This window comes from Miniopterus natalensis, chromosome 4, assembly GCF_054644295.1.
Source record: "Miniopterus natalensis isolate mMinNat1 chromosome 4, mMinNat1.hap1, whole genome shotgun sequence".
NCBI classification, from domain to species: domain Eukaryota; kingdom Metazoa; phylum Chordata; class Mammalia; order Chiroptera; family Miniopteridae; genus Miniopterus; species Miniopterus natalensis.
Genome location: NC_142084.1, coordinates 68,241,587 through 68,350,010, shown reverse-complemented (window position 1 = coordinate 68,350,010; position 108,424 = coordinate 68,241,587). Strand labels below are relative to the sequence as shown.

The window sequence follows — 108,424 nt, the reverse complement described above, 5'->3', positions numbered from 1 at the left end:
GTTCTCTTTCATTTCTGATTTTTATGTACTTGAGTCTTCTCAGTTTTTTTGAGTCAGGTAAGAGTTTGTCAATTTTGCTTATTATTTCAAAAAACTAACACAGCTGTGATACTTTTAATTGTTTTTCTATATTTTATTTAACTTCTGCTATAATCTTTATTATTTCCTTTTACTAACTTAAGGTTTAGTTTCTTGTTCTTTTGCTAGTTTCTTGAGGTGTAAATTTAGCTTGTTATTTTGATATTTTTTAAATATAGGTGTTAATGGTATAAAACTCCCCTTTTACTTCTTGATGCTTCATCCCACAAGTTTTCATAAATTGTGCTATAATTTTTTTATTGTCTCAAAACAGTATTTTTAAAATTCTCCTTTATCTTACTTTTTGGCCTATTGGTTGTCCAAGAGCACGAGGAGCTGCAGTCATTGCAAGGTCAAGTCTTATCCTGATGCAAAAAGATGTCACACACCACCTTCATCAAAGGCACTCAGTGACTAAGACGGACCAAGACAAAAATATATTTTAGCCCGGCCGGGCGTGGCTCAGGGGTTCAGCATCGACCTGGGATCCAGGCGATTGGGGTTCGATTCCTGGTCAGGGCACATGCCCAGGTTGCGGGCTCGATCAATGACTCTCTCATCATTGATGTTTCTCTCTCTCTCTCGCCCTCACCTTCCTCTCTCTGAAATCAATAAAGATATATTTTAAAATAAATAAATAAATAAATAAATAAATATTTTATAACCATGTCTCACAAAATGGCAAAAGTGACAATTCCAATTTATAAAAGTGACCAATATTGCCCTCTTCTTACTAATGTGACTCACTGGGGCTTCTTACAAATGAAGTGTAGCTCCACTACATTGCCTTCTAAAAAATAAGGTTTATGATGACCAATAACATAATACGTTTACCCCCTTAGAGCCTTGAATAGCCATAATATCATCTATCACAGGCCAAACCCGACACAAGTCCTGATCAACCCTTCCAGTTACACAGCACACTCATGTGTGCTTTGTGGTTCTTCTTACTGTTAGAATTCATTACACCCTCTCTTTGACTACAGCCTTGATCAGACAGGCCACTGGCAAGAGAGCAAGAAAAAAACCACTATTTACAGTTTTGGTATTAAGACTGAATGGCATTAGAGTCATGACAAAAATTGTAACTATAAAAAAAATATAACAAAATATGCCTTAGGAAAAATTACCGGAACATGAATGCACATAATAAAATTAACCCGTATGGTATAATTATTAATGAAGAGAATCACAAAGTTTATTTGAAAATCCATAATTATTATGAGACATTTTAAGATATCTTCTCAGGAAATAAAAAACACAGTATTTGTTAGCATACAAGAGCTTAGAAAACAGTTTAAAAAATGCTTTTATGAAACAACTACAGAAGTGTTCATTTGACCAGAAAATACATGTACCTTTAATCACACACAAACATGATTAAAAACATATTCAAGGATTACATGTAGCTACAAGTAACAGGCAACACCCAGTCTTTCTGACAGGTGTCATTCTTTTGACAGCACCATTGTGGATGCCATGGTGAATAAGAAAAACATACTGAATGGCAGTTAACGACAGAAGGTGTTTCCTGTACAAATTAGACTGTATACAGATATAATCTAGAGAAGAGGGGAATCAGACATAAGCATGAAAGACTGATCTGTTTCCTGGTGGACACAAGAGGGCTCACAGAAAAATCCACTCTGATGGATCTTTGATGTGGATCTTGTGAAGACATCAGTGGAAACCTACGCTTCTCAGAAAATGTGTATCAGACAGTTGGTGGTGGTTTCGAGGATAGTCTTGACTGGAAGGTCAAACAATCCAGATGACGGGCTGGCAGATTTTGCCTTTGGAGTGCCTATGTCTGTTCGTCTGTGTGAATGTTGGCTCTAAAACCTGACTAATGCCTTCTTCGTTTCTGCTTCCAAATCTCATGCAAGTGAGGCTACAAGAGAGTTCTAACATGGCCCATAAAGGAGATGAACTCTGGGTCAAGGCCCTAACATTATCCAACGGGAGGGAAAATCTTCAGCTCTTGATTTTGTCGTCCTATCACAGGTCCCTCTTCTTAATTCAAAGTCTATTCACCAAACATCAGTCCAAAGGAAGAACAAAAAGCAAAGGTCTAAATATGAAAATAATTCACATGTAACTATATCCTTTCCTAAAATTGCTACACATAAAATTTATTCCAACTATTTATTAGCATGGAAAATAGAAAAAGGCTCCTATACTTATCATCCCCAAAAAGGAGCTTTTTCAGAGGGAAAGGTAGAATATATATAATGGACTGCCTCAGGCCACTAGGAAAACCCAAATACCAAACTGTCATTTTTCAATGACCCTGTACAACAGAACAAATAAAACATTATAAAAAGATATTTAACCTAACTGCATATGAAAAATAGACTTCAATTCACCCATGTATCTAACAAGCTTCAAGAAAGAGAGAAAATATTAAATATTTTAAGAAAAAAGTACTACCTATCAATTTTATGTACTATTGTTGAAAGGCTCATTATTATCTCATGTGAGTATTCATTTCTGAAAGTAATTAGGAGAAATCCACAGCCCAATGATGAAGTATAGAAAGGGGTTCAAAAAGCACAATATATTTACAACATTAATGAGAACTTTCATGTTGAAAAGTCTCTGGCACATTATACATGGATTAGTTTCTATCAAACTTTCTCACATTACTTACATTTTAATTTCTTTATTTTTTATTTTTTTGGAGGGAATTTTCACTTGTAAGAATGTGGACCAATTCAAATCTTTCCCAAACTGTTTACATTCAAGAGTTTTTATCCAGTGAGTCCTTTCATGCTTTTGAAAGAAACTGAGGTAACTGAAACCTTTCCCAAATTTTGCACATTAATGTTTTCTTCAGTATGCATGTTCACGTTTTGAAAGGTTGTGTGATAAATGAAGACTTTTCCAACTTGCTTACATATATAGCGTTCTCTCCAGTGTGAGTTCTTTCATGTTTTCGAAGATAACGAAGACAAGTAAATGCTTTACTACATTTTTTACATACATAGGGTTTCTCTCCAGTATGACTCCTTTCATGTGTCTGAAAACTTTGATAACATTTGAAGGCCTTCCCACATTCCTTACACCCATATGGTTTGTCTCCAGTATGAGTTTTTTCATGTGTTTGTAAGGAACTGGGATCTCTGTAGGCTTTACCACATTCCTTACATTCAAAGGGTTTCTCTCCAGTGTGGTTTCTTTCATGTTTCTGAAGATCACTGGGGTACCTAAATGCTTTACTACATTTTTTACATTTATAGGGTTTCTTTCCAGTGTGATTTATTTCATGTTTTCTAAGATAGTGGAGACAGCTAAATGCTTTACTACATTTTTTACATACATATGGTTTCTCTCCAGTGTGATTACTTTCATGTGTTTGGAAGCTTTGATAACATCTATAGGATTTCCCACACTCCTTACATTCATAAGGTTTCTCTCCAGTGTGAATTCTTTCATGTATTCGTAATGAACTGAGGTATCTATAGGCTTTCCCACATTCCTTACATCCATAGGATTTCTCTCCAGTATGTGTTCTTTTGTGATATCGAAGAGAACTGGGATAACCAAATGCCTTGCTGCATATTTTACATTCGTAGGGTTTCTCTCCAGTGTGGTTTCTTTCATGTATTTGGACACACTGATGAGAACTGAAAGCTTTGCCACATTCCTTACATTCATAGGGTTTCTCTCCAATATGAGTTCTCTGATGTGTTTGTAAGGAACTGGGATCCCTGTAGGCTTTACCACATTCCATACATTCAAAGGGTTTCTCTCCAGTGTGGTTTCTTTCATGTTTCTGAAGATCACTGGGATACCTAAATGCTTTACTACATATTTTACATTCATAGGGTTTCTTTCCAGTGTGATTTCTTTCATGTTTTCGAAGATAACGGAGGCAACTAAATGTTTTACCACATTGCTTACACACATATGGTTTCACTTCTCTGTGATTTCTTTCATGTCTTCGAAAACTTTGATAACATATGAAGGCTTTTCGACATTCCTTACATTCATAGGGCTTCTCTCCAGTAAATTTACTTTCATGTCTTCTATAATTTTGATAATATCTGAAGGTTTTTCCACACTCCTTACATTCATAGGGTTTCTCTCCAGTGTGAACTTTTTCATGACGTCGAAGAGAACTGAGACAACTGAATGCTTTACCACACTGTTTACATTTATAAGGTTTTTCTCCAGTGTGGGATCTTTCATGTATTTGAAGTGAAGTTGAAGAACTAAAGGTTTTCCCACATTCCTTACATTGATAGGCTTTTTCTCCATTGTGATTTCTTTCATGTTTGTCAAAACACTGGGGATAACTGAAGGCTCTCCCACATAGATCGTAATTATACAGCTTGTCTCCGTAATTTTGATACTCATATGGCTTGTTTTCAGTGTGACATCTGATGTGCATATTATGGGATGGATGATGCATGAAGACTTTTCCACATATACTGTATTCCCAAGGTTTTACTCCAGGAAGAGTTTTCTTCTTCGAATTGAGATTTGAAATAAGGCTGAAGTTTTCCCCACATTGACTACTCTTTTTCCCTTCACAGAGTCTCTCTAATATTGGATTTCTGGAAAAACTGAGAAGCATATTACTAATTATTTTTTAATTAATGATTTTTAAATTATTAGTAGAATATTTTAACTATAATCTCATGATTAAAAGCAAAATTTTAGGTTTTCCCCTTGTCTGAATGAATGATTAGAAACAATGTACTGAATGCTTTGCAAGAGGAATGTGCCTTTGCTACTATCAAAACAGTGGTAGGCATGTAAAGGTATCAACACTCTTTCCAATTAAATTACTTTACAAGCACTGACCATCTTTGTCATATATAAAAAAAGTAATTTGGTGGAAATTTTCTGAGAAGTAATAAATTTGAAGCAGAAGTTATTTTGGTTGCTTCTTTTTAAATTTGGTAGCATAACAGGTTTCTCACAAAGATCGTGCTTTTTATTCTGAGTGTGACTCACCTCTGATTTCTCCTTTGGTTTTTGTACTGATCTTCAGTGTCATAATCTTCCCATTTCTTTCCTAAAATGCAGACCCAGAAAATTGATTCCAAACTATTAGAAATTGTAGAAAAATCATTAGATTCTGGTTGTATGATGAGCTCTGACCATGCCAGTTTATTTACCAATGTCCTTTCTTCCCACATTCCATATCTTAGAACAACTCTGGCTGTCCTCTAACAAAGTGAAGGTAACTTGTCATCCTTACCTATGGAGGCCAGGTTCCTAAAGGTTTCCCGCATCACGTCTCTGTAGAGTTTCTTTTGTGGAGAATCCAATAAAGCCCACTCCTCCAGACTGAAGTTCACAGCCACATCCTCAAAGGCCACTGAGTCCTAAAACATCCCAATGTGTATATATTAGGATGCGTGAGACTGACAGCACTGGACACCCTGGCTCCACTTAGAGGAAGGCTACTTATGATTCTGTTGTCTCCAAACATTTACCTGTGATTTGATGAGAAACTCATTCTCTGTCCACACTTGCTTCCTCATAAATTTACCAGCATCAGGAACACATGGACATTGTTTACGCATTGTTACTGTAATCGAATTACACCTTGCTTTTTTCTAATGGTAGAGTTCAGAGAATGTTTGGAAATGACAGGATTGCTGTTCAAATGAAACAAATATTATCATTTTAAGACCATCAATTCCTTGTGAGAAACACTTTCACCTCCTTACTCACTGCCTGCCATTTACAACACTCCATGAGGCAGATGTTAACATCTGCAATGAGGTGTCAATGAATAAAAACACAGTGAAGAATGACAAGCTTTCTGTTCTAGTTCCATCACCAAACATGAGAGTTCAGGAGGCCTGTGGAAATCCAGTGCTTAACAAAGCTCAGCTGGCCATGTTGTCCTAAATTCCTCCAGGACATTAGAAGTAACCGTGTGCAGCTGGCTGAACGGAAATATTCTTGTAGAGAAGCACTGCTCTTACCTTGAGTAATATTTTTCACAGGCTCACTTCTTCCTTTCTCTTTCTGTCTGATTTCATGGTCTAAAAAGTTATTTAAAACTTAGAGCTCAGGCACACAAAGAAGGCATGATAACTCACACGACAAAATCCCTATACTACTGTGCCACAGGCTGCTTCCAGTTCATTTTTGGCACACACACTGAGAAAGTAATGTGCCAGGAGAGCTCTTCCAGCAGGGTCACTACCGTCTGTCCTGGGTGCTGCTGACACTGAGGAACAGGCTCAGAGCTTCAGGCTGCTAGGGAATCCACTGACACCCACAATAATGAGCTTGCTCCTGATTACAAAACATGTAAAGGTTGCAGCAGTGATTTCCTCCAAAAGAACACACAGCGTCCATTCTCCGATCCTCTCTAGACGCTGCCCTCCCTTCTGTCATTTCCAAGCTCCAGGGGGAGTAAAGGAACATGAGAGCGCAACCCTTGACCATGGAATCCCTCAGCTGGTGAACAGCACACACAGCCTGTAGGGTGTGAAAGGGTTTGTTACGGTCACAACTGAGCTGTCTGGCTAGAGTGAGGCGGGCCTCTCAGGGGGCCATTAAAGAGCCTTGAGAGATGCGTGGAGATGGCGCATGGGCATGTCTCAGGAGGCTCCAGGGTGAGCGGGTGTGAGAGCTCACACACAGGGCAGGAGCTGGTGAGGCGTCAATTCCCTGCCACAGGAGGGCACGCGAAGGCCTCCGTATCGCCTTGGACAGCCGCGGGCGGGCAAAGCAGCGGGAATGAGGCTGCAAAGCTGGCAGCAGCCCTCGGGAACTGGAGCAGGAGCTACGGGGGTTCTGCTCTGGCATTTAAGTAACTTAGAGGCTGTCATTCCCAAACTCACAGGAAAAAAGCTAAAAAACTTGCAATGAACTTCCTTTCTTAGCTCTGTTAGAGCATTTGGTTGACAGTGTGACCCAGTGTCACCAAAATTGGGAAAGAAAAAGAAAGCTGACATTTAGGAAAATGTCCCAAATATTCTGATCTTAACACCTTGCTGAGGGGCTACCTGAAGCCAGGACTCGCCTGTGCGGCGGCTCCTTCGGGCAGCAAGGTGTTTAAAAGAACCTAAGGCGCAGACACGAGTTATCTCGTGAGCGGTCAGCCAGGCTCGGAAACACGTGCACACTCGGGCCGGGTGGGCATCAACCTCGCCCGCACTCTCAGGGAACATCTATTCCAGCAAATTCTAATGCAAAGAAAAACGAACAACAAAAAATCAAAAAACGGGAGACAATAACCATAATCCCTAAGTATCTGCTTCAAACAGAAGGTTAAATACACGTGATGGAAACACCCGAAGTACAAGACAGAGAGGCGCGTAAGAGACCAAGGGAAACCAGTCAGGCGACAGTCCCGGAGATTTGCTCGGTTAGTGAGACGGCTGCTGGAGATCCAGGCGGTCGGACAGCACGAGGCCTGAAGAGCAAAGAAGGGGACGCCCAAGTGCCTCATGTTCAACCAGACAAAAGTCAAAGACAGAGGACATCGTGAAAGAAGCGAGGGGAAACACCTCAGTTACAGAGAAACAAAAGCTAGAATTAAATCAAACTTCTTTTCAAAAACCATGCAAGCAAGAAGAGAGTGGAGTAAATATTTAAAGTTGTGAAAGAAAACATAACCTAAAGTTGTGAATCAGGATAAACTTATCTTTCAAAAATAAAGAAGAAATATGGGCTTTCTTAGGCAAAAATTGAGGAAATTTGTCACTAGTACACCTACTTTGACTAAAACGTTCAAAAATTCACCAGAAAGATTGTAAATGGTAAATGTGAATAGAAAAAAATTAATGAAGATAAAATACCTTTTGTGTTTGTTGCCCTATAACATTTTGTTTACAATATTAGAAATTGCATTTCAAAACCTATGTTTCAGAGGCTCAGAAGCCAAGGAGTCCCCTTTTATCATTTTTGTTATGCAAATTCTTTTAGAATATTTTGGATTTCTAATTGGGTCATATTGTGGACCTTTTTTTAAATACCCATTTTCTCCTGTGCCCTCTCGTGTCCTTTCCTATTTTGTATTTTATGTCACTGTGTAAACTTCAGGTAAGTGGGGTCCCCGCTACCCTGGTATTTGTAAATTTTTCTTCCAGAGGACCTCATATCAATCCCTCTAGGGCTAGAGGCCTCCCCACAGAAATTGCTGCTATATAGGATTTACAGACCCTGGGCTTAAGTCTGGTTTCAACTAATCCCTTTCCTGTGCCACAGTGAGACTGTGGATGTTGTCCCAATATCTCGGATCTCAGAGGGTCAGGATCAGTGTTGCAGTAGAGGCAGGCGCAGCAGCAGCAGAGGTATTTAAGGGTCCTGGGGAGCCCTCTGGTATTAGGCAAGTGGACTCAGCTTCACACTTATGGGCTGCCTTATCCTGTCTTTCTCTCTGAAATACTTGCTCTTTAGGGACTGACCATCTGATGGGCTCACCTCCTTCATGGGGTATACCCATTCTTGTACCCCCCTAGACCCACCCTACTGTGATGTGACCCCAGCCTCATTCACACCTTCATGCTAAAGACACAAACAGGTTCCAGCTAAGACATCAGCCCCAGGACCATTTTAAGGAGGGTCCCATTCCCACACTCCTGCCCCCAAAGAATGAGAAACTAACTAAACGGTCAACCCAGAGTCCTCTGCGTACAGAACTAAGGCCCGGTGGAGGCCACAATGCAACACAGGCCGCAGGAGGGGCTCCCCAGCAAGCAGCAGCTCAGAGCAGGAGCCTCCAGGTTCTTACAGGCCTGACAGACCAGGACACGGGAAAAAGGGAGGGGTGAGGCCTAAGATTCTGAAGGCAAATATCAAACGCGTGGAGCCAGACACTCATGACAGGGACAAACAAAAGTAGGAGAAATAGGCGTTTACTCTGACTTGTTTTTATATAAAGACATATCAACAGGATGAGCAAGAATCATCAAAATTGGTCATTTGCGAATGGGGGGAGCTAGAGCACAGCAGTGCAGCAGGATGTGCAGGCAGGGACCTTCTTAAACCCGCTTCCTCTCAGGCATTTCTAAACACGTTCCCATTCATTATTATTATCATTATTTTAATCCTCACTGGATATTTTTCCATTGCTTTTCAGAAAGAGTAGAAGGGGGAGGGGACGAAAGAGAGAGAGAGAGGGAGGGAGGGAGAGAAACGATATGAAAGAGACACATCGATTGGTTGCCTCCTGCACACGCCCCAGGGGCCAGGGACTGAGCCTGCAACCGAGCGAGGTACGTGCCCTTGGCGGGAATTGAACCTGGGACCCTTCAGTCTTCAGGTCAACTCTCTAACCACTAAGCCAAACTGGCTGGGGCCCCATTCATTATTAATTTAAAACAAGAAAAGAAAATTATATACACCGTATTTCCTATGATTAATCATCATTATTAATTTTGCTTCTTAAAATTAATTGTTTTTAACTTTTCTATATAGGAAACCACTCCAAAATTTAAGCTTTTAAAAAGTAAATGAGCCCGGCCGGGTGTGGCTCAGCGGTTGAGTGTCGACCTAGGATTCAGGCGATTGGGGTTCGATTCCCGGTCAGGGCACATGCCCAGGTTGGGGGCTCGATCCCCAGTTGGGGACGTGCAGGAGGCAGCTGATCAATGACTCTCTCATCATTGATGTTTATCTCTCTCTCTCCCTTCCTCTCTCTGAAATCAATAAAGATATATTTTTTAAAAAAGTAAATGATATAAAACTAGAGTATAAAAAATTTACAAACCCCTTTCTAACTAAAAAATACCCCACAACCCAAGGGGAATTATAATGCTTTTTCATCAACTATATTTCACTTCCTGGATAATTTTAAGAATGAATAACATAGTAAATGCATTAAGGGTTTGGTTAGCCCTATGCTGGAAATTTCAAAAATTTACATAAGCATTGTTTTTAAATATATTTTTATTGATTTCAGAGAGAGGAAGGGAGAGGGAGAGATAGAAACATCAATGATGAGAGAATCATTGATCAGCTGCCTCCTGCACGCCTCTCACTGGGGATTGAGCCTGTAACCCGGGCATGTGCCCTGACCTGGAATCGAACCTCTATCTCCTGGGTCATAGGTCGATGCTCAACCGCTGAGCCATGTTGGCTGGGCAAAAAATTTACATAAGCTTTGATATGTTTCCTCATATCAATGAAAATCAAAATTCAATTGTTTTCCTCCAATCCATTAAAATAAAAGTTTATTTACTTTAAGACTAGTACAGCTTTTTACGTGTCAAAGTTTTCTAGGGACAGGCACATACAAAACTGACCTAAAAATGGAAAATAGACCTTAGAACTTAAAAACACCTATCTCATATCTATACATGTTCTCTTGCCTGAATGTAAACAAAATTTTATTTTGTTCTGCACAATCAATCTGGCCTTATTGGCATCATTTCCCTCAATCAAGTTACATTTTAAAAGCCCAGGTGCTGCCCGGCCGGGCGTGGCTCAGCAGTTGAGCTTCAACCTGGGATCCAGGAAATTGGGGTTCGACTCCCGGTCAGGGCACATGCCCAGGAATTGTGGGCTCGATCAATGATTCTCTCATTGATGTTTCTATCTCTCTCTCTCCCTCTCCTTTCCTCTCTCTGAGATCAATAAAGATATATTTTTTTAAAAATAAATAAATAAAATAAAAGCCCAGGTGCTAATGGAAATGAGAATCAAAGGGCTGCAATATTCAAGGGAAAAAGGGATACAATGAAAACAGCAATACTGGAATCAAAACAGAGAAACAGCCTGCTTCCTTACAGTTAAGTTAAAGACCCACATTGAGAACGTAGAATACAATCACAAACTTGGAGTCTAGACAGCCCTGACTGAGATAGAGCCCCTGGAGTGGGAAGGACGGGAGGGACACCTGGACAGCCCCAAGAATAAACGCTGGAGCTCCACACGCCCCCCTCTCCTGTAAGCATGAAAGTGCTCCCTCCCCCAGGCTTCCATTCTTACAAGTGAGGAAACCCTCAGCCTCATTCAGTTCAAGGTCCTGAACCAAATGAACTCCCCAATTCATCAAACCTCTGTCCAGGAGTCAGAACGCCTGATCTTCAGACTTTCTCAATGTGCAAAAATTACACTCTCAGCGCACCTACTCAAGCCTCAAAACTCAAACCTAAGGTCTAAAAATATCTAGGCCTAAGAAACTATAACCTCAACCCTGGCCAGTGTGGCTCAGTGGGTTGGAGCATCCCGTGCACCAGAAGGTCATGGGTTCGATTCCAGTCAGGACACTACCTGGGTTGCAGGTTGGATCCCTGTCTCTGGTTGGGGCACGTGTGGGAGGCAACCAATCCATGTTTCTCTCTCACATGGATCTCTGTCTCTCTCTTCCTCCCTCTCCCCCTTCCACTCTCTAAAAATCAATGGAAAAATATCCTCGGTGATGATTAAAAACAAAACAACAAAAAAGAAACTATAACCTCAAAAAGGGTATCATCACCCTCCCCCCGCCCCCCAACCTCATGTGCCCATTACATCCCCAGTTTTCCAGGGCTGTAGCTTCTCTCAGTGTACAGGCACCTTCCATAGTGGGTGTGAGCAGGCAGGACGGCTGCAAGAGCGGGGTGTGGGGGGTGGCAGGGGGTTCCCAGGAAGATTTACTGGGTCTTCAAGAACTTCCTAGGCTCAAGGAAGTCTTAGTTTGCATCACTAACCACAGGCCTCTAACCCCCACTGGAGATGCTTTGGATCACTATTGATATTTTAAACAACAAAAGCCCAGTGTTTAAACAATCCACCTAAATCACATAAACCCAGCCTTAGATGGAAAGGAAGGAAGAAAACTGTAAGGGTAAAAACTAGTTCAATGAGAAAATTTCTAATGCCTATTACTTTCAGAAAAAAAGGCAGATAATTGCATTTCCAGGGAAAACAACTGGTTTGAAAATGATTAATCGTACTTGAACACTTCTACTCTGCAAGTCTAAACCCTGCAATTTGATTTTAAAACACCCAGAAGTTACACAAACAAACAAAAACAGACCTAAGAAACTTACTACACATACTTAGGGGAAGAAAGAGTGAAAGAAGAATTCTATACAAATGGAATGTAATAATGGAATTTTTTTCCTGAAATTCACCTCTTTCTTGTCTGTTTGAAAATATTTTCTATTGTGTTTCAAGCTCTATTGACATTTTATCCCTATTGAAAAATGAAGACTTAATCAATGCATCTTCTCAAGGTGACAAACCCTGGGAGCGGCAGTGTGACTGTACATGTCACCCAGTCAAGTTTCCAAAGAGGAACCTCCATCCAAAGAATTTCTCATAGAATGTCTGTGCCCAGGGAAGGTCCTGGAGAGAGAGGAATGGGGATTTCAAGCAATCTGATTTCAAGGATTTCAAGTTTTCCCTGTGGTTGTTCTCGGCTTTCCTCTCATGTAAAACGTCCATAAGCAAAAAAATATATTTTTAAAGTTATAGGGACTTGACCCAGAAAGAGCTAGGTTGGAGACACAAGGTTGTGGATGTGAGACGCTGCTCCCCAAACATTTGGAAAACTCAAGAAGAAACAGTCCTCCTGGGGACACAGAAAGGACTAGTGTCAAGAACCATTCCTGAAGAAAAATTTTTATTACAGTTTATTTGATCCAAACAGAGGATATGCCTAAAAGCAAGATCTCCACCGACTGAGAAAATGCTTCTTGCAGTTCTCTTCCAGTTTGCAGTTTCTTTTATGCATTTGGAATTCAGGAGGGGACCTAGGAAGACTGCATGCCTGTGGGAGAAAGCAAGTGGGGATTGGGTTACAGGATACTTAAAAGATTATGTGCTCCCTTGAGGGCAGTTATGGTTCCAAGACGTCTGAAAAAGAGGCATTTCAAAGGTGTGTGAGCCTAGATGCACAAGAACAATGGACAGGCTCGCTTGAGGCAAAGATAAACGTTTTGTTAAAGGAACTGAGCGCTGGGGCGTGACTACCTACATGACCTGTCTAGTTGGAATGTACGATCTGATCACGCCGTTAGGTTACTTTCGGTTAGATTTATTATAGCGCCCTTTTCCTCCACACTGGGGACGCCACTGACCACAGCTCCTTCACAAATGAACCCCACACACCGAGTCACAACTGTCCCCTGCTGACCCTCCCCGTGGTCACTGCGCCACCTGGGGAGACGCGGGGCCGCGGGCGCGGAGAGGCTCCGGGGCTGAAGTCGCGGCGCAGGGACGGGACAGGACCCCCGGGGTCCCTGCTGCCGGCCCAGCACCCATGCCGGGTGCCGGGGGGAACAAGGTCCGAGCACCACCCCAATGGACTCGGGTCCTCAGACTCCGAGGTGACGGGGTGAGGCCGGTCGGAGCACAGCCGGTTTCAACCGGTTCAAACCAGCCCCTCCTCCTGTCTGCACCCGGCCGCACACTCACCATTGCTGGGCTTCCTGGGTCTCCCTGAGTCCTTCCTACAACTCCCAGGACCGGTGCAGATCACAGCGCGACACACGCCGCAGGGGACCCGCTGGGGAACCCGAAGGGCGGGCCACGCTGGAGCCCAAGCGCTCCTGCAGCCGCGAGGGATGCCCCGCCCACTTGCCCCAGCGCGCTCCTGATTGGGCAGGTGCAAGGCTGAGTGGCAGCGCGGGAGAGCCACGGCTCCGCCGAGGCAGCCTCCCCTGTGAATGGGAAGCTGCCCCAGCTTCGGACTTTGCATGAACAGAATTTTTTCTGCTCCTGGGCTGCTCGTATTATTTCTGCCCAGCTCTTTGTGAAGGGGAGGGCACAGGTGTGCACAGGGAATCCTGATTTAGTTTCTAGATGGAGCAGTTAAGTACACACAAAAAGGTGCCCAGGCCAGGCCACACTGGACAAGAGGGTCGTATGTCCTCTAGGGATCAAGGGCTTGGCGGTAAGGCTGTGAGTCCACTCATAGAGCTGTGACCCTTGCTTAGAAATGCAGACACTTAAATGTCACTTCACCATCTGTGAGAGTCTGGCTCCATTTTAGTCTTTTAACCTGGCAAGCCTTGAACCTTCCATACATCTCTTCCCCACCCCCACTCATTCTGTGCTTAAGAGAAAGAATCCCAGAGCCCAGAGCTAGAACAATTACAGATACACATATAACCAAATATGAAACTTCTTTATTTTGCCTGATGCTGCCAACCTTGAGAAAAACAAAACAAAAACAAAAACTTGGTCATGATATTTATTCTATCTCAAAAAAATACTCCCAGATGCCATAAAGTGGTCAATGCATGGACTGATTCTAAAAGACATTTACCTGCCAGGGAAGAAGCATATGTTGGTCTGCATGTCCTGAAGATACAATTTCTGTTTTCACCAAAAGTGTTTCGTGGAGGGCTTGGGCCACTGCATCCACAGCATTATAGATAGAATAGTTGGAGCCTGTTACTGTAATCATGCCAGTATTTTCTGGCATAAACTCTAAGGACGAGTTTGGTGGGCAGTGTTCAATTTTTCCACATAGGGACTCAGCAAGGGAGCAGTGAAATATGTCCAGCCAGAATTTACGAAAAGTCTTCTGGACACATGGATGAATTAACTGCTTTGAAAAGGTGGTTAAAGTCAGGGATTTCTCTCTTCTGATGTGCAAATATGAGGCTTCCAGAGAAAAAGTGTAGCATGTGGTCCATCTCATATGTACCAATATCCCACTTTGCTGCCATGATCTACACCTTCCCGAGGTTAAATAGAATTGTCCTGCTATGTCTAGGGTCATAAAGTCTTTATCACCATACATTATATACACATTTGCTGATGAAACTCTGAATCTGGACATGAGAGTCTCATCACTTGCCTCTGTTAGCAGTAGGGAGTTTTTCTATAAAAGACACACAATGTCTTTCTTTACCATCTATGCTTTCAGATCCCAGACAAGCTGTTGTCCTTTCACATCATCACTTACAAATGCCACCCAGGTCCAGCCAAAAGGTAGCAATAACCAGATTCCATGGGCCAGGGAGCTGTCCTTGTCGGCCATCTGATAGAGTGATGGGAACTGGACTTGTTACTCAGGATGGGATCAAAAGGACCATATGTGACCTGAATAAGAAAACAAATGATCTGATTTTATTTAGTGTGACATGGGTTGTTTCCTTTGGGAGTGGTGTGTGTGCGAGAATTCTGTACACAAGAGGGCAACTGGCTGGAATGCAGGGTGAACAGAAAGATGGCTGTAGAGAATATCCAGTTCTTTCATTCCAGGCACACAGCATGCTTGTTTTTAGTAAGGAACATGAGACTACTCCTAATCTATGGTTTACTTCAAGACCAAAGCAAGAAATACAATGTGCAAGGACCCACATGCTCTTCAGCTCCTGTGATGGGAACTGAGGAAAGTATGAACTTCAGATGATACATCATCAAGATGGTGGTTTTGTCATCAGCCTTACGCCCTGTGACTTGTGGAACAGAATGTCTCCTCCAATTGCTATAATGTTGAAAAAACATTAGATGGAAAAATCTTACTGTATTAGTGTATTGACACAGTGGACTTACCTTATTTCCACTGCATAACCTATGCTGTCTTGAAGAATACAGTCACCTACTCTCTGACTTTCTAAAACATGATTCTTTCGGAACAGAGTTTTTCTAAGCTAACATCTTGTTTGGCAGTAATGTCTCCTGAGTGCTGCTTCTCTCAGATTGAGTCCCCTAGAAGGCATCTGAGATTGACGGTTGTATGTGGAAAGTTCACTGGGAGTACTCTCATGTCATGCATGTGTGCGATGTGGGCAAGGCAGGAGTGGGCAGAGGGGGAGGAAAAACTAAGGTACAGCTGTGAGTCTCAGACTGTCCTTTGGGCTCTTTGGAGCTGGGATGACCCTTCAGTATTGTCCTAAACTGAGACCAGATGTCCAGGCCTTTCTATCCTCATGTCTGCCAGTCATTGGCTTCTAAATGTTCGCTGAGACAGTCACAGCCTGGAATGGGGCAGTTCTCCAGGCTGTGGACATTTCCTACGAGGCACACAGCTGAGGGTCTCAGCAGTAAAAATTCCCATGGGCTGGAGCCTGGAAATGGGCCTAGATGGGAATCTGGGTTGTGGAGTCCATTGTCCTGCTCCTTCCCCTTCCTCCTCCTCATCACAGTTAATCACTAACTCAAGGGATTTGGGGGATGTGTTTTAAACACTTAAGGGATACACCCAGTCTCTACATTTCCCTTTGAAGAGATGAGAGAACATGGCATTGGTGGCACTCAAACATCTTTCTTCAGGGGGTGGGGTGCTGGGTGAAAAAGGTTAAATCCAGGGATTAAGAACCCCCCCAAAAAAGCACACCTCACAGACAACAGTATGATTAGCAGAAGGAAAGGGGGTGGGGGAGGTAAAGTGAGGATAAATGGTGATGGAAGGAAACTTGACTTGGGGTGGTGAACACACAACACAATATACAGATGATGCATTATAGACTTGTACCCCCGAAACCTACATAAGTTTATTAACCAATGCCACCCCCAATAAATTCAATTTTAATAAAAGAAGGAAACAAAAAAAACATCTCTCTTCAGAATTCACAACGCACTAACCTGTGGGCTTTTACAGAGCTTCAGGTTTGTTCCAATCCCAGCTGAAAAGCCTAATGTGGTTCCTGCAATGATGGCTACAGATTTCTTTTGTCTCTGACAGTTGTAGTTAAGGAGAGTCTGATTTCCTCCTGAGAGCCCAAACAGAACACTCTCCAAGGTCCTCTTGTCACTGAGAAAGGCACTGTAGAGATCAAAACCCAAGAACAGGTTGGGGAGGAGATGGGAGTCCTTGTTGATCTTAATGGCAAAGAGCAAGGCCAGTTCAGACCGGCAGTTCTTCCAAGTCTACCTAAACGGAGGCACTAGCATTAGAACTGTCAAGTCAAAAAACTCAGGGGCAACCCTAACGCCAAGCCAGGAGAAAGGCAAGGTTTTATATCATGCTTTCCAGGCAGAGACTCTCCTGCCCTGGCCTGTGGATCTGGTACGAATCATGTTCTCAGGGTTCTAGAACACCCTGCCATGGCTCTTTGTGATGAGGCAAACTGGGTCCAAAGGGTGTTGTGTGAGGGATGAGGGGTCAATTGGCTAGATAATACAGCTGTCAACTGGCCAGATTTGTTTTTTAAGTTCTGATTAATGGGAGGCACATCAATGTATGGGACAGGAAGACGTTCTCTAAGGACCTGCACACACACAGCTCCATAGAACTTTACTAATAGGTTTGGGTGTGTTCCAAAATGGGATCGAAAACTAGAGCCAGAAGCCAAGATGGAAGCACTCCTGTTTTCCCCATGCTCCCAGAGGAGTTTAAATAGCGCCTGGCTTAGCAGTTCTTCAATCATTTGGATTATCCTCAAAAGTCATCTTCTTTTCAGGAATTTCTATTATTTTCTACCCCAACAGATCAAGTTTTTTATAAAAGCAATTTTGTTAACTTACATTTTCTTTGAAAAATAAACGTTTTATTTTTAAAATAGACTTCAAGTTTAATATTCTTTGCAGTTAATTCTGTCATTTCTTATCCTTCATTTAAACATTCTCTGCTTTTTATCTTGATTAGCTAAAAAGTTCTTAAATTTAAAAATGGCTCTCATATCTTTATTTTTCTTAAAGCATATTTTTCTCTTTATTAATTTATCTTCCTTTCCTTGGAATTATTTTGGTGTAAATCTAACTTCTAAAAAATTTCAACTTAATTTTGAACCTTTAAAAATTAATTTTCAGCCCCAGCTGGTGTGGCTCAGTTGGTCGAGTATCATCCTGTGCACCAAAAGGTCCCCCATTTGATTCCCGATTAGGGCGCACGCCCAGGTTTCAGGTTCGGTCCCTGGTCAGGTTGCATACAAAAAGCAATCGATCAATGTTTCTCTCTCTCTCTCTAAAATCAATAAAAACATATTTAAAAATAAATTAATTTTTATTACTTCATGATTTATGTTAAACTACTTTTATCCAATCATTACTTTAGTTGTTTTCTGTTGGTTCTTATATTTCAATGTTTTGATTTTCTATATGATGTTCAATTTTGTTGTGTTAACTCTTTTAACATTTGAGATACTTTAAACAGTTCCCATACAGTGGTATTTTAAATTAAAATTCATTTTTCCATTGTGCTCAAATAATTTTGTCCGTTACTATTATGGGAGTTTGTGTTTTTCTTCTGTTGACTAATAAAATTGTCAAAATGTACTTTTCAATAAACACTTGAAGATGTTTACAGTTTACACAGAGTACTAATTTAATATATGCCAAATAGACCCACCACAATAATGTTAATGAGAGTGTTCCAGTGTCTAATTTTATTTAGTTGAACTGCCATAAGCTGGGAGTGACGAATTAAAATTTTCTTGACTTTTATTTTCCTATTTCTTAATTATTTTCCTTTATGAAGGAAATTTTTTATTTACAACTCAGGTGTTTCTATTGCTTGATATCAGCTTAAAGTTGGGTAGCTTATTTTTCTTCCAAACTTGTCAGATTTTAATTTCTTGACACCAAAGTTGATAGACAACCTGAAGAGATCATAAGCATGAAATTTAAATAAATAATTGCTCACACACCATTCAAACCCTATGTATATATTGCTTTATAAGCGTTCCTTACTAAACTTTAATGTACACAATAGCCCAGCCAGCATGGCTCAGGAGTTGAGCATAGACCTAGGATCCAGGAGATCAAGGTTCGATTACTGGTCAGGGCACATGCTCGGGTTACGGACTCGATCCCCAGTCAGGGGCGTGCAGGAGGCAAACGATCAATGACTCTCATCATTGATGTTTCTATCTCTCTCTCCCTCTCCCCCTCTCTCTCTGAAATCAATTAAAACATTTTAAAAATTTTAAGTTACAAAATTTGTACCACAAAATAAAATAGTGAACTCCTAACCAATTTTCTTCAGCTTCTAATGATCTTGACACAAATTGGAATATGAAAAATGAGTTTCCCCCATTCCATTTATAAATCTATATCCACTCATTCTACATATCATATTAGCTTATGAACTCCAGCACAATATCAGAAAGAAAAAATTATGAAAAGTAAGATTTATTCCAGAATCCAAATTGGGAAGAATATCTATGGTTGCATCCCTGATGAATTTACCCAAACATTTAAGTTAGAAGTAATACCAATTCTACAAATTGTGGATAAAAAACTGAAGAATATGTAATAGTTCCCTTCTTCATCTGTGCAACCAGCATTAACCTAATACCAAAAGCAGACAAAGACTACAAGAAAAGAATACGACAGACCAATGTCTCTCAATAACTTGGGTGCAAAAGTTCTTAACAATATTTTAGTAATTGAATCCAAATATATATAATACATTATGGCCAAGAAAGTTCATCCCAACAATTCCAGTTTCATGTAATAGTTGTATATCAATTAATGTAATTCACTATACTGACAAAGAAAAACATGTCATTAGTTGCAGAAACACGTGACAAAATCCAATATCCTTTGCTGATAAAAACTCTCAACAAAGAAAGAACAAAAGACAACTTTCTCAACTTGATAAACGGCACATACAAAAACCTGTGGCTGACATCATACTCAATGGGGGGGATAATGAATGCTCCTTCTTAACATAAGAACAAAGCAAGGATGTTGATTTTCACCACTTCTATTACACATTTACTATAAGCTTTAGCAAGTACAATACGGCAGGAAAAATAAGTGAAAGCATCCATAAAGTCAAGGAGGAAATTTAAATGTTTTTATTCTAAGATGATATGATTGTCTATCTAAAAAATTGTTAAGATCTACAAAAGAATGCTATTAAAACTAATATATGACTTTAGCAAGGTTGCAGGATGCAAGAAAAACAGAAAAATCAGTTGTGCCCGGCCAGGTGTGGCTCAGTGGTTGAGCGTCGGTCTAGGATCCAGGAGATTGGGGTTCAATTCCCCGGCAGGGCACATGCCCGGGTTGTTGGCTCCATCAATGACACTCTCATCATTGATGTTTCTTTCTCTCCCTCTCCTTTCCTCTCTCTGAAATCAATAAAGATATATTTTTTTAAAAAATCAGTTGTATTTTCATACACTAGCAGAGATTAAATTTGAAAATCACTACCACTTACAATAGTATAACACTTATACAGAATTTGTACACTGAAAATAATAAAACTGTAGAAAAAAATTTTAAAGACCTAAATAAATGGAGATAGAGAAGGTTCATGAGCTGGAGAGTTCAATATTGTTAAGATGCCAATTCTTCACAAATTGATTTATGAATTTAATGCAATATTAATCAAAGTCTCAACAGATTATTTGTTGTAATAGGTAAGAGTTTATAATTCATGTGCAAATTAAAAGAACCTAGGATGGCCCTGGCCAGAGTGACTCAGTTGATTGGAGCATCATCCTGTACACCAAAAGGTTGCAGTTTGATTCCAGATCAGGGCATGTACCTGGGTTGCGGGTTCGATCCGTGGGCCCCGGTTGGAGTACGTGCGGGAGGCAACCAGTCGACATGTCTCACATCAATGTGTCTCTCCACCCCACCCCATTCCTCCCACTCTAAAATCAATGGAAAAAATATCCTTGGGTGAAGATTAACCAAAAAAATGGAATTCAGATATTCCAGAGGGTTAGAGATCCAAGAAAGTGTCAGGATGGTTTTCATACTGTTCAATTATTTCAGTGATGTTAGTATTTCAGTGTGTCATTTGTGGCGCTACTGGTGGCACTGCCAGTGCAGCCTCCCCACCTGCAGCGAGCAGCCCTTTCAGGGGCACAGAACCCCCCTGGCTGCTACTACGCAGTCTGAGCCAGGCAGTTATCAGCTACCATGCTGCAGGGTTTTTCTTCAAAGGAATCATCAGAAGTATTAGCTGACTGCTACACGTAATTTGAGTGTTTTGGACATTTCTTGATTACTATTATGTTTAGTGAATGACATCTGTGTGCCCAGGTCAATACCGGCGACTCCTAATGAGTGCCTGAGTGCAATCGGTTGGAGAACGGCACATCTGTGTTGGATGGGCCAGAGGGGTTTTGAAGGAGGGTTCCCCAACTCAAAATAGTTTAACCTTGAACGATACAGTCAGATTGAACTGGGTGGGTTATATGTGGATTTTTTACCAATTGACTTGGATATTTCAAACCCACACTGTTCAAGGATGAGGTCAGACTTAAGTTGTATGTGGATTTTCAACTGCCTGGGGTGGGGTGAGGGTGGGGGTGTCTGCACTTGCAACCCCACCCTTGTTCAAGGGCCCACTGTATTGACACACAGGTACACAGACGCTGGGAAGACCTGGGATTGGGATATGAATGGTAGAAGGGTGCACGACTACAACCTAGGACCTGTAGGAGTGACAGGGAACCGAATCCTCAACCTTTGGTCCGAGGGCTAACTGAGCTAAACCCGCCAGGGCACAAACACTTTTCTAAAATTTATTGAACCACCCCCTACTAGCCTTAAACAAATCACTTTCAGCACTCATTCTACGAGTGTCTTTCAGGAGGTCAGCATGTGTTTTTGCTTTTTCACATATCACTTCCTCCAATATGCTGTCATGGGCTGCTTTTCGTTTATCCAAATCAACAATAGTTTTTCTGCATCTTCAGCTGCCTGTGATCATTGCTTCTCTCACACCCTTAGCAACATTAGCACTCTTAATGACCTCTTTGTTTTAAAAGTGTGCTATCGTCCATATCACCAGCAACAAAAGCATTTTCGCCATTGCTGCTTGAGAGACTTTTTTGTCAAGCTGAAGTACCAGCATGAAAGGGCTGTCAGTTGGAAAACCAGAGTTTGGTTCGGACAACTGGAAAACAGAGACATTTTTTATTGTTGCTACTCTTCACCAGAGGATATTTTTTCCATTGATTTTTTGAAAGAGTGGGGGGGGGGAGAGGAGACAGAGAGAAACATTGATGTGAGAGAGACACGCAATCGGTTGCCTCCTGCACACTCCCTGACAGGGTCCAGGCATCAAACCCACAACCCAGGTGTGTGTCCTTCACCAGAAATCCAACCCTCGACCCTTTGGTGTGTGGGCTGGTGCTCTAACCACTGAGCAACACTGGCCAGGGCAACAACCAAGACATTTTTTCTGTGAATAACTTGGTCGAGAACTGAATTGTTTGAGATGGGAAAAGTTTAAGAACTGAGATTTGACTGTATATGGTTCTCTCCACTGTGCACTCACAATCTCTGATTTTCAAAGGGTTGTGTTACAAATGAAGGCTTTTCCACATTCCTTACATTCATAGGTATTTCTCTGGTATGAGTTTATTCCTGTCTTTGTGAGGAATTGTTCTGTGGAGGCTTTACCACATTGTTTACATTCATAGGGTTTTTCTCCAGTTTGAAATCTTTTGTGTCTTTGACACAAACTAAGGCAAGTAAATGCTTTCCCACATTCCTTACACTTATACGTGTTATTTCAAGTATGTATTTTCAGGTGTCTTTGAAGGGAACTGTGAGAAATGTAGACTTTAACACTGTTTACATTCATAGAGCCTCTCTCATGTGAGTCCTTTCATGTGTTTGTAAAGAATGATGAGACCTGAAGGCCTTTCCACACTCCTTACATTCACAGGGTTTCTCTGCAGTGTGAATTCTTTCATGTATTCGAAGATTACTCAGATACCTGAATACTTTACCACATTTTTTACACGCATAGGGCTTCTCTCCAGTGTGAGATATTGCGTGTATTTGTAAGGAACTATAATATCTAAAGGCTTTTCCACATTCCTTACATTCATAGCGTTTGTCTCTAGCATGGGAATTTTTGTGTGTTTGTAAATAACTGAAAGACCTGAAGACTTCCCCACATTCCTTACATTCATAGGATTCCTCTCCTGTGTGAATCTTTTCATGTGATTTTAAGTAACGGGAAGATCTGAAGGCTTTTCCACAATTCTTACATTCATAGGGTTTCTCAGCACTGTGAATTTTTTCATGATTTCGAAGATAACTAGGATCACTGAATGCTTTACTACATGTTTTACATTCATAGGGTTTCTCTCCAGTGTGAGACCTTTCATGCGTTTGTAAGGACCTATAATATCTGAATGCTTTTCCACATTCCTTACATTCATAAGGTTTCTCTCCTGTGTGAGCCCATTTGTGTGGTTGTAAAGAACTGCAAGATCTGAACGCCTTTCCACATTCCTTACATTCATAGGGCTTTTCTGCAGTGTGAGTTCTTTCATGTGTTTGAAGATTACTAAAATATCTGAATGCTTTACTACATTTTTGACATTCATATAGTTTTTCTTCCATATGACTTCTTTCATGTCTTTGACAACTTCGATAATTTCTGAGGGCTTTCCCACAGTATCTGCATTGACAGAGCTTCTCTCCAGGGTGGGTTCTCTCACATATTTGAAGTGAAGTTGAAGAACTAAAGGTTTTCCCGCATTCCTTACATTGATAGGCTTTTTCTCCATTGTGATTTCGTTCATGTTTTTCAAAACACTGAAGATAACTAAAGGCTCTCCCACATATGTTACATTTATATGGCTTCTCTCCATATTTCTGATACTCAGAGGGCTTGTGTCCAGTGTGACATCTGATGTACCTATTTTGTGATGAATGATGCATGAAGACTTCCCCACATTCACTATATTTGCATGGTTTTACTCCAGGAAGAGTCTTCTTGTTTAGACTGAGGTTTGGAATAAGACTGAAGTTTTCTCCACACTGACTACTGTTTTCCCCTTCACCAAGTCTCTCTAACATAAGACTTCTGTAAAAAAAACAGGCAAATTATTAATGATTTCTTCTTACTGAACTTATATTAGAATATTTGAACATTTTTATGATTCATAGCAAAAGTATAGATTTTCTGCCTTGTGTACATTGATTGAAATTCAATACACTGAAAGCTCTAGAAGAAAAACTTCACCCTTGTTATTATCAATATAGTGATATTCAGAGGCAGGTTTAAGATAACAGTATAGTTTGCTGCTGAACTCCCTCCCTCCCAAGAACACATCAGTCCAGCTGGCATGGCTCAGTGGTTGAGCATAGACCTGTGATCCAGAAGATCACAGTTCAATTCCTGCTCAGGGCACATGCCCGGGTTGTGGGCTCGATTCCCAGTGGGGGGAGGGGGGGTGCAGGAGGCAGCCTATCAATGACTCTCTCACCATTGGTGTTTCTATCTCTCTCTCCCTCTGCCTTCCTCTCTCTGAAATCAATAAAAATATATTTTTTAAAAAAGAATACATCAAATGTACACCTATATTTAGAGCAGCAATTCCTCTTGGGTGATAACTATTAGTAAATCGAACAGCTTCTGCACAACAAGCAAGAGAGACTACATAGACAAAGTTGGGGAACCACAAGAGCTCTCCAGGAGCTGAGGGAACAACCCAGTACCAAAGCAACTGGTGAGCATCGTTGTATACATTCCCCTGCATGTGGATAGTGGGCAAGAGAGCTATCCAGATTTTCTGGCCAACCTTCAGGGCGCTGTAGTATGCCCTCAGCCACCTGTCCTAGAGCTAGATCTAGCAGAAACAGGAGGGCACCACAGCTTGTATACAAGGCGATCCTTCCACCTGGAAAATTGATCCAACAGGTGCAGAAAGGTGCTGCTTTGTACACCCACTTTGTTGCATGTGCAAGCAGGGCTCCCCGTGTAGAGAGAGTGCAGAACCAACAAAATGCTGTGGTATTTGCCTGCAGGACTACCCTGTCCAGAGAAAGTGCAAAGGTAGTGGAGCACTATTGTGCGCTCACATGAAGCTGCTCCTCCTTGAGAGACTGTGGAGCTAGAAAAATGCTGCAATATTCACATGCTGGATTTCCCTTCCAGAGAAAGTGCAGAGATAGTGGGTGCAGTTGCACATGCATGTGGGACTGCCCTGTCTGAGAAAAATGCAGAGCTAGCAAGACTTTGCAGTATCCAACATGCAGGGTTGCCCCATGCAAAGTGAATGGGGTACTGCTATGCAATCTGTACCCCACCCAGATTGGGTACAGAATTCACAACTAAAGGCTGTGTGTGTAGGCAAGGCTACCCCACCCAGAGCTAGCAGGGCATTGAGATGCATGCATGCAGAGTTGCCATGCCCAAACCCTGCTTTGACAGAGGACAATTAAAGCAACAGGGCATACACATATGGCTAGCCATGCAGAATGAATGGGGCACAGCTGAGTGCACAAGGAGCTGCACTGCCCAGAAAGGGAGCACAACTAGCAAAGTGCGGCTGTGTGCACACAGCAGGCTTACACAACCTGGAGAGTGGCAAGCTTATAGGATGCTGAGACACAAGCAGTGAAGCAGGCCCACCCACACCCTGCTGATAGCAGACAGTAAATCAAGAGGTTAAGCTAAGAGCACAACAAGAAGCACCATCTACACCAGGCAGCCCCACCCAGATTAGAAGGAATAGGCAACATGCATACGCAAGGCTGCCCCACCCAGAATCCACTCCTTCAGGCCAGGTGACACCAGGCAGTGTACCCACCCACCCCAACTAAAACCTGCAAAAACTATTCGACACAGTCTACACAGAGACCACTTTTTTAAGACTAGGAGAGAGAGCTATTACACCCAACTCGTAGAAACAAACACAGAAAGTCAAAAGAAAATAGGAAGACAGAAGAATACGCCCCAAAATGAAGGGACAACAATAAGATTCCAGAGAAAAGTCCTAATGAAACAGAGATAAGTAATTTGCCCAATAAAGAATCCAATGAAACAGTCATAAAGATGCTTAACAAACTTCAGAGTAGAATACAGGAAATTAGCACTTCAACAAAGAGACAGAAAAAGTAATGAACCAAATAGAGATAAAGAATACAATAACTGAAATGAAGTATACATTACAAGGAATCAACAGCAGTTTAGTTAATACAGAAGAACAGAGTACCAACCTGGAAGACAAAATAGTGGAAATCACCCAATCAAAACAACAAGTTAAAAAATAATATAAAAAAATGAGGATAGTATAAGAGAGCTCTGGGATAACATCAAGAGCCCTAATATTTGAATTACAGGGATTTCAGAAGGAGAAGTGAGACAGAAAGGGGCAAAAAGAATATTTGAAGAAATAATGGCTGGAAACTTTCCCAACCTGGGAAAGGAAACAGACATACAGGTTCAGGAAGTATAGACAGTTCCAAACAACATGAAGTCAAGAGACCCATACCAAGACATATTGTAATTAAAACAGTATATGTTAAGGATTAAGAGAAAATCTTAAAGGCAGCAAGAATGAAACAAATCACATACAAGTGATAGTCTATAAGGCTATCAGCTGATTTCTCAGAAGCAACTCTACCGGCCAGAAGGGAGTGGCAGGAAATTATTAAAGTGTTGAAAGAAAGAAATTTACAACCTAGAATGAAAAGAGTTTCCCAGACAAGCAAAAACAAAAGGATCATATGATTTCACTCATATGTGGAATCTAATGAACAAAATAAACTAAAAAACAAAATACAAACAGACTCATAGAGAGAGAGACAGATTGACAGACTGACAGGGGAGAGGGGATAGGAGGGCTAGATGAAAAAGATGAAGGGATTAAGGAAAAAAACAATAACAAAAAAATATCTCATACACAGGGACAGGGGCATTGAGGGGAGGCAGAAGAAGGTAAAGGGGGGATAAATGGAGATAGAAGGAGACCTAACCTGGGGTGGTGAACACACAATACAATATACAGATGATTTATTATAGAATTGTACACTTGAAACCTATATAATTTTATTAACCAATGTCACCCCAATAAATTCCATTAAAAAAATAATAAAAAGAAGTTCACAACCACTAAACCAGCTTTAAAAGAAATGTTAAAATGTCTCCTTTATACAGAAAAACAAAGGACATACCAGAAAAAATATAGGAAAGAAAACAATCTTACTAGTAGAGGAAAATAAACAATAATCACAGTGAATCAATCACTTAAAAACTAATATGAAGAATACCAACAGCAGCCCGGCCGGGTGTGGCTCAGCGGTTGAGCGTCAACCTAGGATCCAGGCGATCGGGGTTCGATTCCCGGTCAGGGCACATGCCCGGGTTGTGGGTTTGATCAATGACTCTCTTATCATTGATGTTTCTATCTCTCTCTCTCCCTCTCCTTTCCCCTCTCTGAAATCAATAAAGATATATTTTTTTAAGAATACCAACAGCATATTTCACAGAGCTAGAACAAATATTCCAAAAATCTATATGGAACCAAAAAAGACCCCAAATAGCCACAGCAATCTTGAGAAAGAAGAACAAAGTTGGAGGGATCACTTTACTGGGTATCAAACCATACTACAAAGCCATTGTAATCAAAACAGCCTGGTACTGGTACAACAACAGACATATAGATCAATGGAACATAACAGAGACCCCAGAAACAGATCCACACCATTATGATCAATTAATATTTGACAAAGGAGGGAAGAGCATACAATGGAGTAAAGACAGTCTCCTCAATAAATGGTGTTGGGCCCAGCTGGGCATAGCTCAGTGGTTGAGCATCAACCTATGATCCAGGAGACGGAGGTTTGATTCCCAGTCAGGGTGCATGCCCGGGTTGCAGGCTTGATCTCCAGTCAGGGCCGTGCAGGAGGCAGCTGATCAATGACTCTCATCACTGATGTTTCTCTCTCTCTCCCTCCCTCTCTCTAAGATCAATAAAGATATATTAAAAATAATGATAATAATAAAAATAATAAAGAGTGCTGGGATAATTGGACAGATACATGCAAAAAAATGAAACTAAATCACCAACTTACTCCATACACAAGAATAAATTCAAAATGGATAAAAGACTTAAATGTAAGTTGCAAAACCATAAAAATCCTGGAAGAAAACATAGGCAGTAAAGTCACAGACATCTCACGTAGTAGAATTTTCACCAATACATCTCCTAGGGCAAGAGAAACTAAAGAAAAAATAAACAAATGGGACTACATCAAACTAAAAAGCTTCTGCACAGCCAAGGAAATCAGCCTCAAAATACAAAGGAAATCCACGTATGGGAGAACATATTTGCCAAGGATGCATCTGATAAGGGGCTAATTTCCAAAGTGTACAAAGAACTCATACAACTCAACAAGAAGACAATCCAATTTAAAAATGGGCAAAGGACCTGACTAGACACTTCTCCAAAGAGGACATACAGATGGACAAGAGACATATGAAAAAATGCTCAAAGTCTCTAATCATCAGAGAGATGCAAATTAAAACCACAATGAGGTATCACTTCACACCTGTCAGAAGGGTACCATCAACAAATGACACATGCTGGCGAGGGTGTGGAGAAAGGGGAACACTGGTGCACTGCTGGTGGGAATGCAGACTGTGCAGCCACTATGGAAGACAGCAATGAGGTTCCTCAAAAAATTAAAAATAGAACTGCCTTTTGATCTAGTGATACCACTTCTAAGAATATATCCTAAGAAACCTGAAACACTAATCAGAAAGAATATATGCACCCTATGTTCATAGCAGCACAATTTACAATAGCTAAGATCTGGAAACAGCCCAAGTGCCCATCAGTAGATGAATGGATAAAAAAAACTGTGGGACATTTACACCATGATGCAGCTGTTAAGAAGAAGGGTCTCTTTGGGACAGTATGGATGGACCTGGAGAATATTATGCTAAGCAAAATAAGCCAGGCAGAGAAAGACAAACATCACATGATCTCACTTATATGTGGAATCTAAAGAACATAATAAACTGATGAACAAAATAGATTCAGTGACATAGAAGCATGGAGCAGACTGACTAGTCTCAGATGGAAGGTAGGGGTGGGTAGGTGGGTGGGTATTAACCAAAAAATTTATATGCATATATGCATAACCCATGGACCCAGGCAATAGTGTGGTGAAGGCCTGGGCGGGGAGTGGGCTCGGGGTGGAAGGGGACAATGGGGAGAAAAGGGGACATCTGTAATATTTTCAACAATAAAGATAAAATTTTTAAAAAACTAATATGAAGGTTAAAAGACAATCGCAGCAAAATTAACTATAACTATAATAAATAGTCAGGAGATACACAAAAAGATAAAAACATGAAACCAAAAACATGAAGAGTGGAGGAGGGAGTAAAAATGTAGTGCTTTTAGAATGTGGTTGACCTTAAATGCCTATCAGATTAAAATAGACTCCTATAAATATAGGTGGGTACATATAAACCTCATGTCAACCACAAACCAAAAACCTAGAAAAAATGAAGAGAAAGGAATCTAATTAAAACACTAGAAAACCGACAAATCAAAAGAAACAAGATCAAGAAAAGAAATAAAAACAACCAAAAAACAACAAAAAGGCAGTAAGTACAAACCCACCAATAATTACTTTACATGTAAATGGATTAATGCTACAATCAAAAGGCATAAAGTGCCAGAATAGATAAAAAGCTGACCATCTGTATGCTGCTTACAAGACACTCACTTTAGATTAAAAGACACACATGGACAGAAAGTGAAGGAATGGAAAAAGGTATTCATGTAAACAGAAATGAAAAGAAGCCAGGGTAGCAATACTCATATCAGACAAAATAGACTTTAAAACAAAGAATGTGAAAAAGAGACGAGGACATTAGTTTTAAAGGGGTAAATCCCAGAAGAGGATATAAAAATTGTAAATATCTATAGACCCAACATAGGAGCATCCAAGTATATAAAGCTACTAAGAGAAATAATGGCAAAAATTAACAGTAATACTGTAATAGTTGGTAACTTCTACTTACCTCAATGGATAGATCATTCAGACAGGAAATTAATGAGAAAATAATGGATTTCAATGCCACATTAGACCAGTTTGACTTAATAAATTTTTATAGAGCATTTCACCCAAAAACTGTAGGTTACACATTTTTCTCAAGTACAGATGGAATATTTTCCAGGATACATTACATACTAGGCCACAAGACAAGCCTCAGTAAATTTAAGAAGACTGAAATTATATCAAGCATATTTTCTGACCAAAATGGAATGAAATGAGAAATCAACTACAGGAAGAACAACAGAAAAAATGCAAATATCCGGAGATTAAACAACATGCTCCCTAAACAAACAATGAATCAAACAAGACATTACAAACTACCTTGTGACAAATGAAAATGAAAACACAACCTTACAAAATTTATGGGATGCAGCAAAAGCAGTTATAAGAAGGAAGTTTATAGCTATATAGGCCTACCTCAAGCAGCAGAAAAAAATTCCAAATAAATACTCTAAATTTACACCTAAAGGAAATAGAAAAAGAGGAACAAACAAAACCCAAAGTAGGTAGAAGGAATTAATAAATATCAAAGTGGAAATAAACAAAATAAAAAAGAGAGAATAGAAAAAAATCAATGAAACTAAGACCGAGTACATTGAAATGATAAATAAAATGGGCAAACATTGGATAAGACTCATCAAGCAAAACAGAGAGAACACAAATAAACACAAGCAGAAATGAAAGAGGAGAGATTACAACCGAAACCACAGAAATACAAAGGATCATTAAAGAATACTATAAATAATTATATGCCAACAAATGGACAATCTAGGAAAAATATATAAATTTCTAAAAACACAGTCTTCTAAGACTAAACCAGGAATAAACAAAGAATATGAACAGACATATTGCTAGTGATGAAATTGAAGCAGTAATAAAAATCTCCTAACAAACAAAAGCCCAGGACTAGATAGATTCACAAGTGAATTCCACCAAACATTTTAAAGAAGGATAAGTAACTGTCCTCAGACTATTCCAAAAAAACTGAAGAGGCAGGAACACTTCCAGACTCATTCTATGAGATCACTATTACTGCAATACCAAAACCAGACAAAGACTACACATCACAGGCCAACAGCCCTAGATGAATATAGATGCCAACATTTTCAACAAAATACTAACAAACCAAATTCAACAGTACATTAAAAGGATTATACACATTATCGGGTGGGCATTACTCCTAGAGTGCAATGGAGGTTCACCACCTGCAAAACAATGTGATTCGCCACATCAGTAAGACGAAGGGAAAAAATTCATATGATCTCAATAGATGCAGAAAAGGCATTTGACAGAATCAACATCCACTTATGATAAAAAAAAAAACTCTAAGAAAAGTGGGTATAGAAGGAACTTAGCTCAACTTGATAAAGGTTATACACATCACAAACCCACAGCTAACATCACACTCAATGGTGAAAAACTGAAAGCTTTTCCTCTAAGATCAGGAACAAGACAAGGAAGCCCACTCTTACCACTATTATGTAATATAGCAGTATCAGAAGCCCTAGCCACAGCAATCAGACAAACAAGAAAAACAAATAAAAGGCATCCAAAATTGGAAAATAAGTAAAACTGCCACAATTTGCAGATGACATAATATATGTAGAAAACCCTAAGGAATTCACCAAAAAATTAATAGGAAAAAAATTCAATAGAGTACCAGAATACAAACTTAATATACAGAAATTTGTCACATTCCTATGTACTAACAACAAATAATCAGAAGAAGAAATTAAGAAAACAATCAAAATACCAAAGACATTCTTCTCAAAACTAGATCAAACAATCCTAAAATACATATGAAACCAAAAAAGAGCATGGGTAGACAAAACAATCTTGAGAAAGGAGAACAAAGCTGGAGTTCCCACACTCCCTGATTTGAAACTATATTACAAGGCTAAAGAAATCAAAACAGCATGGTACTGTCATAAAAACAGACAGTAAATCAGCATATCAACCCAAAATTGTAGTACCTCCAAAAATGGCACACCAACTTGGGTACAAAAAAAGAAAAAAAAGTGGGCAGAGGACATGAAAAGACATTTCTCAAAAAAACCCCCACAGAAATAGCCAATGGACATAAAAAGATGCTTGATATCACTAATCAACAAGAAAATGCAAATTAAAACCACAATGAGATACCATCTCACACTCATCAGAATGGCTATTATAAAATAATGAACAAATAACATGTTGGCGAGGATGTAGAGAAAAGGGAAGCCCTGTGCACTGCTGTGGGACTGCTAATTGGGATAACCATGATGGAAAACAGTATGGAGATTTCTCAAAAAACTAAAAATAGATCTACCATAAGATGCAGCAATTCCACTTAAAACACTGCTTTGAAAGGGTATATATACTCCTATGTTCACTGCAACATTATTTATAATAAGCAAGATAGATGAATGAAGATGTGGTACGTATGTATGTATGTACGTGTGTGTGTGTGTATAATGGAATATTACTTAGCCAATTAAAAAAATAAATCTTGCCTTTGCAACAACATAGATGGACCTAAGTGAAATAAGTCAAACACCGTATGGTTTCACTTATATGTGGAATCCATAAAAACGAAACAAATAAAGAAAAAGAACAAAAACAGACTCACAGAAACAGAGATCAAAGGGATGGTTACCAGAGAGGAAGAAGTAGGGGGAATGAGTAAAAAAGGTAGAGTCAGAACAGGGTGATAGATTTACACGGTGAAAGATGATGACTACAATTAATGGGGAGATCATATTATAAGGTATAAAAATGTTAAATCACTGTATTGTACACCTGAAACTAATATAACAAATATAATATGTATACCAACTATAGTTAAATAAATTTAAAAAAACAGCAAAAAAGTGATATTTATGTGAAGGATTTATTTGTGCTATTTCTATGTAAACTAGTTTGCAAACACTGAATATCTGTCATATATAAAAAAGTAATTTGATAATTTTCTGAGAAGAAATGTGAAGTAAGGGTTGCTTTGGTTGCTTCTTTTAAAAATTTTGTAGCATAACTGATTTCTCATGTGAGATAGTGCTTTCTGTTGTGTGACTCACTTTTGTTTTCTTTTCTGGTCTTCTTCCATGTCATAATCTTCCCATTTTTTACCTAAAATGAAGACCCAGAAAATTGGTTCCAAAATACTAGAAATCGTACAAAAATTATTAGATTCTAGTTCTATGATGAGCTGTGACAATGCCCAATTTATTTACCAATATCCTCCCTCCCCACATTCCACATCTTAGGACAATGTTGAGGGCCAAGAAACACTTGTTCTCTAGTTGACAGTGAAGGGAGCTTGTCATCCTTACCTATGGAGACCAGGTTCCTGAAGGTTTCCCACATCACATCTCTGTAGAGTTTCTTCTGTGAAAGATTCAGTAAAGCCCATTCCTCTAGGGTGAAGTTCACAGCTACATCTTCAAAGGCCACAGAGTCCTAAAATATCCCAATAGGTGTAGAGTAGGATGTGTGAGACTGACAGCACTGGACACCCAGACTCCATTTATAGGAAGGATGTGTAAACACATGGAAATTATCAACATATTTTTACTGTAACCACATTACTTTTTTTTAAAATGACAGGATTCAAATAATTTGGGGGAACGACAAAAGTGCTATATAAATGAAACTAGTATCATTTTCAGACCATCAATTCCCTATACAAAAAATTCTTTCATCTCCATTTTAGTCACCATTTATTGGACTCCATAAAACGGTCACATCTGCATGAGGTTTCAATGAATAAAAACATAGTGAAGAACTGGAAGCTTTTTTTTCTATTCCCATCACCAAAAACAGAGAGTCCAGGAGGTTTGTGAAATTCCAACTATAACGAAGCCTAGCTGGCCATACATATTGCCTCCAGACCATCAGAAGCGCAGACATGCCTCGCTTTATTTAGCTTTGCTTTACTGTGCTTGGTATATATTATTGAGACAAGACCCTCTGCCAGCAATAAGATTATGACTCACTGAAGGAGCAGATGATGGTTAGCATTTTTAGAAGTTTTTTTTTTTTTTCAATCCTCACGAGTATATGTTTATTGATTTTAGAGAGAGGGGATGACAGAGAGAAAGAAAGAGATTGATGCGAGAGAGAAACACCGGTCTGCTGCCTCTCATACTCCCCCCAACTAGACCAGGGATCAAACCAGCAACCTAAGTATGTGCCTTGACTGGAATCAAATTCAAAAACCTTTGGTGCATGGATGACACTCCAACCCACTGAGCCACATCAGCCAGGGAAGAAATAACATATTTTTATTTTTTAAAAAAGATATCTTTATTGGTTTCAGAGAGAGGAAGGGAGAGAGAGAGAGAGAGAAACATCAATGATGAGAAAGTCATTAATTGGCTGCCTCGCCCTGCACCGGGGACTGAGCCCACAACCTGGGCATGTGCCCTGACCTGGAATCGAACCTCAATCTCCTGGATTATAGGTTGATGCTCAATCACTGAGCCATACCGGCCAGGCCAGAAATAACATATTTTTAAAGTATATACAGTGATCTTTTAGACATAGTGCTATTACACACTTAACAGACTGCAGTACAATGTAAACAGAACTTCTTTATACACCAGGAAATCAAAAGTCATGGGACTTTATTGAAACACTGACTTTATTCGATGGCCTAGAATATCTGTGAAGTATGTGTGTAATCAGAGGCAGCTGGCTGAATGAAAATATTCTTAAGGGAAACACTGCTTTTACCTTGTGTAATATTGATCACAAAACTGAATTCTTCCTTTCTCTGTATAGAAAGTTATTTGGAACTAACAGCGCAGATAGGAAGACATGACAACTTGCACCACAAAAATCCCTACACTTGTGTCTCAGTGCCACTTCCTGACCATTTTTGACACACACAGGCATACACTGAGCTAATAATATGCTAGAAGTGCGCTCCCTAGCACAACCATAGCAGTCTATCCTGAGCCCAGCTGACACTGAGGAATGGGTTAAAAGCTGCAGATTGCAAGAGTCCATTGACACAGTTTGATGGTTATCTGCCCATTATAAGTTACATGAAGGTGTCAGCAGTACTTTCCTCCAAAAGAAAACATTTCCATTCCTGTCAGGAGGGTGTTTCTTACCCAGCCACTCTAGAGAATTCCCTCCCTTCTTGTCACTTCCAAGTGCCCCATGGAGTAAAGAAGTGTGACAGCTCAACCCCTGAGCATGGGAATCCCTCAGTTGATGACACCACACACGACCAACAGGATACGGAAGGGTTTATGATGCCCACAATTGAGTCTTTGGGAAGAGTAAGGAAGGCCTCTCAATCAGGCATGAAATAGTTTTAGAGAGCATGGAAAAGTGCATGAACTTGTTTTATTGAGCTTAGGGTGTGGGCTAGGGTGAGTTCACACACAAGAGCAGTAACTTGTGAGGATTCGATCTCTTGCTGCCCCATTGGAGGCGGCAGTTGGGCTTTCTTATCACCTTGTACAGCTGTAGGCACAAGGGGAAGAAGGAGGGGTGCAGTTTAAAAGCTGTCAGCTGTTAATGAAAAAATGGAGTCAGAGACCTCCAGTTTCTGGCCTGGCATTTCAGTAATTTAGAGTATGTCATTCCTGACCTCACTAGAGAAATAAAAAAAAAAAAGAACTTCTCTTCTGAGATCCATCAGAGCATTTAGGACACAGGATAACACAGTGTCTCCAAAATATGCAAAGAGAAAACAAACACGGCATTCAGAAAAATGCTCCAAATATTCTGCTCCTGGCATGACCTACCAAAAAACAAAAAAACTCCACGCAATATCCATGAATCCCAGAACTACCTGCTTTACACAGAAGGTTTAAAAATACATCTCATATCTCCAGGGTCTCTTACTTAAAAGGAACAAAAATTCTACTTAGTTGCACAATTTTCTTTCATTAATGACATTTTTCTCATTTGTCTTACATTTTTAATCCCAAGAAACCAAAACTCTTATTTCCCACATGGGAATAAAATTACCACGTGCTCAGGGAAACTAGAGTGAAAGGCTGCACTATTCAGTGGATAAATGATCCAGAGGAAAGAAACAGAGGCACTGGAATCAGCTCAGATGAGCAGCCTGCTTCCCCCAGGACAGAAGGAAAGCCACTTTCAGAAGGTCCCACATTCTGAACTCTCCAGGTTGACACAGAACCCCTGGAGTGGAACAGCCCCTGGGGAAGGAGGGGAGGGACACCTGAGCAGCCCCAGGAATGAAGTCTGGGAGCCCCAACACCTCCTCCCCCTGGGGAATAATGGAAATGTTTCCTCTCTCAGGCCTCAGCTCACAATGAAGAAATGCTCAGCTGGATTCAGTGTCAGATTCTGACCCAAATGAACTCCCAAATTCATGGACCATGATTCAGGACACAGACTCCTTTCACAGACTTTCTCAATGTGCACAAATTACACTCTGAGTGCACCTGCACTGTGGATGCAAAACTCCAATCTATGCCTAGAAACAGGCCCAGGGGAACTACAAGTAAAACCTCAGAAGGGGCATCTCCCCTCCCCCATGTGCACCTGCACCCCCAGCTTTAAGGGCTGTAGCTTCTTAGTGTAAAGGCTCCTTCCATGGTTGGTGTGAGCAGGTAGGACACCTGCAGGGGAGGCTCCCCAGGAACAGCCAACTGAGCAAGTACTTCCCTTTGCAGGCTCAAAGGGTTCTTAGCTTGGGTCACTGACCACAGGCTTCTGCCCCCCACTGGAGGTGCTCTGGACCACCCTATATTTGTTCAATGACACAAAGCCAGGGTTTGAATAATCTGGCAAAAATGCTCAAACACAGTCTTCAAGAAAAAAAGGGAAGAAAATTGTCAGGCTGGTGATGGAAGGAGACCTGACTTGTGTGGTAAACACACAATACAATATACAGATGATCAATTGTAGAACTATATAAAACCTGTATAATTTTATTAACTAATGTCACCCAAATAAATTCAATTAAAAAAAATTGTAAGGCACTTTGCTAGCTGAACAAGAAATCTCATAAGCATGTATTGCATTGAAAAAAAAGATGTTAATCATTGTTTTCATAACAGTAAATTTTTTTATAGACTATTACTCATATTTGCATACTTTAGGTCTGCAAGTCGAAGCCCTGGAAATCCATTTGAACTCACCCAAAATAAAAGAGCAGACCTCAGAATATTACTAAAACACGCAGAGGAGGAAAATAGCTTTTAACACATGCAGTGTCATACTGGAATACTGTGGGGGCGTGTATCTAAAATTTACCTCTTATGCCTGTTTGAGACTATTTCATACTGCCTTTCAATATCTATTGATTAAATACATTTTGCATTTGTTGAAAAATTGAGACTTTAAAAAAAGGAATAAATCTTTTCAAGGTGTCACACCCAGGCAGGGGCAGTGCTGACAGGACAGGCCGCCCAGGAAAGTTTCGAGGAGGAACTTTTTCACCCAAAGGCCTTCCCATAGGATGTCAGTGCCCAAGAAAGAGTTCCGGGTACATTTCTCTCATGTAAAATACACACACACACACACACACACTCTCTCTCTCTCTTTCTCTCTCTCTATTAAAATAGCCATCCACTGACTGTGGAAAAGTGGTAATTAAAATATGGGTCTGTTTGAAATGCAACCCAGAAGACAAATAGTTATCATTCTTCAACTGGAGAGGGGAGTTGGCGTTTGGGAATATGGGCAGGGACTTGGAAATTTAGGCAGTTATCGTCACCCCCCCTAAGAAGTCTGGGAGGGTGGAGGGGACAGGGTCGTGGATTTGAGACCCCGCTCCCCAATCATCTGTAAAACTCAGGAAAACAGGTGCCCCTGGGGAGAAAGGAGGGACTTGGAAGCTCAGGGACCACAGCTCTTCCCACACAGGAACCCCGGAGGAGTCAAGATTGTCCCCTGATGGCCTTCCCCGAGGTCACCGCACCCCCGGGAGGCACGGGGCGCAGAGAGGCACTGGGGCCGATGTCGTCGCTGGCAGAGGCTGGAGAGGACGCCGGGCTCAGCGGCCAGCCCAGCCCCCACCTGCGAGGGGAGGAGACTGAGGTCCGAACCCACGCGCCTGGGCGCCGCAGCTAAAGACTCCGGACCTGACCGCGGGGAGGCCGGGTCCAGCCACAGCCTGTTCCAACCAGCCCTTCCTCCCAGTCCTGGGACACCCGGGCCCACACGCTCACCATTTCCCAGCTTCTGGGGTCCCCCAGGCGTCTCCCTGCAGCTACCGCTCGCGGCTTAGGTCACAATGGGGCTGATGCTGAGGCAGATGCACCTGGGCTGTTAACCGCGCCTCTCACGTGACCTGCGCGTCCACGAGGCCGCTCAGTTGGCTGGCGTTGCCTCACCCACCTGCCCTCCTGCGCCTCTGATTGGACAGTTCACAAAGACCCGCCTCCCTTATTTCCCAGCGACAACTGGAGCCTGTCAGATGGCTCAGCAGAGCCAGCGTTGGCCAGTGGGTACGGACTGTCCCTTTCAGGGGCGTTTGCTTTAGTGTATGTATATATACACACACACATATACGTATATATGTATACGTATATATGTGTATATATGTATATTAAATATATGTGTGTGTGCATGCGCATGTTTTAGAGAGAGGGAGAGCGCCTCCGGCTGGCCCCCTCCTGGGGCGGGCTCGAGCTCCCAGCCGCTACCTGTGCCCTGACCAGAACCCAGCCGGCCACCACCCGGTGCATGGGAGGACTCAACCAACTGGGCCACATCACCCGGGCCAGGGATGTTTGCTTTGCTTTGCTTTTCTAATCCTCATCCGAGGATATTTTTTCCGATTGACTTTGGAGAGTGGAAGGCAGGGAGGGGGAGAGAGAAACATTGACCTGAGAGAGACACATCCATTGGTTACCTCCCCTGTGAGCCCTCGACCTGGGTCCGGGATTGAACCTGTAACCAAGGTGTCTGCCCTTGACCAGGAATCCAACCCAGACCCTTACCTCCGCGGGCTAACACTCACCACTGAGCCACACAGGCCAGGGCAACAAGAGAGATTTGAACTGCATGTGTTCACTTATAAGCAACAGCTCAAACCCTTGTTTTTAAAGGATAAGCTCTACGTAGTTTCCCTTCATGGTTGGGAAACCACATGGAGGAATGGTTTAAATTCTACAAAGATTTTTGACTATGTGGGCAGTTGACAGCCCTAATCCACATTAATCAAGGGACAACTGTAATAGAAATCCATATTCCCATAACATAAACTTGGTAAACACAATTTACAATTTTAAAAACAACTCTAATGTTCAAAGTTTTCTGGAACAGCATACATAAATTAATCGAGTCTTATCAGATTATTTATATTTACATTTTTATTTATTTCAGTGGGAGTTTCGACATGTAAAGATGTGGGCAAACTGAAGTCTTTCTCACACTTACATTTACTTACATTTACTAGATTCTATTCGGTGAGTCCTCCTATGCCCTTTGAAAAGAAGTGATCAATACAGGCTTTCCCACATTCTTCACATTTGTATGGTTTCTCTTGTGTGCACTCTCAAATGGAACTGAAGGATTTTGTTACAAGTGAAGGCTTTTTTACATTCCTTGCATTTAAACGGCCTCACTCCAGTATGATTTCTTTCATGGACTTGTAAGGAACTATAATCTCTGTAGGCTTTTCCACATCGTTTACATTCATAGGGTTTCTCTCCAGTGTGAGTCCTTTCGTGTCTTTGATACCAACTGAGGCGAGCGAATGCTTTTCCACATTCCTTACACTGATAAGGAACATTTCCAGTGTGCATTTTCATGTGTACTCGCAGGGAGCTGAGGTAACTGTAGGCTTTACCACAACGCTTACATTCATAAGATTTCCGTCCTGTGTGAGTCTCTCTATGTATTTGTAAGGCACTGTATTGTTTGAATGCTCTTCCACACTCCTTACATTCATAGGGTTTTTCTGCTGTGTGAGTCCATTTGTGTGGTTCTAAGGAACTGTGATATCTGAAGGCCTTTCCACATAACTTACACGCATAGCGTTTCTCTTCAGTGTGACTTCTTTCATGTCTTTGAAAACTTCGGTAATTTCTGAGGGCTTTTCCACAGTGTTTGCAATGATAGGGTTTCTCTCCAGGGTGGGTTCTCTCACAGGTCTGAGGAGAAGCTGAAGGACAAAAGGTTTTCCCATGCACCTTACATTTACGAGGACCATCTGCAGTATGTGCGATCATGTGTCTTTGAAACAAGTTGAGTTCCATAAAGGCTTTTCCACATTTCTTACATTTATAGGTTTTCTCTTCATTGTGAGTCCTTTCATGTTTTTCAATACACCGAAGGGAACTAAAGACTTGCCTACATATGTTACATTTATATGGCTTCTGTCTATATTTCTGATACTCAGAGGGCTTGTGTCCAGTGTGACATCTGGTGTGACTATTATGGGATGAAGGATCCGTGAAGACTTCCCCACACACTCTGTGTTCATATGGTTTTACTCCAGGAAGAGATTGCTTGTTCAGGCTGAGATCTGGACTAAGGCTGATATTTTCTCCCCATTGACTAACCTTTTTCCTTTCACAGATTTTCCTTAACATAAGAATTCTATAAAAACCAAGAAGCACATTATTAATGATTTTTTATTAGTTGTTATTAAAATATTTGAACTACATATTTATGAGTCATACCAAAAGTGTAGGTATTCTGTTTTGCCTGAATTGTTTGAAATTTAATATAATGAAGTCTCTGCAAGACAAGTTCCTCCTTGTTATCAATAAAACAGTGACATTTATATATAGGGTTTAACAATGCTGATTTTTTTGTGATCTATTTTCCAAACACTGACATACATAAAAATGTAATTTGGTGAAAATTTTTTTAGTAGTGTCACATTTAAATTATTACGTGTTAACCAAATACATAACAAAAAAAAGGGGTTATTTCAGTTGCTTCTTTTTAAAATTTAATAGGAAACAGGTTTCCCATCTGAAATACTGCTTTGTATTGTTAAATGTTAACTCACCTTTGCTTTCTCTCCTGGCTTTTGTTCTGATCTTCAGTGTCATGATCTTCCCATTTTTTACCTAAAAAATGAAAACCCAGAAAAGTAATTACAAAATATTAGAAGTATAGTAAAATTAGTGCATTCTACTTCTACGATGAGCTGTGACTATTTGCCAATGTCCTTCCTTCCTACATTACGTCTTATAATATGTTGATGGGTAAGAACCACTTGTCCTCCAAATGAGGAACTAAAGGTAACTTGTAGCCCTTACCTATTGAAGCCAGGTTCCTGGAGGTCTCCCACATTACATCTCTGTAGAGTTTCTTCTGTGAAGGATTTAGTAAAGCCCACTCCTCCAGGGTGAACGTTACAGCCACATCTTCAAGGACGAATGACTCCTAAGACAATTCAATACATGTAGAGTAAAATTTGTGATACTGACAGCACTGGACACCTATAATCCATTTAAGAGAAGGTTATGTATGATTCTGTCATCTTCAAACTATTATTCTATGACTTGATCATCAGAAACTTGCTCTTTGTCCATACTTACTCCCTCATAAATTTAACACCATCAGGAACACATGGAAATTGTTTACACATTTTCAGTGCGCTCACATTATTTTTATTTCTCTAATGACGAAGTTCAGAGCATACTGGGAAATGACAAAAAATGCTATACAAATAAAACAAATATTACCATTTTAATGCCATGACTGCATTTTGAGAAAATTCATTTTCGCCCATATTACTATTTACAGCACTCCCAAGTCAGAGTCGTATCTGTAGTCAACAAAATTTAGTTAAGAACTAGAAGCTTTCCAACCACCAAACATGAGAGTCCACTTGGTCTTTGGTAACTCAAGTTTTAACAAGGTGCAGCAGGCCACATTTTACTGAAGTCCTCCAGGACATTACAAGTAATCAAATGCATGTGGCTGAATAAAAATATTCTATGGAGAAGCACTGCTTTTACCTTGTATATTATTTATCACAGTTTTAGTTCTTCCTTTCCCTTTATGTAGGATGTGATGAGCTAAAACGTTAATCATGTGCCACTTAATGACAAAGAAACATTCTGAGATATGTGTTGTTAGGAAATTTTGTCATTGTGGGAACATAATACAGTGTGCAGACACAAACCTAGAGTATGTAGCCTATCACATGCCTACGCTATATTGTACAGCAGATTGCTCCTAGGCTACAAACCTGTATGGCATATTATCCTACTGAATACTGTAGGCAATTGTAACATAAGAGCAAGTATCTGTGTATCTAAACAATGCCTTCCCTTCTTCTGGGGAACACAAGGGGAAAAAGAAGTTATGAAGTTTTAAAGCTGTCAGCAGTCAATTATCAGTAACTGGAGTTAGAGACTTCAAGTTTCTGCATTGGAATTTAAGTAACTTACAAGATATCATTCCACCAATGACAGGAAAAAAGCCCAGAAACTTGAAATGAACTTCTATTTTTAGAGCCATATGATAATTTAGGTCAGAGGGCATCCTGGTGTTAACAAAATTGGGAAAGAGAAAATAAACGTGACATTTTAAAATATGGCCCAAATATTCTGTTCTAAACACAACCAGTTCTCAAATCTATCTCAGCAAAAAATAATGTAAAAACAACAAAGAACCAAAAAGACAGGAAGCAATACCCATGACCAGGAATCAAAGGCAAGTGCACACATGCCTTTGTTCAAGTGATGGAAAGTACCCATGAAGATGGCAATGCCAGCGGAGCCACACTGCTTGAAGCTCTGGATCACATCCTGCCACAAAGCAGTATAACTGACAAGCTCCTGCATCTGCCCCTCCAGAATGTCTACAGAATTGCTGATGTTGGTACTGTTGTGAGCTGAGTAGAGACTAGTGTTCTCAAACCCATCACGGTGGTGACCTTTGATCCAATCAATGTTACAACTGAAGTAATGTACATTAAAATGCACCATGAGGCTTTGAGTGAAGCTCTTCCTGTAGACAATGTGTACTTCAATGTCAAGAACACGTCAAAGATGTTCGGGTGGCAGTGTGGCTGGCGACAGCAAAAATGACCCCCAAAGGAAGCAGGCTTCACAGCTCAGGTGATCATCCTGAGCCATCCAGGCCAAACCAGAGCTGGATGCGCACGTGTGCTGGGTTGCCACACAGCTGACACTGCTTGCAAATTTGCTGAGCTGAAGGAGAAGACTGACCGTTGTTCTGAAAAAAAATGCTGGAAGATGGCCCAAAGTTTTTGAAATCTGGTGATGCTGCCACTGTTAATATGGCTTCCTGGCAAGCCCATGTGTGTTGAGAGCTTCTCTGGCTATCCTCCTCTGGGCCATTTTGCTGTTCATGACAGGACACAGATAGCTGCTGTGGGTGTCATCAAAGCAGTGGACAAGAAGGCAAAGTCACCAAGACTGCCTTAAGATTTCAGAAGGCTAAATAAATATTATCCCCCCAAAATAGCCACCCCAGTCTTAATTAACGTTGGAAGAATGGTCTCAGAAATGTTTTATCTCAATTGGCCATTTAAGTTAAATAGTAAGACTAGTTAATAATTACAGTGCATTGTAAAACCTTCAGAAAGAAAGAAAATGTTTTGTGGACAATTTGTGTGTGTGTGTGTGGCAGTTTTGAAGTTAGTAGTTTTTAAAATCCATAATTTTTAGAAACAACTTGACCAGGCCCAGCTGAGTGTGGTTCAGTGGTTGAGCACTGACCTAGGATCCAGGAGATTGCAGTTCGCTTCCCGGTCAGGGCACATGCCCAGGTTGCGGGCTCAATCCCCAGTCTGGGGCATGCAGGTGGCAGCCGATCAATGACTCTCTCATCACTGATGTTTCTATCTCTCTCTTTCTCTCCCCCTTCCTCTCTCTGAAATCTATAAAGATATATTTTAAAAAAAAAACAAAACAAAAAACACCAAGAAACTTGACCAAATATCTATCACAGCCCAGCCAGTGTGGCTCAGAGGCTGAGCACTGACTGTGGGTCCAGATCATGGTCCCATTCCTGGGTTGGGGGCTCGATTCCCAGTAGGGGCATTCAGGAGGCAGCCAATCAATGACTCTCTCATCACTGATTTTTCTATCTCTCCTTTCCTCTCTCTGAAATCAATAAAGATACATTTTTTTTAAATCTCACAGAATTTTGAGGCCCATTAAAACAAAGTTTAATGAGAAAAAATAAAGATAAATACAATCTTAAAAGCAGCAAGAGAAAACCAGCTAGATACACAGAGAGGACACCCATAAGACTATCCACTAATTTTTCAGAAGAAACTTTGCAGTCCAGAAAACAGCACAATACATTCAAAAAGATAAATGGGGGGGAAAATCCTACAATCAATACTCTACCCAACAAAGTTACCATTTAAAATCAATGGAGAGATTTAAAAAAAAATTCCCACACAGAAAAAACAACTCAGAGTATCTTGTATATAGAACCTAGGTTTGCCTGGCCGGGTATGACTCAGTGGTTGAGCATTGACCTAGGATCCAGGAGATCGAGGTTCGATTCCTGGTCAGGGCACATGCCCGGGTTGTGGGCTCGATCCCCAGCAGGGGGTATGCAGGAGGCAGCTGATCAATGACTCTCATCATTGATGTTTCTATCTCTCTGTCCCTCTCCCTTCCTCTCTGAAATCAACTTTTAAAAAAACATTTTTTAAAAAACAGAAAAAAGCACCTGAGAACTTAAAGACACCCATCTCACATCTCCATGTTCTCTTGCCTAAACAGAACCAAAATTCTATTAATTCCACAATTTTCTTGCTTTACTCACATGGTATCAATCAACTGAGATTTTAAAAGCCCAAGTGCTAATGTCAAGTAAAATTAAAGAGCTGTAATATTCAATGAAGAAATAAATCCAAAGAAACCCAAGTCTTGAAATCAAAACATAGCAGTCTGCTTCTCTAGAGTTCAGAAGAAAAACATGCATTAAGAAAGCTGAGCATATTCCCAGTGTGAATGAAAAGGAGCTCCATAATAAATCCGACAAAGTTTAGTAAGGGAAACTCACCTCACAGGATGATCAGACCAAATTTTTAACTGAGTAGGTCAGGTAGGGTCACCCAGCCTCAGCATAGGTTTATTACAAGGTTTATCTTCCCTTAAGCAAGCCCTGTCCATTGTTCTTGTGCATCCAGGTTAAGATACTTTGAAGTGCAAGAGTCATCTTTTTCAGACCCCTGAGGTGAAACCACCCTCAAGGGAGCACATAATTTAGTTCCCTGTGCTGTAATCCAATCCTGGTCTTGCTGTCTTTCATCTTCATGTAATCTTTAGATTTCCTCCCTTAATTCCAAAAGTGTTCAAAGAACTGCAAGCTGTCATTCTTAGGAGCATTTTCTCAGTCTTTTGAGATCTTGCTTCTGGGCATATCCTCTGTTTGGATCAAATAAACTCTAATAAACTCTTTTTAAAAATTTCTACTGATTTGGACGTTTTGATGTTGACACCAGTCTAGACACCCCCAGTTGAAACAGAATCCCTACAGCAAGTAAGTCCTTGGGGAAGGAGAGTGGGGACACCTGGGCAGCCATAGGATTGAACTCTGGGAGCTCCACATTCTCTCCCCTCACCTGTAAGCATGGAAGTGCTCCCTCCTCCAGGCTTCCATTCCCAGTGAGAAAACCAAAGACTGAGACTGATTCAGTTTAAGTTCTGACCCAGATGAAACCCCAAATTCATAAACCATTTGTCCATGAGATAAAACACCTCATCCTCAGACTTTCTCAATGTACACAGATTATAATCTGAATGCAAAACAACAAAAAACCTAAAACTGTCTAAACCTAAAAAGCCAGAACTACAGCCTCAGAAAGGGCATCATCACTGCCCCTACCCCACCCCTCCCTGCCGAGTTCCCCATTCCCCACCCCGCCTCGCAACCCCAGCTTTCCAGGGCTTCCTGGCTTTTCTCATGAATCTAACTTGCACAATTCCACTTTGCAAGACTAAGCCCTGAATATATATTTTAAAGCTCCGAAAACAAAACAAACTTAAGAAACTTACTACACATGCCCAGGAAGAAAGAGTGAAAGAATTCTTTAAAAACTGAATATAATACTGCAATATTTTATTTTTTCTAAGTTCACATTTTTTGTGCCTGGTTGGAACCATTTTATACTGTCTTTCGAGCTCTAGTGATTAAATACATTTTACCTGTATTGAAAAAATGAGACTCAGATCAATAAATATTTTCAAGTGACAAACCCAGGGAAGGGACAGTGCTGACAGCAGAGAAGACCCAGGAAAGTTTCCAAAGGGGAACCTCCACCCAAAGGACTTCTTATAGGATGTCTGTGCCCAGGGAGGGTCCTAGGGGAAGAGAAACGGGGATTTCAAACATCTTCCAGGTAGGTGATTACTCTTGGCTTCCTTCTAATGTAAAACATCCACAACAAATATAAATCCTTTAAAAACTGCATTTCATTACTCTTGTTTTTTTTTAAAGACAAACTATTAAAATATCAGGTCCGTTTGAAACGCACCTGAAGGGCTATTAAATAGTTGTTGACGCTGTGACTCAAAGAGGGATAGTTGTTTGGCTTCGGAATTTCCTGAAGGAATCTAAGAACTTAGGGACTTGTTGCCAGTCCTATAATAGCCAATTTGTCCTGGAATAGAGACCCTGCTTCCAAAACATTTGGAAAACTTAGGAGAAAATGGGTCCCCTTGAGGAGAAATAAATAAATGAGGAGCACAGACCACAGCTGCTCCGACGCACGAATCCCCGAAGACTGAGTCCCGACTGTCCCGACGACCGCCCCCCGCGGTCGCTGCACCATCTGGGACGCCGCGGGGCTCGGGCGCAGCGCTACCCCGAGGCTCCAGGCCGAGGTCGCCGCGCGCAGTAACCAACGGGATCCCCGGCGTCCTAACGGCCCAGCCCCGCGCGGCGAGTCTAGGGGACCGAGGTCGTAGCGGCGCCCCCGGCGGACTAGGATCCGCAGACTCCGGACCTGACCCGGGGGGCACCTGACCGAGGGGAACGAGGTCCCCGCCCCAGCCGACTCCAACCACCTCCTCCCCTTCTCCGTACCTGGCCCTGCGCACTCACCATTTCTGGGTTTCCTGGGTCTCCCCGAGTCCTTCCTGCCACCCCCGCCACCTGCGAGGATCACCGCGCCACGGAGGAAGCGGCAGAGCCCCGCGGAAGGCTGAAGCCAAGGAGCGCGCGGTCAACCAGGAAGCGGCGGAGCTGGAACACCTACACCTGGGCGGTGCGCGGCCCCGCCCACGTGCCCAGCGGCGGCCGTGATTGGACAGAAATCAACGCGCACTCCCTTCGTGCCTGATTGACAGAACCAAGACGCTCCGGGCCGCAGCCCACCCAGGCCCCGGGCGGACTCCTCCGCGGCCTCGCACCTTCGGGGCTGACTCGGCTGTGATCGCCTCGCTCTTTGCGAACACGTGGGCGCAGGTGCGCACAGGGAGCTCCTGACTGGGTTTCCGAATGGAGCCGGTATAAGTAATACTGCTTAGAAAGTTCATGTACAAATATTTGTTAGAACACGTTTTCTTTTTTCATGGGTATATACCTAGAAGAGGAATTGATGAGTCCTATGATATTAATAGCTTTACTTTTGGGGTCTGCCAGACTGTATTCCAAAGTGGTTGCACCATTTTGTGTTTGCACCACCGGTGTATAGGGTTCGAATGGCTTCACATACACTCCACATTTGTCTCCCATTTTGCTTCTAGCTACCCTACTGATTGTGAAGTGGTATCTCATTAGGGTTTGAGTCGCCTTGTTTCTTTCTTTCATCCTCACCTGAGGAGGAGATTTTTTCCCATTGCTTTCCAGAGAAAGTGGAAGAGAGAGACACACACATTGATTGGTTGCTTCCTGCACACGCCCTGACGCGGGCAGGGCAGGGAATGGAGCCTGCAACCAAGGTACATGCCCTTCGCTGGAATCGAACCCGAGACTCTTCTGTCTGCGGGCTGACGCTCTAACCACTGAGCCAAACCGGCAGGGCTGAGTTGCCTTTTCTAATGACACTGATGTCAAGCATATTTTCATGTGCTCATGGCCATTTGCATACATAAATTCCTTGGAAAGTGTATATTTATATCCTTTAACATTTTTAATTTGAGTATTTGACTTTATATTTAAATTATAAAGGGTCTTTATTTTCTATATGTCTCTTATCTGCTGTTTAACATTATTTGACTATTGTAAATTATGTTACTGTGAATATGAATGGACATATCTGTTTGTTTCCCTGCTTTCAAACCTTTCAGGTACTTACCCAGAGGTTGATTGTTAGGTCAGATGGTAATCATAGTGCTATATGATTTGCATTATCTTTTCCATCTGTGGGCTGTTTTAACTCTCCTGCTGAACACTTTTACTTAAATTGTGGTGATATACACATACAATAAACATTACAATTAAACCATTTTTAAATATATATTTGTATTGAGTTCAGAGAGAGAAAGGTAGAGGGAGAGAGAGAGAAAAACATCAAGGATGAGGCATTGACCAGCTGCCTCCTGCACGCCTCCTACTGGGGAAAGAGTCAGCAACCCAGGCATGTGCCCTGACCAGCAAATGGAACCGTGATCTCCTGGTTCATGGGCCGACACTCAACCACTGAGCCGTGCGGGCCAGGCTCACTTTAACCATTTTTAAGTGTATCAGTAGTGTAAAGTGCATCAGTCTCCAGAACTATTTAATTTTGCAAAACTGAAAATCTATCTCATTAGACACAACTGCACATCCAATTATTACTGCAGCGCCTGGAACCAACAATTTTACTTTTATCTCTATAAATTTCACAACTCTAGGTACCTCGTACCAGTAGAATCAGACAGTGTTTGACCTTTTCTGACAGGATAATTTCACTTAACCTAATGTTCTTAAGGTTCATCCATGTTATACCATATGTCAGGATTTGCTTTCTTTTGGAAGCTGAAATACATTTTATGCATGCACCAAATGTTTTTGATCCATCCATCCATTGATGGACAGTTACTTCCACCTTTTGACTATTGTAAATAATGTTACTATGAATATGAGTTGACATATATCTGTTTGCTTACCTGCTTTCAAATCTTTCAGGTACTTACCCAGAAGTAGATTGCTAGATCAGATGGTAACACTGTTCCTAATTTTTTAATTTTTATTTTATTTTATTTATTTATTTTTAAATATATCTTTATTGATTTCAGAGTGAGGAAAGGAGAGGGAGAGAGAGAGATAGAAACATCAATGATGAGAGAGTCATTGATCGAGCCCACAACCCGGGCATGTGCCCTGACTGGGACTCGAACCCCGATCGCCTGGATCCTAGGTCGATGCTCAACCGCTGAGCCACGCCTGGCCGGGCATTCCTAATTTTTTTAGAAATTGCCATTTTTTCACACTTGCAACACAATTTTATATTCCCAGCAACAGGATACAAAGTTTCCAACAGGTGTTTTCATTTTCCCGATTTTCTACTTTAAAGCACAAAAGTCATTAATTTGATAAAGTCCCAATTAACATTTTTTCTGATTTTATTCTTAGTGTTATATCTAAGTTTTCTATATGCAAATATAGGGATAAGGCAAGATAGTAAAAAGCTAGGAAAATTCCTAGGCAAGTAGAATGGAGAAACTGAGACAGATAACTGAAGAAACTAGCCTAGCAATTTAAAGCCAGATACAGAAGGCCACCTCCCTAGAGATAATATCTAGGCTTCAATTGTATTTCAGCTTCAGGCTAAAAACAACTAAACCAGGTGGGCAAGGATGCCAGGACCAGCTGCAGTGACTAATGACCCCCTGCCCTGGCACTGACCAATCAGTGGAGACCACAACCCCAAATGGGAACACCTGAAAAATTGATGAATATTTTGCTGAAACCTTCCCCTGAGACCTCCCTAAGATTCCCACCTGCAAGAGAGAGATAAAGCCCTCAAGACAAAGGACCCAGAAGCACACCCATGCCTTTTTCTTTCCTCTCTTCTTTTCCCACAGGTGTGCATCTCCTAAACTCTAAGGATCTCCCAAGACTTGCAGCCAGGGGAGCAATGGACAGTGGCAGCTGGTCCCAGGCTAACCCCTGAACCTGTCTCCAAGGCCCTCTTTTTTCTGACATCCCTCAGAAGTAAGCCCAGGTAAGCCTCGGATGAGCTGCTGCTGCCCATTGCTCCCCTGGTTGCAAGTCTTGCGGGGTCTCCTCAGAGGGAAGAAGGGGGTAGGAGATGGTGCTGGCGCACTCTCCTGGCGGGGTGGGGGTGGGGGGTTCCCCAGGGGGGTGCCCACTGGGTCCTTTGTCCTGAGCTATTCATCTCTTTCTTGCTGGTGGAAATCTTAGGGGAGGTCTCAGGGGAGTGGTTCAATACGATATTCATCAACTTTCCAGGTGTGCTCCTGCAGGGTCCTGGTCTGGGTGCCAGGGCAGGGGGTTCTTTAGTCAATGTAGCTGGTCCTGAGGCAGCCAGGTGCCACTTGTCTGGTTCTGCTGCTTTTCTGGGCCTGGAGCTGAAATACAACTTGAGGCCTAGATGTTATCTTTAGGGAGGAAAAGGTCAGGGGATCCAAACCACCTGACCAACAATATACTAGGAGAGGAAAGGCCACCCTGGGGGTGGGTTCTTGTTTTCCCAGTTTTGCCGATTGCTAGACACCTGGGGCTTTCTGCCCTGGTGAGTTTCTGTATCTGGCCCATCGTCCTTGTTCTGCTCATGTCTGTCTAACTGCCTTAACAGTTTTGCCCTCACAGCAATATTTCTCTCTCCCTTCCCCTCTCTCTCTCAAAAAAATAATATTAAAAAAAGAAGTGTGGTTTCCCTGGGGTCACCACTCATGAAACCTTACCAGAAAAAGTTTTTAATTTTCAAAACCAGAGCAAATTTGAAATCTAGGCCTTTTCAATTCCTCCTTTCTTATGCCGCAAACAGAAGTGCTGCAGGCCGAGCATCAGGTCATGGACTGCTATCTAACCTCCACCTCCAAGACAAGTCTGAGCAGCTGCTAGATGGGGGCCTGGTGGCAAGCCCTGCGCCTGGGGCCATAAATCCACAGGCAAAAGGGGCCCATGTTGGGCACTACATTGTTACTGGATGAAAGGGGTTCATTTGCCTGCGTGCATCAAAACCCAGTAATACATTACAGGAGTTTGCGGCAAAGAAAGTAATGGTTTATTAGCTGGGGAAGTGGCCCATGCCTAGAGACCACTTAGCTAACACTCAAAGACATAGATCCACGATGGCTTCTCGGGGATGGGTTTCATAGGGGAAAAATTATTAATCATGGTGACTAAGAAAGTTAGGGTTGGGGTCTCTATTGATTGGTTGGCTCTAGGGTAGGGCGTAGTTCATCAGTCCAGCTGGTCCTGGCATTGATTTGACTGGTTTCCCCACTTTTCTGTGCCTGAAGCTCAAACACATCTGAGGTCTAGATGTTATCTCTAGTTTGACTGAAAACTCTGTGTCTGGGGTAAACAGACCCAAGGCTTTGTTCCTAAGATTATTTGTTGCTGAGCAGAACCTCACTGTTTTGAGGACGTAATGATTAAGGGAGTTGTTCTGCAAGGAAGGAGGTACATGAGTCAGGGTGCTGGGGGAGGCCAGTTTAAATCAAAAGGAAGAACGGAGAGAAGGTCATATTAAAGAAATAGCTTCTTCATTGTTACAGCTTTCATATTGGTATAATAACTAGCCATTAATATACCCTTAATAAGATGGAAAAACAAATTAAAACAAAAACCAAAGCTCCACTTGTTAGAAGCACCTCTCACAGACAGGTGCTTCTAACAAGTGGTGTTATGGGACAGCCTCCTGAGTTGGAGGGAGAGGGCTGTCCCCAACCTCAATTCTTATCTTCTCACATAAGTGAATTTAAATGAGAAAACTCCAGATAATTGTGTTGTGATGAAGCCAATTTTATTAAAGCAATTAGCGCATGCACCTTTATTAAAGAAGCAAGGCAAGCAAATCTATACATCTGGTTTAAGAAGCACAGACGGGCTCTCAGCTAACCTAAAGAGTGAGTTGGGTGAGGGTCTGAGGTGTTATATCCCCCCCCCCCCATCTATAGGTTTCAAAATTCTGCTGAATATTTTGGTACAGATTACTTCTCAAGGTCCCTTTTTACTTTGTTGTGGTCCTCCCAGAATTCATGAGAAGCACCTGGCAATTGTATCTTGCCAAGCCCTGAGACTGCTGGCTTCTCTGCTTAGGGAGTAAAACTGCCCTTTTTTCCTTTCCCCATCCCCCCTCTTTTCCTACATTCTCTCGTTAGGGAGGCTTTTAGCCATGTGCTCTCAAGTATCCTTGGCTGGAGAAGATAATGGATTGTTATTTGCAGGCCAGCTGCAAATTGCCCACACTGTTTGATTTTGTTTTAACTTTCCTGTCTCAGTTTCCCCATTCCTCTTGCCCTGGATTTTTCCTAGCTTTTCACTGCCCTGTAACACTCACACCCCTTCTTGTTTATTTATTTGCAGATATTATTTTAAAAACTAGAACACTGGAAGTACAATTACTCTGCACTTAAGGAAAAAAAGGTTCACAGACTATAGCTAGTCCTAAGACTTTTGAATTTGCCATTTCGGTTTTTGGGTTTTACACATCCTAATTGGGGTTAATTAGCAAGATTCTTTTAAGGCAGAAGGAAAAGTTAGAGATTTCACAACGAGGTGGATATTTTTTAAATGTTATATAGATAAAAGATTATGAGAATTGGTATATTTGAACAGGTTTTAAAGGATTTAATAACTAACCAGAAATCTGACAAAATCGCAAGTTGATTTTTCAAAGTCTAGTACAAATATTTTGGAAGTCTCAACAAGTCTTCCTGCTGAGTAACCAGAAACGTAAACATGGCTGATGTAATTGAAGGAAAAAAGGCACTTTTAAAAACACATTGGCTAAAGCCACCCCTGCCTGACATCCACTCCATTTTCTCCATTCTTTTTAAAAGTTGCCAAGGGCAAATGAAAATCTGTGTGTTCGCTACAGTTATTAGTGATTCTGTTTATGTTTTGATCTGTCTGTGACATGTTTGTCTGTGTTTATACATGAATAGAATGTTTTCTGCCTCTGGATGGTCTCACTAGCTTATAATATTTTATTGGCCTAAAAATACTTATATAAATTTAAAAATATAGTAGAAACTAACCCAGATGCTTTTTAAGATCATGTGATCTGAAAAATTATTTTATATTAATGCTGGTTCAAGTTTGGATGATGTCTTTTAGAGTTATTAACATTTAGTATGGTATTTTTTGTTTCACCTGGACTTACAAAATTAAGTTCTTGTTATCTCTGTTATGAAATTTGTCAAGCATATGGCTTGGGTACTGATTAACTTTGAAATCACATAGAGTTGCCTGGCTTGGTGGGGAGGCCACAGCTGCCTCAGCTGAGCCCACAAGAATGAGGTGGGGCTGCCACCAGCACTGGGCGGGGGAGCTGGCTCACCATCGCCACCTCCTCGAGTCCCTAAGCAGTAATAATGATAGTAAATCCCTTCAGGGCGGGATAAATTTTAAAAATGGGAAAGAAGCAAAGCATTGATTACAAATGTCTTAATAATGAGCGAATGTAGCAGAAAAATATATGTTAAGACAAATTTGAGACAAATGACCATGGAAACAATTACATTTCATCAAGATGGAAGTCTAACAGATTCTGTGGCGGAGATCAAATCTGCACATATGCAGGCCCGGACTGGTCAAAATTAAATCCCTCCTTTGGCTCAGGTGTCTGTGCCTGGATCAGGGACTGGAAGAGTGGCCCCAGCTGTAACTCTAGTGGTCACGTAGGGCAGAAACTGGTTTTTCAATACCGAGGCTTTGACTGGAATGTCATGTTTCAGAGAGACATCCATAAACTTGGATGTTATCAGAAAGCTTTAAGAAATTAAAGTTTACTGCCCTAACCAGTTTGGCTCAGTGGTCAGAGCATCAGCCCGCAGACTGAAGGGTCCCAGGTTCCAGTCCAGCCAAGGGCATGTACCTTGGTTGCAGGCTCAATCCCCTGCCCCGGTCAGGGCACAGGCGGGGGGCAACCAATCGATGTGTCTCTCTCATGTCAATGTTTCTCTCTCTCTCTCCCTCTCTCCCCCTTCTACTCTCTCTGAAAAGCAATGGGAAAAATATCCTCAGGTGAGGATTTTTTTTAAAAAATTTTATTTTGGAAGCCAATAAAAGCCCCTTGGAAAAACAGCCTGGTACCTTACTTATATGATTCACAGCAGTCTGTTCAGATAGGGAACAAAAATTGGTTTTCTGGGAGATGCAAAGAAAAAACCTCAAAACACTTTTGGGGACCACACGAACCTTAAGAATTCACTCAAATTCAAGGGTGTTGCAGGCAAATTTGACAGCAACTATGTGGCTTGGCTTCTTAGCCTTGAGGAGCTAATTAAAATTCAATCTGGAAAGTCCTCATGAAGTTCCAGCAAAGCAAATTTAAGAAAGTTTATATAACCAATTGCTATTCTTGTTGTGTTTGTGCAAATAATCTGGCCAAATTTATTGAGACTAGACTTATGCAGTGAATCATTTTAATATGACTGAGAAAAACGGGGTCATTTTAGGGAGAGAAATTGTCTCTCAATAAATCTATGGAGGAGACCAAACTTCTGCCACCCTAAAGCTGCTTTTTGGGATATTGACTTTAAGCTGTTTATTAAGAAACAAGACTGGGAAAGAACCTTTGACTCTTCCACTTTCCTGCCCAAGATTCAGACTGAGAAACTTTGTTCAAGAAAGTCTTAGAACACTGCCTTAGCGTAATTTGAGTTGAGTATGGTAAACAAGAGGGCCTGTTATCTAGATACCCTGTGTCTCACTGTTTCTGAGTTACCCAGCAAGGATTTCCTTGCCCTGTGTGTTCTGCTCTTCCTCAATGACCTGTAAATCCACCAGTCTCACTTCTGAAATTTAATCCCCAATTTCCCCATTTTTGTCCAAAAATATCTTACATACCCAATATCGCTTCACTATCTTTGGAATTTTCATGCCTATGTTAATTCCCCATGCACACCTATTACTTTGATTTTCTCCTGTTAATTTGGTTATTAGCCCAACGTAGAAGAACTTAGAAGATTGGAGGAAAAGTATTAATATTTTTTAGCCCCGGCACCTACTTTCACCAGCTCTTTGAATTACTTATGATTAATTCAAAATAATCATATGCCCACATGCCATATTTAGGGGGACATACTGGGAACCACTACACTAGATGTTTCATCTGGAAGTAGAGAGCATTTTACATCTTTCTAACTATCTGCATGAATTTTATTTCCTTTTTTTGCATAATAGTTTTGGCTAGAATCTCGAGTACATTCTAGAATAGAGGTGGGCAGTGCAGACATTCTTCTTTGGTTTCCTACCTCAGGGGAAAGTATTCCAGTCTTTTACTATTAAATATAATATTAGCTGTGGGTGGTCCATAGATACTTATTATGAGGTAAGGAAGTTCTCTTCTATTCCTGATATGCTGAGTGCTTTAATTATGAAACTATTGGGTTTTGTCAATTCAGTCAGTTAAGCCTATGATTACTTGTGTTTTTATTAATTCAACCACTTCACTTATAGTTCTTTTCAGATTTTCTTCTTCCGAGCTAGTTTTTGTTTTAAAAATTTATTCCCTTTATCCGAGTTACCTATATTGATACAAATGTTCACTGATTTCCTTTATTATTAAGTTTTTGCTTTTTTTACTTTTTTATTGAATTTATTGGGGGGACACCGGTTACTAAAATTGTTTCAGGTGTACAATTCTGTAATACATCATCTGTATATTGTATTGTGTGTTCACCACCCCAAGTCAAGTCTCCTTCCATCACCATTTACCCTATACCCTCTTCTACCTCCCCCCTTCCCTCTGGTAATCAACATACTGGTGTCTGTGTCTGAGGTTTTTGTTTTTAATGTTTTTATTGATTTTAGAGAGGAAGGGAGAGAAACATCAATGTGAGAGAGAACCATCAGTCACCGCCCACATGCACAAGGACCAGGGACCACAACCTAGGCATGTTCCCTGAGAATCAAACCAGCAACCCTTTGGTGCATGGGATGGTGCTCAACCACTGAGACACACTGGCCAGGCTGCTGCTTTTGTTTTTGTTTTCTTAATCCCTTCACCAGTTTCACCCAGCTCCTTTATTATTGTTATTTTTATGTTGGTAGTCATATTCCTTTCTTTTAAATTGTATGAATTTGAATCTTTCCCCCTTTTCTGTAGATCAACCTGGCTAAAGATTAGTTCATTTTGTTAGTTTTTCCATTAAAAAATTCATTTTTTATTTCATTGATTTTCTATTCCACATCTTACTAATTTCTGCTCTCATTTTTATTTTGTTTTCTCCTTGCTTTGGATTTGGTACCTCACCCTTTAAAGGTTGCAAGGTTAGGTTACTGACTTGAGATCTTTCTTCTTGGCTAGTATAAGCATTAATGGCTATAAATATTTTTATATGTTCTGTTTTAAATGCAAGTTATAAACCTTGACACTTTAGGCATGATATGTCCTTCACAATCTCTAGTAATATTTTTGGTTGTAAGTATATTTTGCTAGATATTTTTATCACCTCTCCACTTATCTTGGTGCTGTTTACACATGTATCTTTCCCATGTTTTTACTTTTTATCTATTTCTACCTTTGAATCTACAGTGTGCTGTAGATGTTTAGAACATGGTTTGCATTTTTATTTTGATTATTATTTTTTTTAAGAATAACACAGTTTTTTAAAATGTTTTTATTGACTTCGGAAAGGGAGAGGGAGAGAGAAACATCCATGTGAGAAACATCCATAGGCTGTCTCCTAAAGCCCCCTGCTGGGGATCAAGCCTGCAGCCCAGGAATGTGCCCTGACCTGAATGGAACAGGCAGCCTTGGTGCACAGGAGGACACCTAGCCAACTGAGCCACACCAGCCGGGGCCCAGATGTGCTTTAATACCGGGAACAGGTTCTGCCAGCAGACGCTGGGTTTCCCTGATGGTGCTGCGGGGCAGCCTGGCCACCTTGTCAGATCCCAAGTTCAACCTTTGTCTAGTCTCCGACAGCTCGCCTCACACGTGAGCGGAGTCCCAGGTTCCACTCCCGGGGGAGGCTGGCGCACCCTACGCCCGTGCTACAGCAGGCCCCCCGGGGAAGGCAGCCCCTGCTCAGCGCTGAGGCAGGCGGGCCTCCCTCAGGCCTGGCCCCTCAAAAAGAAACTTACACCCATCACCCCCAAAAGGCATTATCAGTAAGGGGGAACATGACATTCAAAACCATGACATTTCATAACCATATCCCTAAAAATGGTAAAAAATAGTTCCAAATCATAACAATGACCACTATTCCCCTCTTCATATCAATATCACTGACCGGAGCTTCTTACAAATTAAGGTTAGCTCCACCGTATTGTTTTTAACTTCCAGAAAACAAACATTATGAATGGTAATGACAGGATACAGTTTACCTCTTCACAGCAATCAATATAAAAAAAGGGCTAGTTTCCTTGAATAGGAATCACACCCTCTAACAGAATATTTGTTAGCATTCTACTACTTAAAACACAGTTAATAATATGTCTGTATGAAATGACTGCAGAAGTGTTTGTTGAAGGAAATGCACACAGTTTTAATTACATGCAATAAAATATAAATGAAAACATTCTGAGGGATTACATTCACCTAAAAGTAACAGAAAATACCCAGTATTCCTGACAGGAGGAAGGTGCTTACTGTCCCATTGAAAGACCAGGTCAAGCCAACCACTGCACACTGCAGTAGAGAAGGAACTCCATGTTTTTTTCTTCAGTGCACCATTGTAAATGACATGGCGAATCAACAAAACACACTCTCCAGCACTCTTAACAGCATAAGATGTTTCCTATACAAAGCAGATCTTACAGAGATAGAACCTTGAGAAGAAAAGAATCAGACAACAGTCCCATGCGTGAAAAGCTAAACTAGTTTACTGGTGAACAAAAGACAGCTTACAGAAAAAGCCACTCTGATGGATCTTTGATGTGAATCTTATGAAGAAATCACTGGAAAACTACACCTCTTAGAAAACGGAAATCAAACAGATCATAGTTATTTTGAAGATTCTCTTGACTGGAAAAGAAAAGAATCCAAAAAGTGAGCTGAAAAATGGTGTCCTATGTTAAAGTCCCTATGGATCATTCTGTCTCCTTAAATGGTGGCTCCACAATCTGACTAAACCTTTTTGGCGTATGCCTTCCATAGCTCATGCAAGTGAGGCTACTGGTAGAGTCTATTATGGAATCTCAGAGAATATAAGTCCTGGAAAATCTAATTCCTAACATTACTTACGAAGGGATATCTCCAAAGATAGATTTTTGGTTATATCACAGGTCTCTCCTCTTAAAATACATCTAACATGACAGTCAGAGGGGAAAAAGCACGAGATCAAGTAATAAAATAACAATCCACATGGAAACGTATCTTTCATAAAATTGACACACATAAATATCTACTCTGTTTATTGCTAAGGAACATGGCGGAAAAAACTGTTATATCCATCACCCCCCAAAAAAAGCACTGTCAGTAATAAAGGGATATATGATATATATGTAATATATATATATAAAATGCACTAGGAGTATCCATCAAATTTCACAGGGCCAGTAAAAAAATCCAAATACCAAAATAAAAGAATACTGAATTGTAACTTTTTAATGCCACCTTAACACAAATAAAACATCATTAAAAAAATAACCTATTTCCAAATTAGAAATACATTGGAATTCACACACTTTGGATCTAACAGGCTTCAAAAAGTTAATAGACAATATTATTGACTTAATAAAAAATCATCAGTTATTAATTATATGTGATATTATTAAAAGACATGTCCCAGAATTATCTCATTGTAATATTCATTTCTAAAAGAAATTACAGTTGACCCTTGAACACCACAGGTTTGAACTGCAAGGATCCACTTTTAAGCAGCAGTTCAAACACTTGTTTTAACAAGGTAAACTGTCATTTCAATTTGTGGTTGGAAAACCACATGGAGGACTGGCTTAAGTTCTACAAAGATTTTCAACTACTTGCCCTAACTGGTTTTGCTCAGTGGTTAGAGCATTGGCCTGTGGACTGAAGGGTCCGGGTTTGATTCCCGCCAAGGGCACCTACATCATTTGCAGGCTCCATCCCCGGCCCCAGGTCAGGGCATGTGCGGGATTCAACCAATCGATGTTGCTCTCTCACATCTATGTTCCTCTCTCTCTCTCCCTCCCTTCCACTCTCTCTGAAAAGCAATGGAAAAAATATCCTCAGTGAGGATTAAAAAAAAGATTTTCGACTAGGTGGGTGGTTGGCACCCTTAATCCCTGAGTTGTTCAAGGGTCAACAGAAATAGACATCCACATCCCAATAATACACTTTAAGAAAGAAACTTGGTAAACAAAATTATTTACAATTTTTAAAAAAACTCCTTAACCTTGAAAGTTTTCTGGAACAGTATACATAAATTAATTTCCATCAAGCCTTATCAGGTTATTTACATTTTTGTTCCTTTTGGTGGGAGTTTTCACATATAAAGATATGGGCCAACTGAAATCTTCCCCATTCTTTGCATCCATGAGGTTTTCTCCAGTGAGTCCTCTGATGTCTCCAGAAAGATGAGGAATAACTTAAGTCTTTCCCACACTATTTACATTCACTAGGTTTTATTCATGAATCCTCTTATGCCTTCGTAAGGATGAGCCATCAACAAAGGCTTTCCCACATTCTTCACATTTATACGGTTTGTTTCCATTGTGCCTTTTCACATGTAACTGAAGGTTTTTGTTACAATTGAAGGCTTTTCTACATTCCTTACATTTAAAGGGTTTCTCTCCAGTATGATTTCTTTCATGTGTTTGTAAGTTACTATGATCTTTATAGGTTTTACCACATTGTTTACATTCATAGGGTTTCTCTCCAGTGTGAGTCCTTTCATGTCTCTGTAACAAACTAAGGCAAGTGAATGCTTTCCCACATTCCTTACACTGATAAGGTGTATTTCCAGTGTGCATTTTCATGTGTCCTTTAAGGGAGCTGGGATAACTATAGGCTTTACCACAATGTTTACATTCATAGGATTTCTCTCCAGTGTGAAACTTTCTGTGTATTTCTAAGGAGCTGTAGTATCTGAATGCTCTTCCACATTCCTTACATTCATAGGGTTTTTCTCCCGTGTGAGTCATTTTGTGTGGTTCTAAGGATCTGAAATATTTGAAGGTCTTCCCACATATCCTGCACTCATAGGGTTTCTCTTCAGTATGAGTTCTTTCATGTCTTCGAAGACAACTAGGATACATGAATGCTTTACTACACTTTGCACATTGGTAGGTCTTCTCTCCAGTGTGATATCTTTCATGATTTCGATATGACCTAACAAGAGTGAATACTTTCCCACATTCCTTACATTGATAAGGTGTATTTCCAGTGTGCATTTTCATGTGTCCTTTAAGGGAGCTGTGATAACTAAAGGCTTTACCACAATGTTTACATTCATAGGATTTCTCTCCAGTGTGAAACCTTTTATGTATTTCTAAGGAACTGTAATGTCTGAATGCTCTTCCACATTCCTTACATTCATAGGGTTTTTCTGCTGTGTGAGTCATCTTGTGTGGTTCTAGGGATTTGAAGTATTTGAAGGTCTTCCCACATACCCTACATTCATATGGTTTCTCTGCACTGTGAGTTCGTTCATGAACTTGAAGTTGACTGGGATGTCTGAATGTTTTACTACATTTTTTACATTGATAGGCCTTCTCTCCAGCGTGGGTTCTCTCACACGTTTGAAGAGAAGTTGAAGAACTAAAGGTTTTCCCACACACTTTACATTTATGAGGGGCATCTGCAGTATGTTTGATCATGTGTCTTTGAAGGATTTTAAGCCACATGAAGGTTTTCCCACATTCCTTACATTTATAGGGTTTCTCTTCATTGTGAGTTCTTTCATGATTTTCAAAGCACTGGAGATAACTAAAGGCTCTCCCACATATGTTACATTTATATGGCTTCTCTCCACATTTCTGATAGTCGGAGAACATTTGTCCAATGTGACAGCTGGTGTGCCTATTATGGGATGAATGATCCATGAAGGCTTTGTCAAAAATTTTGCATTCACATGGTTTTTCTCCAGGAAGAGGTTTCTTCTTCAGACTGAAATTTGGAATAAGGCTGATGTTTTCTCCACACTGACTAACCTTTTTCCCTTCACAGATTCTCTCCAACATATTACTTCTGTAAAAAACAAGAAACATATTATGAATGATTTTTTATTAGTGACTTTATATTTATAAGTAAAATATTTGAACTATATTATGATTTACACTGAAAGTGTAGACTTTCTGTTTTGCCTGAATTATTTAAAATGTAATATACTGAAGGCTCTGCAAGACAAGTTTACCCTTGCTATTAATAAAACAGTGATATTCATATATAGGGTTTAATAATGCTGTTTCCTAATCTATTTTGCAAACACTGATCATTTATATCATATATAAGAAGGAAATTTGGTGAAAATTTAAACATTTAAAGAAGCGGTTGTTTTGGTTGCTTCTTTTTAAAATTTCAATGATAGCTGGTTTTTCACATGAGACACTGCTTTCTCTTGTGAGTATGACTCACCTTCGTTTTCTCTTCTGGTTTTTGTACTGATCTTCAATGTCATGATATTCCCATTTGTTACCTAAAGAAGCAGACCCAGAAAAATAATTCCAAAGTATTAGAAATTATTATAAAATTAGTACTTCTATGATGAGCTGTAACTATTTGCCAATGTCCTTCCTTCCCAAATTATACATCTTAGAAAATGTTGATGGGTAAAAACACTTGTGCTCTACCTGACCACGTGAAGGGAACTTGTCATCCTTACCTATGGAGGCCAGGTTCCTGAAGGTTTCCCGCATCACATCTCTGTAGAGTTTCTTCTGTGAAGGATCCAGTAAAGCCCACTCCTCCATGGTGAAGTTCACAGCCACATCCTCAAAGGACACTGAGTCCTAAAACACTCCATATATGTGCAGAGTAAATTTTGTGAAACTGACAGCCTGAACATCTATAATCCATTTATAAGAAGGTTACATATGATTCTATCATCTCCAAACATTTATGTCTTGATCAAAGAAACTTATTCTTTCTGCACTTACTTCCTCATAAGTTCAACACCATCATAAACACATAGAAATTGTTTACACATTTTTACTGTGATCACATTACATCATTATTTCTCTAACAGCAGGGTACAAAGCATGTTGAGAAATGACAAAAATCTATACAAATGAAACAAACATTATTATTTTAATAACATCAATGCCTTGTAAGAAAAATTCATTCAGTTCCTTTCTTATTTCCAACTTACAGCACTCCTAAGTCAGAATGTCAAATCTGCATTCAATGAATAAAATGTACTAAAGCACTAGAAGCTTTCCAATTACCAAACATGAGAATACATGCGGCCCTTCGTAATCCAAGTTTTAGCAAGGTGCAGCAGGCCACATCTTACTAAAGTCTCCCAGGACATTACAAGTAATCAGATGCAGGTGGCTGAACAAAAATATTCTATGGAGAAGCTTTGGTTTTTTCTTGTGTAATATTTACCACAGTTTTAGTCCTTTGTTTATCCTTCTGTACAATGTCATGAGCTAAAATGCTAGCTACGTGCCACTTAACAAGGACATACTCTGAAACATCTGTGGTTAGGATATTGTTAAAGAAGCTGCAAAAATAATTTACATAATACTTAATGAAGTTAATGATAAAGCTGAACCAGAGCTCAGTGGGGCTGGTGAAATAACTAAAGGAAGACAGAAAATTATCCCAAAAGATATAAAGGAAGGTGCAAAGAAATATGATGAAGACTCTTTAAAGAATGATGAATCAGATAATTATAATATGTAACATTTACTTTAGCATTTTTTTAAATTTTCTAATGCAGTCCCAATGTAACTATCTAGCCTCTTGGATTATTACATACCCACTGAACAATTTTCTTTAATTTTTTGTCTTGTAAAAAATAATGTAACCAAGGTACCAAGGCCTCATATATTTCAGGCAATGGTTCATCTCCCTTTTGTAACCTCTTTTTCAATATATGTGTGTCCTAAATGTCAAAAGAATGTCCGCAAAAGAGAATGTCATTAAGGTAATGTTATACGTGTTCTCCTAGAGCAAGATAAATGCAGTTTATATCTCGCCTGCAGAGACTGTGTGCAGGGGGAATACTGAGGTCCCCTGAGAGTAACCAGGTAAAGGTGTATCATGACCCTTCAAGGTGAAGCCCAACTGTGCTAAATGGCTGTTGAAATAGGCACTGAGCAGAACAGACTTATCCAAATCTCTGATAGCAGAATATGTACCAGTTAATGAATAGACGGAATCAGTAATTTTGATAATGCTGGGAACTGGAAATGCAGGTTTATTGGTATGAACACACCTCAAAGTTTCAATAATGCAGTGTGGGAAGTTATTCATTCTCTCCAGGTTTAAAAAGGCAAAATTCAGCTGTTCAAAGTATAACTGAAGATAATAACTTCTTTCTAAAAGGTTATTTATAACAGTTTCAATTCTTACACTGGGTCATATTAACTAACATTACTAAATGGTAAGGACCATGGAGTCTAATTTTGTAAAGCCAGTTTGGAAGTGGTGAAGACTTAATTTAATTAACCACAATGAGGTACCACCTAACACCTATCAAATGACTACTATAAAAATTCAAAAAATAGCAAGTATTAGTGAAGGTGCAGAGAAAAGGAAACCCTCATGTACTGTGGGTGGGTCTATAAACTGGTGTAGCCACTATGGAAAAGTGTGGAGGTTCCTCAAAAAATTAAAAATAGAACTACCATATGAGAAAGGAATTCCAATTCTAGGTATTTATGTGAAGAAAACAAAAACACTAATTCAAAAAATATATGCACCCCTATGTTCATTACAGCATTATTTACAATAGCCAAGACAGGAAAGCCACCTGGGTGTCCAAAGATAGATGAATGGATAAAGAAGATTTGGTATTTACATATAATGAAATATTGCTCAGCCATAAAAAAGTGAATGAAAGCTTGCTATCTGAGAAACATGGAAGGACCTAGACAGCATTAAGCTCAGTGAAGTAAGTTAGACAGACAAAGGCAAATAATGAACATGAAATTCAAAACAAAACCAAAACACAAATTAGCAAACAAAACAGAAAGACGCATAGATACACAGAACAAACTGATAGTTGCTAGAGGGAATGGGGACAAGGGGGATGGGTGGAAAGGTAAAGAGAAATAAGAGGTACAGGTTTCCAGTTATAAAATAAGTAAGTCAGAGGGATGTTATGTATTGCACAGGAAATACAGTCAGTAATTATCATAACAACATTGTATGGTGACAGTTGCTAGACTTAATTGCGGTTGTCACAATGTAAGGTGTATAAATGTCAAATCACTATGTTGTACACCTGAAAATAATATATGTATGTATGTACGTCATTGTAATTGTACCTCAAATACACTTTAATAAAAGATAAAATTTTAAAGTTGTGTTTTTTTTTTAAACGGAGTAAAAAACACCTCTTAAGAAATGACCATCTTGATAGACTTATCTCACAGGATATAATTATCCTAGTACCTGACCCAAGACAAAGCCTCGTGTGAAGGAAGAGAAGTCAGTTTCAGTCATTACTGCACTCTAAACACACACCTAAATTCCAATCAAGACACTGACTCAAAACCACTATAAGGAGGGCCCCATTTCCATAATCATGCTCTAAAAACATAACAAATTTTCAAAACTTACAACTTGGAGTACCTTGCATATACAACCCAGGCCCAGCAGTGTCAACAATATAACACAGGGCAGCGTGGCTCACAGGAGAAGGTCCCCAGCAAGGAACAGGTCCATAGTCCCTAATTTTCCAGGCTTTCTCATCAGCCTGCCCAGATAAGAAGTGCTAGGGGAAAAGGGAGGGTGGAGGCTTAGGTTTTCAAGAAATAAACATCAAACTTGGATCCAAAGCACTCAAGACAAGAACAAACAATTAAGAATATAGGCATTATAGCACTGGCTTGTTTTTATATTAAGAAACACTAACAAGAGTTTCTACAAGTAATCAAAATTGGTTATTTCATTAGGGCAGCTATAGTAAAAGGCTAGGACTAGACTAGGATATGTAGGCAGCAAGTCTTCTAAGTTAGTTTCCTAGCTTAGGAGTTTCCGTGTATTATTCCTTTAAAACACAGAAACTTATATACACAATATTTTCCAATCAATAACACTTACATTTTTAAAATTAACTTAATTTTAACTTTTTGACAAAGAGAACCACTCCAAAATTCAGTCCTTTAAACATTAAAGGATAGCCCTGGCCAGTACGGCTCAGCTGATTCAGCATCAATCCGGGATTTCAGGCTCAATCCCTGGTCAGGGTGCTTACCGGAGGCAGGTGATCAGTTTCTCTCTCACATCAATGTTTTTTTTCTCTCTCTCCCTTCCTCTCTTTCTAAAATCAATAAAAACATATTTTAAAAAAACATTAAAGGATATAATACTACAGACCATCAACATCTTCCAAAGCCTTTTCTGATAAAAAGGACAAGATGCATTCTAATATATTTCACTCTGAAGATGTTTACGTAAGAGTACCATACTATAATGCATTAGGAGTTTGTAAATAAGCCCCTCCCCGCAAATGAACTAGAAATTCCAAAGATTTTCATGTTTTGAAGTGTTTTCCTAATATCAATAAATATAGAAATGCAATTGCTTTTCCTCACATCCATTAAAATAGAAATTCTTTGCCTTAGGATTAGTATTGTGGCAGGACAGTAAGAAGCTTGGAAAATTCCTGGGCAAGTGAAATAGGGAAACTGAGACAAGAAAATTAAACAAGATCAAACAACTTGAAAAACTTACAGCCAGCTTTTGAATCGCAAGACCTTATCTTCCCCAACCAAGGACACTTGAAAGCAAATGGTTTATACCTCCCTCCCTAACCAGAGAATAAATAGCTAAATCACCCTAGTCTGGGAAACAGAAAACAAAGACCCAATTAATGCCATTTGTGCCAGGGGAACAAATAACAAAAACCCCACTAAAGCCAGACAGACTCAAGATAAAAGTAAAACAGTAAAACAAGCCAAAGAATAACAAAATTCTCCTAAACACTCATTTTGATGCATCAGCATATTAAAAATACACCTGGAAAGCTGATGAATATTCTGCAGAAACCCTCCCCTAAGATTCATGCCTGCCGCGGGGAGGGGGGAGCATTAAAAAACCCCTCAGGACAAAGACTAGCTCTAGAGCATGCCCATGCCCCTTCCTGGGCATGAACTTTTTACTTCCCCTAAATTCTAAGGGTCCCCATGAGACTTGCAATCAGGGAAGTTTACCCCCTGATCCTGTCTCCAGGGCTCCCTTTTCTCTGACTTTCTAGTGAGCCCCACCTTGCCTCACTTCTTTCCTATAAAATTTCTAGAAAGCCAAAGCAGAGCACTGCCTAGTCTCTCTCCTGTTGCTTCTTCTACCCTAAGTCCTTCCTTTGTTTCACTGTTCCCAGCTTTAATAAACATACTCTTAAAATCACCTGTACTTGTACTGTGAAATCTTTCCTGCATGAAGTTAAGAACCCATACACCACAGGTGGGCCTAAGAGGCAGACCCACTGAGGGCCAGTCCCTGTCCGGTAACAGTATGGCCTTTAAATTATAAAACTTCTCTAGATATATAAACATACAAATAATGACCAAAAAATGGAAAAAGCACCTGAGACACCCATCTCACATCTTTTGGTTCTCTTGCCTAAATAGAACCAAATTTTATTAATTACAGAATTTCCTTGCCTTACATGGTGTCTCTCAATTAACTTACATATTAAAAGCCCAAGTGCTAGGGTAAACTAGAAAAGAGCTGTAATAGTCAATGGAGAAAAAAAATTCAAAGAAAAGAAACCCAAATCTTGGAATTAAAACACAGCAGTCTGCACCTGGCTGGCGTGGCTCAGCAGTTGAGCATCAACCTATGATCCAGGAGATCAAGGTTCAATTCTTAGGGCACGTGCCCAGGTTTCTGGCTCCATCCCCAGCGGGGGACATGCAGGAGGCAGCCCATCAATGGCTCTCTCACACTGATGTTTCTGTCTCTCTCCCTCTCCCTTCCTCTCTCTGAAATCCATACATATTTTAAAAACATAGCACTCTGCTTCCCTAGAATTCAGAAGGAAAAGCCACGATAAGAAAACTGAACATATTCCCAGTGTGAATGAAAAGGGGCTCCATAATGAATGTGACAAAGCTCAGTGAGAAAAGTCACCTCACAGGGTGGTCTAATCACAAATTCCTAACTGGGTAGGTCAGGAAGGGTCATCCAGCCTCAGGCATATCCCTACTACAAAGTTTATTTATCTTTGCCTTAAGCAAGCGCTGTCCATTGTTCTTATGCATCCAGGTTAGAGCAGTTTGAAATTCAAGCAAGTCATAAGTCATCTGTCTTCTTCAGACCCCAGAGTCTTAGCAACCCTCAAGGGAGCACAAAATGTTGATCAGTGTCCTGCAATCCAATCCTGGCCTTGCTATCTTTCACCTTTATGTAATCTTCTATATGTTCCCTCAATTCCAAAAGTTTTCAAAGAACTGCAAACTGTTATTCTCAGGAGCATTTTCTCCCTGAGCAGGTCTGCATAGGGCCAGCTGGTACTATGTGTGGGTTGTTGACTTTGTGCAGGAAAGATTTCACAATACAAGTCCGGGTGATTTACAGAAGATGTTTATTAAAACCGGGGACAGCGAAACAAGGGAGGGCCTAGGATAGAAGACGCAACAGGAGAGCGACTAAGTGGGGAAATGAGCCTAGGCTGGGCTGCTTTGGCTCACTAAGAAGTCAGAGAAACGGGATTAGCCCAGGACGAGCTGCTGCTTCCCATTGCAAACCTTGTAGGGTCCCTTAGAGCTAGGAAGAGGGGGGAGGGAAAGGGATGAGCATACTCCTGGGAGGGAGAGCTGGGAGCTAGGTCCTTTGTTTTTAAGGTTTTAAAAGGCTGGGAGTTTAGGAGAGGTCTTGGTGGAGGATCTCAACAGAACACTCATCAGTTTTATGCTCACGTGCCAAAATGAGATTTATTCCCTTAACTCCATCTGTCCTTGGATGTGGTTTGGCAAATAGCACCAATTGGATTTCTACTATCCCTCCCTGAGTAGGGTGATTAAAGCTATTTACCCTCTAGTTGGGGAGAAGCACAAACCATTTACTCTTTTTTTTTAAAATTGATTTTAGAGAGAGGGAGAGAGAGAAGAGAGATAGAAATTTCAATGATGAGAGAGTCATTGATCGGCTGCCTCCTGCATGCCATCTCCCCCCCACCCCCCTCCAGGGGATTGAGCCCAAAACCCCAGGCATGTGCCCTGAGAATCAAACTGAAATCTCCTGGATCCTAGGTCAATGCTCAACTGCTGAGCCACTCCAGCCGGACACCATTTACTCTCAAGTGTCCTTGGTTTAGGGAAGACAGGATTTACTAGCTGGCTGCAAACTGCTTGGCATCTAGATTTACTAGGTGGCTGCAAAATGCTTGTTTAACCATCTGTCTCAGTTTCCCTATTCTGCTTGTCCTGACTTACTAGCCTGTCTCATGTTGAGATCTTGTTTCAAGGCCTATCCTGTGTTTAGACCAAATAAACACATTTTTAAATTTTTCTACAACTTTGGGCTTTATTTATGTCAACACCAGACTTGGAGTTTAGACAACCCCAGTTGAAACAAAACCCCTAGAGTTGGTCAGTCTGTAGGGAAGGAGGGTGGGGACACCTGAGCAGCCCCAGGACTGACCTCTCAGAGCTCCACACATCTTCCCCTCTCCTGTAAGCATGGAACCGCTCCCACCCCCAGGCTTCCATTCTCACAGTGAGGAAACTCAGAGCCTGATTCAGTTTAAGGTTCTGACCCAAATGGCCACCCAATTTCATAAACCATTTGTCCATGAGATAAAACACCTCATCTTCAGACTTTCTCAATGTACACAAACTATAATCTGAATGCAAAACAACAAAAAACCTAAAACTGTCTAAACCTAAAAAGCCAGAACTACAGCCTCAGAAAGGGCATCATCACTGCCCCTACCCCACCCCTCCCTGCCGAGTTCCCCATTCCCCACCCCGCCTCGCAACCCCAGCTTTCCAGGGCTTCCTGGCTTTTCTCATGAATCTAACTTGCACAATTCCACTTTGCAAGACTAAGCCCTGGAATTATATATTAAAACTCTGAAAATAACACAAACGTCAGAAACTTACTACACATGCTCAGGAAGAAAGAGTGAAATAATGCTACAAAAATAAAATGTAATACTGCAATATCTAATTTTTTCTGAGTTCACAACCTTGCTGCCGGTTTGGAATTACTTTATACTGTCTTTCAAGCTATATTAATTAAATACACTTTTACCCTTATTGAAACCAAATGACACTTAAATTACTGTTTTCAAGTGACAAACCCAGGGAAGGGGCAGTGCTGCCAAGAGAGAACACCCAGGAAAGTTTCCAAAGAGCAACCTCCCGTATGACTTCTGCTGGGATGTCTGTGCCCAGGAAGGGTCATGGGGAGACCAAGGAGGATTTCATCGACGTCTTTCAGATGGTTATCATCGGCTTCCCTCCATGTAAAATAGCCACAACAAATATAAATCATTTTTTAAAATTACCATTTTTTAAATAGCCTTTACTACTTTTTGGAAAGTGAAACTGTGACTCGAAGACGAATATTTGGCTTTGGGGAATGAGGAGGATTTGGAGGCTTATGCCACTCCTAAGAAGAGCCAACTCGGGGGGAGCAGGATCCTGCACTTGAGAACTGCTTTCCAAACAATTCGAAAACTCCGGAAAAAACTGGACTCCAGAGGTTAAGAGGACCACAGCCCCTCCCACTCGCGAATCCGGGAAACCAGGGCGGAGCTGCGTCCTGCGCGGTCTCGCGTCCGCAGACTTCAGACTTGACCGGGGCGAGGACGGGTCTTGCCGCGGACGGTTCCAAGGGGCCCCTCGTCCCCGTCTTGGGACTCCCGGCCACGCACACTCACCATTTCCCAGCCTCTGGGGTCCCCCTGCGTGGTCCTCTCCGCTCCCGCGGCAGGTACGAGTCAGAGCGGGACCGACGCCGCAGCTGAGGTACCTGCACGGTTTAGCGCAGGTGAGACCCGCTCCAAGTCCGCCCGGAGCGTCCACGGGTTCGCTGAACGTGGGACCACCCACCTGCCCTGCTCCGCCCCTGATTGGACAGTTCGCGAGGACCTGCCTCCCTTATTCCTGAGTGACAACCAAGGAAACGGCTCAGATGGTTGAGCAGAACCAGCTTCCGCTGGTGGGCGGGACCATCTCTTCCAGGGAAGTTTGTGGGGGTTTTTTAATGCAATATACAAACTATTTAACAAAAGTAAAAGGTAAAGTCAAACGGGCACTTATATTAGGAGAAAAAGGGACTAGAAGAAATTTTATATTAAACACTTTACAGTAACCTACTTGCAGTTGCATTTAACAGATCTCTGTTGCTGTGACGAATAGTTCTTGAACATGTATGAACAGTTTGTGCACTTTTTCAAATATCCAATGAATACTACCATATATACATATATATTAAATTTGAGAAAAAGATTTGACGATCCCCAGATATACTTTAGTTTTGTTGATCTTTTGGAAGAGATTGTCTAAAGAGAAAAGTGTGTGCTTCTGGCTCACGAATAGCGTCCTGAACCCAGCCCATACTCCACTGGACACCAAGTCTCCTCCACTACACGTAAGACATCAGACGGGTTTGGGATACTTGTTTGAAAAAGTTCTTTGGGTGACATGGCATTCCTGTATTCACTGTGCTCGTGGAAGTATTTGTCTGAGTACTAAACCTGCTTGTGCAGGTGGGAGGTCCACCGGGTTGGAGGGAAGGGGCAGGAAGAGGGGCCTCAGCCACCAAAGGTACCCCTGGCGCCAAGGCAAGGACTGTACTGTGACCAACCCCAGGGACTTTTCCTTTTAAACAAAACTTCCTGGTTCTAGAAGGATAGTGGTGCCTTCCTGTAGCTTATTCTGAATGGGGACACAGATGTGCATAGGGAATTTCAGATGTTGCATGCGCTTGTCCTCAGCAAAAGGGCCACCCAGGCCAAGCCAGACTGGGACCAGAGGGTCAAAGGTCCTCCCTGGGTCAGAGGTTGGCAAACACACTTAAAGATGTTTACAAACACACTTAAAAATGACCTCACCATATGCAATAGTCTGGCTCCATTCTGATGTTTGTTGACAACATTTAGGCTTCCACCCATCCCATCTCCCCCTCTAAACATGTAGTACTTAAGCTAAAGTACTACATTATATGGTACAATAGACATGCCATATAATGCATCCCTTTAATGTGTACAATTCAATGGTTTTCAGTATACTCACAGACAACATACAAGCATCACAGCTTTTAAGCTAAAGAGTCCCATGGCTTCCCAAACATTTGGATCTGGTGGCAAATTTGAACCCAGCAGCGCCACGTGGGTGCAGGGACTCTTCTGTATACAATCATAAGCTTGATCTGTGCTCAATAAAACTCACAGGTGTACATTTTACAGTAGGAGGAAATTTATCTTTTATAGTTTTGTGTTTTTATAACCCTCATCTGAGGACATGCTTAGAGAGAGGAAAGGAGGGGGAGAGAGAAGAGATAGAGAGGAGAGAAAAACATGGATGTGAGAGAGAAACATCAATTGGTTGCCTTCCATACATACCCCCATCAGGGATCGAACCCACAACCTAGGTATGTGCCCTGACCAGAATTGAACCGGCAACTTTTCAGTGTGCAAAACGATGCTCAACCGAGTCACTCCAATGGGCTATTCTTAATAGTTTTTGAGTGTGTGCCTAGAGATTTTATAATGTAAATCACTATGATATCTGTAAGGCAACTGAATTTCTATTTTCAACAACATAAAAAATAAAAGATTTTGGAAAATGGGATGTATATGAAAACTCAATATACTTAATATGTTGGTATAAAACTTCTATTTATATGTTTGAATGGCTTTATTGAGGTACAATAGACATGCCATATAATGCATCCCTTTAATGTGTACAATTCAGTGATTTTCAGTATACTCACAGACACAAGCGTCACATTTTTTAATGTTTCTGTAGTCTCAGTAAGAACCCCTGTACCCTTTAACTATCAATTCTCCATCTTTTCATGTTCCACCTCAAAGCCACAGTCCTCTAATCTTTCTGTTTCTATAGAATTCCCTATTCTGAATTTACATATGAATAGAATCATATAATATGCTGTCTTGGTAATTTAAGCTCAGTAACTTAGCTTAATTTTTTCAAGAAACATCTATTAAGTAGCATGTATGGATACTTCATTTCTTTTTTCTTTTTTTTAAATATATCTTTATTGATTTCAGAGAGAGGAAGGGAGAGGGAGAGAGAGAAATATCCATGATGAGAGAGTCGTCATTGATCGGCTGCCTCCTGCACGCCCTCGACTGGGGACTGAGCCTGCAACCCTGGGGATCAAGCCCGCAACCCGGGCATGTGCCCTGACCAGGAATCGAACCTTGATTTCCTGGATCCTAGGTCGAAGCTCAACCGCTGAGCCACGCCCGGCAGGGTAACCTCAGTTCTTTTTACAGCCAAATAATATTCCATCGTACTAATAAAGCACAATGTGTTTATTCATCTATTAATAGTCATTTGGTGTGTTTCCAGCTTTTGGCTATTCTGAATAATGTTGCAAAAAGCCTACATGTACAAGTTTTTGTTTGGACATATATTTTTATTTGGGCATATACCTCGGAATGAAATGCTGGGTCCTATGTAATTCTAGCTTTAATTTTTGAGGACCTACCAGGCTGTTTTCCTAAGTGACTACGGTACCATTTTATAATCCTACCAGCAGTGACTAAGGGTTCCAATTTCCATATTCTCCACAGAATGAATTATTATCTCACTCTTTGATTCCAGCCATCATGGTGGTTGTGATATATTTTACTGGGGTTTTGACTGGGATTTCCTTGATAACTAGTGATTTCTAGCATCTTTCTGTGTATTCTTGCCCATTCGTACATCTTCCTTGGGAAAATGTCTATTTACATCCTTTTATTTTTTTATTTTTTTACAGAGTACAACAAAATCAGTCGCTTTTATTTAAAAGAAACATTAAAAAGTGTGCGAAATTAAATTTCACAATTAAATACACATAAAAGGAACATGCATACTTTGCATTGAAACCCACATACAAAGTTAGTTGATTACATAGCAAAAGGGAGAACTTGCTGCTGCAGGTTTTAAATGTTTGCAACCTGAAATCAAAACCATAAATTATGTTTCTTTAAAGGGAAATTAAGAAAATCAAATATAGACCTCAAGTAGTAGTAACAACATTGACCCCATAACCTATTTTAGTTACCAAGTGCTAAAAAAAATTGTTATTATGTGCCTTTCATTCTCAAAACGTTCGTGTGCAGCTCTTGTTATAAATACTGGGGAGAGAAAAGGTGGTGAGACAGGGAAGTGGAAACAGCCGTCTAAGGCAACTGGCTGCACTTTGTTGAGATGTCAGATGTTCCCTTCAAATCCTCTAAATTAAGTGACTCTTTCTTCTATGACTAATTTTTAAAGTCTACCCATTACTCTGTTCCTTGCACATAAGAGTGAAACTCAGTTTTCACCAGGAGTTTCACCAGGAGACCCCAGGCGATGCACAAAGTGCCCTACTCACTGGCTAGGCCCGGCTTTTGCCTCAATTCCAACCTCTCCAGCCGAGAGACAAGAGGTCAGCACATACACACACACGACCAAACCACAGGGTCACAACAGGCACTCAGAGAACCACGCCCTGGGACTCACAAAGGAAATGCCCACCTGTGCTCTCTAACACAGCTGTGTCTCTTCATGTTCAGGAGAAAATTCCTACCTCCTTTTCTAAGGCAAGCTGCTGGCATTATTCTATTTAAATCTGGTTATAATGTAAGAACTAACATTTACACATCTATTCATCTCCCCATTATAAACTCAGTGAAAACGATGGAATCTGTTGCCAATAACAAATTTCAATTTGTCCACCCTTTTCTCAACCTAGTCCCTAAGTTTGTATGGAGCCCGGGCTGTAGGTGCGAGGAAGTGGTGAATCATTAAAGCTGGTGTCCAGTCGCAGTTGAACTACAGGCAACAAGGCAGGAGTCCCGCCAGGCTGCTCAGAGCCACCTGAGTGTCTGTGGTGCTTCAATGATTATTCTTCCTTTAATACTGGAAATTCGAAGCCTTCTTAGGAAAACAGACTACCGATATGGCTTCGAGACTAAGGTCCCTGGGCAGTCCCTCCAGCCCATCACCCACAAGGCCCAAGAGTGCAGGGACTTTGAGCCACATGCTCAGCACTTTGGGGTGCCCTGGGCTGTGGGTGTTGATTGCACTCCTGGCGAGGAGTCTCAGTTTGTCCTGGGTCATTTCTAGAAAATGCGTGCAGACATCCTCCCCCTTGGGGCTGAACAGGAATTTTTAGTAGCTGTAGGCTGCACAAATTGCAATGACAGCATTTGGCTCTGGTCCAGGGGCACAAATGCATGAAGAATCTGGGGGAACCCGAAACTTGGAAAAACTTCACTTGGAACTGAAGTATTTTGGAAGGAAACTGGCTGAAGCCAAACTAGACTGTTTATTCCTTTTTGGATCTTCAGCAGCAGAAATGTGCACTGTGCCGTGGTCACTGAATATGCAGATGAGGGATGAGTCCTGATTGAAGTTAATACAGTAAATATTAGCTGCTTGAGATCCTTTGTAGTTCCTGGATTAAATGCCCTGATGAAGTATTAAATATTCTTATAAGGGTCCTTTTTCAGATTCAGTTGCAATTCTTGTTCCCTGCAGGTTGAGAGTAACTCAGCTCAGAAGGCCCTGGTGGGCAAGAATGTCCACGGAGGCTTCTTGGCGCTGGCCGGGTCCATGAGCTGCACGTGGCCCCTATATGTGCCCGAGGAAGGCCAGGAGGGAGGTTGTTACTATTCGGGCACAGGACACAGAGGCCTTTAGGGTTATAGCACGTTTCAAAGACATGCAGTTGGTAGGGATTGTATGTGAATGTAAACACGTTAATCATAGAATCCAAAACAACCACAATTCTCTCTCCCGCAATTTGACTGCTTTGACTGCTGTAGAAAATTCTATTTCAGTAAGTCCTCTTTTTCAGGTCTTCCCAGATCATCACTTTTTTGGGAGGGTATTTTGGCTTTTTTCCACCACCAGCTAAAGCTAAATAGTTGCAGCAGGATAACATTTCAACATGGCCAACTCCTCCTTCCAGAAACTCTTGATTTTTTTGCTTTTAGTGGATAGTGTTACAGACTCGGAATCCACTTTCCATCCCACATGCAAAGCATCAGTGGTCCTGCTTGAAGCCAGCATAGAGCAACTCATCCTGCAACATTTTAAAATCGGGTAATTTGACTTTTTTATTATTGAGTTGTAAGAGTTCTTTATATATTTTTGATACATATCCCTTACTAGATATATGATTTGCAAAATTTTCTTTCATCCTCTGGGCTGTGATTTCACTCTTTTGGTTTGACATTTTTACATTAATTGTAATCTGTTCTCAAGTTCACATGGAACATTCACCAAGCTGGAACATATCATGGGACATAAAACAAATCTTAATTTGAAAGAACAGAAATCACAAAATATGCTCTCACATCACAGAGGTATTACTCTAGCAATCAATAGCAAGTTAGATGGAAAATCCCCAAATGTGTGGTCATTCAACAAGACACTTTTAAATAATATATGGAATTTAAAAAGAAGTCTCAAGAGAAATAAAAAGTTTATTTTGAACTCCATGAAAAATACACCATAAAAATTTGTGAGATGCAGCAAAGGCTAATGCCCAATGTTCCCTTATGTCACCAAACAAACACATTAGCAAAAAGAAAAACCTATAATCATTAATATGAACATCCAACATACAATATTATAAAAGAGCTAATTAAACCCAAAGTAAGCAGTTTAAAATAAAAATTAGAAAAGTAATCCATGTAATTGTGGGAAGTCTATTTAAGATGTTAAAACAAAATTAGCTGTTTCTTTGACCAAATGAATAACCAAACAGCTATTAAATATAACTAAGAGGGAGGTAGGCCCTGGCTGGTGTTGCTCAGTGGTCAGTGTCCGCCCGCACACCGAAGGGTTTCTGGTTCGATTCCTGGTCACGGGCACATACCTGGGTTGCAGGTTTGATACCCAGCCTGGTATCCACCCCTGTGGGAGGCAACCAATGGACATCTCTCTCACTTCCATGTTTCTCTCTCTCTCATTCTCTCCTCCCCTGCCTTCTACTCTCTCTAAAAATCAATGGCCTGGGGGGGGGGGGGGATAGCCTTGGTGAGGATTAACAAAAAAAAAAGGAAACAGCATGATATATTTTAAAAAATTGTTTTTATTCAGAGTATTTATTTTTTATTTTTAAATGTTATTTTTGTTTAAAATATTACAGATGTCCCTTTTTCTCCCCAATGACCCGTTCCACCCCATCCCATCCCCCTCCCCATTCCCTCTCCCCACTATTGTCCGTGTCCTTGGGTTGTGCATTTATGCATATAAATTCTTTGGTTACTCTCTCCCCCTCACCCACCCACCCTCCTCCATCCCTCTGACATTTGTCAGTCTCATCTATGCTTCCATGTCATTGAATCTATTCTGTTCATCAGTTTATTAAGTTCTTTAGATTCCACACAGAGTATTTCCAGTGTGAATTCTTTTATATCTTTGATACAAATTAAGGCAAGTGAATCCTTTCCCACATTCCTTGCATTGATAAGGTGTTATTTAAGTATGCATTTTCATGTGTCTTTGAAGGGATTTTTGAGAAATAAAGGCTTTACCACAATGTTTACATTCAAAGGGCTTCTCTCCAGTATGAGTCCTTTCATGAGTTTGTAAGGAACTGCAAGATATGAAGGACTTTCCACATTGCTTACATTCATAGGGTCTCTCTCCACTGTGAATTCTTTCATGTATTCGAAGATTACTGGGATATCTGAATGCTTTACTACATTTTTTACATACATAGGGTTCCTCTCCTTTGTGAGTCCTCTTGTGCATTTGTAAAGAACTGGAATATCTGAAGGATTTTTCACATTCCTTACATCTGTAGGGTTTCTCTCCTGTGTGAGTTCTTTCATGTGTTTGTAAGTTACCAGAAGATCTGAAGGCTTTTCCACATTCTTTACATTCATAGGGTTTCTCTCCTGTGTGAGTCCTTTCATGTGTTTGTAAGGAATTAGAAAACCTAAAGGCTTTTCCACATTCCTTACATTTATATGGTTTTTCTGCAATATGAGTTCTTTCATGTTTTCGAAGATAATTGGGAGCACTGAATGCTTTACCACAATGTTTACACTCATAGGGTTTCTCTCCAGTGTGAGACCTTTCATGTATTTGTAAGGACCTATAATTACTGAAGGCTTTTCCACATTCCTTACATTCATAGGGTTTCTCTCCTACATGAGTTCTTCTGTGTGGCTGTAATGCACTGTAAGATCTGAAGGCCTTTCCACATTCCTTACATTCATAAGGTTTCTCATCAGTGTGGGTTGTTTCATGTATTCGAAGGTAACTGGGATACATGAATGCTTTACCACATTTTTTACATTGATAAGGTTTCTCTTCAGTGTGATTTCTTTCATGTCTCTGAAAACTTTTATAACATCTGAAGGCTTTTCCACAGTGTTTACATTGATAGGGCTTCTCTCCTGTGTGGGTTCTTTCACATATTTGCAGTGAAGCTGAAGAACTAAAAGTTTTTGCACACACCTTACATTTATAAGGAGCATCTACAGTATGTGTGATCATGTGTTTTTGAAGGGTTTTGAGCCACATGAACGTTTTCCCACATTCCTCACATTTATAGGGTTTCTCAACATTGTGATTTTGTTCATGTTTTTCAAAACATTGAAGATAAGTGAAAGCTCTTCCACATATGTTACATTTATATGGTTTCTCTCCATATTTATGATACTCAGATGGCTTGTGTCCAGTGTGGCAGCTGGTGTGCCTATTACTAGATGAATGATCCATGAAGAATTTCCCACACACACTGTATTCCCATGGTTTTACTGCAGGAAAAGTCTTCTTCTTCACATTAAGATTTGTAATAAAGCTGAAGTTTTCTCCATGTTGACTACTTTTTTCTCCTTTACAGAGTTTCTCTACCATTTGAATTCTGTAAAAAACAAGCACATTATTAGTGACTTATATATTAGTGATTTTATATATTTATTAGGAGAATATTTGAAATATATTTTTATAATTTATAGCAAAATATTAGATATTCTGCTTTATCAATATTGTTTGAAATAGAATACACTGAAAATTCTAAAAGACAACTTTACCTTGCAATTATCAAAACAGTGACATTCATATGTAGGGTTTATTAATGCTGTTTTTATGTGAACTAGTTTGCAACGGTGAAGATCTATGTCATATATAAGAACATAATTTGGTGAAAATTTCTGAAAAGTAATTAATTTGAAGCAGAGGTTGTTTTGTTTGCTTCTTTTTAAAATTTTGTAGCATAATGGTTTTTTATGTTAAACCCTGCTTTCTATTGTGTGACTCACCTTTGTTTTCTTCCCTGGTTTTTGTACTGATCTTCCATATCAACATCTTTGCATTTTTTACCTATAATGCAGACACACAGAAATCATTCCAAAGTATTAGAAACTATAGAAAAATTATTAGATTTTAATTCTATAATTAGCTGTGACCATGCGCAGTTAATTTACCAATGTCCTCCCTTCACACATTACACTTTTTTTTTAAATCCTCACCTGAGGATTTTTTTTTTTCCCATTGCTTTTCAGAGAGAGTGGAAGGGTGAGAGAGAGAGAAAAAGGGGATGGGACATTGATGTGAGAGAGACACATTGACTGGTTGCCTTCCACATGCACCCTGACCGGAGCCAGAGATTGAGCCTGCAACCGAGGTACATGCCTTGGTTGGAATCAAACCCGGGACCCTTCAGTCCGTGGGATGATGCTCTAACCAGTAAGAAAAACTGGATAGGGCCCACATTACACATCTAGAACATTGTTGAAGGGTAAGAAATGTTTGTCCTCTAATTGAGGAAGTGAAGGTAACTTGTCATCCTTACCTATGGAAACCAGGTTCCAGAAGGTTTCCCTCATCACATCTCTGTAGAGTTTCTTCTGTGAAGGATCCAGTAAAACCCACTCCTCCAAACTGAAGTTCACAGCCACATCCTCAAAGGCCACTGAGTCCTAAAACATCCCAATACGTGTAGAGTAGGATGTGTGAGACTATCAGCACTGGACCCCCAGGCTTCATTTATTGGAAGGTTACATACATATGATTCTATTATCTCCAAACGTTTATGCTATGAGTTAAACATCAAAAATTTATTTTCTATCAACACCTAACTCCTTATATGATTAACACCATCATAAACAAGTAAAAATTAGCAACACATTTTTACTCTAATCCCATTACATCATATTTTTGGCTAATGGCAGGGTTCAGATGCTAGGAAATGACAGAACTGCTACACAAATAAAACAAATGTTATTATTTTAAAACCATCAGTTCCTTGTGAAAAAATCCTTTCATCTCTCTACTTATTACCTATTTACAGCACCCCATGAAACCTCATCTGCATGAGGTTTCGATGAATAAAAACAAAGTGAAGAACTGGAAGCTTTTTCTTCTATTCTCATCACCAAAAACAAACAGTCCCAGAGGCTTGTAGAATTCCAACTATAACAAAGTCTAACTGGCAATACTGTCCTAAAGTTCTCCAGACTGTTAGAGAACAGACATACTTTGTTTATTGAGCCTCGATTTATTGCATTTGGCAGATACTGTGTTTTCATCAATATGGAGATAAGAACCTCCACCAGCAATAAGATTACAACTTCCTGAAGGCTCAGATGATGGTGAGCATATTTTTTTCCATTGATTTTTAGAGAGAGTGGACAGCAGAGAGGGAAGTAGGGGGAAAGAGAGAGAAAGAGAGGGGAGGAGAGAGAGAAACACTTAGCCACACTGGCCAGGGCAATAAAGTATTTTTTTTAAATATATATTTTATTGATTTCAGAGAGAGGAAGGCAGAGAGAGAGAGATAGAAACATCAATGATGAGAGAGTCGTTAATCAGCTGCCTCCTGCACGCCCTTGAATGGGGATCGAGCCCACAACCCAGGCATGTGCCTGGACCAGGAATCGAACCTTAATCTCCTGAATCCTAGGTCAATGCTCAACCACTGAGCCACGCCTGGCCAGGCAGTATTTTTTAATTAAAGCATGTACACTGACATTATAGACATATAGTATTGCACACTTAACAGACTGAAGTATCATGTAAATAGAACTTCTTTATATACTGGGAAACCACAAAAATTGTAGAATTGATTATTGACTCATACACTTTACTGTGATGGTCTAGAACTGAATGCGCAGTATCTCCTCGGTATGCCTATAATCTGAGGCAGCTGGCTGACTAAAAATATTCTTGTGGGGAAGCATTGCTTTTACCTTCTGTGATATTTATCACAGACTTAGTTCTTCCTTCTTCTTTCTGTATGATTTTATGATCTAGAAAGTTATTTGGAACTTAGAGCTCAGATATTAGGAAAAAGGCAGGAAAACTTAGACCACAAAATCTCTACCCTCATGTGCATCAGGGTGCTTCCAGCCAATTTTTGGCACACATAGGCACACACACTGAGATACTAATGAGCCAGGGTGCTCTTTCCAGCACAACTCTAACTGTCAGTCTAGGGGCCTGCTGACCCTGAGGAACAGGTTAGAAGCTGCAGATTGCAAGAGAGTTCACTGATGTCCACAATGGTTTGATGCTGAATTTGCCCATCATTATAAATTACATAAAGGTGTCAACAGAGCTATCCTTCAAAAGAACATCAAACCTCTATTCCCCAATTAGAAGGAAATTTCTCCTGATCAGCCAGCCACTCTAGAGAATGCTCTCCTTTTTTCATTTCTAACACATCACCCTTCACCCCCACCACTGGAGTAAAGGAGCATGATAGCTCATCCTCGGCATGGGCATTTCTCAGCTCATGACAGCACACATGGCCAATAGGGTATGAAAGGACCTATTACTTCCACAATTGAGGTCTCTGGAGAGAGACTGACTCAGTCATCTCCAGCAGGCATGAAATCGCTTGAGAGAGGGGGGAAAAAATTCATGGACTTGTTTTTTGAGGTTAGAAGTGCACTAGGGTGAGAGTTCACACACATGGGCAGGAGTTTGCATGGATTCAATCTCTTGCAACTACAAGGAAGGGGCACTATGGGTTTTCTTATCACCTTTTATAGAAGTGGGGCATAAGGGGAAGGAGGAAGGATGTGGCTGAAAAGAACATGAAAAAAATCACTGAGATTTTCCTAAAATTGTGAGAGACAGCAAAACTGTCACCCCAGGGAGCTCACATAATACTAAATATGACAACCAAATATCTCATATTCAAATTAGGCAAAAATCAAAGAAAAACAGAATATATTGAAAAAAATCAGAGGGGAAAATGCCTTACTATGAAACAAAGATAAAAATTAAATCAAATTTCTTTTCTGAAATCATTCAAGTAAAAATAGACTGAAGTAAAATAGTTTTTTCTAAAACACTACTCCAGGATTCTGTGTCAAACAAAATTACCCTTCAAGAATAAAGGAAAATAAGGTCTTTGATGACAAAAATTGAGGTAATTTGTCATGAGTACACCAACTTTGAAAAAAATTATATTCACCAGAAAGAATATGATAAATTTTAAAAAAGAATAAATTGAGATACAATTAATATCCTTTGCATTTCTTATCATAATTACTATAACATGACAAGTTCATTTAAAATAATATAGATTTAAACTTAAAATGATAATGAAGAGGTCCTTTCTCCAAGAAGGCATAGCAATCTTCAAGTGTATGTGCATAACAACAGAGAAGTAAAATACAGGGGGCAAAACTGATAGAATGCAAGGAGAAATGGAAAACTCCACACTGTAGCTGCAGATTTCAGCAACCCATATCATGAATAATAAATTCTAACAGGCGTAAAAACACCAAGGACAGAGATAAACTCAACAGCTCCATGTAACAACTGGATTTAATTGTAATTTAAAAAATACTTCATGCAATAAGAGCAGAACACACATTTTTCTCAAGTTCCCATGGAACGACAAAACATATTCTGATACATAAAATACACCTTAACAAATCTGAAAGAACAGAAATTACACAAAATATGCTCTCACATCACAGGCATTAATTTAGAAATCACTAACAGGACAATAGTTGAGAAGCCCCCAAATATGTGACTATTTAACACACAAGTTCTCAGTAACACATGAAATCAAAGAACTCTCAAGAGAAAAAGAAATATTTTGAACTACATGAAATAAAAGTAAAACTTATCAAAGGTTGTGGGCTGCAGCAACAGCAATGCCCAAAGGGTAATTTATGACATCAAACACTAGAGAGAGAAAAAGCTATACTTATTAACATAAGCATCCAATTACAAACAGTAAAAAGAACTATTAAATCCAAAGTAAGCATTTGAAATTAAGGAGGGGATATAAGGAAGATCACATGAGGGTAGGATAAAGCAAGGAAGGGATTGGATTATAGGATAACTAACAAGATCATGTGCTCTCTTGAGGAGTATTACTTCTGGCATTTCAAAGGCACAGTGTTAACCTAGATGCACAAGAACAATGGACAGGGCTGGTGTAAAACCTTTCACTAAAAAAGTTAAAGGCCTGAGGTGTGACCACCCACCATGACCTGCCTGATTAGGAATTTGTGAACAGATTACCTTGTGAGGTTACTTGCCGTAGACACCACCCCTCTTTTTTGCCCACAACTCAAAAGAAAAGCAAAACAAACTTCTGAAACTTACAGGACATTCTCAGGAAAAAAAGAGTGCAAGAACTCTATAAAAATGCAATACTGGAATGTCTAATTTTTTCAGAATTCACCTTTTGTGACTGGTTGGAACTATTTTATACTGTCTTTCAAGCTCTATTGATTAAATACATTTTATTCCCACTGGGGGGAAAAATGAGACAAACCAGTTAATAAAGGTTTTCAAGATGACAAACCCAAAGAGGGGCAGTGCTGGCAAAAGAGAAAACTCAGAAAATTTTCCAAAAAATGAGGAACCTCCACCCAAAGGCTTTCCCATAGGATGTTTGTGCCCAGGGAAGGTCCTGGGGGAGAGGAACAGGGATTTCACACAACATATTTCAGGTAGTTATTCTAGGATTTTTTTCTCAGAAAATATTCACAGACAAATAAAATTTATATTTTTTTTAAAAGAGAACATACCATTACTGTTAAAAAATATATAAACAATTAAAATATTGGGTCTGTTCAAAATGCACCCTGGACGACCAATAACTGATAATGACACCCTGATTCAAAGACGGCTATTTGCCTTCGGGAATGAGGAAAGGAAACTGGAAATTTGTGTGCGTCTTGCCAGCCCCAGAAAGAGCTAAACTGGGGTGACAGTGTCATGGACTTACTTGAGATCCTGCTCCCGAAACATCTGAAAAACTCGGGGAAAAGGAGCACTCCTGGGAAGGAAGGAGAAGCTGGGACGCCACAGACCGCAGCTGCTTTCACGTACAAGCCCAGAGACCAGGCCAGGTCAGACCCTCCCTGTGGTCACCGCACATTTTGGGAAATGCGGGGCTGCGAGCGCAGAGCTTCCCAGAGAGGCTGTGGGCCTGGGGCCAAAGTCACTCAGCACAGCGACTGGGCAAGACACCCGGGGGCGGCTGCCAGCTTAGCCCCCACGCTGTGTGCTGAAGGGGACCGAGGTCTGCAGACTCCGGATTTGGCGGTGGAAAGGCTGGTCCTTCCGGGCCCCTCCCCATCTCTGACCCTGGCCCTCCGCTCACCATACCTAGGTTTCCCGGGTCTCCTAGGCCCTCCTAGACTCCCACGAACTTTGTAGATCACACAGTAGCACCGATGCTGTCACAGAGCCACCGGGGACCATTAAGGGAAGGGGACAGTTCTGACGTCCAGTCTGTGAGGTGTGTAGCCCCACCCACCTGCCCCAGCAGTGCCCCTGATTGGACAGCAGCCCCCTTTCTGCCTGATTGACAGCTGGCGTGAGGACCGGAGACCCGAAGGAAACTCTCAACTACTTCACGGTGAAACTACAGACTCCTCAGTAGTCTGGGCATGAATGTGCGCTTAGGTAGGAAACCTGACAAGCTCAGTAACCGAAAGCAACCTCACAGGACGATCAGATCACAGAGGGCAGTCGCTTCTCAGGCCTATAACTTCATTAAAAATTTTTTAAAATATTTTATTTTATTTTTCCATCACCATTTATCCCCCTTAGGCCCTACTGCACCTCCACCACCACCAGCATCCCGCAATCACCACACTATTAGGCCTGTAACTTCTTTCCTACAAGGTTTATTTTTGCCTTAAGCAAGCCTTGTCCATGGTTTTTGTGCATTGAAGTTAACACACCTTTGAAATACCAAATTAATCCTTTCCTCCAGACCCCCTCACAGAAGCACATGAGTTTATTGCCTGTATATTATTCCAAAGTAATGTGCTTTTTATCCAATCATAAAAATTTCCCACGTCTTTTCCTCACCTTTTTAATCTACTACCAATGGATTTCATGCGATATTTTTTACTTTTTCTCTTTTGATTTCCCAATGCATAAAAAGAACTGCAAAACTTGCCCTGTCCAGAGCATTTTCTCAGACCCTTGAAATCACGCTTCCAGACATGTCCTTGGTTTGGCTCAAATAAAATCTAATAAATGCTTATTAAATTTTCCATAGGTTTGGATATTTTAGTGTTGACAAACTCATGGATAAAAGAAGAACTCTCAAGAGCAATTAAGATTATTTTGTAATAAATTGACATGAAAATACAAATTGCCAAAAGTTGTGGGGTGTAGCAAAAACAGTCCCTATGAGGCAGGATATTAAGAATTAGGAAAAATTTTTGACAAGTGGAATAAGGGAAATTGAAACAAAATAATTAAACAAGGCCAAATAATTTGAGCAATTTACAGCCAGCTAATGAATCACACAGTTTTGTCTTCCCTAACCAAGGACACTTAGGAGCAAATGGTTTGCACATTCCAGACCATGCCGGGGCAGACCGGCCTCAGTCCAGGTCCCTCTTTGATGACAATCTTTAAAAATGAAACTAACCAGAGAGTAACCCCAGCCCCTCTATCCAAACATTTTGATGATTCAACATATCAAAGAACACACCATAAGCAAATAAGTATTCTGTTAAGACCCTCCCCTAAAGAAAGATTAAAAGCCTCAAGACAAAGGACCCATGGCATGCTCCTGCTGGAACTCTCTGTCTCTTTCTTGTATCTCTAACCTTGTATCTCTGCTCTCTTTCTTCTAAACTCTAAGGGTCCCCACAAGACTAGCAACCAGGGGAGCAGCAGGAAGCAGCAGCTTGCCCTGGGCTTATCCCCTGAACCTGTTTCCAGGGTCCCTTTTTTTCTCTGACTTTTCAGTGAGCTAACAGCAGCCCTGCCTAGGCTTTCTCCTGTAGCTTCTTCTATACTAAGCCCTTCCTTCGTTTCCTGTCCCCAGCTTTAATAAATGTACTCTCAAAATCACTTGGACTCATCTCATGAAATCTTTCCTGCATGAAGTCAACAACCCACATAGTACTAGCTGGCTGGAGGCAGACTTGCTCTGGGCCCAGTCCCCAACTGGTAAAACCTAGAGGGAAATTTATAGCATTGAAGGCATAAGATTGGGAAAAAAATCTGTAATCAATGATCTAAGCCTCTATCTGACCAAATTAGAAAAAGAAAGGCAAATTAAACCCAAAATAAGCACATAATTAAAAAATAATAAAAATTCTTTTAAAAATTGAATAAAGTTATGGAAAATCAATTGGGGGAAAAATTAACACAACCAAAAGCTGGTTGTTTGAAAAGTTTAATAAAATTTAGAAAAGTCTCTAAAAACTGAGGGGAAAAACAAAGACAGAAATAATTTATATCTGAAATAAAAAAGAAGGAAGTGAAAATGTAAAAGCATTTAACAAATCCCAAATCCATTTATGACAGCAAGCTAAAAATACAGGGGAACGTCCTCATCTGGAGGAATACTGTCTACAAGAAACCTGCAGTTAACATCATACTTGGTGAGAAACTGTCAGGGACCCCAAATCTTGGTCCTTCTGCCTAGCGTCGCTCACATCAATAGGACAAGACCTATTTGACAAAGCAAGTCAGAAACTTTATTTCTTGGCCAAGGAATAGAAAAGGATAATCAAAGGCCCTAATGATTCCTTCTCGAAGATTCTGGGGGTTTAAGAAAGTATTAAAAAGTCTGGGGGCAGGTAGGTGGGTTCAGGGGTGGGAATTCCTGAGGAAGGGTAAAAAGTTTTCAGATTTCCAAGGGAACATGTGCATTTCTCAAACATGCTTGAAACATGCCTAGCCATACATGGCATGTGTCATTTTAATGTTAAATCTCCATGCCTGGGCATAATTTTTTGTATGCTAATAATGAAAAGTTTGTCAAAAATTTGATTGAGAAGGGGTTTCAGGAGCCATCTTGCATTTTTCTGGTGCAAACCAGTTTCTTGGTGGCAGTCCTTAGGTTCCTTATCTGATCCCTGCTGGCATGCTTAAAACATCACCAAACGAGATAATAACCCAAAATATATACCTAGAAATATCATATTCAAACTGGAGAAAAATCAAAGACAAAGTAAAAATCTTGAAAAAAGCTGCGGGACAAAATCTTGGTTGCAGTGAAACCAAGGTAAGAACAAAATCAGAATTCTTTTCAGAAAGCACATGAGCCCTAAGACACTTTTATAAAATAATGAGTGCTGGAAGAATAACCATTAAACTAGAATTCTGTGTTGAGCAAAATTATGCTGTTAGGGAAAAATACAGACCTTCTGAGACAAACAAAAATGAGGACATTTATCACCAGGACACCTGTTCTGCAAAAAAAAAAAAATTTAACAGAAATTTGTTAGGAAGAAGGTAGATGATAAAGGTAGGATGTTAAAGCCAGAATAAATAGAGGTAAAATACAATGATTTTATTTTTATTTACTCTGAGAGAGAACACTTTATTCAAAGTAGTCATAGCAACAACACATTCAATAATTATACCTGATAGATTACGTGAACTGAAGGATGCCAATGTTACAAGGGACAGAAAGGGAGTATTTGGAATACTGTTATGAGGACCCTACATGTCCAGTAGAGAGGTGTAGTGTTACCTTGGAGAGGACTTGAGTTAGTTGTAAATGCATACTGCAAACTCAAGCCCAACTACTAAAAAAATGTAAAATTGATATACTGAAAAGAGAATAGAATCAGGTAAAATGCCCAATAAAGGAAAAAAAAAAAAGCCCAAGAAAAGCAGAAGACAAAAAGGAACAAAGAACAAGGGAAAAGGCAAAAGAGAAATATACTAGGGATTGATCCAACTATATAAGTAATCACTTAAAAAGTCAATGGTCTAAATAAAGGAAAGACGAAAACTGTCACAGAGGACAATAAAATAACAATTATGTTATCTACAAGAATCACATGTAAAGACAGATTAAAAGTAAAGAATGGCAAAAGATACAGCACACCAACACTAAACAAAAGAAAGCTGGCAAAGCTGGCAAATTTCAGAGCAAGATTTCAGAGCAAGTAGAATTCGCAGAGGTAAAGAGGGGCATTACACAATGACAAAGGGGTCAGTTCTCCAAGAGGACACAGTAATACTCAGTGTGTATGTGCATAACAACAGAATGCAGGCAAAATACACAAGGAAAAACTGAGAGTGCTGCAGGATGATGAATCCACTATTAGAGTTGGAGACTCTGACACCCATTTCCATCAGGAATTAGGAGTTCCAGCAGGCAGAAAACCAGGAAGGAATCGTTAAATTAACCAGCACCATCAAACAAGTGGATTTCACTAAAATCCATGCAATGTGTCATCCAAACACAGCAGATTACACATTCTTCTCAGGTTCAAATAAAACATTCACCAAGACAGGACAGGACACATTTTGAAAAACAAAACACACCTTAACAAATTTGAAAAAAGAGAAATCATACAATATATGCTTGGAGACAACAGAGGTATTAATTCAGAGGTATTAATTCAGAAATCAATAACAGAATGTTAGTCAGAAAACTTCTAAATAATTAGAGATTAAACAACACACTTCTAAATAACATGAGTCCATAAGAGGGTTACTTTAGAAAGATGGCTGAATAGGAGTTTTCTATAGTCATCTACCCAGAGTACATTGATTCTGATAACCAGCCACGGATGAGAGAACCTTTGTGGAAGTCTGTGAGTCCAGTGGAAAAGTTTCTGTACACCACTGAACAAAAAATTTGAAAACAGACACCGTAACAAGGGTAAAAACAGTTTCACTTTACCAGCATCATTCCTCCCCAAAGGTGGCACAGCTTATTGTCAAGACCCCTTGGTCCAGAATTCCCCCCATGAGAGAAAGTAACAGGCAGTGATTGAGGACATGGCTTCCCCAGTGGTGTGGACACAACTTGTGCTCATGGAGAAAGGTGCCTGCAGTTCAGACTGTCTGCAGACACTGTGGGTGCTGACAATGGTGCTGAGGTCCCCTAAAGGTAACCAGGACAAGGTGCATTATGGCCCTTCAGCAGTGAAGGCTAAGTGCAGCTGAGAGGCTGCTGACATAGGTACTGAGCAGAACAAACACAGTCAAATCTGCGATGACAGGATATTTACCAGATGCTGAGTGGGTGGAGGCAGTAATTTCCATAATGTTGGGGACTGGGAATAAGGGCTTATTTCCTAAGATCACAGCCTTGAGATGGCGGTTATCCAGTGTGAGGTGTCATCCATTCTTTCCAGGCTTAAGATCAGACCAAAAGGGACAGTTAAAGGAGAAGCGCTGGAGATATCACTTGTTCCCAAACACGTTTTTTATGCTTGCAATCCTTCCAGGCCCTGGTTACATTACACTGTGTTATACTAAGTGACCGGGGATAAGGTCTTTGGGGTCCCTTCTTGTGAAGCCAATCTGAAAGTTCCAAAGACTTAATATAAGTTTAGTTTACGAGTCAGAGCTTCCCAAATGTGCATGACATATTTTAGAACAGTGGGTCCTGTGACCACCAGACAGCAGAGCAGGTGAGCAAGTCAGAGCAAGAGGAAGACAGGCCCACAATGGTGATCATGTCAGGACATGCTGCTCACATAACCAACTGTTATGGTCACCTGCAAGGTGGCACATACACACACACAGAGGGGAGAAAAAGTTATGAGTCACATAACTGAGATCTCTGGGTTTTTATTGTGGCTACAGGATGATACAGTAAAAATAATCAATGATATTTATCAAAGACAGTAAGGCAGAATTTGTTTAGAACCATTGAGATAGTATAGAGACCACTGCTGTGGGATTTTACAGTGAGTGAGAAAGGGCTCTTTCAAAGATTGGACTCAACTCTGAGTACAGCATGGGCAAGTGGGAATTCACAGCCAGAGAGCAGGGTGGGGGTCAACGGATGGAAAATTCCTAAGAGAAAAACCAGGGGTAAGGAGGTACTTGCTAGACTGACCAAACAGGATTCTTACTACAGACAGGCCAGGGTGATAGGACATCACCTGATGGTGGTAGAGGAGGAACCTGGTCAGATAGGAGGGTGGTCAGATAGGAGGGTGAGGGGTTCTGGATCACCTCACTCATAGGGTTCCTGCTAAAACTGGGTTTTACAAGGATATGCAAAAATAGGCCTGGGAGAAAGTTCAGGAGCCTGACTAAAATTTGGTCAAGCAAAGGATCTTTTCAGGAGTGGAGCGAGGACAAGAGTTCTGCACACAGACAATGGCTTGTGTGCTTAGAATCTGAAGCCAGTGCCAGAGGAGGGAGCCCCAAATTTTCTCATCAGCTTGTCCAGGTGTAGACACAAGGGAAGAGGGAATCGGAGGCTTAGGCTGTCAGCAAATATCAAACAGTTCGGAGTCTGACTGTTCATTACAAGGACAAACACGGGTAAGAATAATATGCATTTGCAATGGCTTATTTTTAAATTAAACAACAACAACAAGATGCTCAAGAAATAATGAAAACTGTATTTGGGGGTGGCTGGAGTAACATTACTGGAGAAACCAGGAAATGTGGGTGGTGAGTTTTCTTAAGTTAGACTTTTCTATTTTACAGATTTGTTTAAGATAAACACAGAAATTTATACATACCCTGTCTTATTATCTACTAGTATTTCTTTCATTATAACTTCTTTACATAGGAAACCATTCTAAGGTTTAATTCTGTTAAATACTAATGGTTATAAAGTGGAAACCATACAAAATGAAAAAATTTAAATCTCTTGCTAACTGAAGGACAAATTGCATCCAAATTTGTCCTTAATCTCACATAAAGGTATTTTCAAAAATATGTAGCATATTATGACGCAATTTGGGTTTAGGTTTAGCTGCTTAAACATAGTAAAATTTTTAAAAATTTAAAAAGCTTTGATTTGTTTACCTCAAATCAATTACAAACATTAATATAAAAATTAAAAATGGGCCTGAGAGCTTAAATACATTCATCTCACATCTTGAGGTTTTCTAGCCTAAAAGGTACCGAAATTCTACTTAGTTCCACCAGCATTATCTCTCTCAATCAATTTACATTTTTTAAAAATCCTATTTGATTCAACTAACTTTATTCATTCTTTTTTAAAAAAAACAACAACATTTTTTATTGATTCCAGAGAGAAAAACATCGATCAGTTGCCTTCCAAACGCCCCAACTGGGGACTGAACCCACAGCATAGGTATGTGCCCTGACTGGGAATCGAACCAACACCTTTTTGGTGTACAGGACAATGCTCCAGCCAATTGAGCCATACCAGCCGAGGCTCAATTTACATTATGAAACCCAAGACACTAAAAGTGTTATTTCTCACACAGGGAATAAAATTACAAAGAGCTCAGGGAAACCAGAGTGAAAGGCTGCACTATTCAATGGATAAAGGATCCAAAGTAAAGAAACACAGGCACTGGTATTAGCTCAGATGAGCAGCCTGCTTCCCCCAGTACAGAAGGAAGACCACATTCAGAAGGTCCCACATTCTGGACTCTCCAGGTCGGCACAGAACCCCTGGAGTGGAACAGCCCCTGGGAAGGAGGAGAGGGACACCTGAGCAGCCCCAGGAATGAAGTCTGGGAGCCCCAACACCTCCTCCCCCTGGGGAATAATGGAAATGTTTCCTCTCTCAGGGCTCAGCTCACAGTGAGGAAATGCCTAGCTGGATTCAGTGTCAGGTTCTGATCCAAATGAACTCCCAAATTCACAAACCCTATCCCAGGACACAGACTCCTGACTTTCAGACTTTCTCAGTATGCATGAATTACACACTGAGTGCACCTGCACTGTGGATGTAAAACTCCAACCTAGAAATAGGCCCAGGGGAACTACAACTAAAACCTCAAAAGGGGCATCACCCCCTCCCCCATGTGCATATGCTCCCCAGCTTTCCAGGGGTATAGCTTCTCAGTATAAAGGCTCCTTCCATGGTGGGTGTGAGCAGGTAGGACACCTGCAGGAGAGGGTCCTCAGAAAGAGCACCTGGGCCTTTAAGGACTTCCGTTTGCAGGCTTAAAGGGGCCTTAGGTTGGCTCACAGACCACAAGCCTCTGCTCCACCTTGACACACACCCAGTGTTTGAACAATCCAGCAAAATGATTTAAACCAGCTTTTTTTTTTTTTTTTAGAGAAAGAGTGGAAGGGAGGGAGGGTGAGAGAGAGAGAGAGAAAAATCGATGTGAGAGAGACATATCGATTGGTTGCCTCCCCCACACACTCCGGGCTGGGATCAAACCTGCAACCCAGGTAGGTGCCCTTGACTAGGAACCCAACAGGCTACCTTTGGGTAGAGGGCCAGAGCTCTAACCACTTAGAAACACCACCCAGGGCTTTAAAACCAGCTTTTCTATGGAAAGAAAATTGTGAGGCACTTATACTAGCTCAACTTTAAAAAAACCAAAAATCAAAACAAAAAAACCCCACAAATATCTATTCCTTTCAGGAAAAAAACACAACTTAATTATTATTTAGAGGGAAATTACTAGTCTTATAATCAGACTGAAACTTCTGCCCTGCAAAGGGAAGCCCTGAAATTTTACTTGAAAACACCCAAAAGTGAAAAACAGACCTCGAGACCTTACTACACATGCTCAAGGGGAGAAAGAGTGAGAGAAGCGTTCTGTATAAATGGAATGGAATCTTGGAGCCTTTTTTCTGAAATTCACTTCTTTCCTGGCTCTTTGGGGATATTTTATACTGTCTTTCAAACTCTAATGATACAAAATATTTTACTCCGGTTGAAAACGTAAAGTTAGATGAGCGGGTGAGCCAGGGAGGGGCGGTGCCGACTGGACGCGAGGCCCAGGGAAACTTGCGGAGAGGCGCCCGCGAGCAGCGGGCTCGGGGCGGGCGGCCGCCTGCGCGCAGGGAAGGTCCTGGGGAGAGGAGCGGGATTCCAAACAAGGTCTTCCAGGCGGGTACCCCAGGCTGTCCCTCGTATCAAATACCCGCGACAGAGAGAAATCTCTAAAGATGAGTCATCGTAACTCATTTTTTGGACAGGGATAAAATATTAAAATACCGGGTCTGTTGGAAATATATGCGGGAGGGCCAAGCTCGCCGTGACGATGCTGTGACTGGGAGAGGGAGGTCGCCGGGGAACGAGGGAAGGGTGTGAGGAGTCGGGGACTTGCTGACAGTCACAGGAAAGGCTAGCCTGGGGCACAGGCTCTCGGATCTGAGACCCCCGCCCCAAACATTTGGAAAACAAAAAAGAAAAAAGTCACCCTTGGGGAGAAAGGGCGGACTGGGTACCCCGCAAGCCACAGCTCCTCCCACACTCGAACCATGCAGACGAAGTCACGACTGTCCCCTGATGACCGTCCCTGTGGTCACCGCACCATCTGGGGAGACGCGGGGCTGCGGGCGCAGAGCTGCCCGGCGAGGCTCGGGCGGGGGGGGGGGGACAAGAGTCCGCGCGCAGTGAAGGGGCAGGACGTCGGGGTCCCCGCTGCCGGCCCGGCCGGGACGCTGCGAGCCCGAGGGGACTGAGGTCCGCACTCCCCGGAGGTTAAGGCCCGCTGGCCACCGCCGGGCCGACCAGCCTCGCCATCCTCCTCTCAGGACCCGGCCCGCACACTCACCATTTCCGGATCTCCGGGGTCTCGCCGCGCCCTTCCACAGCCAGAGCAGATCACAGGCTTCGGCCGAGCCGCCAGGACCCGCACGCGCGGCGCGGCGACAGCAGAGCCCGAGCACGCCTGCAGCGGAAGGGACGTGCGCGCCGGGCCGCCGCGTGCCCCGCCCACCTGCCCGGCGGCGCCCCTCCTCAGCCGCGCCGAGGCCGCGCCCCCACGCGCGACCGGCCGCCGGCCCCAAGGCGCCTTTCCCGCGCAGAGCGCGCCCCGGCAGGTGGGCGAGGGCCTGACTCAGCCCGGCGCGCGCGGCTGGAAACCGAAGTTTTTCCCGGCCCGGGGCTGCCTCCTCGTTCCCCCAGCTCTTGGGGACCCACCGAGGCGTCGGTGAGCACAAAGCGTTCCTCGGTCAACTTCCAGATCAGCGAGGAAGTGCAGGCAGGAGGGTGGCCCGGGGCAGGGCTGGTGGAGAGCGAGGGAAGGAGCGAGGACAGGGAGAGTACGGGTCCCATGGAGTCACTTCAACCGAGCTGCTCACTTATTCACGTTATGAAGGCTGAGGCCTGAGGAAATGATCTTTTTTCCTTGTCCTAACTTGCCTGGGAGCTTAAACTTCTGAAGTTTCCAGTCCTGTGTCAATACCCGGACGTTTATTTACTGGCAGATAACCCTGGAATTATCTTCTAAAGGACTCTGGAGGCCACCAGACCTCCTGGCGCCCGTCCTCCAGCCCACCTGGCCTCCCTCCTCCAGGCCTCCTGACATCTGACTGATAACCCTCCTGGACCAATCCTAGGGCTAAGAATGCAGCACAGATTTTCCCCCAACTTGTGACCTCTTAACTTCTATGTCTTCTTTGGAACACTTCTGGGATTTTGCCTAGCTATGTTTCCAAGTTGTAAACGAAAAGGCACTTGAATATTATTACTTATTTCCAGCCAAAGCCTCCTCATTCATTTACACTTGGTTGACAGAAGAGGGTCTTGCGTCCTCTGGGGCTCAAGGGCTTGGTGGAAGGCTATAAGGTCACTCATGGAACCGTGAGCCTTATTTAGAAACATGGACACTTAAATGTGATCTCACCATCTGTAATAAAGTGTCTGGCTCTGTTTTAATCTTTGATCCTTGACAGCACTGAGCCTTCTACCCATCCCCTCCCATTGTTCCTTTTAGTAAGAATTCCAGAGCACTTGGATCTGGTGGGAACTTGGAACCCAGAAACCCTAGGCTGGGTGCACGGACTCTTCCCAGGCTAACCACAGGGTGTGAGATGTGTTCATTAAATTCTCAGGTGTACATTTTACACTGGAAGCACATTTAATTTAGATCAGTTTTGAGATGCCTCTGGAAACCCTTTCCCCCCAGCTTTATTGAGCTATAATTAACTAATAAAAATGTATTTAAAGATTACATATGGTTTCATATACATATACTCAATTGTGTAATTGTAAATTGCTAAGAGAGTGGATCTTAAGCCTTCTCACCTCACACACACACACACACACACACGTACACACACACACTAAGTTAATAGATGTGTTAATTAACCTGGAAACTCTTATATTCCTAAGAGCCTGAATTGTAAAACTCTTGCATTGTGTGTTGCTATTGAAATTTAGATGCCTACCTTTCAGGAAATTTTTTTAATATTGCCTTTCTTATGCTAATTGCCCCACTAAAACATGTTCACCTTATTAATTGGTGGTTTTGGAATGTATCCCAAGAATCCTTTCTTTGCAGAGTACATTGCAACTACAATGCTAGTTTTTGGACTTATTCTCTTTTTGCATATATTTCTATCAATCTCTGTCTATTGCTCAAACAAGAAATATAAAAGGTATTAGTAAGGGAGACCAAACACCTGATACAATAGTTATTGTTTCCTTTTTCTTTTTAGTTTCTCCTGGAAGGAATAACTGCCTAATTCACATATCCCAATCCCTTGCATATGGAGAAATTTTGACAAACTGTTGGATTTGTCATAAGAAGCCTTTCTCTGTTCAGAAGCCTAAAAGTCCTTTAGAACATTTAATTACCAATTTCTTCTCAGTCATTTCTCCCCTAACTCTGAATATCAGTTGTAAGAATAAACCTTCATATTGGGTAAGACTTTCCTGAACTCCTTCTAGAACTTCTCACCTAATCAATCAAACCTGTAGAGATTTAAGAGGTAACATTTGTAATATGGAACATTAAGCCTGCCAAGCATCCCAGGTTTCAACAGTTGTTTCTATGGAACTTTTACTACTTATGCCAATATAATTTTACTCCACCTACCTTGTTAAATGCTCACATTTTTCAGATTCTTGGCTCAATCAGTCTTGTTATCATAACTCCATGATCTGTGCCCCATTATGATTTATTCTTAATTGCACTTGGCAGAAAAATCTATGGGGAATACATTGCTTAAATCCTTATCAACTTAAAAGGTATTACACGGTCAGGTCATTGGTTATGCCTATTTCATTACACATTTAGTCAGAATCTCAGTATTGGACATCACTCTTAAATTTACATCACAGATTACAACTAGAATTGCCTGATAATGTTTCTGACAATGAAGGAATTGGGGGGGGGGGGGCTGTTTGAGAATTTTATTCCATGGTCGGTTGTCAGCATAAATAAATATATGGTCAGAAATTTGTCTAGAACTTTAGGAGAAATAGCTGAATGTACTGCCAAAGCAACAGCTGTTCAAAAATAAATCTTTAAATTCGCTTGCTGAGGCTGTTTTAGACAGAATTTCTCCTGATGACAGATTAGCAGAGCAGAAAAAGGCGGTGTCTGTGCCATCGCTAATGTTGCCTGTTGTACCTGGATAAATTCTTCAGGACTAACTGAAACACAATTCCACAAAACCAGAGAAAGAGAGCAGGCCCACTGGTTACAACAGGGCTTCTGATAGATTCCACTCGGGGAGAACCGTGAGATACACCTTTGTGTTTCAGGACCACAGTATTTCTACATAACTGTACACGGAACATGATTTAAACCCAAAGACAGGCCCGGGAGCCCTCTCACTTTGCTCCAAGTTATGTGCATGGGATGAGGGCAGGTGAAACCCTAGAGGCTGTTTTCTCAATTAGGACAGAGCAGCAAGAAAGGCATGTTGGGGCCTGAGTCCTCCAGTCCTTCAGTTCTTCCTAAGAAGGATCTCACAGTTGTGGAAAGAAGAGTTGGACACACAAAAATCAAGGGTCAGCAGAGCTTAAGATTTTTCTGGACCATGAAAGAATTTTTGTTTTGTTTTTTAAGCATGTTTGTTCTCTATACACATACATGCTTAGATAAGGATCTGAGGTTAGGCTCCCACCCCAAGCTCCCAATTTGCTTTTCCAGGGACACCAATAAAAATAACCACTTCGAGTAAGCCTGCAAAAAGTCTGTGACCTCCTCCCTAGCCACCTTATCAGTAACAGGTGCATGCTATCCTGCTGTCTTCTACTGACTTGTGGTGACCTTGGGTGAAGGACTGCCCTCTCCCCAGCTCACTGCACCCACCCACTCTACCCACCCATTTCTGGGATCTGTAAGAAATCTTGTGACTCTGCCTGCTTTGCGTGAGTGTACTGACACACGCCTTCAATCTAAATGGCCCCAGAGTTTTTATTCCTCTGAAGTTGGAGCTGAGAGGGTGGGGAGCTGCCTCCTGGTTCCCTGTGCCTAGCTTGTGCCCCCTTATTCAGTAGGTCACAATCTGCATATTATTTTTTTTAAAAAAAAAATACGTTTTTATTGATTTCACAGAGAGGAAGGGAGAAGAAGAGAGAGAGAAACATCAATGATGAGAGAGTCACTGATCATTTGCCTCCTGCACACCCCCTACTAGGGATCAAGCCTGAAACCTGGGCATGTGCCCTGATCGGGATTTGAACCATGACGCCCTGGTTCATAGGTTGATGATCAACCACTGAGGAACACTGGCTGGGCAGCATATTCTTTATTTAATACACAAGCTATGGCCCCCAATAAAATAGGCAACAAGAATGGGATTATGCGTGTAGTTTGTACTCCCATAACGTGCATTGGAGCCACCACTGGCTCACTCGGTTCCTCTCCCTGACAGTTCAGTTGGTCTGGGAAGGAACTCTGTTTGCTGGTCTCTGTGGGGTTGCTCTGTACTGTGGCTGCGAATGTTGCTGCAAACTCCCACCCTAAATTCTGGGTGCTGTCAAGCATCAGACTCCCCTCCAGAGACTGCCCAGCAGGCCCCAGTCTGAGGTGGGTGAGTTTCCAATGAGTCTCTAAATGAGACCCCACTGGGTGTCAAGACTGCAGGTGATGGGCTGTAACCATAAGACAAAGTCCCCTCGGTGAGCCAAGGTGAACTCACCAAAAGGGCAGGGAGCCAGGGAGGGCTCCCCTAGAAGAGTGTGGAAGGGGAGGCCAGCTGGGGGGGCACGCTGTATCCATGGTGGGGACCTGGGTGTTGAGCTTGGAGAGTTAGCCCTAACTTGTGACTGAAGCAACTCTACCAGGGACACCGTGTCACCTGTGGTGCCCAGGCAAACATCTCCTATGTTGCTGCATTCCTTGCTACTGTCACAAATCATCTCCCAATCCCACGGGGTCTCAGGGGCCCAAACCTGGTGAGGTGCAGCAAAATGAATCTCAATTAAATACCCTGCTCCCCACTGCACATGGTTCAAGCTGCCCGCAAGTTCCCAGAGGAGATCGAAGAACTAGACAAGCTAGACCTGTATCAGGCCCCTGCTCCACTGGCTTAGGCTTTGCTGAGTGGTGACACATCAACATGCCAGATTGCTGGTGCTTCCTTGTCAGGTACTTTCCCCAAACATCTGCTAATGTTGTCCTGGTAGAAGTGGACCCAACACCTCTGAGGCTGATTAGGACACCCTAGACCAGGAGGTGGCAGCATATGAGTGGTGGGAGAGGCCATCTCTGTCCCAGGTGTTCCCTGGTCATGCCAAAAGGCCTAACAATGACCAGCAAGAACAAGAAATGGACACACATAACTATACCATGAGAGAAAAACAAGGTTTTCTAGAAAATTTTATCCAAAGGGGGAGAAGGGCTCCGATTGTCTCTTATGGGTTTTGGAACAGGCTCCTAGCTGTTGGTCACAATGACTAAGATGTGTCAGCTGGACAGATTGGCCAAAGACCCCAAAATTCATAATTAAAATACTGCCAAGTTATCGAGAGCCCGTTTTGTTAGAGAGTCTCAGAGGAGCCCTGGGACTTGTCACATAGCAAGGACGCTCCTGAATGTTGGAGCCACCAGGGCAGGAGATGGAGGCAAAATAAAATTGGGTGGGGGGTGGACTCTGAGAGACACCCCCTTCCCCCCCACAAGCCTCTGAAAGTGACATGCATCAATCCTACATTCACCTGTGATCACCCACAGATAATGAGCCCTTTGGCAAATGGCACCACTCTAAAGAGAGTCTGACTGAGCATTCTGAACTTCTTGTTCCGAAGAATATGCAATGCCTACACTGAGCTGAATGAGGCAGTGGCAGCTTTTTGAAAAACAGGCCAAGGCCAAGGCTGGCGATGATGAGGCCATATTCATAGATGAGGACTTCTGCACTGCCCTGGAATACGGGCTGCCCCCCATAGGTGGCTGGGACATGAGCATCCACCAAGTCACCATGTTTCTCACTGACTCCAATAACATCAAGGAAGTACTTCTGTTTCCTGCTATGAAGCTTGAAGACAAGGAGGAACATGTAGCAACTGCTGATACACTGGAAAGCACAACAGCTGGCACTCTGTCTAGAAAATAATAGTTGCAAGTACATAAGTCAGGCATCTTTGCACTTCTGCAAAACGTGAAGGACCACAAAGGAATTCTTGTACGTTGCTATCCATTTCACCATGTAGTTCAGTCACCAGAAGAGAGAAAAGGAATTCAGAATTCCTCTTTTACCCCTTGTTACTAAAGAAACTGTTTGTCTATTTAAGAAAAAAAAAAAAGTACAGACTCTAAGCAAGAAAGGCCTAATTGGACAAGCGCTCCTTTCCCCCTTGCTAGGTTTGTGTTCACTCACAATTAACCCAAACTTAGAGGCCTTAGTTGAGTCAGAAAGGTGATATTAATTATACAGTATACCACGAAGTAACTTTATATATTTTAAATGAGGTACACTATGGTGAATGGTGTCTAATACACTGTAGAAAACACATCGATATTTAATAACTAGGAAAGGCAGACCCTGTGGCAGAGGTGGCAGGCCTTGCTTTCCTTGTAAGGTCAGTCTTATCCTGCTGAAGAGAAATGTCACACCCCTTCATCAAAATGACCATGACACACCAAGACATTTATAAGGGGATTTTGTATCCATATCTCTAAAAATAAAGATATAGTAGTTCCAGATCATAACAATGACCAATATTCCCCTCTGTATAGTAATATTATTGACTGGGCTTCTTACAAATTATCTTTTGCTCCACTGCATTGGCTTTACCTTCTAGAAAACGATATGATTACCAGTGATAAAATAGTTTACCTCCTCACAGCATTCGTACAGGAAAAGGTCTTGTTTCCTTGAATAGCAATGAAATTATCTAACACAAGTCAAAATCCTGTTGAAAGTCCTTTCCAACACCGTGATATTGGATTTCACAGTCCCTGATGGTTTGTGCTAATTCTCATTAGAATCCATTACTCCTCTCTTTTTGTCTAGAGGTGCAATCCTGTAGGTCACTGGCAAAAGAGAACTGAGAAAATCATGATTTACATTTTGGCATTAAGAATAAAAATAATTAAGTTTTATGCAAAATTGTATCTATGAAAGATTAAATATAAAATGTGCTTGAGAAGAAAATACCTGAACTTGTATGGACATGATAATATTGACTAGGAATAATGTACAATCATTGAATTTTAAAAATTGCAAAATGTATCGGGAAATTCATAATTATCATGAGACATTTTAATATATCCTCTCAGAAAATGAAAACCAAAATACTGTTTGTTAGCATTTTCTGTCATAAAAACACTTAATATTTCTATGAAGCAACTACATAAATATTAGTTTGAAAAAAATGCATAGTTTTAATCCCATACAATCAAACATAATTAAAAATATACTAAGGTCCTAGGCAGGTAGCTCAGTTGGTTGGAGCATTTTCCCATACACCTAGAGGTTGCAAGCTTGATCTCTAGTTGGGGCACATACAGGAGGCAGGCGATAGATGTTTCTTTCCCACATCGATGTTTCTCTTTCTCTCCCTTCCTCTCTCTAAAATCTGTAAAAACATATCTTTGGGTGAGGATTAAAATTATATATATGTACATTTATATACACATATACATATATGTGTGTGTATATATATATATACACACACACACACACACACACACACACACACACTGAGGGATTATACTCAGCTACAAGTAACTGGGAACACCCAGTCTTCCTGACAGGAAGAAAGTGCAGATTCTCACATGGAAGGACCTGGTCAAGGCAGCCCCTGCACATGCAGCAGAGAAACAAACTCCTGTGTTCTTTTTTGTGGCAACATTATAGATGTCATGTTCAATCAAGAACACGTACTATCACTATTAACAGCATATGGTGTTTCCTATACAATTTAGACCTTATGCAGATATAATCTAGAGAAGAGGAGAATCAGACATAAGCACAAAAGTCTGAATCAGTTTCTGGTGGACAGAAGACAGCTTACAGAAAAATCCAAACTCTGATGGATCTCTGATGTAGTTTGAGAAGACATCAGTGAAAACCTACACCTAAAAAATGGAAATTAAACAGTTGGTGGTGGTTTTGAGGATACTCTTGACTGGAAGGGCAAATAATACAAAAATGAGGTGGCAGGTGGTATCTATGTACCTCTCCCCACCCTGTACGGTGGCTCTGCAATCTAATGCCTTCTTCGCTTCTGCCTTCCAAATAAATCTCACACTATGGGGCTACTGGTAATGTCTAATAAAGAACCACAATGGGTATAGATTCTAAAAAATCTAGTTCCTAATACTACCCACAGGGATGATATTTCCAACTCTCTATTCACCAAATGCAAGCCAGAAATAAAAAAGAGCAAAGGCTGAAATATGAAAATAATTCCAATGAAACTAAAATCTTTCATAAACTTAACATACTTAAATTTCTATTCCAATTGTTTATTAGAATGAAAAATGGAAAAATACCCATCACCCCACAAAAGGAGTTTTGTAAGGGAGAATATATATATATATATGAATAGAAATATCCAGGAACTGTCAAAAAACCATAGGAAAATCCAACAAATACCAAACTGTCATTTTTCAATGGCCCCTTAACATAAAACAGATATCATAAAAATTAAACCTAATTGCGTATTAGAAATAATCTTGAATTTACCCATGGATCTGACAGGCTTCAAAATGTAGAGACAATGTTATTAACTGATGATAAAAAACTTACTACCTATTAATGTTATGTAGCTGTTGAAAGATAAATTGTAGGATTATTTCACCTCAGTGTTTATTTCTAAAAGTAACTGACACTTAGACAACACGAGTTTGAAATGCACAGGTGCACTTTTCTGCAGAATTTAAAATGTGGACTTGCACAGCTCCACAGTTGGGCTGTTCAAACGTCGGTTGTATTTTCAGTCTTTGGCTTGGAATTCATTTATGCAGAGGGCTAGCTTAGGTTACACACAACTTTTTCAACTGTGTGGAAAGTAGATTCCCTCTACTCCTGAGTTTTCCAAGGATCAACTGTAGCAGAAATCTCATGTCCAACTATGCACTTAAAAAACTGCTAAACATAATTTATTTACTATTTTAATAACAACTCTCTATTCTTAAAAGTTTTCTAGAATGTTATAACTAAATTAATTTACATCAATCCTCATGTTATTTACTAATTTCTTTTCGGTGGGAGTTTTCACATGTAAGGATGTGGGCCAACTGAAGTCTTTCCCACACTATTTACATTCAAGAGGTTTTATCCAGTGAGTCCTTTCATGTCTTCGAAAGGAATAGGGATGACTGAAGGCTTTCCCACATTCTTCACATTTATATGGTTTTTCTGTAGTGTGCACTCTCATCATGTGTATTCGAAAAATTTTGTTACAAATAAAGGCTTTGCCACATTCCTTACATTCATAGGGTTTCTCTCCAGTGTGAGTCCTTTCATGTCTTTGTAAGGAACTGTGATCTCTGTAGGCTTTTCCACATTGTTTACACTCATAGGGTTTCTCTCCAGTGTGAGTCCTTTCATGTCTTTGATACAAACTAAGACAAGTGAAAGCTTTTCCACATTCCTTACACTGATAAGGTGTATTTCCAGTGTGCATTTTCATGTGTCTTTGAATGGTGGTGCGACAAATGAAGGCTTTCCCACAATGTTTACATTCATAGGGTTTCTCTCCTGTGTGAGTCCTTTCATGTGTTTGTAAGGAACGATAATATCTGAAGGCTTTTCCACACTCCTTACATTTATAGGGTTTCTCTGTAGTGTGAGTTCTTTCATGTATTCGAAGATTACTAGGAGTACTGAATACTTTACTACACTTTTCACATTCATAGGGTTTCTCTCCAGTGTGAGATTTTTTGTGTATTTTTAAGAAACTGTTACATCTGAATGCATTTCCACACTCCTTACATTCATAGGGTTTCTCTCCTGTGTGTATCCTTTCATGTATTTGTAAGGAACTATAATATCTCAAGGCCTTTCCACATTGCTTACATTCATAAGGTTTCTCTCCTGTGTGTGTCCTTTCATGCGTTTGTAGGGAACTGTAAAATCTGAATGCTTTCCCACATTCTTTACACTCATAGGGTTTCTCAGCACTGTGAATTCTTTCATGTTTTCGAAGACAACTGGGAGCACTGAATGCTTTGCTACATTTTTTACATTCATAGGGTTTCTCTCCAGTGTGAGCCCTTTCATGTATTTGTAAGGAACTGTAATATCTGAAGGCCTTTCCACATTCCTTACATTCATAGGGTTTCTCTCCTGTGTGAGTCATTTCATGTGGTTGCAAGGAACTGTAAGATCTGAAGGCCTTTCCACATTCCTTACACTCATAGGGTTTCTCTTCAGTGTGAGTTCTTTCATGTATTTGAAGATGACTGGGATACCTGAAGGCTTTACTACATTTTTTACATCCATAGGGTTTCTCTCCAGGGTGATTCCTTTCATGTCTTTGAAAACTTTTATAATAGCGGAAGGCTTTTCCACAGAATCTACATTGAAAAGGCTTCTCTACAGAATGGGTTTTCTCACATGTTTGAAGAGAAGCTGAAGAACTAAAGGTTTTCCCACACACTTTACATTTATAAGGGGCATCTGCAGTATGTGCGATCATGTGTCTTTGAGGGCTTTTGAGCCACGTGAAGGCTTTTCCACATTCTTCACATTTATAAGATTCCTCTCCATTGTGATTTCTTTCACGTTGTTCAAAAAACTGAACATAAGTGAAGGCTCTCCCACATAGACTACATTTATATGGCTTCTCTCCATATTTCTGATACTCAGAGGGCTTGTATCCAGTGTGACATCTGATGTCCCTCTTATGGGATGAATGATGCCTGAAGACTTCCCCCCACACACTGTATTCCCATGGTTTTACTCCAGGAAGCAATTTCTTCAGATTGAGACTTGGAATAAGGCTGAAGTTTTCTCCACATTGACTACCCTCTTTTCCTTCCCAAAGTCTCTCTATCATTTGACTTCTGTAAAAAAACAAGAAACATGTTATTAATTTCTTTGTTAATAATTTTATATTTATTAGTAGAATATCTGACCTACATTTTATGATTTACTGCAAAGTATAGGTTTAATGTCGTATCAAAATTGTTGGACAATGAATACACTAAAATCTTTGCAAGACAACTTCAGCCTTGCTTTTACCAAAACAGTGACCTTCATATTTGGCTTCATGAGTGCTGTTTCCACGTAAAATATTTTGCAAACACTAGACATCTATGTCACCTATAAAAAAGTAATTTGGTGAAAAACTTCTGAGAATTAATTTGAAGCAGGGGTAGTTTTTGTTGATTCCTTTTAAATTTTTATAGCATAACAGGTTTTTCACCTGAGATACTTCTATTATGAGTGTTACTCACCCACGTTTTCTCCCCTGGTTTTTGTACTGATCTTCAATGTCATGATCTTCCCATTTTTCCCCTAAAATGCAAACCAAGAAACAGGATTCCAAAGTATTAGATTGTAGAAAAATTATTAGATTCTAGTTCTATAATGAGCTGTGACTATGCCTAATTTATTTACCAATGTCCTCTATTCCTAAATTACATGTTAACACAATGTTGATGGGTAAGAAACACTTGTCCTTCAGAGGAAGAAGTGAAGGGAGCTTGTCATCCTTACCTAGGGAGGCCAGGTTCCTGAAGGTTTCCTGCATCACATCTTTATATAGCTTCTTCTGTAAAGAATCCAGTAAGGCCCACTCCTCCATACTAAAGTTCACAGCCACATCCTCAAATGTCACTGAGTCCTAAAATACCACAAATATGTGTATAGTAAAATTTAGGAGACTGACAGCACTGAACACCTAGACTCCATTTATGGAAAAGTTACATATGGTTCTGTTGTCTCCAATATGTTATGACTTCATCATCAGAAACTTACACCTCTGTCCACAATTACTTCCTCATAAATTTAATACTGTCATGAACATATGGAAATTATTTACACATTTTTACCATGATCACATTATATTTTATGTATTTGGTAGGGTTCAGAGTATGTTGGGAATACAAAGAAATGCTACAGAAATGAAACAAATACTATATTATCATTTTGAGATGATCAATTCCTTGTGAAAAAAATTTTAATCTTTTTTCCTTATTACTCACCACTTACAGCACTCCATGAGGCAGAGGGTTAAATATGCATAAGGTTTCAGTGAATAAATACATACTAAATACTAAAAGCTTTCTCTTCTATTGCCATCACCAAACATGAGTCCAGAGGCCTATGACAATGCCAGTTTTAGTAAGGCCCAGGTAGCCATGTCACCTTAAAGTTCTCCAGGCCATTAAAAGTCATCAGCTGCAGCTAGCTGAATAATATCCATACAGAACAGCATTGCTTTTTTCTTGTGTCATATTTATTACAGACTCAGTTTTCCCTTTCTCTCCCTGTCCAATATGATGGCCTAGAAAGTTAGTCTGTGCCACATATCTATGCGGATACATCCTGAGATATGTATGGTTTGGGCAATTTCATCATTGTGGGAACACATAGAATGTGCTTTCACAAAACTAAATGGCATAGCCTACCAAATACCTAGGCTATATGGTATAGCAGGTTGTTCCTAAACTACAAACCTGTACAGTGTGTTACTGTACTGAATACTATAGGCAACTGTAACACAAGGGTATTATTTGTATATCTAGACAATGCCCTCCCTTCTTCTGTCATTTTCAAGCTCCCCTATGGAGTAAAGGAGCATGACAGCTCAACCACTAAGCATGGGAATCCCTCAGCTGGTGATACCACACACTATCAATAGAGTATGAAAGGGTTTATTACATCCATGATTGAGGTCTTGGGATAGTAAGGTAAGCCTCTCAGTAAAGAATAAAATACTTTTCAAGAAAAGAAAAGGTGCATGGACTTGTTTTATGAGGTTAGGGGTAGGCTCAGGTGAGCGTTCACACACAAGAGCAGGAGCTTGTATGAATTCAATCTCTTGCTACTCCAAAGAAAGAAGCATGAAGGCTTTTTTATCACCTTGTACAGATGGTTCGCAAGGAGAAAGAGGAGGGGTGAGGTTTTAAAGCTGTCAGCAGTTGCCCAGTAGGCATGGCTCAGAGGTTGAGCATCAACCTATGATCCAGGAGATTGAGGTTTGATTCCCAGTCAGAGCATATGCCCAGTTGCAGGCTCGGTCCCCAGTGGGAGGGGTGCAGGAGGCAGCACCAGTGACTCTCTCATTGTAGATGTTTCTATCTCTCTCTCCCACTCCCTTCCTCTCTCTAAAATCAATAAAGATATTTTAAAAGGAAAAAAAAAAAGCTGTCAGCAGTCAATGATCAAAACATAGAGTCAGAGACTTCTAGTAGCTGGTCTGGTATTAAAGTAACTTAGAAGCTGTTCTTTCCGACATTACAATAAAAATAAATAAATAAATAAATAAATAAATAAATAAATAAATAAATAAAACTTGAACTCTTTTTAGATCCATTGGATAATTTAGATCAGGATGACTTGGTGTCCCCAAAATTGGAAAAGAGAAAATAAACACAACATTTTGAAATATACCCCCCAAATATTGTGTTCGTAACATGCCCTGTACTCAAACAATATATATATCTCATCAAAGTTTAATACAATGACCAAAAAAAAAAAAAAAGTCAGAACACAATATACATGAACCCTAGGTATGTTCTTTAAACAGAATACTTAAATCCATATCATGGGACTACACGAAGGAAAAGAAAGACAGAAAAGAAACAGAAGAAATCAGCGAAGTAACAATCACTGAGATTTTCCTAAAAATAATGATAAATGATACACTGTAGATCCAGGAAGCTCAGAGCACACTAAAAAGCAAAAACAACAAAAACACTCCACCAATTATCTTATATTCAATGTAGACAAAAATAATATACTGAAAGAAGTCAGAAAAATGAATTAGTTACAAAAAAACAAAGATTAGAATTAGAGTTCCTATCACAAATCATGCAAGAGTAATGTATAATATGTAGTTTTAAAAGAAAAACACCACTCCTACAACTCTGTGTCCAGCAAAATTAACCCTTCAAAAAATAAAGAAAATAAAACTTTATTAAACAAAATTGAGGGAATTTGTCACGATTACACCTATTTTCAATAAAACATTAAAAAATTAAGCATAAAGAATGTAAATGTTGAAGGTGGTGAATTAGAGAAGAAATTAATGGAGTTAAAATATCTTGTGTTTCTTATCATAACACAACAGATGACACTTTGTTTAAATTAATATAACCAACAGCCCTGGCTGGTGTGGCTCAGTTGGTTAAGCAACCTCCCATGCACTGAAAGGTTGCTGGTTGATTCCCAGTCAGGGCACATGTCCAGGTTATGGGCTCAAACCCCAGTAAGGGGTGTGCAGGAGGCAACCTATCATGTTTCTCTCTCACATCAATGTTTTTCCCTTCTCCCTTCCTCTCTCTCTCTCTCTCTCTCGGATCAATAAACTTTTTTTTTTTTAAATCCTCACCCAAGGATATTTTTGCTTTTCAGAGAGAGTGGAAGGGAGAGAAAGAAACATTGATGTGAGAGAGACACATCGATTGGTTGCCTTCCGAACACAGGGATCGAGCCTGCAACCTAGGTATATGACCTTGACCATAATCGAACCCAGGACCCTTCAGTCTGCAGGCCAGCGCTCTAACCACTGAGCAAAACCAACCAGGGCTCAATAAACTATTCTTTAAAAAAAATTACCAATATCCCATCTATGAACATAGATGTAAAAATCCGCAAAAATATTAGCACACCAAATTCAACAATATATTAAAAGGATCATATACCATGATCCAATAAAATTTACTCCAGAGATGCAAAAATGATCCAATATCTGCAAAACAATAAATATAATACACCACAATAACAAAAACAAAAATATAAATCATATGAGCATCTCAATAGATGCAAAAAATCATTTGGTAAAATATAACATCCATTTAAGATAAAAAAAAACAACTTTCAACAAATTGGAACTAGATAGAACATGTCTCAATATAATAAAAGCTATATATTACAAACCCACAGCTAACATACTCAATCGTGAAAAGCTAAAAGAGATTTTCCCCTAACATCAGGAACAAGACAGAATGCCCACTCTCACCACTTTTTTAAAAAATTATTTTTATTTATAGTTGATATACATTATATTAGTTTCAGGTATACAACATAGTGATTCAACATTTATATATCTTATAAAGTGATCATCACAGTAATTTTAGTAATCATCTGTCACCACACATAGTTATTACAATATTATTGACTCTATTCCCTACGCTGTATATTACATCACCGTGACTTATTTTATAACTAGAAGTTTGTACTTCTTAATCCCCTTCAATCTTTCTGCCCATCCCCAATACTACTCCTCTCTGGCAACCATCAGTTTATTCTCTGTATCTAGTACCTACCTCACATCTGTCAGAATGACTATGATCAAAAAGTCAACAAATAACAAGTGTTGGCAAGAATGTAGAGATGCCCTGGCCAGTTTGGCTCAGTGGTTAGAGTGACAGCAGCGAACCAAAAGGTCACAGGTTTGATTCCTGGTCAAGGGCACATACCTCAGTTTTAGGCTCCATCCCAGTTTGGTCAGGGTGCGTGCGAAAGGCAACCAATCAATGATGTGTTTCACATCGATGTCCCGTCTGTCCGTCCGTCCGTCCCCCCGCCCTCCATCTAAAAGCAATGGAAAAATATCCTCAGGTGAGCATAAGAAAATGGAACCCTTTTGCACTGTTGGTGGGACTGTAAATTGGTGCAGCCACTATAGCAAACAGTATGAGGGTTCCTCAAAAAATTAAAATTAGAACTACCATTTGAACCAGCAATTCAACTTTTGGGTATTTATCCAAAAAATACTAATTCAAAAAGATATTTGCACCCCTACATTAACTGAAGTATTATGTACAATAAAATATGTGATACAGCCTGGCTGACATGGCTCATTGGTCGAGCATCGACCTATGATCCAGGAGGTCACGGTTTAATGCCCGGGTTTTGGGCTCGATTCCCAGCAGGGGCA

At 40.8% G+C, this 108,424-nt stretch overlaps 5 protein-coding genes and 2 pseudogenes across 5 annotated transcripts; all 7 read right to left on the bottom strand.

Moving 5' to 3' along the window:
• Positions 1-2,839: 2,839 nt before the first annotated feature.
• Positions 2,840-13,525, bottom strand: LOC107533252 (uncharacterized). Its single transcript, XM_016207852.2, has 4 exons — positions 13,399-13,525; positions 5,288-5,414; positions 5,041-5,101; positions 2,840-4,646 (listed from the first exon to the last, which is right to left on the bottom strand). Exons 1-4 carry the CDS (start codon positions 13,399-13,401, stop codon positions 2,924-2,926), a joined length of 1,914 nt encoding a protein of 637 aa, XP_016063338.2. The 5' UTR covers positions 13,402-13,525; the 3' UTR covers positions 2,840-2,923.
• Positions 13,526-21,840: 8,315 nt separating this feature from the next.
• Positions 21,841-46,658, bottom strand: LOC107533256 (uncharacterized). Its single transcript, XM_016207857.2, is given in 11 exon segments — positions 21,841-22,412; positions 22,414-22,440; positions 22,442-23,674; positions 32,712-32,763; positions 32,967-33,093; positions 35,030-35,109; positions 39,076-39,113; positions 39,115-40,170; positions 40,589-40,649; positions 40,842-40,968; positions 46,624-46,658. Coding segments are annotated over 11 exon segments (3,084 nt in total). The 5' UTR covers positions 46,627-46,658; the 3' UTR covers positions 21,841-22,132.
• Positions 46,659-57,026: 10,368 nt separating this feature from the next.
• On the bottom strand, positions 57,027-64,079 carry LOC148093352 (uncharacterized). Its single transcript, XM_087816742.1, has 3 exons — positions 61,392-64,079; positions 61,145-61,205; positions 57,027-60,757 (listed from the first exon to the last, which is right to left on the bottom strand). Exons 1-3 carry the CDS (start codon positions 61,477-61,479, stop codon positions 59,194-59,196), a joined length of 1,713 nt encoding a protein of 570 aa, XP_087672868.1. The 5' UTR covers positions 61,480-64,079; the 3' UTR covers positions 57,027-59,193.
• A 5,777-nt stretch (positions 64,080-69,856) lies between these two features.
• Positions 69,857-70,805, bottom strand: LOC107533209 (cyclin-dependent kinases regulatory subunit 2 pseudogene; annotated as a pseudogene).
• Positions 70,806-72,781: 1,976 nt separating this feature from the next.
• On the bottom strand, positions 72,782-75,880 carry LOC107533257 (WD repeat domain phosphoinositide-interacting protein 3 pseudogene; annotated as a pseudogene).
• Positions 75,881-75,931: 51 nt separating this feature from the next.
• On the bottom strand, positions 75,932-92,872 carry LOC107533258 (uncharacterized). Its single transcript, XM_087816744.1, has 4 exons — positions 92,739-92,872; positions 78,665-78,791; positions 78,132-78,192; positions 75,932-77,734 (listed from the first exon to the last, which is right to left on the bottom strand). The coding sequence occupies exons 1-4, from the start codon at positions 92,739-92,741 to the stop codon at positions 76,339-76,341; spliced, it is 1,587 nt and encodes a 528-aa protein (XP_087672870.1). The 5' UTR covers positions 92,742-92,872; the 3' UTR covers positions 75,932-76,338.
• Positions 92,873-100,933: 8,061 nt separating this feature from the next.
• Positions 100,934-108,036, bottom strand: LOC107533260 (uncharacterized). The gene is made up of 4 exons (XM_087816743.1): positions 107,964-108,036; positions 104,035-104,161; positions 103,773-103,833; positions 100,934-103,379 (listed from the first exon to the last, which is right to left on the bottom strand). Exons 1-4 carry the CDS (start codon positions 107,979-107,981, stop codon positions 101,627-101,629), a joined length of 1,959 nt encoding a protein of 652 aa, XP_087672869.1. The 5' UTR covers positions 107,982-108,036; the 3' UTR covers positions 100,934-101,626.
• Between the last annotated feature and the right edge of the window lie 388 nt (positions 108,037-108,424).

Excerpts from the sequence above, each read along its gene's own strand:
- LOC107533258 (XM_087816744.1), bottom strand. Across the intron at positions 78,193-78,664 it reads CTGGAACCTGGTTTCCATAG|GTAAAAAATGCAAAGATGTT; the intron begins GTAAGGATGACA and ends TCTGCATTATAG. Across the intron at positions 77,735-78,131 it reads AACCAGGGAAGAAAACAAAG|AATTCAAATGGTAGAGAAAC; the intron begins GTGAGTCACACA and ends TGTTTTTTACAG.
- LOC148093352 (XM_087816742.1), bottom strand. The coding sequence starts at position 61,479 with ATGGAGGAGTGGGCTTTACTGGATCCTTCACAGAAGAAACTCTACAGA. Across the intron at positions 61,206-61,391 it reads CAGGAACCTGGCCTCCATAG|GTAACAAATGGGAATATCAT; the intron begins GTAAGGATGACA and ends CTGCTTCTTTAG. Across the intron at positions 60,758-61,144 it reads AACCAGAAGAGAAAACGAAG|AAGTAATATGTTGGAGAGAA; the intron begins GTGAGTCATACT and ends TGTTTTTTACAG.
- LOC107533252 (XM_016207852.2), bottom strand. Across the intron at positions 5,102-5,287 it reads TAGGAACCTGGCCTCCATAG|GAAAGAAATGGGAAGATTAT; the intron begins GTAAGGATGACA and ends TCTGCATTTTAG. Across the intron at positions 4,647-5,040 it reads AACCAAAGGAGAAATCAGAG|TTTTTCCAGAAATCCAATAT; the intron begins GTGAGTCACACT and ends TATGCTTCTCAG.
- LOC107533260 (XM_087816743.1), bottom strand. Across the intron at positions 103,834-104,034 it reads CAGGAACCTGGCCTCCCTAG|GGGAAAAATGGGAAGATCAT; the intron begins GTAAGGATGACA and ends TTTGCATTTTAG. Across the intron at positions 103,380-103,772 it reads AACCAGGGGAGAAAACGTGG|AAGTCAAATGATAGAGAGAC; the intron begins GTGAGTAACACT and ends GTTTTTTTACAG.